A 140,774-nucleotide genomic window follows, 5' to 3' on the forward strand; every position below is an offset into this window, starting at 1 on the left:
TGGTACCTAACATTTGCCCGATTTTCCCCAAAAGAACCAGCAAAGAACCCTTCTTCCCATCACAGAAGTGTAAGATCTGTATCTTTTTACTTTTTGGTTCAGCTTTTTCTATGCTTTTTCTGTCAGGCTACGGCTGACTCCAGCCTCCTCAGCTACAGAGCTGCTTTGTATTCTTTCTGCCTAACGCAGCACAGTATCCTGTTTGCCATCCTTCCTGTTGCTATATGCTATTAGCACGATAGTATCAGTTTTTCCACTCAAACTCCCACATCCTTTTCCTGATCAACATGTTATATGATTGTTCCACTGACCACACTCTGATGGGAAAAACTTATTCCACTAGAGCCTTGCCCCCAAAAGGGTAGGACACACTCCCCCCTAGGGAAGGGGGCTGGTTTCTTTCTTCAAGGCCTGTACTGCTGTATTTATGGAAAGCTCTATCAAAGAGCATCCATATCCTCAAAGAATATTACCCTGTAGCATTTACTCCACTGTATTGCTTACACATAAATGACATATCATTTCAGCCTTTCTTTAAATATACAACGAGCCTTGGCTATACAGGGTGCACTAGTTCCTACCTGTTTTACAGCCTCAGGAGCATCTGCTCACAGTCTCCGTTTGTAACGACGTTCCGATTCGCCGACCACCACAGCAGACCCACATCCCGCATTTCTGTTAGGCAGTGTCATTGTCCACACTGTGTGGCCATAGGACTCCCTGCTGCAGTTATACCCAAACCAGTGCTTAACTTCTACTGTTAGGAAGCATACCGGTGAGACAGCCTTGCCAGCAAACACCTTTCTCCACTGCAGCTCCTTTCTCCACCTCGGCCCAGTGAGGGTCTCCTGTCCCAAGGGTTGCCTGCCAGAGAGGTCTTCGGATTTCTGTCTTCATACATTCTATGGCCAATACTGTGATGTTTTTCCTGCCCTGGTCTTTCTTTTGTGGGCTCTGTTGTAAGGTTCAACAACCAGTTTGCGGAGAACACTCCTAAGCCAAAAGATGGTGACAAATTTTTGGTCAGTTCCTGCCAGCTGTGTTTGCAATCCCCTAACCCAAAGGTGGAGGCTCTTTCCCAATTACTTCAGCCATTCCGAACTATTTTTACAGAGGAAACTGATCTATCCGACTGGGCTGGAAAGTGATGTTTTGTGGGGGTCTGCCATATAACTAACGTGCAGGGCTGGGCCCAGGCAGCCCGATGCAGCACGTTATGTCTGACAGACATCCAGACTCTAGGGCCTGAGTTGTGTATCAGGCCTGCACACATCCCACAGAAAGTTTCAGGATTTCTGGCTGCTCCGATTTCACTTCCACCCTGTTCCCAGGGCCACAGGCAGGAGCTGGAGGACACATGGCACAGTTACTCCACCCCTACCTATCTGACCATAGCAGTCAGGGAGAAGGGAAGGTGGTGAGCCCACACCATGATTTGCCTGGACTCTTGGAGTTGGACAGGTTACATAACTTCAGTACTGCTAGGAAACAGCAGTGTTGCAGCAGGGCTGGTCACGCTGCCTGTGTCTTGCTGCCTGGGCTCTGGCTGGAAGCGTTCGGCACCGACTGCCGGAGAACTCGCTCCCCAGCCGCAGAGCACGCAAGAAATTCCCTTCAACTTACTGCCACCTCGTGGAAAGTGAGCGGAGTGTATAAAGGGGGAATACCTTAACAGGAGCACAGTACCATTTCAAGTTCTTCTTCCCTTGGTCGGAATAGGGAAAAGGAAAGCAGGCAGGTATTTTGCAATTGAAATTAAATACACTTCGGCTCTCCTCCAAGCAGCAATGTGAAGTACAGCAGAAGTTTGTTCTCTTGATGTGGAAGCAAGGCTTCCCTCAGCCTTTTCCCCAATCACCTTGAATTTATTTAATGCTCCCTTTTCAGGGACAGAACATCAACAAATTTGCTGCTCATTAGAGCTGCCGTGGGGCTTGGCAGGGTTGGTGCGACAGTGCCATCACTGAAGCTTCCTGTACTCAAAGGGAAGATCTGGCCAATAAACTCCCCAATAAAGAAAGAGCAATCGAGAGCTGTAACATACAGGAGATTCTTTGAACAATCTTTACCAAGCATTTAGTGCCCATGGAGGAGACCAAATTCAGAGCACTTGACAATTTCTCCAGTCCTTTCCTACAGGACAGGAACAATATACAGAACAGGAGCGCACTTCTGAACTCCCTTGCTGTGCCCATCAATGCCCTCCGGAGGACGGGTTCCCAGGGAGAGCGCTGGGGCTCTAGTGCTCACTCTAATTTTGGCCCATTCAGATTGCCAGCTGCAGGGAAAGGATCTATGGGGGTTTGAAGATATGTCTCAGAGGAATCCAGACTATCAAAACTGCGCCATAAAAGCCTCTGGTAAATAAGCACAAGATCATTCTTTACAATCAATCTGCCTTTGAACAACAGCCAGGATCTGAACTGTTCACTCTTCCAAACCACCCTTAAAAAAAGGATCTGCATAAATAGCAATATCCAAAAGCATTTATTCTACAGCTAGACCTGTGAGCTTTTTGTGCAGTGTAAGCTGGAATTCCTTGGGAGACAATCCCAACATATCCAGGCCTGGACTTACTTCTGTATCCAAATTTCCTAAGTGTAAGCAGCAGTGCTGCAGAGCTGCACTGAGTGAGTGACCTCTAGGACAGGGTCTTCCCAGAAGCAGCTACAATTTGTAATGACACAAAAAAGCAGATGGAAGGGAAGCAATGGCAGAACCAGCAAAGTGAAACAGAGGCTAGCAAATTAAATGAAATCTCAACTGCAAACTCTTCAGCTGGTTGAAGAGACCAACAGGGGTGACTAGCACACAAAAGAGTTTTTAGGGTGATTCAGGAAGCTGTATTAAACATTTGTTTCTAAATTTGACAAATACTGCAAAAAGTGAAGGGGAAAGTGAAGAAGGTGAGAGAGGGGCAGGTGGAGCTAGCTCCTCAAAGCTGCCGTCAGCTACTGAGGAATTACCTTCTCCTGTGGAAAGCTGGAGCCCCCAGCCCAGGCTGTTACGAAAGAAACTCATCTTGCAAGATGCTGCTCTCCTGGTGAATCTTCACAAGAACTACACCATCAGCAGAACTGAGGCAGACTGGCATTATCAGAATATCCAGCCCAGCTGGTATCATTAGTAACTCTTCAGTTTATATTCATCGCCCATTAACTCAGGAAATCAATGATGCCTATATTTTAAATATTAAAATATTCAAATACTTATTCAGATTCCAAGCAGGCTGTGAGTGTCACCCAGACTGATCCATAAATGCAGCATGTGAATCAGCAACCACACCTATCTGTATTATTAAAACTTCATTTTTGACATACTCTGTGTCACACCGACTGCTAAAGGACTTGAGGATTGAAAGGGCCTGTGGAAAACCAAATCAAACCTAAAAAGTGCCCATGCTATGAAAGATGGCGAGACAGGCTCATAAACGCCAAGGTGAGAGAGCTTTCCAAGGAACATAAGAAACTGTGGGAAATGGGCTATTTCCTTGGGATAATAAATCTTCACAGCAAGAAGATACAGCATGAAGTTGAGAAGAACTGTTCACAGAACCACAGAACTCAGGTAGCATTTAATCAGTAAAATGTTGCCTCAGTATCACCACGAAAAAGAGCTAACTCCTCATAGCTAGGAAGGATGTCTCCTTCCCAAAATTTTTCTTTTCAAAAATGCCAATTCTTTTCCCAAAACAGGATCAAACAACATCAGAAACAAGAGGTAAATGCCTTAGAGAACTTTGGGGTACTAGCTGAAATCAGAACTGGAATTTGTGACCGTTTCTTAGCACTCCAATCATCATTTTGATTAATCTGAGCAAGTAGTCTCATTAGATATGACAAAAATGTCTGCTTAAAAGCTATCTGCTATATGTCATCTGCATGCAAAAAACCCCACGCTACAAATTACATTAATCTAATTGATAGAGCAGAGGTATTTGCTTGACAAACAGTTGGAGCAACTTTAGCCATTACTGCTCTTACAGTGGAGCAGGTGGAAAAGGTTGGGTGAGCTCTTTACAACCTCTTCAGGACTTAACCTCCAATCTGACCTCACCCACTCTACCAGAGAAAGTACATATATGCGCCAATCTGCTACATCATCACAGGAGACTGAAGTTTCTAATTCAGGTGGTACCATGTTTTAACAGGCTTTTTCACACCAGAAAACATACAGGTTTTTTGTTTGTTTGTTTGCTTGCTTTTTTAATACTTATGAATAGGAAAACACAACGAAAAAAGCTCATCTAAGTTTTCTGGCAATACAGAACTTGTGTTTCCAACAGCCTAAGAGCACAAACGTTACAGTTTAATCAACTGTTTTGGCTCCAGTTTGGGGAAGTATTTGAGCACATGCTTACCCCTAAGCAACTGCATGAAAATCAAAGAACAACTCACGTCCTTTGCACTTGCAAATTAAATGGACAGAACTGCTGTCTGAAAGAGCAAGAGTCTACAGCCACATTGACTGTAAATCATCTTGTAAGACATCAGGCAAAAATCAGACGCATGGAAGAAAGGGCAGACTCCCAGATAAAACAACACTTTAAAATGCAAATGAAAGTCAATGGGTTGTAGACCTCTTCTGTGAATCCTCTGTCTGATCCTTCTCATTACAGGCATTCTCATACTGCCAACTTATAGCTTTAAGCTGCAGATTTTGTTTTCTTTAAACAGGTCCCAGGCTGCAATAAGGGATTATTCCTTTTAACATCTGAATTCCAGAGCAGATAGGTTACCATCTCAGGCAAGCTACATCCATATAGTTAGCATCTCTGATCCAAACGCATCAAACATCATCAGACGTGTATAATGCTCTTACTTTGTAGACTAATACACTTTTGAACACACAGACGAATGGTTTGCCCCAAATCATTGACGAGACAGCAGGCCTAACATTCAAACCTTGCAGTCTCCACATCCAGGCATCCGCCCAAACCACCGCAATAGAAGCCTCAACACTGACAAAACAAGCATATTGACAGAGCGCAAAAGAACACGCTTCGAAACAATCCGTTACATGGATATATTTATTGCATTGTAGTTTTAGCACTGTTAAATATAAATATTTATATCTAGAAAGCAGAATATTGCAAATTCTGTATTATTCAGTACGTTCATAGCAGCATCAGCTTCCTAATAAACAAAATATTTAGGAAGACAAAGGAATTACAAACAAGTTACATTCCCATTTATCACCATTTGACCAAAACATGGTATTGCAGCTGTGAAATAGATATTGAAGTCACCAAATCTGACCTTGAAGACATAAATAATTTCAAGACTGAAGTGTGTCATTATACCTGATATCCTGCACATTTTTAGTGTGTTGAGACATAAGGCTAACAGTCAAGTGCCTGAAGAGGGCAGATGATCTACGTATCTGCATTACCTGACGTATTATAGTTTTAATAACGATACGTAGCACTTTTATAGCACTCACTGCTCCCCAAAATCCTTGTGAGACAGGCAAGGATTGCTCTCAGATGCATTACAGCCGCGGAGCATGAGGGAGAGAGAGGGAAGGTGACTTGCAAAGGCCATACAGTGAGCAAGTGGCAGTAGTGAGATCAGAATTTGTCAGCACCTGACTTCCAATCCCATGTTGGTCTGGTAGGTCATGCTGTTCCTATGTGTTTCATTTAGGAAGTTTTATAAATTACTCATCAGTTAATAAGTCCCAATCCATGCAGATATACTGGATGCATGCATCATCTGAAAAGAGGTCGGCACAAGTACTCCCCTCATAATGCCCATTTTAGTCCTAAAGAAAGTGAAAACTTCTCTCATTTTCTAATCTCAGAATGATCCGTCAAGCAGAAGACACCATGATACAACTGCGCTTTGCTCTGAAGCAGTGGAAATCAGAAGCAATTGCTAAAGGAGCAGGAACAGCTTTCATTTCTTTCCTGAGGGAGAGCACTGATCTTCTGAGAGGAAAAAAGGATGGATATGTTTTTACACAAGCTGATCAAACCACTTTTCATTCTAAACGAATACAAGACTGACTGAAAGTCTCAGGTGTAATAATTTTCTTCAGCTAAGTCATCCAATGTACACTATGAAGCTAGCAGCTAATAAGCGAGTTATCCAGGAACATCAGAAGCCATTTTCCTTCTCTGACAGGCCTTCATTTCTGTCAGCTAAGAGCAAGAGCACTTACAGCGACATCTAAAAGGACTTGTAAACATCACGAGACAAGACATCTCTGAGTCCCCCACTAAAGTAGTCCTTTCTCCTGCACCCCCAGGAAACAAAGAAGGATAACCAAGCCTCCTACCATCCCTGCCTCAAAAGAGGAAATTTGCTTACTTGTTTTTTCTCCCACTGGGTTTCCTCTGCAAAATTTGAGAGGCAGAATCAAATGCGTCAATTATTAGGGATGGAGCCCGGCAGAGACTCTGTGCGCACAGCTCGCACGTTGTGAAACGTAACGTACACCGGACCTGGTTCTCTCCGCACTCCCTGCATCATCTGTGCAGCACAACAGCCCAATGCTGGCCAAGTTACGCCATAGTGTACAGACAGGAGCTGTGAAAGCTAAAAAGTGACCTCTCCTTTACAGAAGCTGTCATCAAGGAAGGTATTTTCTCTTACCTCCTTTTTCTTGGCCTATTCTCCCACTTTCAGCATATCATGAAAGCCTACAGTTGGAAAAATACACAGAGTGGAACATGTTATGCTACAGTAGACTATCCACTACTCTTCCACCAGCAAAAGTGTTCATCAAGTGCATTAATCCTGCAGTGCCAGCACGGAGGGAGGGCAGTTGACTGCCTCGCGTTACCTCCTCACAAGTGGCTTCACTGGTGTTTTTCTGCTCAGGCTGCTAATGGCCAATAAAGGTGGCAGCAACAGAAGTTTTTGAATGGTAAACCACTTCCTCACATTGTTGCTACCATGTGACCACGGATGCTTTTTCCTCCTGATGCACTGGCAAAGCAGAACAGAAAGAGCTGTGCATTTTTTGCAAGTGTTTGTCCTTTCCAAGCAAGCTTCAACTTACATCCAGCTCTTGCTCGTTGCATTGTGGTTACAGAGTCAGGACAGATGAAAAGAAATGTAACCTCCTGAAAAGGGGCCTTTGCTTCTAATGACAGTGGCTCTTAAAAGCACCTTTTTAGATATGAAATGCACATTACCGGCTACGTGAACAGTGCTGTAGTTTTTTAAAAAGTTGGAACATTTATCTGACGGTGAGACACAGGCACTGCTGGAAAAAGGCTGAGAGTTACAGTTTCTGAATGAAAACCTAAGCGCGTTCTTATCTTTTGGTCCAAGCATACCCTACTAGAGTATTCACATTTTTGGTAAATTAAAAAATAAAGCTCAATTCGAACTCTTTCCTCCTTTGCTAGATTTTTAGCTCACTAGTTAGAAGAGTGTTACCAAGATGTTACATCTCTCTCCTACAGGACGCCCTGCTTGAGTTCCTGTTGCATCCGGACAACCCTCTCTCCTTCGACTCCCCCTAGTCAGGCCTCACGTCTAAGCACAATGCAGCTTCATGGACAAGACCCAAACAAGATACAGGCGAGCACTTCATGAGTCCTCAAGTTTGTCGTCTTTTTTTTTGTGAGGATAATACCACCAATAAAAGTGCATGGAGCTCATGCTGTAGACACCTGAGGACGAGAGTTGCTTCTCCCTAGAAGCTCTCATTGTAAAGTTAGATTGGTTACGCTCAAGTTTGCAAACTGACCTGTGTCTCCTTGAGCTCTGTTTTTCTGTGTGTGCATAACTAACTTTGGTTCTTGGCCTGTTTAGGCCCACCTGCCATCTGGCTCTGAAATGACTATCTCACTCGAGAAAGATTACCTCAGATCTTCCCCTTCACTGGAAGAAGGGAAGTATTTCTTTAGCCTCTCTTCTTTCAGTGGTGTCTTCATACATTTCCATCTGTGCATCTCAATAATATCTTTTCAGAATAAATACAGATTTTCGGTTTGTAATAGCTTAATCACAACAATATGACCTTTAGTCACTGTATCAGGCAGTGTCATCACATAACTCCACAAATTCTGTAATCCTTTCAATTTTCAGTACCATTTATAGTAAGTATTAGCCTTTCAACATGTTTTAGCAAAGGCAGTCTTACGATTGCTATAGTACAAGCTTCAGATTTTGAGGCCAGTCTCAAGAAGCAAAAGCATGAACTGAAATAGTTCTGGGCTGCAGAAGATGCATACTGTAGCACTGACATTTTACACTTTGCAATGCAGACAGAAGAGAAAAAGTCTTTGTATTAATTCACAGTATTTTGCAGTCATGCTTTGAAGCAGACACAAACATATTATTCAACAGCCTCTCAGGAAAGAGCTTGCCTGGCTGAAGGTATCACTGCATCTTTGCTACTGTTGCTGGCTCTTAAAGGGCGTAGCACTGTGCCTTGCAATTTTAACCAGTTGCAGAGCTTTTAAGTTTAAGCTGACCCATTTAATCAAAGACAGAAAGTTTCTCTGGAGATACACATCTTTGGAAACTTAGTGTTTTCATAGTTTGCTATCCTACTGCATTTACATCTTCTTTCTTCAGGACTGTGGGTGAAATCAGTTTTTCCACCCGGCTCATTTAGGTCTGTCACATAGATTTAGGGCCTTAAGTCCGGGTTCTAAAGTCTACACAGAAATTTCTTATTCCAGGAGAAAAACAGAAAGGTGTGAGGAGCATGTCGGACAGAATGCCAAACTGCACAAAAATTAGATATTTTTTGTCTTTGCATTTTTTTTCCTGGAGACTTCTTCATCCACTGCTAAGTGCAAGTGAATGATTACAACAGCAAACTAGGAAAATCCAGAGCTGTTGGAAGGAAAAAAGTGAAGAATCAGTTTACTTCAACAGATCCAAGACAAACAGTTCTTCTGACCAAATACTTAATTCCAAAAGTCTGCCACTACTCTTTGCAGAGAAAAGTACAGAGAAAAGCAGAAATTTTAACAATCGCCTCCAGCTATCTGGATGCAAAACTGAACTAGGTAACATTCCTTAAGGAGGGGAAAAGAGCCTACTCCTGCTGAGAGATCTGCCCCTGCTTCCAAATGATACAGAAGGGAAAGCTGCATCAGAAACAATGAATCCAAGAACTCAAGGACAAGAAACAGATGGAAAACAGTACTTACTGACTACTTCAGTAATAACCCAGTGAGGAAATGCCAGGCACTTGTCTCTGGATCAGTGAAAACCTTCAGGCCACAACCAAAAACTGGACTAGTCAGTCGAGAGAAGGAACTACAATCATATTTTCCACAAGCTGTTTTTTGTGCCTTTGGCCTTATTCATTCCACTGCCACAAGCCTATTTAAGAAGCGCTTGATAAAAATGAAGCACCTGTGCAAAAGGGCTTCCCCAGAAATAATCCCATTCATGCCATCCATAACTTAAAGCTAACACAGCAGGTCTTAGCCAGTCTCCACTTACCATTTTTCCCTACTTTCCCGCAGCGCAGAAGGGTTTTATGCCATGGTCCCGTGCAAACCCCATTCAGACTATATTAGAAACGTCTATAGAACTGTATCACCATACAAAGAAAAAAGCCATTCTTAAAGTAACCACAAGATTTCACTCCCCACTTGAGCTGTGCTGGCAAAGAAAAGACATATGACACTGTAAGAAATAGCTGACATCACAGTTCAATGCCAAGAATACTTCATTATGTCATTTCTGCAGGTGTCTAGTATTCTAGAAATGATTCCTGAAAATTCTCAAATTGTCACAACCCTTCTTTAAAGGTAGTTCAGAAGACTTTGTTCCTTGCAGTAATTTGGTACCTCACAATAAACATGCTTTAGGAATCACTGCTGTCCTTGAAGCTGAAAAAATGCCGCAGAAATACTGGACCGAATGCAACCAGTGCATTAACCCTATCCAGGGAGTTCTTTATACTTAGCCCAAAGCTTTTTCACTTTCACACAGTTGTTTCTTAAGATTACCTCCTGCCCCTGCAGTTTATTCTCTAGCCTAATAACTTCAGATGTCTACGCTCACATCATCTTGTTTGTGACAGCGCTACAATAAAGGAATGGCAGGAGCAGACAGCTTTTTGAACAAAGAGCTTGTTTTTTATGCTGAGTTTGGAAAAGGAAAGTCAACAAAAGAAATAACCAGAAACAATAAAAAAAGATTCGTTTCCAAGGGGTTTTTTTTTCCCCCCATAGGTTTACATGAATACTTAAGTGAGGTAGAAGACTTCAGTCCAGAATATCACATTCAATTTTATTTAAAGAGCAACTTTATCTGAAGGATTAAACATGCAAGTGACAAAACACATACAAGCTCACTTGCTTAGTCACAATCAAATACTATGCTTGAAATAGACAAAATCCATAAAACAGCATTTTGAAAACGGGCTTTAAAATGATACAACGTCAGAAAAAGCAGGGAAAAGGAAGTCACTTCCAAAGATCTGAAGTTGCAGAAGGGGCTGTATTTAGGAAGCAGCTTGGAAATAAGGAAAGAGGCAGACAGGAAACTAGGAAACAAAGGAAGGACTACCAAATAAAGCATTAAGTCTAAAATGGAAGACAGAATTGTAAGCAACTTGACAGGTAGATGAGAAAACAATGCGAAAAGAGGGAAAATGGTTTAATAATGAGGTAGAGCAAGAAAAAGTAGACAAACCGTACAGTTCGGAAACAGATTTGCTGACTACTATAACGATTTTGGAAGAGCAGATCGGTGGTGATACAAAAATCAAGGCACAAATGCAAGTCTAAGCACCAGCCTTTTTCTTGATAACTAAGGAAAAAAAACTCGTAGATGTGAAGAAACACCTGCAAGATTTCATGTTGGGAAGAACAGAGAAAAATCTTCTGATGGAAGGGAACACTGAGATTTCTAGTAGCAAATGAAAGCTTGGTGAAGCATCAGTTGACAAGGAAAGTGGGCAGTGTAGCTGCAAGAGGAACATTCATGGTGGTCATGTCTCATTTAATGCACGAGGCAGTATAAAATAGTGAGACAGAAAGAGAATTAAGAATATGAGGTAAAGAAAAGCAAGAATTCACTTAGATATCATAGTATGATGGGCCTGAGTGACAATTTGACACCCTTTGGTCAAGAATGAAAGAAAGGCAATGCGTTTGGCACACACTAATGGAAGAAGCAGAGATGGTCATCCCAGCAACTGAAACAAAAACAAAGCATCAGAAAACAGAGAGGGGAAAAAACATAATAAAGAAAAAAAAAGTAAAAGTTTCCAGTAAAAGTTTACTGGAAAAGCTTCCAGTAAAAGCTGATGAGAAGTGAAAAGCAGGAAAAATCGTCCCTTGTTTCTAGCTTCTCGCGTTTCTAACAGTTTGTGACGGTTCTGGTCAGTCGATGACTGCACAGAAAGCCAACCAGGAAAGGTTCAGAAAACCAACAGAACTAAGGATGAATAAAACAACAATCTTCTTAAACCAGATTTTAGAAAGGAATGTCCTGAGGAGACAAAGTACTGAAAGGATGGGTGGTGGGGGAGACAGCGGACCACACCAACATAAACAGGAACAGCCCAAAGGAGAGGAAGCAAGAGCCTCCAAGGGAAGAGTCTTTTTGGCACCTAGTCTTATTTCAGAGTAGGAAGTGATTACAGCAGTGAAGCTGTGCATAATAAAAAATTGTAGATATTCGTTTATTCTACTCTCGATGAAACTGTTCTGTCCTCAATAGCACTTTTTATTTAGGCACTTTTGTCCCACACTGAACTTGGGTTTGCAGCTCAGTGGTAGAGCCGATCAGTCATCCATGCCCTCAGCCATCTGAAATGTTGACATAAAAATTTCAGGCTCCCCCAAGGGCATACAGCTGCTTTGTGTGTCCAGAAACTCCTGCTAAATGATTTCTGTAATTCACCCAAGCATCAGACATACTCCTAATGACAAGCAAGCAGCATGCTGCGTTTGCAGCAACAGAAATACATGTCTGAGTACAGTCACTCAGTTTGAGGACTTATGACATCATTACGCAATACATGACCCGCTACAAAGCACTGAAAAGTTGTTTTACCCACTGCCAGTTCTAACCATTGCCCTAGCAATTTCCCAACTTCATTTTAAACACAGGAGTTGCTACAAAGCATAAGATAATTGAGATGAATACAAGGATAGAAGGGTGAAATCTAGCGTCGTTTGACATCCAAGAGGTCAGACTAGATATCAACAGCTTCATTTACCCTCAGACTTTGTATATAGCTCTTGGAAAGCAGTTTATACCTGCAGACGCCTGGCCTGATTTACAGCACCTTAAGAACATTGCTAAAATAAAACCACTGATGACCTGGGTTTGACTTAAGACTTTTATACTTCAAAACAACCTCAGGCACGCCTCCAAAGCTCAGTTCAACTGGAATTAGAAGAGACATCATTCACACAGTTAGGAAAGGCTCACAGAGATTTCTGCTCCGTGAGAACCACTGGAGAGGCAGCGCCTCTAGCTTCAACAGAGCGAAGTTGAAAGGCGCTCAGATACAGTACAAATGTGCTCAGCACAAACACTCAAATCTGAGAAAACCTACATCTTTGCAAACTTCACTATTACACCATGCAGCAAATGGGTGAAAGATAAAGATACAATTTTCTATATGCATCTACAACATTCACAGATAAGCTCCAAACATGGAGGTCCCTGGATCGGCTACATTAGCTGCTTGCTGGTGACACAGGGCAAAAGCACAGCAAACAGGAGCGTAAGCTTTGATACTGAAAAATTAAAATCTTGCCATCATTCACAGAAAAAAAAAGTAGTTTTCAGTTAGGAAGAGGTTTTCTATCATGCAGGGCATTACAGAGCTAACTACGCAGAAGAGGCTAACAGCCATCAGAAGTCTATCACTCCACCTTTTTATACACTATTTCAAAATGACTACCGGAATTACAGCTGGAAAGAACACGTCCCTGTAAGAGCAGTTTATCTAAACTGTTGGTTTCACCAGTAATCTTCTCTTGAGATTACTCAGAGCATGTAAAATATACAGCATTAGTGACTCATTCCAGGTGAAGGCCTAATTTTATTCTCCTTAATGTGTCCCACAATGAGCTCCTAACAGCCAGCTACACCAAAACTCTCTTCCAACTCTCTTCATTTAGCTTCTTTTTAAGGAGCACTGGGATCTGCGCTCATCTTCCTCATCTCACAGAAACAAGCGTGTTGCTGAACTTGTCCTGAGATCCGCCCCAACAAAGACCTAAGGAGGCTGCTTTGGCAACAAGCTCAAGATGCCCCATTTAGAACTATTTCCCCTACCTTGTTATGGCAACGGGAAACCAGTCGGAGTACCATGATACTTAACAAGAATGCGAAATAGCAATGAGAGCTGTAGCGGCAATTCATGCTATCAAATAAATACACTGACTAAGGCTCAGCCAAGTCAGTGTGCTAAATGGACAAGCAAGACATTCTCTCCTCGAATAAAAATCTGGTTTATGTGGCGTGTGAACACCTGTTGATAATCCACTTTGGGCCTCTTCTTTCCCCGTGACTGGCTTCTTGCATGGGTACCACCAGCACTGGCACCCTCTGTGTGGGTAGTCCCGCTCCCCGTATCAGCTTCACCTCTGATAGCCAGATGCAAACCGTCACCTGGCGTCTTCTTTTCTCCAGCTCTGCTCAAGCGTTTTTGCCTCTCGCGCTCATCTTCTGCTCTCCCTCGTCCTGATCCAGCTTTCCATCCAAGCGTTTGAGAGTCATTTGTCAGGACTAGCTCCTCTGAGACAGTCTTTGAGTCAGCTCCCTTCTTTACTGAGGACTCCTGCAGTTTGAGTCTGTCAAACAGCTGTAAAGGAACATTTGTGTATATGACCACATTCATACAACAAGGGAGGCCTCCTGTTCTGCATTTCTACATGATATTGGAATATATGATCCTGAATCAGAGGTCACAATACACAGTTAGTGCAGAATCTTCACTAGTAATAAATACCATGTTTCTTGCCAAAGTCAAATTGTGATATAAGGTGAAAGGATCTCTGGCACATGCATGGGTGCCTTTAGTGTGACCACCATGGAAGGTAATTTGGGGAGCAATATAGATGTGCAGTAGCATTTAGGTTATGGCAGGAACAACAGAAGTCTACCAAGCTGCTCCTCTAGCTCTCTTTCCACAAACCTCTTGTAATGTTATCAGATAGTACTAGAGAGATTTGATTTCTATCCTTTCCTCCTTAAGCAGGACGCAAATCCTTGTGGTAAGGAGCCTCAGTCATCAAGGAGCGCATACTCAGAAGATAACACCAAAACAAACTGAGAGAGGCCTTGAGGGTATTCTGAGAGGTGAGCAGACCAAAAATAACAGGAAAAAAAGCCTAGAACAGCAGATCCAAAGCACTGTATCAACTCATTAATCTAAGAACACATGGTGCTGAAATTGGAAAAGAAACTGCTTTTATTATGTCAGTAAGCAAGTTTTTATGAAATACTGACAAATAAAAAGGATTCTGGGTGAGCCTGTCTCTTCCTACCAACAGGACTGAAAGCCCATCCCGTGAGAGTGGGCTAAAGGAACAATGACAACTTGATTATTTTAAAGTAATCTTTAAAAAAGGGAGGCTGGGATCCATCAGAAGATTTAAGAGAGTTAAATGGCATGGATTTAAAAGTGAATTCCTCACAATGAAACTGTAGAAGTTTTTGCGATGCTTCTCTAATGTTCAAAAGGCCCAAAGCTATGTCGTTCTACAGGCACAGCCCTGCCACATTTTTTTTTTTATTGTTCAAAATCGATTATCACGTCTTCAGGTTTCAACTCTGTAAACATTCTTTTATGCAGCTGGTCCTAGAGAGCATCTTGCTTTGGAGCAGCATGAAGAAGCTTGGTCTTCACAGTACTTAGACAGACCAGGAGTTCAAACGATCAAATAGACAAACTGCATCACTGGTTAGAGACAAACACTGCGGTTGCACAAACACTAGTATCAGGTTTATACGCTGCCAAATCACCTCGCAGAATAAATTTTAACTGGATCACTCACAGGCACAAAAAAAAAAACAAAACACATTTGTGCCAAATTAGCTACAGCACAAAGTACTGAATTTATGCTTGGCTACTGGAAGATAAAAAACAGCTCCAACCTAAAGCTAGACAGTACAGAATGAACACATCAAAAGCCACAGAGTGACTTTACAGAAGATCAGCACATTGCACTAAGGAATGCAATACCTAATAACTGTGATCTGATATTAGGAACTTTAAGGTCAGAACTTCTGAAACACTGAACTATGGCCAAAGTACCTTCAGAAAGGCCAGAAAACTGCTTTTTTCAGTTCAAGCAATGTTCGAGTCCTCCGTAAGTAAAACATTTCAAGGGTAAATATAGCTTTCCAGTCAATGCTCCCCTTCTACTACTTTGAAAAATGAGATGCTCCAGAAATTAAAATAGGAGATGGTTACCTACCCTGGTTAGAGTGAGCTGAGGTTCAACATAGAACGCTTTGCCCAGTACTGGCTTCCTGTATGTCTCATCCACATCTGTCAGGGCCTAGAAAATTAAAGAAATGAAAAGAAAGTTAAAAATTAAAATAAAAGACCCAAAGGGTCTTCAAATCAGCTTTGTGTCACACCACTATGGATTATGCTCTATCTCAGGGACAGTCCATCCTAGGAACAAGCTATGCTTTGGAGCTGCCTTCTTAACACCTAAGTTACACTAAGGTACAAAAGCAAAAGAGCTGCAGATTTGCAAAATCTTTCTGAGCCTTGCCTGCAAAATCCTTCCATTTTTCGCACCTATTTCCAAGTTTTCCACAGCTCCAGACTCACAACTTTTTAATAGCTACTTTCTGCATCTATTGTCTTTAAAATCTTCGTAAGATAGAAAAGACTGGAAAAGATACAGTCCTCTGCTTTTGTCGCTGACATACAAGTGACTTGTTAGAGAAAGAAAACTTGTTAGTGAAAGAAAACTGGCTACCAATGTAAGAAGTTTGGATTTTGTAGAGAAAGCTTTAGAAGCTTCTGATAGTCTTCATATTCCACCTGCTGGCTTCTAATCCAAACCCTTGAAACTGTTGGAAACTCTTCAGACTTCCCCCTTACCCTCACCTAAAACCTCCTCTAAAATGGCTAAGCATCTCTCAGACATACCAGTCACACCAGGCACCACTTAATGCTGAAACCCAGCAGTCAGCGCAAGGACAAACTAGCTTTATGGGCCACAGTATCACACTTATCTTCTCAAAACCTAATTTGCTTAAACCTGTTGCAAATTTCAGTGTAAATCAAGGGCCGGAACAATAATTACCATATTCCAGAACTTGTCAAACGCAACCAAAAACCCTGTGCAGACTCCACGAAGCCCTTTGAAAGTGCGGATATGGACATTGATTTTTACACCATCTCGGACACAGCGATGAAGCTCCCCCAGTGGGCTGCCTTCATGAACTAAAACAGAAAGAGAATGTCACTTGTCTTCAACAAAATACATTTGCATAGAAAGCATGTAAAAATCTGCTTTACTGTACAAGTACAGCAGGTCTTGGAACAACACTTGTTTTTACAGTAAAAGAAAAGAGAAGCCCCAGAACACTGTAATGCCCTCTGACAGTAGTTACTAGACCACTAAACCTCTTTTTACAGCAAGGACAGCAAAGATTTCAGAAAATATCAAGGTCTCCCTTTACGTAACAGGTAGCCAAATCAGCCTTAGCAGAAAATCTTTTTGCTATATTTAAAAAAAATTCTAGGTAGTCCTCATTTCAAATAAACGTGGGTCAAAAGGAAGCAAAAAACTCAAGGAGGCAGAGAGAGGTTCCCAGAAAAGACAAATGCCAAATTAAGACCACTCCAAATTAGTTATGTTTTGATAAAAAAGAATATTTGATCCATCACGCAGAAACGTTCCTTTTCTTTACAAGGAGATTCTGAAATAACAGATCACCAGGACTTCTTCAACTAACTAAACTGGATCAGTTTAAATTGATGAAAGTGTATCGTTTCAGCTAAGCCTTTGAGCAGCCAGGGCCATGAAAACACGTCCTTCAGAGACGTGCAGTTCTGTGGCAAAGAAATCCAAAGACTACCAGCAACAGACACCAATGAAACCATGCTAAACTGCAGAACGGTAACACCTCCAGTCAGGATAAAAAGAGAGTAAGAAAAACATATAACTTACCTGGTTAACTTACAAGCCTCATCTACACACTAGAAATCTTTGCAAGTGAAAATTATCTAGAGGGCAAGATACTATTTACATTACAACTTCTACCCATGCCACGGTGAAGCCGTTCCAGTGACGTGCAAACGCAACCATGGAATTGATGTGCAATTCCTACCGAGAGTCGGGGAAAACTATCTGTCTGAAACACACCTCTCACAATTCGTCACGTTAATAACAGCACCTGAAACCGAGATGAACTCTCCCCTTTACACTCAACACTCAAGGCTTTAATTTGCACATTAGAAAATGCATACTGTGGACCTAAAATGTTACTGCACGACAGCTGATCTGCTGATCTGCATTATTTGGCTGCATGGTTAACATCTGGCCACGGCATGGAAATACAAAGTAGCTTCCTCTGAAGTAACTTAAATCACATTTATTATCTGAGATGCAATGTCTTCTTTCTAGCTCTCTACAGCTGGGTATCCGGAAAAGAAATGCTTTAACACAGCGCATAAGCTGTCTTAGTACCTCCCAACTTTATATATAGCGGTAATTCATGAGTCTTCGTACTTTCTTCAGCCTAACTGATATTAATCTCACGTTTTCAACTCGCAAGTCCTCCAAAGGAACCAGAGAGGACGCTGTCACTGTATCAGATGGACGTTTTTAATGAGGTGCAGTATTTTTTCTAAATCAACCCTGAGAATCTGCAGGAGCGTTTTAGATTTAGGTAAATATATTTTTACATTGGAAGTTTATCCATAACTTCTTGCAAAAATTGAAGTGAAGCACAATCTTTATTTCCAACTGTGCCTTTGCTTATCAGGGCCCTGTAAGGCCTGGTAGAAAAACACTGTATTTATGGCCCTACCAAATCTAGATAACACATGCTGTTCCTACTTTTCCTTCCTGTGTAAGGCTCCAGCTTCACCAGATCAAAAGGGCAGAACGCGTTATTCAAGAAACCTTTCAATAATCAGACATCCACTTATCAGAAAAATAAAAATAGCAATTTGAGTAATTTATCTCTGCAACATGCCTCTCCTGCAAGCATCAAAGCCTGCCATGACCAGGCTCTGCATGTAGTAGATTTGCCTGTAGCTTTTGATGCTGTAAATACCAGTGTTAATAATTTTTCAGTCTGTAGGGAAAAAGGTTACCTAGTTGGTTTTGTACTCAAAATCCAATTCCTGTTTGTGTAAAATAAACACACGCTTAATACCAAGACTCTGAAGAATTATTAGAAAGCTACCATAAGCCGGAGGGAAGTACCCCGGGAGAGACAAAATAAAGATCCAAACTGGTTGAGTTCAAGTCCCTGTCCTCAGGGTAGATTTTATTAAGAGATAAGATTCAGAAACAAGAGCAAAGCAAGTCAGAGCGCCTGAAATAACTCAGAACACTATCAAGTGCCTTTCTGACTGCTTTGCAGTAACCGCGTGCGCACAAGTTCTTTGCCCCTTGGCAAATTCAAGGCAATTTGAAATAGCTTCTACTGAACCGATTCAAAGCAGACACTGCTATAGTGGTTTCCTTTTTACTTCGGTAGTTACATGTGAGACCATCCCTCAGGACAGGCAAAAAATCTGACTCCGTTCTACACCTCTGACACCCTGAATTTGAAGAACACAGCAAACTAACGTATCACACATACTTCTAGAGGAAGCCACCACATTAGAGTCCAAGTTTCGAGCGCAGCGCAGTCTGCTGGGCAGACAGAGCCCCTAGTTACAGGGGAAGCACACAATTCTGGCTACAAATTATTCTTACAGCTCTCCATACAACTGAGTATCACTTTATATGTCAGTTATGCCAGTCTTCTTCAAAGTCCACATGGTCCAGTCAGCCACTTCTTAGACACGCAGAAATTAAACATGCACTCTGAATGGAAGCATCCAGTTTATTTGCTAGACCACCACTAAAGCTATTTCTTACAGAGGTTTTTCTAACTTTCAGTCATAGTAATCTAAATAACAGATGCTTTATATGAAGATCCTAAATCAATATTTAAGGTCAACTCTTTTGGGAATCCTACACAACAGATCCTCTGCATTTGCGCAGAACCCCAAGCTAACATGATGTGATTTACGACGATGTAGCACCTGTGGCAATGAATATATTATGTTTTTATGTCTAAGCATAAGAAAGTTCTGCTTTAGGTATTCAGACCTGAACATTTTGGGCTTTACTTTTTTAGAAAAAGAGCATTAAGACAGTACTGGTGATTAGAAGAGACACTTGACTCCAGTAAAGATGCAGTATTTGTAATTAAGTGCACCTCAGTTACAACTCATTTGACAGCCACGTCACTTGGTTCTTGGTGTAGGTGCACAAATTGCATCTCTTAATGCTTAAAGACTATTACTCTGACTGCGTACATAAATTTACACAAGAAATTTGTATCCTCATCACAAATGATGAATTCAGCAACATTATAGCTCCCTCCCACCTCAATCCACTGTTCTGTCATCATGTCACTAGAAACACCGGCGCTGTATTTATGCCCCCAGGATGTACAGCTAGCAACCAAGATTTATAATAGCATATTAGAGACTCACGGTGTGGTTATGATTTAAGGGCTAGCTGCATGGGTTGAAATCTGATTCTTGGTTTGAAAACAGCCTTTCACCTAGCACGCAGTTATCATTTTCCACCCAGACTGCATCCCTCTCCCTGACCCCTCCATACCCCACTGTCACTTAGCCACTCTCCTCCAGTCGCACGCTGCTGAAACCTCCAAGCTCCACATTCCCCAACAAATTGCTCTGCACTTCCAGTCAACCCGCCTCCAGATGTCTCAACGTCCCCCAGGCCTCCTTTCCCTACGCCTGCCCCAGGAACTCCAGCATCTCCTTCCCCAGCACTCTCACTTTACACCTTCTTTTTCCACCAATGTCCACTTCCCCTGCTACCCCAGCCCACGTTTTCCAGCTCCTACCCCTCATCCTGCAGCTCCCTAATCAAGGCACTGCTTTTCCATCCCACACCTGACCCAGGCACTACCCTCGTGTCTCCTTTCCCGTTCAGCTTCCTGACCAGCTCCTTTCCTTCCACAAACCAGACAGTTCTGCTCGCCCTCCCACCTCTTCATCCTAACCACAACTTCGCCCCAGGCCGCTTCCCAGCAAGGGTTTCCCTTCCTAACTGCAAACCTTCCACTTCTTATCCATCCAGGCAACCCCCCTGCCCCAGCCCGCACCCCTTCACTATCTATTATAGCTGATATTGACTCACTCACCCAAAAAACAGTCCTTCAGCCACATCCTGATCCAGCCTGCATCCCTCCACCCCGTCCCAGTTCACACCCGTTTGCTCCAGCACAGCCCCCCAACACCCTGTGTCCCCGTCCTCTCCCCTCTTCCTCTCATCCCATGGCCCAGGCTGTGTCCTCAGCCCTTACTCTAGCCCTCCCTATCCCAGCCTGGATCTTCAGCCCTCTTCCCAGCCCCCACATCTCAGCCCACATCCCCTTCTCCAGCCTCTTCACACCCCAGCTCCCACCCTGCCCAACCGCAGCCTGGCGGATGCCGGCCCACACTGCCGCCCCCTACCCCCAGCCCCCCCACCCCAGGCGCTCCGGCCCAGCCCCTGCACAACCGCCTGCCCCCCATTTCCCAACCGCCCCCCCTTCCTGCCCCCAACCCCACCACCGCTGACCCTACCTGCCCCCAAGCCCCCCTTCCTGCCCCCAAAATCCCACACCCCACCACCGCTGACCTTACCTGCCCCCAACTGCCCCCACCACCCCTTCCTGCCCCCAAACCCACACCCCACCCCTGCTGACCCTACCTGCCCCCAAACCCACCACCGCCCCTTCCTGCCCCCAAACCCACACCCCACCACCGCTGACCTTACCTGCCCCCAAACCCACCACCGCCCCTTCCTGCCCCCAAACCCACACCCCACCACCGCTGAGCTTACCTGCCCCCAAACCCACCACTGCCCCTTCCTGCCCCCAAACCCACACCCCACCCCCGCTGACCTTACCTGCCCCCACACCCCACCACGCCTTCCTGCCCCCAACCCCACACCCCACCACCGCTGAGCTTACCTGCCCCCAAACCCACCACCGCCCCTTCCTGCCCCCAACCCCACACCCCACCCCCGCTGACCCTACCTGCCCCCAAACCCACCACCGCCCCTTCCTGCCCCCAAACCCACACCCCACCACCGCTGACCCTACCTGCCCCCACACCCCACCACGCCTTCCTGCCCCACATCCCACGCCACTCCTGCCTGCCCCCAAGCCCCCCAGCGGCCGCCGCCCGCGCCTTACGGGGCATCCTGGTGAGGACATTGCGCGGCGCCCTCCTGCGCCGGGCCGCCGCGCCGCTCCCGGCCGCCTCCTGCTCGGGGCCCGCGTTGACCATGAGGCTGCGGAGGCGCTGGATGCGCTCGGGGTCGGCGGCGGGCGGGCCGCGGCGGGCGGAGCGGGCCGCGGCGGCGGCGGGCGGGCCGCGGCGGTTGGGCGCGCCGCGGCGGCGCAGGCCCTGCTGGAAGCTCTCGTACTCGGCGAGGTTGCTGAAGCAGGGCGCGCCGGGGAAGGGCAGCGGCGTGTTGGCCGAGTACAGCGCCAGCAGCGGGTCGAAGCGGCTGGAGCTCACGTCCAGGCGGCTGGGGCTGGGGGCCCGCTCCGGCCCGGGTCCCGGTCCCGGTCCCGGCCGGCGGCGGGGGCGCCGCTGCTCCCCGCCTCCGGCCGCCCCCTCGTCCTCCTCCATGCTCGGCAGCGGTCGCGCCCCGCCGCCCGAGCGCGCAGCCGGCGGCCGCCGCCAGGGGCCGCTGCCGCGCCGCCCGCCCGCCGGGCGCCGAGCGGAGCCGGTTCCGGGCTGCGGCGCGGGGCAGGGCGGCGGCGGCGGCGCGCTGCGGCTCTCGCCTCCCTCTCGGCACCGAGGGGCCCATTCACTGACGGCGCTCGGGTTTTAGCGTGGTTTCTTTCACTGCCGCATCTTCGATTTAACTTCGCGGTGCAACTTTAAGTTAAGGCCTCGCTTCAGGGGCCTTCCTCTCCCCTCCAAACCGGTACGCCACCGGCTCTGGCCCAGGAGCCTTCTGCTATTTTGGAGGGCGCTACCAAATTTCGAGTAGGGATATTGCCCAGAAGACCCCGGACCCCCAGAAACCGGAGCAGACTAAATGGAAACTGGGCAGGAGCTTCTGCAATATACATTTCCTTCCCTAAATAACATATAGTGCAGAAATATTTTTTCAAAAGAAAAGCAACACCACGCTGTTAGCCCTGCAGGCTTTCCTTTCCCTGTTGATAGGTTCCACCACCTACCATTAAGCTTTCACAACTGGTGCCCGCAAGTCTCATGTTTCCTATTATGGCAACATGACATCAGTTAGAGATCTGTGACTAACTAACTTCAACGAAAACGTCTATTTCTTCACTGGGCCACAGCATGGGACTTTTCCAGCTATAGAAACGTCAGTGTAAGCAGAGGGCTGGGATGCAGGTTTAGCTGCGTGTGCCCTCTAATGCCAGTCCGCACCTTGAACCTTGGAGGGAAAAAACAAATATCTATTTTTGTGTACCGCTACTAACCTATTTTTATGACCTTGTGCATGATGACAGCATGCGCTTTAGTCCATTAAGTTCACATGGAGCTTTTTTAGTATTTAGATTAATAAAAATTAAAGGCCATATCTGAAAACATAATCCATATCCATGTTCCAAAGTCTGCATCCACATGTTAATAGACACATTCACTTACTACATACTGCAGTGAGGATGAGTTAAATGGAAAAGTTCCAAGGATGTAAGACTTAATATAGACATATTTTTTAAAATATATATATACACACACACAATGCATACATACTATGATATATATCTATGTGTATCAGGTAGTCATAATATATGTATGATTAAAAAACCTAAATAATATTTATCAAGCAGAAGCAGAATCATTTATGCCAAAAACTGTTTTTCATCTTTGCTCAGATTGCAAAATCCAGATATTGCCACCTCTGGAATGAAGACTTTGTTTTATATGTAATGCGCTGTATGCAATGTCTGAAGTCAGGCACCATAGCATATCAAGGTCAAGTACATTCGTCTTATAGGACAAAGAAAACCCATGCAGAGTAGCATCAGAAGTTCTTACTGCTAAATGACTGTAGTATAATGATTCATTCAGAATCATCACCTCACAATCCCTCACATCCTCTTCCTGGGGACTATACAGCCACATTCTCTTATTGCGCGTACTTAACTTCTCAGTGTTAAGACACAGTAGTGGAGGGGGAGCACTGTGCTTTTATAAATGCATAGACTCATTATTCATTTTCAGAAAAAGGAAGAAACTGCCAAGTAGTATTTAACATCAGTACCCATTTAGTGCAGTTTTTCGAATTAGATCTGAGTTATTTACTAATTCTAAGTAATTTATTAATTCTTATTTAGAATTAGAAGAAAAAGAAAAAAAAAAAAACACTTTGTTTCAAATGTGGAGGTCCTTCCCACAGGAAGGAAAGTATGAAAGTGGAAAGGAAGCTGCTGTATCAATGAATGAAACCAACTCAATGCTAACCTTCGGTCACACTTGATCATCTCTTTCCACGTTTATGGTCAGTCTCAACTGCTGAGTATAAACTTTCCGTTACCAACGGCTCTTCAGCTAGATGACTGCTCTAGCACCATCTTTTTGAAACCAGTATGGTTAAAGCAGTAATAATACCCTTGGAAAAATGCAACTATAATGGTATTATGGGTATTTTGTACTGAAATAGTTTTTCTCTCTAAAATTCCAATTACAGGGGGACCAGCCCTTTTATATTAACAGAGATATTTCTGCTCTGAGAGATTGTATGATTTAACTCTTTTGACAAAGAGTCTTCAACTGATACTTAAAATCAGAACAAAACTGTGCATAGACCAGGCACACACATGCCCATCATACTTCTCTCTCTCTTTAACGATCAGGTATCGTCATCACTGCTATATTTATATCTCTAAGAACAACCACCCAAATTCTTGCTAGCATCCTCTCCGCAAGCACAAGGAATGTTCCCCTGTGTTGCTGCTTTTCAGCCTACTGCACAGTAGGAGATAGATGGTTTCCCAGGCCACAGAAAAATGACAGCACAATGTTTTACCCATGTCCTGACAGAACTGAGGTCTGTACAATATCTTTACTATTAGCTTAACTACTTGAAACCTTCACTAATTACCAGTAAGAGTCACCACAATGAGGTAAGTTGAAATAACACACACAGCAGGGAAGAAATTGTTATTTCTTTTAAATCTTAAAATAAGTATAAAAATCCTGTGCAGTTGACAAAAGCTTTTAAAAATCAGTTGTAGGAAACTGACAGGCTACTCCATTTCCTTTTTGCAAGGGCCAGAGGCATTAGGTAGTTGAATATTTTGTCACTAACTTGACTAAACACATTGGCCTTGAAATTTATTACCAATTGCCAATTGAAGTACTCTGGTCTGTCTCATAACTGAAACAATAATCAAAAGAATTATTTTTTCCTCTGCTTTTAACTGTTCAAATACATAGTCTTTTATATAGTTTGACAGTTCAATAGTGTCCTGCAACTTAAAGAATACTATAGAAATGCATAAAATTTCTATAATCTTTTTGCACATATGCATTTACAAGGAACAGTCTTTTAATTTATAACAAGTTCTTAACATTCAAAACATAATATAATTTTACCTTTTCCATATTGGACATATCTTTGTGTGTCAGACAACAGACCAGTGTCTGTTTCTCAGGCAACAACAGTGCTGTAAACAATGTAGTTGCTGAAGAGGGTTAGGAGTTAAACTCTGCCAGCCACAATCCATACTCCTCACTTTGCAACAACCCTAGCAGAGCAAAATGTAAATTGCCAGTTACACCTGCTGCAGAAATCAACTCTCCTCAGCCAGAATCTCAGGATATTCTTCCCAGAACTGGTCCCCTATAATGTCACAGTGTAGAGGAACAACTTTAGTCCTAGTCCGGGTCACTTCAACTTCTTTTTCCTCTGTGTCCTTTGGCAGTTTTATTTTCTTTGTTATGACTTCATTAACCTGAAAACAGAGTTGACACATTAGTAAGCAGATAAGACTCAGCCGGATTTCATAAATGAACAAGACAAAAAGCTGTAACAAAAGTAACTGTCATCCCTAGATGTACAACATAATTTGAACACTGAATCTTTTGAAAGAGAATCTATTTTATATTCAGTAGACCAGCGTGACTAGTTCAAACCGCATGTCATCATCATATGGCCTGAAGAAATCAGCTGCAAATTCATGTAACTGATTACAAGTATTCTTGAATAAAATATAATATTTAGTTGGAGCTATTTAAAGCATACAGGAACCTTGCAAATGGCCTACAATTACCAAGAAAAAGAATGTACAAGGAACAAGTGGAATATATTTCCAGCTTGGAGCTTCTACCTGTTCTAATTAGTTCAAACAAAGAGAAGTCAGTAGCAAAAATTAAAAAAATGGATTATCAATTTTTTCTACGTACAGAAGTCATAAGGCTGAATAAATTACAGCAAACTCTCAGCATAGACTAATTGGGTCCTGATCACGAGCAAGGTGCCTATCTCTAATTAAAATCTCTCTATGTGGAAGAATACTAAGGCCAGAAACATTTATGATTTTCTGGGGTCTGATCTCATGTAAAACACAGGCCAGGAATTTCTTACACTAATTCTGCGTCAGTGATATAATCTTAGAATGATGAGAATTCTCAAGTTATTATTAAAAGAAATTCCTCATTAACAGCTGCACTCCTTACTATGCTTCTTTACATACAGAGAAAAGAGGACTAAAGGTCCTATGGACTGAGCTATCTTATTGAATGAAAGTTTATAATTCCTTTGCTATGCACTCACTTAGGATCCAATCCCGTGAAGGGTCTGGCAGAGGTCCTAGGGATTACTGTTATCAAACTTTGATAACGGTCATTAAAATGTAATTTTTCAGGAAGGAGAATATGCCTCCTCAATTTTCAAAGCTGGTAGCAATAAGAAGCCAATTGTATATTATTCATTAAACAAAGAAGAGTTATCTAGTAGATACATCAGTCTTGTGAAATTCTACATAAAACATACCTAACAACAAATGAGAACGTACATACATCAATGGTCATAATTTATGTATAAGCCAGACTTCAGAAGAGTTTTCACACTATGCTCATGGAGAGAGATACCTCAAAAACACCTCCAAAATAGCACATCATTATGTGGATAATGTCATTAGTTTTAAAATATATTTATAGATGATGTCCACAGAGTTTTACTTCACATTTGGTGTTTTTACAGCACAGCTTGTCTGCCGTAGTGTAGCTATTTAAAACATGAGCATGAAGGCAGTGCTAACACAGTTTTTACCTTCTGCCATATTAGGACAGTTCCTTTTCTATACATCAAAGGCTCATTGTTGTAGTTGATGTTGAATTCAGAAAATAAAATTTCATTCTTGTCTCCAGCCAAAGTTCCCTGACAGAAAAAGAAAAGTACCCTTATAGAAAAAAACATAACAACAAAAAGCATACAAGCAAACTGAATCTCTAGCACAGAATATAAGTAAATATTGGAAGCAAGAGTTGCATTTATACTCGTTTTTCACCTTTAAATTACAAGCTCTAATTACCTCTCCCAATAGAGAAACTATTTGCAACTGTCAAATGGAAATATTAAGAGAGATTTTCTTTCAAGTTGGTTATTACTTTTTCAAAAGAGTAGAAGAAACTCAACAGAATCCAGAAGAAAACAGATATAACGTGCTTAAGTCTGCACAATCAGTCAGAATACTACAGAAGGAGCTGGGAATCAACAGTGTCTTAATCCTCCCATTTTATTTCTTCTTCAAAGATAATGGATGTTTCTTTAAAGTGTTTAGGATTTCTGAATTCAATAATTATGAAATGAAAAACCAAGTAACACTCTAGCTAAAATGCCACACGCTAATCATATTAACATCTGTACAATTCAAGAGGAAGCTGCTGAACGTACATCAATGAAATTATTACAGTAAGAATAGAAAAGACGGCCAGGGCTGCTGGGTAGGCAAGACGTGGCTTAGCAAATGATGTGATTTGGTTTGTACCTAGAACAACACGACCTCAAAAGAGTCTTACCTGAAGTCTATCCTGTGCTTGTACTGGTGTCAAACCACTTCGTTGTACAAGCATCCAAAACACTGTATTGTAAAGGTTATTAATATGGCCTACAGAAAAAGAAGGAAAGAGCATTTACCAAATCTGAGCGACTACTCAGAAAAAAGCAACTTCATTGCCAGAGTCACGTACAGGAAATACTCAGTAATAAATGGTCATTAATAATATCAGTATCTGCAGAAGCTATATCTTTCTGATCCATTTTTAAGGTACTGTATATCATAAGAACCACCAGAAGATTGCTGTCATGATACTTCACAAGTGGGAAAGGGAGAACAGAGAGAGAAGGGTGTTTATGAATAATTGACCAACAAGGACTAGCTACTAACGGAAGTCTAGAAATGAAGCCCAACAGCATGGAATATACAGTGCTCTTGACTGCTATGATTTTGCTACATGGTGAAGTTTAATTCAAACAGTCACATCTCTCGGTTAAAGAGGATAATATTGGTTAAATAAACACAACAACAACAAATGAATTCTATTAATAATTCTAGTATTTCCAGTACCAAATTCACTCCCAGCGTGTAATGAATATAATCTGAGGTCTCAGAACTTTAGCCTTCATTTTTGCTTCCACACAAATCCTAGCACAATTTTAACAGTTTATTTAAAACTATGCCTTCCCCTACCTGATGTTCTTTCACTGGTAACATACATGCATACACTTGCAGTAAGGGCATTCGTATTCAGAAAGAAGAACTCAACTGTGTAAATCTACTTTTTTTAAAAAAATGCTTACAATCTGCTTGTCTCCAACTGAGGTAGTCCTTTAAGTTTTGGTTGCTGGGATACAACACAATTCGTCCATCAAAACCTGGTGGATACAGAAGTTGCTGATCCTTAAAGTAATCCTTCCAATAGAAAACGTAACTTGAGGCAAACTGGGAGACCACGTGAGTCATGAACTTACTTGCAAACACAAAGCAAACAGAAAAAGAAAGCAATATATCAATGTGATTATACATATTGGTGATTATCTGGGCTATCAATAACAATAATTTGGGGGGGGGCAGAATTTCTTAAATAACGGTGCACAGATCAGCAATAGCATAGAGTCTTTTGAAGACTAAGAAGTACTGAGAATCACATAAGAGTTTGGAAGGGGAATCATTTTGTTAAAAGAAGTTGTGTTTAATCAAAACTTTTAAAAAATCCTTTATCACTGAACATATATTCTAGGGAGATCACACGCAAAGAGTTCACATGAAGAACCTGAGAGCTAGTTTACAGTGGATACACCCAAATACAGTCCTATACAGAACCTATACATATAGATGAAAGCAAATCTAAGGAAAATCAACAAATTCCAAATTTAGAGAGAAGTATTAAAAGTGAATACACTTCTTGGTATCAAAGCAGCTGATACCTTGCTCTTCTTTTAAACCATCTACTGTTCTTTTTGAAAACAAAACTGTATTCATCGCTTTGTCCATAAGCGATAGCAATATCTTCCAGTTCTTGCATCACTGTCTGGGCACACTTGGTCATCAGATGAAGAGCACGGTCATCATTTGGCTTTTTGAACTCATGTTGCTCAGCAAACCTTCAAAGCAAAAATGGTTGAACAAGAATCCTTTAAAAAGCTACTCAAAAATGCTAACCCATTAATTTTCATCACATTTACTTTCTATGAATATTGACTTCCAGTATCCTGTCAATACTGACAGAGAATTCCCTCCAGGTATGAACAACAGTAACAATAAACCGTGGTTATATATCCCAGATAACCCATTCTCTTTCCCATCAGTATCTTATCCTAACTATATAATAGTCTTTCAAAACAACTGCTTTCCCTATTTTACTTGGAATAAGAAGATAACAAATAACATTTTCTGTAACCTCACTTTGCACCAGGGTGCCTCTTATACTCTGTCCAACAAAGGCAACATTTAGTCAATTGTCAAAACTCAAGAGCTTTACCAGAACCAGACTTCACCAAACCACCATCTGGAAGAACAACTTTCAGAGATCAAAACCCCAGCAAGAATATGGCCCATCCGCCACTCAAGAGAACCATGACCCATTGATCCTGAAGAAAGCTGAATCTCACAGAGATCATTTCCACACACAAATAAATACTCCTGTTTACCAGTTGCAGTCCTTCCCACAACCCATCCAAGCCACTGTTATACTATTTCTGTTATACCCTATCGTCCCATAGATGCCACACTTCTTAAGCTGTATATGGCCCAGAAAGACAAATACCAGTCTCACAGAATCACAGAATGACCAAGGTTGGAAGGGACTTCTGGAGATCATCTAGTCCAACCCCTTGCTCAAGCAAGGTCATCTAGAGCACATTGCACAGGATCGCATCCAGGCGGCTTTTGAATATCTCCAAAGAAGGAGACTCCACAGCCTCTCTGGGCAACCTGTTCCAGTGCTCAGTCACCCTCACAGGAAAGAAGTTTCTCCTCATGTTCAGATGGAACTTCCTGTGTTTCAGTTTGCGCCCGTTGCCTCTTGTCCTGTTGCTGGGCACCACGGAGAAGAGGCTGGCCCCATCCTCTTGTTACCTTCGCTTTAAATATTTGTTTACATTGATGAGATCCTCCCTCAGTCTTCTCTTCTCCAGGCTGAACAGGCCCAGCTCTCTCAGCCTTTCTTCAGAGGAGAGATGCTCCAGTCCCTTCATCATCTTTGCAGCCCTCCACTGGACTCTCTCCAGTAGCGTTATGTCTCTCCTGCACTAGGGAGCCCAGAAGTGAGCACAGTACTCCAGATGTGGCCTCACCAGGGCTGAGTAGAGGCGGAGGATCACCTGCCTTGACCTGCTAGCAACACTCTTCCTAATTCAGTAGTAAGGAGACACTCTGAAGAGGGTGAAAGGATTTCTGAGGACTAACCACTGCCCCTACTGAATTCACACAGCTCAAGCAGGGAAGCCACGCTTCAGGAACCCATAGCCAGTCACATGATATCAGTCAAGATGTCGAGAATCCATGTTCTTGGCCCTGGAGCCAACACCTCGCTCTGCACTGCGCCCTGGGGCCCAGCACCCTTCTGCGCACTGCCTCCAGCCCCAGGCTGCCAGGCTAACCTCGGCACACAGCACCCCGCTCTGCACCGCACCCTGGGGCCCAGCACCCTTCTGCGCACTGCCTTCAGCCCCAGGCTGCCAGGCTAACCTCGGCACACAGCACCCCGCTCTGCACCGCGCCCTGGGGCCCAGCACCCCCCACACCACGGCAGCACGCCGGGGAGCCCGCCCAACCCCGGGGCCCAGCATCTCGGCGCCGTGTCCCCACCTCCCGGGCCCATTAGGAGGAACCTTCCCCCCTCCCCGCCCCAATACGCACCCTAGACCCCTTCTCCTCCCCGCCCGTTGGTCGAGGCGTCGCCATGGCAACCGCGCTGCTACAAACAGCGCGGCCATTGGCTGCCTGCCCAGCCCCTACCGGTGGAAGTTGCGGCCGTCTAGCCGGACCACTATCCAGCAGTTGGGCAGGCATGTGTCGTCCGTCTCGAAGTCCCGCACGTACTCGAACTTGCTCTTCGCCATGGGGAGGCGGCGGCCGCACAGCCACCTCACGCACCTCCCGCCCGCAGTACAGATGGCCGCTGCGGCCCGCCAGCTCCGTAGCATGGCCGGAACGGAAGCGGAAGTGGCCCCCCCTCCGAGGACGCAGCAAGGAGCCCTTCTGGGCCGCGAGGCGGACCTCTCCATGGCTTCGAGGCTCCCCCAGCCCGTGGGGCCGCTGTGCCGAGGCGGGGCTCGGTGCCGCGAGGACCGGGGGCCGCCAGGTCTCCGCGCCGGCCACGCGCGGTGTTGACGGGGAGGGTGTAGGCAGGAGGGGCTCGCAACCCTCCGCTGTCCCGGGGCTGCCGTGCCGGTAGCGGGGAAGGGATGGCCGAGGGGAGCGGGGCCGAGGCGACCCCCAATTTGGGGTGGGGGGCGCGGCGAAGCGCCCGGCGCCTCAGCGAGCCCGGAGGGAGCGGCCTTAGGGGAGAAGCACCCGGCGGCGCCGCCAACGGTCTCCACGGCGACCGCATTGTGAGGCGGGCGGCGGGGGGAGGGGGGAGAAGCGGCGCGCGCGGCCATTGGTGCGCTCGGGGCGGGCGGCGCGCGGCCATTGGCGGGCGGCGGGGGCGGGAGGGCGTTGCGAGCGTTTGCGCACCAACCGCAAGCGGCAAACGGCCGCGGCGTCATGGCCATGGAGCGGGGGGCGGCGGGCGGCGCGGCCCGCCCTCAGTGCCGCCAGCGCCCCCTGCCGCCCGCCTGCTTCGGCGCCGCCCGCCCGCCGCCGCCGCCGCCGCCTCCGCTCCGCGCCGGGCCCCGCCGGGAGCCGCCGCGGCAGCCGGAGGCGGCGGCGGCAGCGGCGGCGGCGGCCGAGGGGCCCCTCCAGGTGCTGCACATCAAAGTGGAGGAGCCCGAGCCGGAGGAGGCGGCCTGCGGCGGCAGGAAGAGGGGCGAGCCGAGGTGCCTCGCAGCCCTGTGGGGATGCGGGCAGGAGGCCCCAGACGCCATCGCGGCGGGAGGGGACCGGGAAGGCCCCAAAGAGCTGAAGGTGCCCGAGGACAGGGGCAATGGGACGGTGCCGGGGCTTGGGCCAGCAGGTGCCGTCAAGGTGGAGCCAGCCGAGGCGGCCCCCGGGGCCGGCGGCCTGGAGGAAGAGGAGGCCGAGGCCGAGGCAGCGGGACCCCAGAGCGGGGTCGCCCAGCCCAGCAGCGATGGCAGCCTGGCTCCGCCGGCCGGAGCCTTCGCCATGCACCCTGCGGATCTGACGGTCCCGCTGATGCTGCACCCCTTGCCTTCTGCGACCAGAATTCAGCTTCAAGGCCCTCCGCCTTCCCAGCTGATCCATGTGGCTAAAGTGCCAGTGACCCAAGTGCCTCTAAAAATGCAGTCTTTACTGGAGCCGTCAGTAAAAATTGAAACTAAAAACGTGCCCCTCACAGTGCTGCCCTCCGATGCAGGTATTACATTGTAAGACAGCTTAGAGTTTGCAAGGTTTCAGTAAGTGGCACACAGTTGGCAGGTTTTTTCAGGTTGGAGAACACAAGTTAAAATAGTGGATACACTGTTGTTTGTACAACTCTTTTGTTCAGCTAAAGGTGTAAACATACAGCAGCACAAAGTTCTCTAGTGGTTCACTAAAATCAATACAGTTTTGTCTGCTTGCTCTCCGTCTATTTTAAACAGAATTGCAGTGAATAGTGGTTTCAAGTTCAGTTTAGGTATCTGCTTGATTTTTCAATCTATGAGCATTCAAACACCTCTCACTGAGAAAATTCGAAGACGTTAAGTGAGGAACACTTAAATATCTGGATTAGTTTTTTTTTTTTTTTTTAGAGAGAAACATAGGCTTTTAAAATTAACTTGAAGTCCTAAAGCCTAATAAACTTGCCCTTTATTGACCACGTAGAAGAGTTCTGTTCTAAGTTTTTTTCTCATAGAGGAAGCTGCTTTCTTAAAGTTCAATTGTGAAAGGTATGCGGTTTATTTCACCAGCTCAATTCAAATACAGTCTTTGGTTCTAAGGACCTAAAGCTGGGAGTCTTGTAACAGTCATCTGATGAAACAGGTTCCTCTAGCAAATGGGCATCTAAATCTGAGAAAAGAGGGGAAAAAAGAGGGAGAAAAAAAAAAACAGCAGCAACAACCTCAGAGAAGTTGCAAATATGTGGGACTAAACTGCCATCCCATCATCAGATCTGGTCCTTGAATCATTAGGGTTTGGATGCATAGTTGGGGTGGTGATCATGAATTTGCAGTGATACGGTCTATGCTATATTATGTTTAATTTATAAATACACAGGTATTATAGAAAGCAGTCTAGCCAAATGAAATCCAAACCAGTGTGTTTTTAACAGTCATTTCTGTTTCATACAGAAAAGAAAGGCTATGTGACAAAAGTCACGTAAACAATTCCTTATGTAGTATTTCAGTGGAGGCTAGTCAGTGATGCTGTTAGCCTTAGTTATTTTTCTAAGAACTGTTCTCCAAATGTGCATTGAGTTTTGTGTGTTCTGAAGCTCTGATGATTCTTCTGAATATTGCTAAATACCTTCTGGAAATACTATTGAACGTAACCTATATTGTGTATATTGCCTGGCAGATGATCTTCTTTCCTCATTTTGTTGCATAGGGATACCAGATACTCCATTTAGCAAGGACAAAAGTGGCCATGTAAAGCGTCCAATGAACGCATTCATGGTATGGGCTAGGATTCATCGGCCAGCTCTAGCCAAAGCTAACCCAACTGCCAATAATGCAGAAATCAGTGTTCAGCTTGGACTGGAGTGGAACAAGCTGACTGAAGAGCAGAAGAAGCCCTATTATGACGAAGCTCAGAAAATAAAAGAAAAGCACAGAGAAGAATTTCCTGGTAAACATATATTTATTTACCCAAATCCTTTAGAAGGGCAAGATTTATGGGGGAAAAAAAAAAGATCTCTTTCATTAGAGCAAATATTAGAGTTGGAAGAAATGGTAGACTTTCAAGTATTTGGTCCTTTTGTCAGATTCCTAGTACCTGAAAGCATATTCATTTTTTTTATAGTTATCCATAAATGATGTTTCATTCTCCGTAGCCTCTGAATTCCTTACGTTCTTAGACTACCACATGTATAGTAGCTCTTCTCAATGCTTTATAAGTCTAATGGCCAGATGCACAGTTTATTGTGAACGTGGCCTGTTAAAACGTTTCGCAGGCTCCAGAAGGAGCTGTCCAGGTGGCTTGTGGTGACACATGCATCCACTCCTGTAAAAGTAGGAGAGGGAAATGCCACAGGAAGCACAAATGGCATTGTGTATTGTGGGACTCTTCAACTTGTGGCATTGGGATTCCCGAGTCAAGGTGCGGAACATGGTCTCAGCCTTTTGTCAAAGGTTTAGGGATTTGCTCCCTTAACAGATTTGTTTCTCTGTAACACTGCAGTTCAATTAAAAAGGCGCTAAGAAAACAGAGCAGAATTTTTTTGAACACTCTTTATAGAAGCTACTGAAACATCACGTGTCATAATCCTTTCTGTCTGTGATGTCATAAATTTGCTAGTTCACAATCATTTGCTAGTTCAGGTCTTGTCAGGTAGACAAGACCTGACTAATACATCATAAACAAGCATAAGATAAAGAGCAGAATCTTCCTTCTGTCTTTTCACCCTTCAAAAAAAAGGGTTTCTTTAAAGTAGCATAAGAGTTAGCCTGCCCAAGAAAACCAAGCTGCTCAGTCCAAATTCCAAAAATATTTCTAAGTCTGTTAAGTGTTTGGTTAGTGTTGTAACTCAAAGGCAAGCGAACTCCTTACTGCCAAAGCGTAAACAGGATTTCTAGCGGATCATATTTTTCATCATATCTTTTAACCTCCAGGTATATGTGAGGTTTAAGGGGATAAGGAAACAATTAGGGAAGATCCACATTTTGTATGCCGTTTGTTTTTTCCAGACCAAAACTCCATGGTACAGCATCATATTCTCCTTTACATGCTTTCCTTAGCTGTGCCATTTCACTCCCCACTGTTTTGTGGTTCTTTGTCTCACAAACATTTTTGAATGGTAACTACACTGGTAACATAACTGAATTGGTAACCTAAGAACGCCCAAACATGCTCGTTTTAACTCCACCTCTGATAAAATGCCCTTTTGCCCACCCACTGAAATGAATGAGAGTTTTGCCATTGACTATTGGAGCAGTTTTTGGACTCATACTTTTTTAGATACTTCAGAATTACAGATATTTTAGCTTTACAGAAAGAAAGAGATCATCCCAAAAATGAGAAGTCTGCATCTTTTTCATCTCTGACAGGTTGGGTTTATCAACCGCGACCGGGCAAAAGGAAGCGTTTTCCATTGACTGTCTCCACTGTATTTTCCGGCACTTCTCAGAATATCATCACTACAAATCCAGCAGCCATTTATCCCTTCCGATCACCCGCTTACTCCGTTGTCATCCCCAATGTTCAGAACAGTATTGGACATCCTGTCTGTGAGTTTTTAGTAGTCTGAGTGAATGATTTTAAAAATTAAGAATCTACCTATCATAGTAAAAGTTATACACATTGTAGTGTAGATATAGTTAAGATACGGCTTCTCAGTCTTTTTGGACACCACTGTGTCTGTCAATCCTCCTCGACACTGCACTGCTCTTAGTCTCTTCCCTCCTACTTCCTCAGCCTTCTCTCCCTTTACTGCCCTTAAATTCTTCTGGCTACCTCTTTACTCTCCTACAGACCCCTGCTATTGTCTTCCTATCTCCTGGTTCCCTCCTGCTATCTTTCTGCCTTTTGGGGGTCTCTGTTACTTAGTACTTGCCTCCTATTAAGCTACAGCTATCTCTCTCTCTGTTTTTTCTTTCTTATTCTGTCTCCATCACAGACATATCTTACCCCACCAGATCTAACTGCTGCTCAACCCACACTACTAAGCCTGACGAAGCTTATTAGCTTAGCCCTGGCACCTCTCCAGTCCTGTGTTGGTGTGCCTTTCTAGTGAGGGCACCGTTGCTTTAGAACAAACGCTCGGCAGCTTAGACTGCTCACAGGAGAGGGCAGACAGAGTTGTCAACAAAGGCATCAGAAAGGAGGATGTTAAGTAGGGAGGATGTGGGCTACAATTTTAAAGTGGTCTGTAAAACTGGAAGAGGAATTTTTCACTTGCACTTTTTTTCACGAACAGTTATTTAAATATTTGTGCCCATAGTTCTATATGTAGTTGATCAGCTTGTGCGTGTCCACAGTTTGAGCCCACAAAGCTCAGCTCTTATATACACAATAACATGGTTACAGGAGAAATACATTCCAAAGGTGCACGTAACCTGGAAGTACCCTCCTTCTTATAGTATGTCAATATGTGCAGTGCAATAAGGTGTAGCGTGAGAGCCCACAGTCAGAATAAATTGGCTGACTGCAGTCTCTCATGTGTCATGATGAAAGAGCTCTGGCTCTGTTGGTACATGAGTGGTGGGTTTCAACAACAAATGGCATAGATCCGTTTACTGGCATTTTCTATTTCAGTATATGAACATTGGTCTTCAAGGGCTGCCCTCTCTGTAATGAGGAAAGAAAACTAAATGCCCGTTCATGCACCATAGTAATATCTGGAAATGTACAAGAGAGCATTCTACTTTGATTTGGCCAACGTGATCCTTTCCTAAGTCCCTCTGCAGATTTGATCAAATAAAATATTTTTCATTTCTTACCCTAATGTATCTTATAACATTGTGTTCTTCTCACATGCTACTATGTTTCATTCCAGAGTTTACTATCTTGCTATTGTGGTCGAAGTGATTCTTAAATATAAATTGTAAAAATTTAGAAGCATTTAAGTCCCATTGACACACAGTTTAGACTCTTAAACGAGGTAGTGCTTTTTGAAAGTATTAACCCAAAGCGTTCTGAAACCTTTCTGTATAAAGGCAACCTTGTTAACATATAGTATGATTTGAAAATGTAGGTCTGCAAAACATTTCAAAGTGAAATTGGCTAGTGGGTATGTCCATTAGTGAAACAAATGACAAAACATGTCTGAGGGTAGGTTATTGTAGCTGTTGCTTCTGCTCCTCACTGCTGCTTTGGCATCATGAGGTTTAATTAAAAATAATTTGTTTTTTTCCATCTCAAGTAGCAGACCTGGGAGACCTTCTGTACTTTGAGCTCCAAGTACACACTCCAGCCCCATTGTATGGCCATATCAGGACAAGACTCAGCTCTCACCAGCCTCACAGCCTCAAACCTCACAGCCGCCTCCTGCTTTATTCACTCACCCACCCTTAGATTCCTTTAGAAGGAAGCTTGCATGTGTGGGCACCACAACCATCTGTCAGAACACACATAGGCTGTGTGGCGTGTAACTGAGTGCAAGGAAGTGATGCTCTAGGATGTTTTGGAGAAAATGATTCTGGCTCTAGCTGTGGTTTGCTACACAACTATTTAGGAAATCTCATCCTCTACTCATGGCTGATGAATACCTTTTCTGTTTCCTCAAGGTGAAGCTCCTGCCATGCAGCTGTCAGCCTCTTCCATTCAACATCCAGGTCCAATTACACTTTTCCAGCCTGCTATTGCAAGCACCACATCAGTGGCTGTTCCAGCTCCAGCTCTGCCCCTGCACCCTGTAATTTCACCACAGCACTTTGCTGGACCTGCTCAGACAGAAACTCATGTATCACCTGGACCCAACTGCTCTGTGAAGAGACCTACACCAGCTTCTGTTGAGAGCTCCAGTAGGAACCCAAGTAACACAAGCACTGCTAACGCCAGATTTTCTGTCTCTGATAGTCAGACCCCAAAGGAGTATTCAGAGATTTCTGCTTGTCCTAGAAGTGCACCTCTTCCCCAAGCTACCCCTCTTCCTCACTCACATCTCTATCAGCCTCCTCCCATTGGTCATCCAGCCAGTCTGTTTGGAGCACCTCCGCGGTTTTCATTTCATCACCCTTACTTTGTACCTGGACCTCACTATTTCCCTTCAAGGTAATGCATTCCTTCACTTCAGTCCCAGTGAGAATAAGTACTAAAAGGCAGAGTCTCCTTTGACTTTCAGAAAGCAGATGGATCATTCAGCTCCTGAGGCAAGAGCTTTTTCCTGGGAGTGAAAAGTGCGCTTTCGTTCCTATAGCACTCCAGTGTGGTGGGACCCACTGGCCTGAGGCTGCTCATAATATATGCTCAGTTGTTGAAGGTTCCGTAGTACTATTTTAGTAACTGATGCTCCCAAGCCCTCAGTAAATAGAAGTGTTTTCTCTCTACTTCATACACTAAGTGCAGTGGATTTCTACAAAAAAAATTAAGTAAAAATAATGTAAATATATTTTGAAAGTGATTGGATAGAATTAAAGTAGGTATTTGGGATGTGTCCCAGATGCTTTGATTGCCGCTGTCATAAGCATCAGTATTTCTGAAATCTAGCCTGGTGGGAAATAGCCTCAGAATTTTTATATAAGTCGTAAGTCCTAGTTTATCCTTTGCAGTCTTGGGGTAGTCAGTCAGAGATCACTTGGTCAAAGAATTTACAAGTCACCCTGTGGGGATATTTCTTAAGCTAACTATGCGCAGAAAGGACTAGTGTCCTCCCAGCAGCTAGTTCTGAGGCATGTAGATGTGCTGCTCAAACACAGGAAGTCTGATAGCCTACTCATGTGCTCTCATTTCACACTGCACAAACTCATATCCATGCTTATCGCTGTGAGGCACCATTTCTCTTTCATGACCATGCAAAGTCAAACACAACAAGTTATTATGATTTTTAGCATTAGTATGCTCCTTCCTACTGATAACAACAACCAGTATGTTCTTAAGGCAATGAGACTGTACTCAGTCATAAATTAGGACTGATGATGACTCCTCAAGCTTGCAAGGCCTTAATAAACAGATAAGTGCAATAGGAGATTTTGCTCTTTTTAAAATCATTTAATGAACATAGGACACATCTTCCTAGAATTGCTAAACATGAGCTTCGCTTAGGCCCTTGGTATATGAAATTAGACAGTTTTGTGAGCTCTCTGAGGGAGAGAAGTGTGCTTGTTCTATAAGACTTGGATTTCACACGTAAGTTGGACTTCTGAAGGTTGCCAGGTTTGCTAATGCCAGGATCTTTCTAATACATTGATTTGTAAGTTCATGTTCCTATAAACTCATTCCTTGCAGACAAGGATCATCATTTCTGGGTAGCGCTGACAGTGCAAATGAATGTCTGCAGATTTATGCACTAAAATATTTAATGTTGATTGGTCTCCTTGGAGCCTTGATAGACACTGTATCGATGTCTTTCTACTATCTGCGCTGCAGAACTCTGTTACTTCTTTGCATACTTTACCCTCTTAACAGTGTAGTGTGTTACTAGAACACTGTGTAAGCTGTAATAAGTCTTGCATCTCATGTTCTGCGTAGGAATAAAAATTCAAACTGAGGACACCAGAGAAAAACATTTATATTTTGGTACAGTAACTTCTTGCCATCTACTATATATATATTTTTTTTAATTTAGCACTATAAATTCCTTAAATAACATTAAAGGACAACAAAGTAACATTGGCAACCACATATTGGGCACACAGATTCTCTGTCAGGCCTCCTGCTAATAACAATAGAGTAGATGCAAGAGATCGCTCAGTAAATAAGACTGTTTGTTTCCCAGCTCTGTGACAAATTTTGGCATACAAAAGCAGCACAAACTAACTTTTGATGCTTTGTTTTACTATTTTGAGTATGTAGGTTAACATGCTGCAGGCTTATGCTGTTTTATCCATCACATCATTTCAGTAATAAATGCAATGGTTTGGATTTTTTTGTTTTTAAAGCAACTTCCTGTATGTGTCTAGCATAAAGGGGTGCATATGCAGGCCTTCTTTGCTAATGTGGAATCTGTGCATGATTGTTAGGCCTTAGAGCTTAAATCAGGCATATTTTTAAGCTAGGTGTATTTTGAATATTTCAGCAGAATGAACTGGCTATGGTAGTCGGTTCTGGAACGCTAGAGCCATTCTGATCTTCTTGTCTGCATTGAAGTCTGAGCAATCTGCACTTTTGTAAGACAACTTTCCATCTCTTTCATTGCAGCACGTGCCCGTTCAGCCGGCCTCCATTTGGCTGTGGGAATTTTGCCGGTTCAGTGCCAGAATGCCTTGGCTTTTATGAAGACCGGTACCAAAAGCATGAGGCGATGTTTTCTTCCCTGGACAGAGACTATCCCTTCAGGGAGTACCCAGAGGAACATACACAGCGTGAGGACTCCCGCAGCTGTGAGAGCCTTGAAGGAATGTCCTATTACAACAGCCACAGCGAGGAGGGGTATTTAAGCCCCATACCACAGCTGGACATTGGAACATTGGAGAATGTTTTGTCAGCCACCCCGTCTACCCCCTCCAGCATCCAGCAAGTTAATGTGACTGACAGCGAGGAGGAAGAAGAGGGGAAGGTGTTGCGAGAGTTGTAGTTTTTAAAACAAATGATAATCCAGAGAAATATTATAGAACGCGAAATAAACGTTTTCCTCCAACACCATCTTTTCAGTCGGTGTGTTCAAGGGGAAATCCATGTAGCTTGAGTGACCTGTGCAGGTCATTTTGAGAACTCTGATGATCTGTTTGTATTTTGAGAGATCAGATACAGAACTGGGGAAGTCCCAAGTCCCTGGAGTTTCACCTGCTTCATCAGGGCATTGTTTGGGCTCTGGCTCAGGAAAGCACTTATACAGGTACTCAGTTCTAAGTATGTAAGAATGTGCTTTCCAGAGGAGAGAAGTATTTAAGCACATCCTTTTAATGCTCTTCTGAATCAGGACATTGCCTTTCTTTGTTCATAGACAACATTTTGATGGAATTTGCATTAATTTTGTAAGTTTTATTTTAGGAATTTTAGCAAGTGAAATAATTCTGTTTTATGACCAAAATGTAATTCTTGCTGCAGTAAAATCCTTGAGGTCTTGAGAGCGAGGTCAAGAGTGATTCTCCAATATTTTATATTTTTCCTTTGATACAGTGAATGGTTTTAAGCTTAATCTAGTTAATTTTTTTATCATAGGCTGCATTTGGGTTACAAATGTTATGAAATGCACTGAAAATTTAGGTCAATTTCGATAATATTTTATTCTGCAGCTAGTTCCATTAGTAAGAATGGGATTGTCCAGAAGGTATGGTAGCACCCAGAGAGAGGAAAATTGATGGAATCTGGCTCTGTGACTTGCACTAGTGGACTGTGACTTGATCCCTGAATGTCATTAATATCGAATTCTCTGGAGAATACTGAAGGTGGTTAAAAGGGGAGAACATCTGTGCTGAACTCAAAGACTAAGGAAATTCAGATTTTTTTTGCCAAAATTAGTAATTAATGTTACTAAAGTATTTTTTTTTTGTCTGGGGGGAAGGAGTGTCATTTCTTTCTGGGAATCCTGTTGTTCTGCTGTTGTTAGATTTAAATAAAATCACCTGAACAATGTACCTACCCCTAGTGTTTCATTTTAAGCCATGGATGTTGAACTGAGTGGGAACATGTAAATCATAATTCATACAACTCATGGACTTACTGTGCATGCACAGTTCAGCTGCACATGCCTAAAGTAACTAGTTGAAGTCACTTTTTCAGAGAATTTGGGCTGTTAATGCATACATACGCATACACACAATTATATATATATATATGCGTGCTTGTGTAAATCCAGTTACTGCAGAAATATGGGAAAAGCTGTATCCTCTGCTTTTAATGGAGGTCCTAAAGTTTGACCATCTCGTATAGGACACCCCATATTTTACAGATTATCACACTGGATCTGGTGTACCTAGAGTGTCCTGTCAAACTCGAGGCCTGGGCCCTCTATATCCATCCATTTAGATAGCATTATTGATATATAAAGACAGATTCAAATGCACTTTCCACATACCTCAAAAGGTAGTCCCAAATCAGTGTAAATGTGGTACATATCCTCTAGGTTCTTTGCACTTTTAAGTTGTTAGGCTTATATCAACATTTTTAAAGATTTTCTACTTCTATGGACTTACAACCCTGTTTTCCAAACGTACAATCCCCTTTAAGATCCAAACCCCGTCTACACTACACGTTGCAACTGTTGTTAACAGGCCTCTGCTCCCACCGCAGTGCAAATGGAACATTAAGAGGAAAGTCTTATAAATAGTAGAAAATGCCTGTTCCTGAATTATCTTCTCACTGAAAGCTGATCCGGCCTGCAGGAATGCATGTAGGCAGACGTACGAATTCCTATACCAGTATGTTTCAGGGTGTAAAACAGCTGTTTGTGGGTTTGTTCTCTAGATCTAACTTTCTTCTCCCATTCTCCTCTTTCTACACCCTGAGGCTGGATATAAGAGATATTGCAGTGCACCAGAATCTAGAACAGTTCCTTTGCAAGGGTAATTCAAATTTATTTTCTCCCGTGTGGGGGTGTCTGGTACTGTTTAAAGGGAGGTTCCTTAGAGCTGCTCCATTGTACTGTGGGCTTATTCTGAACCTCAGCCCAGGTCTTTTAAAGACCTTGGTGTCAGGCTTGCTCAGAGCAGAGGAATGGAAGTGAAAATTATAGGAACCAAACCCAGCTTCCTCTGAGTCATTCCTTAACGTGCTCTGGCAGCCCAGCATGGATGGACATCTCTTGCGATAAAAGAGGCTTTTTTGCTCCTTTTCCTAGGTCGTTTCCAGCCCACGTTAGAGCTTATCTCCTAAATGCAGACATTCACCAGTGCTTCTCCACGCTACCTGTGGTTACCCTTTTGCAAAGATCATTTTCTTCTCCAAGGTTACTGGACAGTTTTACAGATTGGATGTTACTACAACTTGCACCATCGTACACGTTTCCCTTCTCTTAGGGGAATAGTTTACTTCAGAATAATCACTATGGTAGGGGAATAGCTTGTACTAAATGTAGAGAGAACTGTGGTGCTTTAAATATACAAATACAGTTAAAAAATGCAAGATTTGAGTATACACAGGCTTCTGCCTTTAGGTTTACTTGCCTGTAGAAGGAATGAGGGAAAAGCAACAGCACTGGCACACCCTTTAAGAAAAGCGTGGAGAGTGCTTTGACATTATTTCACTAGTAGGACATTGGGACCAGCCCGTAGCTGGTACCTGATCATCTTACAGCACTTCTCCCTGTTTGGCAGGACAGCTGCTTGAGGGCTCTTCCAAGTATTCCCACTATTCTACATGCATGATGGAAAACCAAAGCTAAACAGAAGACTTGAGGTCAGCTGAAGCTGTTCTCAGCTGTTTAAACTCGAAATAATGAAGTTCACAGCTAAATTCCCAGTTCCCTTCACAGATTCACAGCCTTCCTCCTCTGATCATTTCAAGTGATCTAAAGAAGACAAACGCTCTGAAAAATGGAAGATTTCACATACCGTTCAAGTCAGCCAAAGATACCAAACTCCTTTCATCAGTGCAAGTGTCTGAAATGCAGAGGTTAGGCAGGACCAAAAAAATATATATATCTTCTACCTTCTTTTTCTGAGACTTTGATTTTTGATAACATTTTCTCCAGAGGCAGCAGGAGGTTTTTTAACAGCAGTTCATTCAACAGCCTTTCCTATTTGTGAACTAAGAGTTCCAGTGAAATGTTACTGAGCTTTCAGCCTGATATATGTCCCAGGCATTCTCTGAAGAAGTCTATTCCTTTAACAGACTTTCTCCTCTGTAGGTCTATCTTTTTCCTTCTAGTTGAGTAACTCCTAATTTGCTGTGAATGTAATGGGAGAATCATTACCTTTTGCTTTCCAGCCAGCGACAATAGTGTTAAATCACCTTGCAGACTCAGGGTGGAGGAACTGCAGAAACCCAGCTGCTAAGTATTCTCATCAGCTTTGCACTGGGGAAACAGAAACACTGATTTTCAAACCTAGTTAACAACTGCATGCACCTATCCTTGGTGCAGGTGGTGCACGGAAGCTGCAGCTAAGAGGTATGCCTCTCCTTGCCTTCATCACAGGCTGTGCAGTAGATAAGGGAACAGAACACAGATTTCCAGCCTCCCAGCTGAGAGCTTTAATCAGGCAATTAGGATTCTGGAGGAAATGAGTCTGAGCCTGTGTAATTCCTAGATAACTTAAAGCCTGACCTTGCTCTGTGATTTAGGCAAGAATCCTACTGACTTCAGGAAGAACTTTTTGAAGATGTGGGCATATGGCAGGATGTGACTCATCCTTTGCCAGCGGTAGGTGCCATTACAGCATATGAGCACTGTTAATGAGGCTAGAATACCCTGAATCTTGCCATGCAACAATGTCTGGGTAGTGTAAGTGATATGTCATACACACATATATAGTTTAATCTACATATAACAGCTGCACAGCCCTGTGGTTATATTTTTATAGAGAGATTTTCTAGTGATTGTAAATTAAGATATCTATTCTCATGTTACCAAAATCCAATGATGAAAGTACTACTGTGTAACAAATGTGATTACTGAATGTGTTTTATTTTTAAAATGATTAAAAATCACAAGTAGCTAGTTCTTGGCCTAAGCAGTACAACGATTTGAAGCACCTTTTATTTGACTATATGCTTTTTTTGATCTGATCTTCTGATAAAGCAATATGTGGAGCAGCGCCTATGAAGTTTTGTTGTACTGGGAAGATTGTGACAATCTGTCAGGGTAAACATCTTTGTTCTTCCTCAAAGTACTTCTTTTTTTCTTCTTCTTGTTTCTTTGTGTAGATAGAAGCTTCATGCAGGGATGAAAGCAGAATAATTGTCTAAATTTGGCACATTTCTTATTTATTACAAAAGCATCAGCATTAGTGCCATTGTTTTCTTCTATATTACAGGTAGCTATAAACTAATTGGAGAATTCACCAAAGAAAACTCGAGACTTCCATTCAAGATGCTCCATATGCCTAGCAGAGAGCTGAAATTTAGACCCTGGATTATTGCTCTGGGAAACAACATTGATTTAGTTGTGTGAAGAAAATTCTTGACCCGTCTCTGGGTCAGGTCTTTATAGCCAGTTCACCCTGATTTCCTCTAGGTCTCTCCAAGATGCCCTCACTTTCTTCTGCCATGGTGTTATCAGGAATAAACGGAACATGGCAAGATCACAAAGGTTTCACAGGACAACATGTGAAGTGCTGAGAATGGCATAGGCTACCTGACAGAGAGGGGACAGATAAGAAAGTCATAAGCTGAGACGGCACCTGCCAGTGGAAACAGTCACATTTACTTTGGGCACAGTAGCAAAAGTCTGAGCTCCCTTTTACTGAAGGCTTTTCTGGTGATTTCAATAGCATATATAAACCTCTTAGCAATGCTCTAAATTATTGCTGTTTTACCAATACACTCTGAAACATAGCCAGGTGCAAGTTCTCCCCATTTAAGTTGTTTTCCTGGTTGTTCACCTGCACAGGCACTTTCAGTACAGAGATGAATGGAAAAGGTTTTATGGGTAGCACAGATCAATAGCTGTCTGAAGAGTATGACCACGAGGTAATGACTTTGCTTGCTGTTCTGGGCCAACCCTGCCACAGCTGCCCTTTGCACCTGCACAGTCCCCTGATCACTTGGAGCTGGCAGGCAATCTCAGGAGAAATAACCTGAAGCAAAGGAGGGGAGCTGTCTTGCTCAGGGGCAGTATTGCAAGGTTATTGGAGCATGTTTATCTCTGAGCCTGGCAACACCTTGGTTTTCTCTGGCCCTACACCACTTGGAGCTGTGCTTCTCCCCCTGAAGAGCAGAGGACTAGCAAAGAGATGATGCGTGGACCACAGGGAATAACCCTGAAGGATGCAGAACAAGAAAGGGATGCTCCTTCGGGAGCATCCAAGAGCAAGTGGTCATCCCTGAAGGGCAGTGCAGGGGCTATGGAAGCTTCCGAGCCCTCCCCCAGCCCCTCTGACTTCCCTCAGGGCAGAGAGACAGAACATCTCCATTTTACTTCTTCCCGTTTATCTCCTACCTGTCCGTATGGCCAATACGCATCTCAGCCTGCATCCCTTCAGCAGTCAGTGATGGCGCATTTCCCAGGAGAAGAGGGATTGGGGATGCCTCCGGAAACACGGGTTCTGGCATGTAGGGTCTGATGGGATTAAATATATATACATATATATTTATGAAAACAGCACAGCTCCTTCAGAAACCTCTTGGTAGCAATTCGGCTATTCAGCTCCACAAGGTCTCCCCTCCTCACGCGCTTCGAGGCGGAGGGATTCATCGGTGCGCTAGTCAGCGAAGCCAGGTGGGGCCCCGGCACCCCACGGCCCTGGGCGAGGGCCCCGGCGTCCCCCGGCCCCTGCTGCCGGGGGCCCCCAGCCCCGCCGCCGCCGCCTCGCAGGGCAGAGCCGGGTTCGCTCCCGGGGCGCATCTCCTTCCCCCCTCGGCGGGGCTGCTCCGGCTGGAGGGAGGAGGAGACACGCGCGACCCCCCCCTCCCCCGGCAGGGGGGTGCAGGGGCGGATTTCGGGCTAGTGGTGGGAGGAGAAAAAGCCGGTTTATATACCGCGGCGTTGAGCTGGGGCTGCAGCTCGGCAGCGCCGTCCCCTGCCCGGAGCCATGCGGGGCCGGGGGCTGCTCTGCGGCATCGCCCTCTCGCTGCTGCTGCGCCCGCCGCCGCGGCGAGGTGAGCCCGGGGGGCTGCGCGGTCCTGGGGAGGGGGCGGCAGCTGGGGAGGGGACCCTCGCAGCCCGGCTGCACCGGCCCCGCCGCGCCGGGCAGGGCGAAGCACGGCCGCACGCTAGGTGCGCGGGAGCACAAGGGCTTTTTGCTTCCTGAGCCCCTTTGGGGGGGGTCATCTCCTCCCGCACCCCCTAAACCCAGCGCCGAGCCGCCAGCGGCCGGCGGGATGGGGTCTGGGTTGCGAGCAGCCGTGTCCTTTCTTTCCCCAGCCGCAGGGGTTGCCGCCGGGCTGGAGCTGCCGCAGCAGGTGGTGATACCGCACTGGGAAGCCGTGGGGAGCCCCAGCAGCGAGAAGGTAGGTCGTGCACAGCGCTGGGGCGATGAGAGCTTTATGTCTGGTTTTCAAAACTGCATCCCCTTCAGGGCAGGGACACTGTCTTGGTTAGTAAAATACCTTGTGATGTGCATTTCAGTCCTTTAAACTCGCTGACAAGCTGTAGGTATAAGCCAGAAAAACATCTGCAGAGCAGGGAGCTGGTACTTCTCTCCAAAAACCAGAGAAAGGCTGGGAGAAGTGATTACCAAACCTCAGGCACTGAGCATGAGGCTGCAGGCTGCTCCTGACCACTTCCATTCACACAGCCCTGCAGCCTCTGTCGCACGTTAAAACCCCGCCTTCAAGCTCGCCTGATCTGTGTGTTCCTCAATGGGGAACTGAGGTAGTACGATCAGTGGCATTTAGGAAGCAACCCCTTTCTTCTTAAGGAGGGGAAGAATCACATGTGTGAGGGTACTAAATAAGCCAACCAGTAGCTCAGAGGAAGATAAGTATGTTTTAGATGCCACGTGTAGCTATCTGAATCCCACCTCCGCTTTTCTTATGTGTAAGAACTAAGGGCTGTGTGCACAGTCTGCAGCCGTTCTGAGAAGCTGTGGGATGCCAGGCTTCAACATCAACCACAAACTGCAGCTCTGCTTCCCAGCGGTCATGTTGCTGCTCTCAGGAAGTTATCAGTTACATAACCAAATGAGAGAGGAAAATCCAGCTGATAGTATTTAAATTATCTGTGAACTAGATAAAGGAAACCCATTGCATTAGTCTGAGGAAAAAACAGCATCTCCTAATAAGTGTTGCTAGTCCTGGTTTTATGGCGTCTTCACTGAGAATTTCTAAAGTTCTTTTATTCCATCATATAAGGAAAAAAGCGATGATAATTTTCTGATGCTGTTAATTCTCTTAAAAATGTTCCTCCAATGCAGTCTGAGAGTCTTGAATCTCTTCATTATTGATAGTAATACAAATTCATCTGGACAGCATTTGCCCTTACATAAATTTGCTGGGTCTCAGGGGTCTTGGCTTGTTTCAGGCCAATTCCTGTTGGCTCCAAAACCAGTGTTAGCAGAGCTTGCATACTATTACAGCTGGGATAATTCAGCTGCGGCAGTCGATGGATTCCAAAGTAGTGGGCTTACTGAAGGAGAGGAGAAAGCAATATCAATAACAGTCATGCTTGCACAACTTTATTAAGAGATTTGCTGATGGAGACCCTCAAATCCCCCTAACTTGTGGGTAAGGGAACTTCCATTGCTGTTGCTCGCATGTTAGCGAAACAGATGACACCTGAGGCATACCGAGCACCTCAAATTCAAGTAAGCCAGAAGTCAGCCCTCAAATTTAGCCATTCCTATATGTTAAATGTATTAACTTCTCTTGCATCATCTGCATGGGCCTGATGCACTGCTTAGAAACTGAAGAAAAGATGGGCAGAAAACCAGAATATCAACAGGGAGCTGATGAAATAAGTCTGTAACTGAACTTAGAATTGATGAAGTGACACCCAAATATGTCCAAGGGCTGACTGATCTTTTAACAGAATGCCCTATTCAGTCAGTCTTGCCTAATTTTGCTCGCAGTTGATTTGTTCTGCAAAATCCCCTCTGACGCTGAATAAGGAAATAGGATGGGTTGATCATCTCCCATCATTTTTTTTTTTTTTGAAGGGGGTATGCAATCTCAGTTGAATAGAGAAGTCTATTCTTATCAAATGGATTCTTTCTCCTTTGAGGAGTTTATTCATCCATTTCCTTTATAACAAAATGCTCAGAGACTCAGAAGTCCCCAGCTGACCTTATCTAGTAGTCCTGCTTTGAGAGGGAGGTGAGTTTAGAGACCTCCATAAGCCCTTCCAGTTGGCATTACTAGGATTATTAGGTTATTTTCAGCCTCTTGAATGTTTTTTCTTTTTAATGTTTGTTTTAGTGTGTGTATTTGCCATTGTACTAAGAAATTCATCATTTTGAGGAATGGGGTGCTTGGTTTGACTTTATATCGCTGACTCTATGTCCTTCTATTTTTAATTGTCTCTGTCTAATAATGGAAATGGAATGTCTTGGTTCCTAAAAGTGTCTTCTAGAAAATTTGTACTACTACAGGCTCTTTAGCTAAGTACATGGGCTGAAAAGACCAATCAGAGACGCAAGTTCTCATACATCATTTTGTGTACAGTGATAGTAGTATGTTTCAGTAGATATCTGTACAGGCATGGCTGTTTCTGTGCTCTGTAAATTGGGAGGTATACTGCGTATCAGAAGTCTTTCAATGTGATATAGACGGTATGTTAAAACATTCCTGGAGATCCAGGCCTGAAGCCAACTCCAGCAGGGTTCCTTCACGCTTTCCCCAGGCAGTGAGTGTACGTCACTCAGTATGTGGAGCAGATCAGCTGTTTCAGTAGACGATCAGTTGTTTTCCTGGACTTCAGATTATATAGAAATTGTATATGATGGACAGTTATATTCAAAAAATTTCTTGTTGTTTGTAATGTGAGCTGCAAAGGTTTCCCGTGTGGGAAAACTCTTTCAGCTTTCATCTCTCCAGCGCTTGAGGTCTTTTCTGTAAACAGCAGTAGGACACGTGAACCAGCTGTCCCGTGTCCTCTGTGAGCAGCCTGCAAGCCAGGGCTGTATCCTGTGCCTTGAACACGCTAGAAAGTTGCCATCATGTTTTCCAGTCCCTTTGTAGCCTGGGACTAATACTAGAGCTGCTATGACGTACCATCCAAATAGCTAGACCCTAAAAGAGTCTAAGGGATGCTCTCGTCTACGTCTTATTGGCATTTATTCGGAATAAAGGAATTATTTGGAAATCTCTGAAAGAGATGTGATTCCTCTTGTCCTGAACTAGGTTTATAAAAATGCCCTTTGCTTCTGTGACAACAAGGAAATCTTTTGCTAACTAGCTCATATTTGACTTGTAAACCTCTAACGCAAGTTGGGATGTCCTCTGACGTGGTTCTGACCTATATTTCTAGGTTGAGACCAAAGCCCCAAGACTTCCCATGATGTATAGGAAAAGGGATACAGACGTACCCATCCAGCTGCCTCCAAGAGAGCTCTAGCACTGGGACTTAGTGCCATGTCTGAGCTCCTCATTCAGCTTGAGAGAGTGAGGAAGCTGGCTCAGATGCAACATCCCACCAGCGTGGCCAAACTGCATGCAGGCTCTGTGCTCGTACTGCTGCACTGCAGGGTTGCGGCTGTGGAGTCGGCACTATTGCGGTCTGGTGCTTCTCTTCCTTGGCCCTCCAGCTCCTTGAGTTCTGCCCACCTTATATCTACTGAAGGGGAGGCCCTCACCTGCGGAGGACAGCGAGGAGCGGTTTAAAGGCAGTTCCAGTTTCTATGTGCCTGGTTGTTTCTGTATTTATGATGATATAGGAGTAACAGACACTGTCTCTTTTGCACATAGCATCCATTCAGAGCTGAAGTCAGGATAAAGGCAGAAGGACAAGATCTGACTTTGGATCTAGAGAAGAATGGGTAAGTGTGCTTGTGCAGCATTGTGTTCAGGCTCGTGTGCTCACTAAAATAATGGCTAAGGATCACAGTGAAGTCAACAGGAAAACCTCCACTGACTTCAGCAGGGTTTTGATAAAGACAGGATGAGGAAATCCCTTTCTGGATTTCAAGGTTATTTCAGGTCTAAATCTCCACTGTTGTTAATCAGAGAAGCAGCACCGGCTTCAGTAGAGCTTTGTCAGCAAAAACCAGATGGTGACCTGGCCTGCAGCATATAAACTTATTCTTGCACCACAGTTCTTGCATTAACTGGAAAACATTGCTGCTATGAGGTGCACTATTTATGAAGAGGTTCACCGCTTTAGAGTTAGTGCGACTCTAATGAGGAATTCATTTTCTGTGGTCAAAAGAGGTTTTGCTCCCTGTTTCCAGGGAGAAATGATCTGACAAGTCAATTCCATTAGTGCCCTTCATGCGAAAGTAGACCAAAAAATGCTTTTGTATTTACTGAAATGCAGCTGCCTCTCTGGTATGATACAGCAATGCTATGTGTGTATAGGATGTGAACTGTACTGAATTCAGCTGAAAATGCAGGGGGATAAAATAGGTGGGATGATTCTTGTCTGGAGGCTTGCTCTGTCCGAGGCAGTTTGAGTGGATTAGCTTCCAGTGATGGACAGCAGCTGGAAATCGGCTGCAATAAGCTCTTCCTTGCTAAGCTATCCCCTCATGCTGTTGGTATTTTTTTTATTTATTATTGTTTGTTTTCAATCTGTCTGAAGATTTATGTATGGAAACCAAACCAAATATTTGTCTGCTAGAACCAGTAGAGGGAATAACAAGGGTTATTATTCCAAAGTTGTTGTTGTTATCACCTTGATGGCAAGGCATAGACCTAAAATATATTCAGGGTATCCTGGAGGAACACCAAATTTTTCTTGGCACTGTCTGCAGACAAAGACTGAAAGCAGATAGGTGTAGGTCATCCTACAAGGTGTTTTCTGTAATAGGCTGTGTAAACCGCTGGGAATTTCAGAGCTGCAGAAGCTGGATGTGTTTCTCAGTAATGCACCATCTTGAGCCAAAGAGAAATAGCCATAAATTTTTCTGTGTTTTGGTATCTCTCAGCTGGGAAAATAGAGAAGTGCTAGCGGGGACCAGGCAGTATAAGAACTGCTAACTAGGTCCTGTCTAAAACAAGAAAACGAGCTGCTGCTGACAACAGTTGCTGACAACAACCTGAACCTGGAAGCAAGTTAACTGCTGATGGAAGTCTCTTCCCTAGCAGCAGGACCGTCAGGTCTCAAATGCTCTGCAGCAACTGTGCAGAGGTGAATTTGTTTCTGGCATGGCAGAAGCTGGCAAAAGCAAGAATCCTTGCTGAATTAATCTGTGCTCTTAGTGTGATGACATAACCCCCAGGTGCCTTGTCGGAAGGGTGCTGTGCTTTTTCCACTGCAGACAAACTCATTGCTTGTGCTAGTAAACAGAATTATAATAATAGAGGGCTTCTATTGTGTTTATTTCCTGAAATGTATTTTCATTCATTGAGATGTATACACACAAGCTTGCATGTGCACACACACTTCCACTGAAGGATAAATTGCTTCACTAGGGTTGATGAAACACAGCAAGTCGCTTGAAGTTTTTGATTGTTTTCTGTGGAAAATAGAAGTGATTCATAGATAGCAGTGCCCCAGGTGGGAGTTCTGCCAGGCCTCAAGTCCTTGCTCAAGAAAGGCAATGGCACAATCCCAAAATGCAAGTCTGTGAACTTGATTAGATGAGAGCTCTAGAGAGCCACTGCTTTCCAGAGATGTATAAAGGTGCTAAAGTAGTTTATAGAGACACTTAAAGTAAAAAGAGGAATGATGAGGCAGGCAGGAAAAAAAAATGAAGTTCTTAGGAGCCCTGTGGATGTTGTTAGTAATCAGCGTCTGTAAAGCACTTCTCACTGGAGTGTATGAGAATGGCATCCTCTTGCTGAAGAGTGCAGCAAGGCAGAGAGTTGCTCAGCGACTCGGGTTCACAGCCCCGCGCTGCAGGAGGCAGCTCCCTCCATCTACGAGCCCACCGTTACTACTACTTACTTTTTAGCAGAACCTAAGGTCCTAATCTGAGGTTTTCTGTACTGAATAACAACACTGTCGGATACTTCTTCCCTGGAGGGTTCCTCAGAGAGCGTTAGAGAGGGCAGAACTGCTGGAGTGAGAAATGCCTCTTCCAAGCAAACTTGAAACCAGGACCAGGCAAGTTTCAAACAGCTTAGAAGTGGATAAAGCAGAACTGGAACTTTAAGGAAGGTACTTGGGGCTTTTTAAATTCAAATGAAGCCCAGAGTTCTGGGTCATTTAATTGATTGGGTTTACAGGGTTTAGAGCATTCTAAAGGCCTTTAGAAACCAGCTCTGCTGAGGCTGGTGCTCTGCTCCAGAGACCAAGCGCCGGAGGGGGCACGAAGGCTCCCCTTGGACTGTTATAACCATCTTATGGCTTCCCTCTGCTCAAAGAAAGCATGTAACGGGTGAGATCATCAGGTCCTGGCTGGCATCTGATTTATCCAATGGTCCCCAAGGCTAGAAAGGAGATATTCCAACACAGAGAAACAGATTGTTATAAGAGGTACCCTCAGGGGATTAGGTAGCCTTGTTATACACATTCACCAGTCCTTACAGAGAGACAAAGCCCGTGAATGTGAACTGTGCTTCAAAGTGGGACGAGGAAAGAAAATCTGTAACCTGTAGTGTTTGGTAGAGATGCAGTAGCTTTGAAAGAAACATGCTGTTTTCAATATGTGGAAGAAAAGTTTGTGCTAAGTGCATAACTGCATATTCCGTGTGAAAAGGATGTTATCATCCGTAGAGGTGAAAACCAGAAATTATTGCATATACTTCTCAGAACACTGCACAACTCTCTGTTTTGTAATATACTCAGCATACATCTGAGTTTAGGCTTCATGTATCTAAGAATACAATTATTGCATTAGCAGCTAACATAATATTGCATTATTTCCTGCTCAGGCATTTAATAAGAAAGGCGGAACCACGGTATAGTTCCAAGCAAAGTTAACAACACAATAACATATACTTTTGTCATTACTCAGAAATGTTATATCCCCTAAACGATTCAGATTTGTTTTAAATGACTGAAAACCCATGTCCTGCAGCTGCAGGACTGGAAAGCTCTAAGCTGCACAAACAACAAATATATGGAGAGATGCCTATAAAACAGTTTTAAATTTGGCTGGGGCTTAGGAACGGAAGAATCTGAGTTGCAAACCTTGGATGAAAAGTGATTTCCCTCCCCTCCCCCTCCCCCCCGAAAAGCATTTGTTAATAAAAGCAGCTTAGAGCCAAGCATGGAAGGGATATTAGAACTCTGCGGAGAAGCTCTGAATGTGTAGCAGAGCTGCCTGGTGAGAGCTTTTCCTTTCTAGCAAAGGGGAGAGCTGATATTTGCCTAGCAGAAATCTGCATGGAGGTTTTCTCACCCGCAAGCAGGACAAATGTCAAAAAAAAAAAACCCACCATTTTTTCCCCCTTTCTTCTCCTCTTCATGTCTCCCATGGGGTAAAGCAGGCTTGGGAAAGTTCCCCTGCAAAGGGCAGCAGAGGGTCCTCCAGGAGACGTTGCCTTCCCCAGGGGACGTCCCTGCCTGTGGGTGAGGGCCCGGCAGGAAGAAGAGCCAGTAGACACTGGGCTGTGGTGTTGGTCTGGATGGGGTGCATGAGCTGAAGAATTGTGGGGCTCCCATGTGTGGGCTTGTAGGTGCTGGGGCTGGAGACAAGAAAATTTTGTCCGTCAAGCTCAAGGGGAGCCTTGAGTAGTTTCAACCCCTCAGAGCTGGTGCCAGCTCATGTGGAGCCCTGGTGATGCCAGTTGAGGTGTGCAGCAGTTGATTGAGGACGGTGCAAAGACAGTCCAAAGCTCATCTGATTTGAGCCCCGGGCCAATCTAGATAGTTATTTTTAGGCAACTGTATCTGATAAGGAAGAGCATCATTTCCAATCTCCTTGGGTCACATCTGTGTAGTTGCCAAGTGCTCTGGCCCCATTTGATGCTCTCAGCTCTCTGATAAGAGATCTGCATGTCACTTGTGTTTCACCGTTTCCTGCTTTTTCTCATTTCCAGTACCTCTTTAATCAACTGAGCGAGGAAGAGGGGAGGTTGCTGTCCATCTCTGGGCAGGAAGGATATCTGAGATTATTCCACCAATGGCCTACACATTATCAGTGTCTAATGGGCTTCCTGCACAGGGAGTTAAAGGGTTATGTAATGGAGAAAAATAGAGTTTATCCTGCTCTACTGTCTCTTGGAGTCATCAGAGAAACAGGGTTGGAGCCTGGAAAGTCAAAGCTGCTCTTCATCCTCCCAATTCTCTCAGGATGTTTAGCAATTTGTCTATGTGGGGCAGGGAGGAAGAGACAAGGAAATGAAGTCCTTTAAATTGTTTGCTCCCTGACTCTCATTATCAGGTAATTTCCCAATTATTTTCTTTCCTCTCCAGGAGACTTTTATAGTCCCCACTGCTCAGCCAGGGGTCTATGTGACAAATTTTGCTCAGTAGCACTGGTATTGTAAGATGATTCACACACCAAATGTCACAGATAACATGAGTAGCTGAGGGGGTGGAGAGTCTTTAGCCTGTGATATTTTCCAAGGCTTTGCGAATAGATAGTTTAATTTTGCCTCCATAACTGGAAAGCTACTTTCTCCTTTCAAACTACTTCTGTTAGAACAATAAACAGTCTGAGATACCTCAGCAAAGCTCTTGAGGAGGTGAGTTTAAGAGCTCCAGGCTTTGTCTGGACGAGACTCACCAACACCAAGAAAAAAAATTTTGCATTTCAGGGATTTAATGAAGTGCCAGGTTTTAGCTAGAAGATTCAATCAGAGGTGAAGTCTCTGATTTCCCCCTAGTGATGGATATGGAAAGCAGGCCTGCCTGCCCTTATTGTCAAGGGTCACATTTTCATGGTGTTCAAGCTGGGGTCATATCAGGTTCTAACAATAAATTCTTACTTAAAGGAAGATTTGAGTGAATGGGAGGTAAGAAGTCCAGTTCCCTTCCTTGCCCTACTTGGATCATGTTGAAAGGCAATGGAGTAGGACCACAAATTGTAGATGGAAATCTGATATCTAAACTTTCTTGGGAGAATCGATTCCCTCCACCCCCAGATGCTGGCAGCAAGGCTGGATAGATTTATTGTGATTTGAGGAAAGGGACAGGGAAAGAGATGTAAGAGATTGCAGTCTGACTTCACTTTTCTTGGTCCCGAGAGTAAAACAAATTAAAAGTTGATTTCTTTTACGAGAGTATTGTGGACCATTTGGCTTTTGCTTTTTTGGGAGGGAAGAAAAAATGTGTTCGTCTCTTTGATACTCGTGAGTATTAAACTGGCAGCTGTCTGTGCAGACTAGCCCCTCTGTAACATCAACCCAAAGTTGCTAACGGGAATGAATTATAACCCTGACTTTCCTTGTGCCGTTTTTTTGGGCGTTTGGGTGCCCCGTGTGGCCGCCTTTGCCTCTGGCCACTTCTCTTTTCCTTTCGGGTGCCTGGGTGAGCAAGAAGCTGTGCTCTCACCATGTCCCCATGTGCCACCTGGCAGCAGCCCACCGAGAAAGCTGCGTTTTTGCCCTATATGGGCTGGCCATGCCCCCAGCCTGTCTCTCCCGTTGGCTTATGTGCAAAGTATGTGACCACCCCAATATGACATCTTCATACTGTAAAACACAGACACTCAGCCTTACAGTATCAGCTTCGCGTGGCAGGGCCTGCTCAGAGAGCAGCACAATGGCACAAAGAGGAGAGTTTTGTTTCAGACAATGATATCATTGACAGGCGGGAGCGGGGCCAAGATCGCTCCACGCCGGTCATCAGCAGAAACAGTCTCAAGCCATCTGTACGTTATGGCACGGAGCCACTCTTCTTTCAGTCTGCTTCCTTGCTTGTATTGAACCCTGGTCCCAAGGCTTTCTGCTGAGTGATTACTGCCAAAAGCAGGCTATCACAGCTGGCATGCACACTGCAAATGAGAAGGCTCGGATGTGCAGAGCTAGGTCTTGGGGAACGCCTGATCTTGTTGAAAGTCGGTTGCTGTTGCAAAGGTGGGATGGCTTCTGTAGGACATCCTGAGTGCTCCTGTAGTTTAAACTGACCTCAGGTAGTCTCATGCAGCTGCCAGCTGTGACCAAGGTTTAGCAAAGGAGACTGATCCTGTCCAAAAACTATTTTTCCTCTGGACTCATCCGTTCTTTGTGCTGATAACCCCTTTAATGTTTGACTGTGTGTTGCCTTTTGTTAAGATGATGTGTGCTAGCAGTCTGCCAGCTGTGTGACACTATTTCAGAAGCCTTTAAATGATGTTATTTTGCATCCAAACGTTATAGGCATTTCCATCTTCATCTAGAGCTGCTGGAGAGGTAGGCACTGAGCTGTGCAATGTAGTAGTAAAAAAAGGATCAAATCATGCAGTTTTTTCCCTGAGCTTTCATCTTCCAGCAAGGTGCTGAGCTGTCTGCTCCATTTGAAATGGTGAACGGGTCTGTCGGTGCTCTGCAGGGCCGAGCTCTCCTGGAGTCAGCCCTTCACCCAGTGTAGCCTGGCAGTAATGCTCCGTATCTTAAAATTATGTTGGATAAAGCAGGGGACAAAGAGGGACAAGACTAGCCCATAATTCTAGTGTGCTCTAAGATAGAAAGAAAGCTTCTTTTCCCACTGTACTGTAAATAAATAGAAACTTCATGCTAGCTGGGCTGAGAATGAACTTTAGCAGGCTCTGAAGTGAGATAGCACCCCAAGGGTGTTGCAAAATGTTCTGTTGTTTTTCCGCTTTCCTCACTGCCCTCCTCTCCACGCACTCTGTAAAATACTCTGATAACTCTTTTCAGTGGTGCTGCAAGGGCTCCAGCGTTGACGCAAGGAAGGGCCTTCAAAACAGGGCTGTTTGAGCTCAGAATAAGATGCTTGGCCTCATGCAGGGAGCCCACAACATCGGGCAGCAGCCAGCTGGTGGAGAGAGGATCAAAGGAATGAGGACGTGGCAGCTGGATGAGCCATCCTTTCACCTTAGCAGCTGCACAGATACCTTCCAAAATTCAGGTGGTCCTCTTGGCTCCTTAATCTCCCCAGGAGGAGTGATAGCCTGAGTCTCCAGGCCAGTATCTGCCACAGCAGGGCAGGAGCACTGGGCTAGGGGCACCTCTCTGGGCACCAGGAGATGAGCACTGAGGAGTGCTATGGTAGAGGATGAAGGACAGAAAAAAATAGCTATTTGTAGGAGATGCTTCCCAAGAAAAAAGGAGCAGGAAGAAAACACAAGCATGCTTGTTTGTGAATGAAACAAGTTGGCCCTGCAGGCCCCAGCTCCTGGAAACCTGCGAGCTGGTATCTAATTTGACACTGTCTCCCATCACATCCTCCTAGGTAGGCTCAGGAAGTGTGGGCTAGACGAGTGGACGGTGAGGTGGATTGAGAACTGGCTGGATGGCCGAGCTCAGAGGGTTGTGGTGAATGGCGCAGAGTCAAGTTGGAGGCCTGTGGCTAGTGGTGTCCCCCAGGGGTCAGTCCTGGGTCCAGTCTTGTTCAACGTATTCATCAATGACCTGGAGGAAGGGACAGAGTGCACCCTCAGCAAGTTTGCTGATGATACTAAACTGGGAGGAGAGGCTGACACACCAGAAGACAGTGCTGCTCTTCAGAGGGACCTGGACAGGCTGGAGAGGTGGGGGGAGAGGAACCTCATGAAGTTCAACAAAGGCAAGTGCAAGGTCCTGCACCTAGGCAGGAATAATCCTACGCAGCAGTACAGGCTGGGGGTTGACCTGCTGCAGAGCAGCTCTGCAGAGAAGGACCTGCGAGTCCTGGTGGACAAGTTAAACATGAGCCAGCAGTGTGCCCTGGTGGCCAAGAAGGCCAATGGGATCCTGGGGTGCATTAGGCAGAGTGTTGCCAGCAGCTGGAGGGAGGTGATCCTCCCCCTCTCCTCAGCCCTGGGGAGGCCTCACCTGGAGTACTGTGTCCACTTCCGGGCTCCCCACTACAAGAGAGACATGGCACTCCTGGAGAGAGTCCAGCGGAGGGCTACAAAGATGATGAGGGGACTGGAGCATCTCTCCTCTGAAGAAAGACTGCGAGAGCTGGGCCTGTTCAGCCTGGAGAAGAGAAGACTGAGAGGCGATCTCATCAACATGTATAAGTATCTGAAGGGGGAGTGTCAAGAGGGTGAGGCCAGCCTCTTCTCCGTGGTGCCCAGCAACAGGACAAGAGGCAACGGGCAGAAACTGAACCACAGGAAGCTCCATCTAAACCTGAGGAAAAACTTCTTCACTGTGAGGGTGACTGAGCACTGGAACAGGTTGCCCAGAGAGGTAGTGGAGTCTCCTTCCCTGGAGATATTCAAAACCCGTCTGGATGTGATCCTGGGCAATATGCTCTAGAGGACCCTGCTTGAGCAGGGAGGTTGGACTAGATGATCTCCAGAGGTCCCTTCCAACCTAAACGATTCTGTGATTCTGACTTTAGTAGCACTAGACAGATTTGCATCAGTTTAATGTCTGCTCTCAAGATGACAAGCTCTTACACAGAGCAGATACCTGCCTGAGCACATTGCTCAAGGCAATTTCCTGCAAGTTAATGCAATCTGTTGATTAAACATTTGTTTCTTGCAGCTTCGTGCTGAGCAAGCTACCACAGTCGAGGGGATTAAGGGAGTCATTTTCTGTGAAATGGCATTTCTGTGCTTATCTTCAGTTTACAGATTCAAAATAGCTGATAACAGCAATCTTTCTTTCTGGATCAATAACAAGATACTCAGTGAAGAGAATTAGCATATCAGAAAAAAACAAAATGAGCTTTTCTGGGATACAGTAAACTTTGAAAGAGAAGATAAAAGCTGTTGTATTCGTAAAATGAAGTGGTATCAGATAAAACAGTGGGACACACACAAGCTAAGTCATCGTTACTTGTTCAGATGTCTGAGCCTTTAAATCCAGGATGGTGGAAGCACTTCTAAACATTATGAGGAAAAGTTTCATCTCTTTCCAGTCACTGAGGCCTCATCCAATTAGATCTCTGATATCAAAAACACTCAAATCTCTTAATCAAACACAGGGTATTTCAAGGTAGATTAGATCTAAGCATCACATATTAAAAACCAAGTCAGATGGAAAAAACTTCAGGTTTGCTTCTGAAATAGATTAATCTGTCAAGCCTTCTTTATTCAGCCTAAAGAAATCAAGCAGAGCAAAGAATAACCTTGTTGTCGTCTTGCTATCTTGCAGAACATATTTCAAAAATTTGGCACGTGAAATGTATTAAACAGCACTGCAGAGGGAATGAGTTGTCGCTGCAGTGTTGCCAAAATTGCAATGCCTGTATGCAACATCCTAGTGCCAGTAAAGTGTGATTCTTTGGTAGCCTAATTGTGTCATGCAGGTTGCTATGTATGACAGTGGAGCATGCTGTATGAGCCTTCTCCCATTTTTCTGGAAATGAATTTAAAAAACTGTGTTTAAAAACTCTTTTACTGCTTCTAAGAGGAGCACAGGATGTGACTTTCTTGGTTTGGCCTAGATTTTGATTTGTTACACTTTTTTACATCACTGTTTAGCAAATACAGATGTTTGGAAAAAGGATAAGGACGTTGCCTCTGGAAAGAAATCAAAATACTTACTATTCAGTGCACAGGAGTGCTTTTTGCTGACTTTTGGCCTGATCCTGGGCTCAGGACAGGGAACGTGGTCTGAATAAGAATGACAGGATCAAACTGAAATTGGGGAATCAACATTTTCCTAGAACAAAGATGTGATCGGGCTTTTTGGCAGAAGTTGAAATACAGATGCAGACTGGCTTATAATTGGGCTCAGACCTGCAGGACTGGAGAGAGAGAGAGATTTGAACTTGAACTTGCACCAACTCCAATGCCCAGCAATGTCCTGAACTAGCCTTTGGTATGCTGGGCTTGGTATGCTGAATCTAATCCCAGTACATTTCCCAGTTATAACTTTGCAGTCGAAAATGAAATTTGCTGTATGCATTAGGGAAGATGCTGCTGCTGTTTGGTTGTTTTTTGTTTTGTGTGGTTTTTTTTGTTTGGGTTTTTTTTTGTTTGTTTTGGGGATTTTTAATACTTCACATAAAAATTGAATTGTTCACTTGAGGCTGTTGGAGTTGGATCTCAGTGTCTGATTGAACTTGGGGACAGGATTTTTATTGTCCTTAATTTAATTTAATAAATTACTTGAAAGAGCATTCAGGAAGATGGCTAGCTGAATTCTTTTGGAAGTGAGTGTGTGCCATAGGATAAAGTGCATAGTTTCTGTGCAGGTAGCATATAGGTACATGTGGCAAGGTAATATATCCTTCCAGCTGCTGACTCTCTTCTATTGCAGCTCTCCCTGCACAGGGAAGCACAATGATTGGTGTAGGTCTTGTAGAGCTCCAAATGCTCCTGTGCCACAAGCAAGCTGTTAGCCTTTCCCTCCCTGGGGAAAGTGTGTTAATGAGTGCCTTGCAGATGCAAAACACTGATTCAGAGCAGTGTGCGGAGATGCAGCACAGTTCTCCACTAATGTCTCCCAAATACCCATCTTCTCCTTGCCCTCTACATGTTTCATTTGGTTTTGGGCTGAAGGACACAGCCTGTAATGAATGGTGACTGCCTTGAGTCCAGCAGCAGTGGTTCACCTCAACAGGAACGTTTATACTGACTTCAGAAAGAGCTGGATCTAGCAGATTTTCTAGCACATCTGGGAAGTAGAGTTTCAGGTCTAAAGAAAGGCCTTATTGTCTTTTTTTGTCTTTTTTTTTTTTTTTTTTTTTGTGTCTGCAGAAACCTCTTTGCACCAGGCTACACTGAGACTCATTACAACCAGATTGGAAGGCCCCAGACCATCTCTCTGCCCCACACAGTAAGTACAGAAAGTACTTTCATTACTGCAATGTGCAGGGAGGTGGCCCACAGAAGTGGGTCAGCTTTCCTCTCCAGAGCCTTTCATTGAGGCCAGGGCTGCCTCAGCTTTGCGTTGAAGGGCAGGACAGCCTGGCTTTTCGAGCTGTGAGGTTCCAGCTGGAAAAAGTCTCCATCACCCCAAAAGGTAAAAATATCTTCACGTTTTGCCTGAGTTCTGTTATGAGAGATGAGGTCGGCCTCCAGCATTGCTCCCCTCTAAGTCCTAGTGAATAAAGAGCGCGTTTATTCACCCTTCTGCTCATCCCTTTCCTTTTGATATTGCCATGGGGACGTTCCCAGCCTTTGGGAAGACTAGCCAGCATAAGCTGGCTTCTTTTCAGTAAAAAACCCATGAATTACTGATCTCACGCAGACCTTGGCCAACTCTCCACTACAGTGGCACAAAGATATGCATTGGTTGCAATTTAAAAATAGGAGAGAAAAACCCCATGAGATCATTTTTACTGCTGCTGCCTGCTGCTCCTGGGGCCCCAGGGCAAGGAGGAGGGACGTGATGGTATATGTCAGTGTTTCTGCTCTGTGGTTGCCTGGGTCTCACCAGAGGCTGTCTTTGCGTTGCCAGGAGCCCCCAGACAGGGACTTCCATCTGCACATGGCCTTTTCTAGTGCCAAAGACACCTCATTTGGGGCCTGACCTAGGGCCAGCTGGAATTGATGGGCAGCTCCCATTACATGCAGAAAGCTTTGGATGGGGCTTAATGTTGCAGCCATCTAAGTTGCTTCCTTGTGGATTCAAAGCTCTTAATTTTTACTGGCAGCAAGCAGCAGTTTTATGCACTCCCACAGGTCATACAGGGCAGCTGGAAGGCCAGATTTCAATGCGTAGACTCATGAACATTAGTTATGATAGTCAGGCACTTAAGGAGGTGGAAGGAGGACAAATATTGGAGTACTGATACCTTTGCAATGCTCAGATGGGATTCAATGACACCTACATGTAGCCTGACCCTGCTCCCTGTGACCATACCCTCTCTGTCTTCCAGGACCACTGCTTTTACCATGGCGTTGTGAGGGGCAGGAAGCACTCCAGTGTAACGCTCAGCACCTGCAAAGGGCTGCGGTAAGTACCTGGCATTGCTGGTGGCAGCATTTTTTGCTTCAGGAACACTTTTGTTTTTCTCTACCTCACTTGCTTTGCTCCGCACAGCATCATGCCTCCATGAAGGTTCTGCTCTCCGGCAGTGTGGTTGCCATATTTCTTTCTGATTTTCTTCAGGCAGAAATGGGAACCGCTGCGTATTATTATGTATTATGTGTCTGACATTAGTGTTTGCCAGTTATTGGGAGATCCTGGATGAATAAACCAATTCTTAAATTCCACCCAGCCAGAAGTCCTGGGCGAAAAAGGGAGCATGTCGGGAAAGCCAAAAGTTTGGGAGCCATTAGTAACTATGGCCTCCTAGGTGGCACTGAGACTTCTTTCTTCTCTGCACTGGCAACATGAACTCATGCATTAAATGAGTTTAATTCAAGAGTGCACTGGAGTAAAGGCCTCTCCTGTTAGTGTCCCAGTGCTGCATCCTATATGGAGACACAGGCAGGACTTGTTAGGTCCAAGGCTAGTCCTCTCTATGCTAACAAAGAAACTAGCTCCTTCTTCAAGCATCTCACAACTGGCATGTTTTTATATGTGGTTTAGGGTTGTGTCTTCAGATCTGAATTTCCTCCCAGGTTGTCAGCCCTAATTCCTTTCCCTTGCTCTCTGGTTTCTCCCTGGGTGGTGCAGGGCTTGTGTGTGTTATGCCTTTAAAACCTTAGCTTTGGTAGTAATGGAGCCTTTGGCAGAAAAAGGAGGACTTTATCCTCAGCAGGAGTAAATGAAATGGTTCATTGAGACCAAGGAGCTGCAATCATTTACATTAGCTCAGAGTTCCCAAAATACTGTATATACTCTATTGACATTAGTGGTTATCTGCACTCAGGAACTGATTGGAAGCTGGGCTTGATGGGACTTGGTCCAGCCAGGAGGCAGGCCTTGCCAAAAAACCCTGAGCACTCTTAAGTGAACGTAACACAGGCCAAAAGACCTTATGAGATAAACAGGGCAATGTGGCCACCTGCAGTTTGTAATAAATAATCCAAAAGCAAAAACAGTCACAGGTGTGCCCTGCTTCTGTCAACTTGTGTCAACTAAGCTCTCCGTTCCTAGCAGCAGAGGAGTAAAGGTGTCTTGACGTCACATGCAGCAGTGCTCCTGCACCTGAGAGCTGTTAGGCTGTGTGCTAGTGACTTCTTGACGTTTTGTAATGACTGGAAGGGCACGGAAGCTGAGCACACACACATCTGTTCTCACTGTGAGTGTTCTCAGGGAGGCATGCTGCCCTTCAAGCCACACGTCTTCCAGTAGGCGTTAAACGCAGACGCTTTCCAGCTCTTGTGGCTGTAAAATGCCGATTGAGAAAAACAGAACCATATGGCCATGTGCAAGTCCCAGAGAAACCCACATCTCCATTGCTCCCCATTACTAATCTAACTGGTAAGAGCCACCTGGCAGCATTGTTCAAATGTGTGCACAAGAGGAAAAAGCCTGCCATCATTAGCTTTTCCACTAAAGTTGTCTTCCTGTGATTTTCTTGTATGAGAAATACCTACTGACTCCTCAGAGAAAGCAACTGATCCTTGACTCTGGATCACAGCAGTAATTCTGGCCTTATAGCCCCACTAAGGTCGCCTGAGCTGAGATTCTGCAAGGGGAGCACCCTAATGGCTTTGGACCCCTACAGGATACAATATCATCTCTTGCCCCGTTCATACAACAGCCAGCTTTCCTGAGTGAAGTTTCTCTTGTTTCTACAGTGCCCAGCACCAGGGGATCTTCTATCATCCTGTAGGATTTGAGCATAATAATAGCAAGGTGTTCCCCAAACCCTGCAGGGAAGGGCCTATGGCATGGCATAACTGCATGAACTTCCATGTCGTGCTTTATGAGAGAGCTTCTGGGAAAGAGGCTGATGAGCAGCCCAGTGCAAGGGACTGCTGGGCTCCATGTGTAGTACTGGGAGTTCAGAGGGGCCCTGAGTCAACCCAGTGCTTAGGCCTTTTGGGAACCGCTGCAGGAAAAATGGAGAAAAGCATAATAACAGCCCCCTTGTCTCCTTAAGGCTACACTGTAGGAGTGCAGCAATACTTGCTTCACTAAGTAGCCATTGGATGGAAAAAAACAGGCTTATGAGATGTGGATAATTTATCTAAAATCTTCCCCAGGGAAAATGCTCTGAATATGTTCCTAGAGCACAAGGAAAGCACTTTGCAGGGCCACATATATTATTTATTGCTCCTTTTATAACTCTCTATTATCAAGCACTTGCTCTCCTCAATGTGAAGCAGGTTTCCTTTCAAAGCGATGCTGCGCAGGGCAGCCTACGAGGAGATAGGCAGCTGGAGGAAGGTGGATCAGGGAATGGGCTATCTGGGGGACGGAGATGTTGCGCTTCAGACTTGGGCCAGGGTCAGCCAGGAACTGTGAGGATGCAGAGGAAGGATTTGCCTCCTTACTGCAGTAGCGGCTGACTTTCCCTCTCGTTGCCTCTGGTCTCAACAGAGGACTCATTGTACTGAGCCACAATTCCAGCTATGTCCTGGAGCCAGTCCCCAACAGCCAGAATCAGCACTTGATCTACAGACTGGAAGATGTGAAGTTGCGGAGAGGAGCCTGCAGCTACCAGGGCACCGAGGCCATGGCCGGAGACTGGCTCGGTGGCTTCCCCGCTGAGGTGGCACCAGCCCGTCACAGGGTGAGCAGGGCTTGGACCAGGGCACCGCAGAGCTGTGTGGGATGTTCTGTGTTTCCCACCACTGAGCCCAAGGAGCCCTCTGCTCTGTAGGAGCATGGCTCAGAAAGGGAAATGAAAGAAGATATCTAAGGAGGGTTTGTAGCCAGCTGGTTGCTGAATAGCAGCTCCAGCAGGGAAATAAATGAATGCTGGGGACCACATGCGTTTAGGTCACGGCAGCTGAGCAAGTCAGTGAGCATTAGCTGAGCTGGATCTGTTCCTGCGTGGGTGTGTGCATCCAATATGTGAGGTACGAAAAAAATCTGTCTTCAACCCTCTTGCGAAGGTCTAAGCTAATCATAACTGGGGCGGGCTAAGAATATGACTATGGGCAACTGCTGCAGCTAAACTGGCTTGTGATACCACAATGTTGCTCTGACTTAATCTTATCTTGAGGCCCATGTGTGTGACAGGGTGGGGTGAATGGCCGGTGAAAAACAAACGGTGGAAAATGACCTTTACATATGTTTTGCAAAGAGTTTATTGAGGGGTATTGGGGCAATAACCGGTGTTGCTGCTGCCACAGGTGAAGCGAGAGACTTTGCAGACTACGAAGTATGTGGAACTTCTGCTTGTGGCTGATTACACAGAGGTAAGGAAAAAGATTGTGTTTACACCAGCTGTACATGTGCCCAGAGCTGACATCCCAACCTGCAGCAGCTCCTGAGGAGGTGGAAAGCTGAGGCCAGGGAGGTTTTCTCTTGCTATCCCTGCAGCCATTGGGAGAGCGGGGTGTCTGAGTCATGTCTGCTCCAGCAGCCAGGGTCCCCTCTACCACCACCACCAGCCACCATGCTAGCTCTTGCCCAAGGAAATGATATGGGTTGTGATTTGGATAAAGGACTAGGGTTGGAACTCAATTCTTACCTCCCAAGGTATCAGCGATCCATAGTTGAAAGCTCCCACCTCTTTAATAAGCATTCGGGAGCCTTTGATCCCTGCCACAGGCCCCTGGTTGATGACGGGAGAGGCTGCCTTCAGCCTAGGGTGACTTGGGAGTTTTCGAGAATCATCTAAATCTGCCTCTACATTTCATCTCTAGAGAAGGTAATCAAGATTTTTCTCTGCTCTAAGATGGTGAATTAGGCCTCCGCACTAGAGGTACCTACCAACAATGCAAACCATGCAGTGTTTTGTTGATCATCTAATCACCAGCACAGATTGAGGTTGAGCTAGTCCTATCCATAATTTACAACTTGAAACTCAAATAGTGAAAGCCATGTAGTTCTTCGGGCTATAATTTATTCTGAACGAAACTAGAAAGGCAGAATCTATTTCTTTCTTCTCTATTAGGCAGCAGGATACCAAGGAAACATGTTATATCCAATTGGCAATTGCCAGACATTCTTCAGCATTTCATTAGACAAGCTGGGGTAGACACCCTTGCGATGATAGTTGTAAACTGCCCTTGCTTTACTTGTCTCCCTCCTCAGCAGCAAAATCTGCAGGTTTTGCATTCTGTTTAATAAAAGTCTAAACATTTTGCAACATAATTCCTTGAATCAAACACTGTTTGCTAAAATTTATTCATTAATGATCATTCTTTTTGGATAAGTGAGATGCACAACACGTCCTCTTTGCAGAGTGATCTCAGACTTGAAGTCTTGTTACCATACGTTTTACTTGATAAATTTGTCACTTCTTTGTCACCCGGCTCTGGGTGTTTTGACCTAGGATGAGTTTGAGTTGCTCCATTCAGTTACTAACATCACTCCATGAACATGACCTCAGTGTAATGTCAGTGAGGAATTATGAGTATACGCAGCCAAGATTATAGTCAGATATGAAGTGAAGGAAGACTTTTGGGCTTCACTTGACAGTTACCTTCTTATTCCCAGAATAACGTGACTTGATCTAACACGTTTCAGCTCTTCCTAGTTGTCCTTGTGCAGCCTAACATGTTCATTTTGTTCAGTTTCAGAAGCATCACTACAGCATTGAAGCAACACGGCTTAAATTAGTGGAAGCAGCTAATTACGTAGATAAGGTGAGATCAGGCATGCATGAACTAAGGAAAGCAAAGCCCAAATCATGAATTATGAGAATTAACTGTGATAGAGGAAGATTGCCTCCTTGGGAAGGAGAATAATGTGTTGGTAGTTCTTGCCAGCAATTTGGGAAGCATTTACCAAACAATTCTGCTATTTGGACATCAGAGACAGTGAGGGGATGGGAGTCTCCATTACTTACTATGGAGTCAGTATGAGCATCTCTGTATTTTAATAATCTCTGTATTAATTATGTTCCCTAAATGCTCTTTTTTGACAAAGGCCAAGGTACCCACTTCAAACTGTAGAAATCTTGGCAAATAGAGCTGGAAGAGGCCTCCAGAGGTCATCCTTGCAGTGGTACAGAGTTCTCCTGAAGTGGCTCCTCACAGCTTCTCCTATCTAGTCTCTTCATACTCCCCTTTGCCCCTTAAATTCCTTCCTGTGCTCCCTTTGTCCCCCTGCCCATGAAGACTTATCTGATTTGTACTTGACATGGGCAGCAGATCATTCCCTTCCTCTTCTCAGGAATTTTGACATGTCTGAAGAATGACATGATGTCAACCTCCAATATTTGTTTTTCTAGAGATTCTATCTCTGTCCTTCTTCAAAAAGTGAAAACTCAGCCTCTCTAGTCTAGTCCAGTTTAGGCTTTGTGGGTGGTGCTCCACTTCCAGAGCAGAGGCTGCTGAGTTGCAATGTACTTCCAGAGAGAATATCTTCCCTGGACATGTGTGTCGGTAGAAGCATCTAGCAGCGTTATGGATTTGGTTTAAAATGCTGTCAAATAAATTACTGATGCTCAGTTTGTCATCTCTTTTTCCCTCCTATATCTTTTAGTTTTACAGATCCCTGAATATCCGAATTGCCTTGGTGGGGCTGGAGATCTGGAGTCATGGGAATAAATGTGACGTAACTGAGAACCCCTACTCCACCCTGAGGTCTTTTCTGGCTTGGAGTAGCAAGGAGCGGGTGCATAGAAAGCACGATAATGCCCAACTAATTACGTAAGTTTATTTTTCCTGAAATAATAACCTATTTCTGCCAAGTGGATGGGTTGGGTGGGTGGAAAATCAGTATGTAATCAATGTTGTTCTGAGATCTGGAGTGGCAGACTTATGTAGTGACCACTCAGTCAGAAAAGCTCTGGCATTCAGAGGCGAGTCCCTTTAGGAAAAGTGCAAGTCCCAGGCTATGCTACAGCCTCAACACATATGCATCAAATTGTGCATCAGAATCAAAAATCAAGGGCAGCCAGCATTATTGTGGGTACGTATCAAAAGCAACTGCACTTGCACTTTTACTCTCACAATTTCTTGTATAACTTCATGATGATCTGCACCATAAGCAATATCTGTAAAGGGGAGCTGAGCACTTTGTAAAAGGCATTAACTCCTAACTCATCCTGCTGATATATGGGGGACATGGTGCTGGGATCTGACTGATGGTGTGTGACTCATCCTACTGATCTCATTAGGGCCAGTAGATATGGCTAGCAATGCAGATGTCATTAGAAGAAAAATCTGCAGCAACCCGTAGACCTCCTTGACTCTCCCATGTCAATTCATCCACTAGCAAATAGTGATGGGTCAGAGAAGGAGCATGTAGGAGCAAAATTTAGAGATACAATGCCCTTTCCCTTATTTTTTCCCTTTAACTTTATTGTATTTCATCTTGATCTGGGTGTTTCTCCAGTCATATCCTGCACTATAATAACTCAGTGCAATTTCCAGGGTTCCCAGTTCAGATATCTCAGCAGGAGCTATGCAGAATTGCGGCTCACCCAGTAGGAGCTGACTGGCTGCACCACAAAGGTATTATCTAGCACTCTGTCATGTCCCTGAATCCCAAGCTGGCAAATAGCATGCTTAAGGTGAATTAAGTATCTGCAAATGGTATCCAATTAATGATCCAGAAATAGTCTTTTCTGTGTTTGTCCCAAAGCTCAGAGGGGTGCTTTTTGGCACTAGACTATCGCGAAAAATGAGATTGGCTGGTTGGTTCATAAAGGAAAGTATCAGTCCAGGAGAAATAGGTATTCAGGCTTTGTAACTCTGCTGTAAAGTCCTGTACTTGTAGATATTACTAAAGAAAATTTATTCACCTAACATTCTGTACATGTATAAAGCTGTAGGTTGCAGGATGTATTTATTAGAAGGCCATTTCATGGTCCTTCTGGGTTGTTTTCAGTGGTGTCCCGTTCCAAGGTACCACGGTCGGCTTGGCTCCTGTGATGGCCATGTGCTCTGATTTCCAGTCAGGAGGAGTAAACATGGTAAGTTTTTTGCTAATACCTAATAAGATATTTCTTGTCAGCAATGAATAATACTTAGGATAAATGCTTCCTAAAGCCTAGGAAGAAAATATTTCCCATGAAGGCCTCTAGCTTGGCCAGCTCAGAGGCAGGAATGCCTTCAGTTGATGTTTTCTGCATGTAGCAATGAGAAGTGCCGCTTACCCATTGACTGAGAGTTATGCAGGGCTGGCACGGGTGAAATGCTGATGTACCTCTTTGACTTTGTGCAGGATCACTCTGAAAATGCCATTGGTGTTGCTGCTACCATTGCCCATGAGATGGGACATAATTTTGGCATGAATCATGATTCAGCTGGCTGCTGTACTACCAGTGCTGAGGATGGAGGCTGCATCATGGCTTCTGCAACTGGGTGAGTCTGTTCTACAGGGTCTCACTGGAAAAAGCAGAGGGCTTCGTTACAAGACGCTTGGGAGCGTAAGAGCTAGAAGTGCAGAATGAAGGTGGATCTATTGCTGCCTGTTGTAGCCAGAGCGTTTATAGAGAAAATACTGCTGGGCAAACCCTGGCTCATGTATCAGCAGCAGTTTGCTAAATTCCCATCTAAACTTGTGCCCAAGGCTGGGCTTAGATAATGTGGGGACCTGACAGCATTTAGAAGTGGAACTCTAAATTGTCTGGTAAAAAGGAAAATCTTCTGTCCTGAGCCACTGTCTCGGGGTCCCCTCTAACTCCACATCTCTGAGTTCCCGCTTCCTCCTGCGTCCTACCAAATGATCCGTCACCCCAAAGCAGGCTCACAAGCTTCCTGTGTGTACGTGCATGCATCTCTCCAAAACCCGGGGTGCCAACTGTCAGCAAGCACAGAGAAACAAGAGGTGACCTGGGCATGTTACAGTGTGTTGACTTTGCATGTAGAAGTTTAAGCAGGTTTCATTGCTGTGTTGTGCGTGAAATGTATAGATAGGTGACAGGGTCTCTAAAGCGTTCCTCACAAAAGGTAACGTTCAATAGAGTGTGGTAAAAAGAGGAAAAGGATTGTTCCTGGAAAACACTGATTTTTCTAAAAAGGCACAGCAACGGGGATATATTTCTAAGTCAGGAGATGTGATAATAGTTCCATTAATTGTTCATTGTCTTAAGAATTCTGCTAAACTTCAGTGAGTAACTGAAAGCCTGCACTTAAGAGGGAAGGAATAGCTGACTTTGAGAGAAAGGGGAAGTGAAGAGTGACTGTGGAAACTCCCAGGGATTCCAGAGCTCATTTTGCATGAGGAACCACAACAGCTTTCATATTTCAGTCACATAAAAACACCAGTCAAACCCATTCACTTAAAGCCACATTCCTCGTTTCCTTGAGCCTTACTGTTTGGGCTTTTTGCAGATTTTTTTAAAAAAAATCATTTCCCTTAAATGTCTGTCTTTGATATCAGTGATTTCTTCCAAGTAAGGAAAAATACTCATGTGAAAAGTGAATGCATATTGGCATGCATATAGAACATACAACATGTAATATGTATGCATGCATACGTGACCATGAACAGAGTCCACAGATTCAAGCATTGTAGCAAACAAAATTCATAATTCATGTAAAAGAAAATATCCAAGCCCATTGTAATGAGGCAGGAGATAGGAAAAATAAAACACTGTTTTTATCAGTTAAATTCATAGCCAGAGTGCTGGATTCTCAGAGTTGTTCTAGCAGCTTTCATATAAGCCACAACTTTAATACTGAGTAGGTAAGGACTGCCATACTTGTGAGCTATCAAAGTTCATATTTTGTTTCAAGAAAGTTGTTTTTTTTTTTTAAAGGCTATTCTATTAATAGACCTCATTTGCAAATGTAGTCCAGATACAAGATGGATCTGTATTTGAACAGGCACACAAAATCATCATCCGCTTGAAGGTGCTATGCCTTTTGGCACTTGTCAGTACTTGCATGTGCTCATACTTTTGTGCTCTAAACCATTGCCCAGTTCTGTCATGATGTTTTTTACACCTGTCCATATTCAGGCACCCATTCCCCAAGGTGTTCAACCAGTGCAATAGAAAAGAGCTGGAGAAGTATCTGCAGTCTGGTGGAGGGATGTGTCTCTCCAACATGCCGGATACCAAAAAAATGTATGGTGGGAAGAAATGTGGAAATGGCTACTTGGAAGAGGGGGAGGAATGTGACTGTGGAGAGGTGGAGGTAACATTTGTTTAGATCCAACCATTTGGGGTTTAGCTGGGACAATGATTTTGTTGCATACTCTGCAAATACAATTGTGGGATACATAAACAGCTTTGGTTTGTGCAGGAGATATGCATACCTGCTATTTATGGAAATATATATGCAATGTAAATCAAGACTGTAAAGTATCACATTTAACTAAATGTACAGTGCCTAGTGCAACGCATCCCAGAACTCGGGGTGGTGTAATCTGTGATTAAATAGAGAGAGGAAAGCATCATTGGGGGGGGCGGGGAAAGTGATCTTCTTACACATTGTAGTTGTATATATCGTTAAGTTCACTTTACCTACAGCTCTGTTCTGGATAAGGATGGGGCTTCTGTTAGAACCTCATCTTGCTTTTCCGTGTTATCCATACTTTGACTAATCAAGAAAAAAGGGAGCTGGAACCAGAAGCTCAGATTCACCGCAAGTAATGAGCATGACATATCCTATACATTGTATCCAATAGAGGATACAATTACTCAGTAGTGTAATCTGGCCGAAGCTGGATTTAACGGACATATTGGGGAAGGAAGGCTGATGCTCTGTTCGCATGTAATTCATCATGTACAAGAACAGATTAGCTTCACTTGCACACCTGGATGCTCTGGCACGTTCTTGCCTTGAACATCTGTCTTCTAAACTCTGCTGCATCTCGATATCTTCCAGGAGTGTAATAACCCCTGCTGCAATGCCCACAACTGCTCACTGAAGCTGGGTGCCGAGTGTGCCCATGGCAGCTGCTGCCAGCAGTGCAAGGTGGGTCCTCTGGGTTTTCCAGAAAGAAGGGAGGGAATAAGGGGGTGGTGGAAGCACGAAGCTGAGAAATGGAGGCAAAAGGGGAGTAAACGTAGCCAAACACATAGTTTAGCTCCCCACCTCCGAGCAGCATGGTCTCTTTTTTTTTTTTTTTTTAATGAAGAATAGCTATGACTGATCATACCAACGGGGTCCTTTTTTCTAACTCTGTTTTTCTAATTTAAACTAGTTGTCTTGACTCCCATTATAACCTAGGATGAACAGTAAATGCTGACGAAGTGAAGTCACGCTACTTCTTAAACACTTAGTATAGGATGGGATGAATCATTTCTCTGCTTTGGCCCTAGAGGAAATCTAGACAGAGCTCTTAGAGCGAACCTTTTTGCCCAGGTGCTTGCTGAAGAAATGTTAGCAAAGAGGGATGCATGTATGTGACAACTACCATTTTACACCTTGGCTTTCTTTAGAGAGGCTGGTCAAAATAGTCCCCTAGGTTTAACTCTTTCCGTATGTTGGCACAGAGACAGATGTAGGCCTGATCTGTGCTCTCGAGGCTGTAAATGTGTAGAGCAGCATAGCTGCAATGACAAGGTCTGTAGTTTGCACGGTTTTTCTGTATCACCAGGGCTTGTGACTTTTTTTTTCTGATTTTTGGAGCCAAAGATCTCGAGCTCTAACTACAAATTCTCTCAAAAATGAACTTTGGCCAAACATTACCCCTTCAGCTCATATTTGTGTTTGCACGTTGACTGCATGCTCTTATTGACCTTTCTTGAGTATGTGAAAATTAAAAGGTTTCCAGGAATCCTCCAGATTCTCACTCCTTTTACAAGAGACAATAACCTGCTACATGTAACTGTATGTCCTTCTGTTCTCCATGTCCCTGGTGGACAGGACAGGACAAGAATTACCGGAGTAAACTTGTAGCAAGGGAGATATGAGTTAGGCATTAGGAAAATGTCTCCAGCAGAAAGGATAGATAAACTCTGGAAGAGACTTCCCAAGCAGGAGGTTTCTGAGAACAAATTACACAAACATCTGTCAGAAATGGTTTAGGGAAAACAGATCCTGCCCTAGGGTAGTGGGAGATTGAGCAGTATCCCCTTGAGATTTGTCAGCCTTATTTTCCATGCATCATCTCATCCTTACCTAGGGAAGGGACCCAGTCACTCGTTTGATTCTACACAGCTTGCACAGTTAATGAAATTACAGAGTCATTTGGATCACTACTGACCTCAAAAAACCTAAGACGAAATGACGAAGAGATGAATGCAAGATTTTTTCCTTACTTAGAGGGAAACATTGTGCAGCTATGAAATCATCAAGGAGCCAAGCAATAATTCTGTTTTTTCCCTTTGCATCTTTTTAGTTGATGTCTCCAGGAACTCCCTGCAGGGAAAGATCAGGGCTTTGTGACCTCCCAGAATACTGCACTGGAGAGTCACCATTTTGCCCTCCCAACTCGTACCAAATTGATGGGGCTTCCTGCGAAGGAGGAAAAGCATATTGCTACAGTGGCATGTGTCTCACTTATAAAGACCAGTGCATGCAGCTGTGGGGGCCTGGTAAGGACGCTACTTGCAAAGAAATATATTGTCCTTTGAACAGCCAATATTATGTGGCATCCTGCTGTTATTCACCTTGTATATGACAATAGCTCCTTGGAGCTGTAGATTGTTTGTGCATGGTGCCATCATGGTATGGGAGAACGTCTGAAGAGCGTCGACCTAAATAGACAAAAGAGACAAAGCAGGAGAAGTGTGGTATGGGAACAGTCACGGGACAGCAGCAGCAAATCAAGGATTAAACCTAGGTCTCCTAGACTGGACAAGATGCCATCTACTACACCATGCTGTATACCTAGAACTCTCCCGAGACATGTCCTAGAAAAGTCAAGATTATTTAGGGCCCTATGCAATAGCTTGTAATATCTGTTAGATCTCAAAGGGGATGAACCACAGTATTGTGAGTACCAGAACCTTGACCTCACCACAAGGTCAAGCAGGAGCTAAGTGAGGTCAGAGGAAACCCACAGAGAGCTATCCTTTCTGCATGTTAGCAGATGACAATCAAAGAGTGCTGGCACTGCTCAGCACACCACGCATTTGCATAACCGTTATCAGTGATGAAGCCCAAGGAGACCTTTCTCCTGCTTTGCTTGCTTGGAAGAGGCAAAAAAAATTCCCATGCTAAATATCTCCCAGGGAAAGAACAACTGAGTGGTTGGCATGGGGTAAGCTAGGCTGCCAGCCTCTGTAGGAGTCAGTCACGTGAGTCTCTCCCATGCAGGAGCAAGACCAGCACCGGATGTCTGCTTTGAGAAAGTTAATGCTGCTGGAGACATCTATGGGAACTGCGGGAAGGACATCTATGGCAACTACCGGAAGTGTGAGATGAGGTAGAAAGCAGACTGGCAGCCAAGAATTACTAGTTGGGGAACTGATGTTTCTACATATTACAAATTTATGGGCCAGTAGATTAAACCAAGTCATGCTCTCAGTTCACTCTCTCCCTCTGCCTCCTGGGAATCCAGTTGCATCCTACTAGGATTTAGAGTCCCTACAACTGAAGCATTAAGTTTACCATTTCCCCTGCCTCTTGCATTTTAAAACAACTAGTTGATATATTTTTTTAAACTGCAGCATAAAAAGGGATTTTCAAATCCATAAGCTCAGATGCAGCTTTCTAGGATACTACTGAGACAATAATTTTTTTTGTCTTCTCTGTGATTTTGTTGAGTCTGGCATACCCAATGGGAACAGTCAAATGGTACCATTAGTACCCATCAAACACTATTGCCTGGAATAGTTCCTGGGGGGTGTTTGCCTTTTTTTCCATTGAGCAATGACTTGGCATTGCTGCTTTAATTTACATATAGAACTGCAGATGTCTGCAAAACATTCACCAGGCCAGAAACACTAAATTTTAGCGTTTCCTTTGAAATTAGAGATGCTAAATGTGGGAAGATCCAGTGTCAGAGCTCTGCTTCCAAACCCTTGCAGTCCAATGCAGTTGCCATAGACACAACTATCCACATGCAGAGGACGCAGCTGAGGTGCCGTGGGACCCACGTGTATAGATCCGAGAGTGAAGAAAAGGAGATGCTGGACCCTGGCTTGGTGTTGACGGGAACAAAATGTGGGAGCCATCACGTAGGTACAGTCTTGCCCGTAACGGTTTGGGGAAGTTTAAGGTATCTCACCTGGAAAGTGCTTTGTGGTTATTAAGCCATTAATAACCATTACTGACCATTAATAACCAGAATTAAGCCATTAATTCTGTTGTACAATGCCTTTCTAGGGGATTTTTATGTAGATCAGACAATGAATATCTTGGAGGCTTCTGAGAAGTGTTGGAAGAACAGGCACCAAAGGTCATACCTTAACTCTTTACCCTGTGAAGCCCAGGGCTAACCCTAAGTTTGAGCTTCGTAAGTTGAAGCTGTCTAGCTTAAAAGGGGAGCCACACAATTAGAAGTCAAGACACCTACGAGGTCCCCTACTGACTTGCCACGTGGGCTGGACCAAGCTATTGACTTCTGAGCTCCCACTCCTCTCTCTGATGTGTTTTTTCTGGGAGTTAGGGAGGTGGTTAAACATTTACTTGGGAACTACGTTAGCTTTATAGCGCTCTGTTCACATATTACTTGTGTTGCCAAGGTATCTGGGAGCCCTCAAAACCCAAAATAACAAACACAAGGCAATAATGTAGTCCATAACCCCAATCCTTTCTCTGTAGGTTTGCTTTGAGGGACGCTGCCAGAACACATCCATCGTCTTTGAATCAGAAAGCTGTAACAAGAAGTGCCATGGGCATGGAGTAGGTGTTTTCCTTTTAATATCCATTTCAGGTTGAGGCAGGATGATCTGCCATTCATCTGTGGATGATTTTTCAGCTCAGTTCTGATACTACTCTTAGATTCGCTCCTGACTTCTGCTTCTCAGATATTAATTTGCACCTTCCTTTCATGTTTAATGCATTTCCTGCTCCATGAGTATTGCTTTGACATAAGATTTTGCTTCTGGTGGGGAGTTAGAGACACACAGAAGGTCCAGAGGAAGGGATATGAATGGCAATGAATGAGGAGCAAGAAGGGATAATCGTACAGAAAAATCCTCTGGGCCTGGTTTATGTTCAGTCCAAGAAATAATATTTCCTAAGGGAAAAACATAGTAGAAAGTCATGTTTAGAACAGTTTACTCCAAACTGTGCTCTCCTGTTTGCTCAGGGGATGGAAAGAGGTGGCTGCTTAGAATTTTTTAGCCCTTCTGTTAATGTTTCTAGCATAAAACATCAGCATCTCTTCATCTCCGTGGTCCGGCGTAGACAACAGAAGAGCGTGTGCCTCTCAGCAGCTTGGGAGGCCCCATGGCATCCCCAGTGCAGAGAGAGACTCACCCTGCTTTTCCTTCCAGTCTGCTTCCTCACTTACGGTCCATGAGGCTATAGCGTGTGATTGACAAATGTTACACAGAATCAAATTAAACGCTACAATTAGCACGGGACATCCCTGATCAGGGAGGTTAGAGGATGCACTCAAGTGATGAGCATGCCAGTCCTCTTCAAAGGAAGGCCTCTTTGCCAGCACACCAAAAATTATGGTCTGTTTCAGGCCCCTCACTAGCAGAGGTGAGCTGCAACTGCTCCAGGGGCTGCTGAGAGGGTAAAACATACAGCAGCTCCTTTGGCAGCCAGCCAGGCAATAAAGCTCTCCAGTAAGAAATCTTCCCTGTGTGGAAGGGCAGAATCTTGTCTTTCACAGTGTAGAGATGAGAAAAGGAAAGGAATTTTTAAATGCTGCTTTTCTCCTGAGTCCTGGTTAGCGGCACATCAGCAAGAGTATCCTTGTCTTGTGGAGAAAGGGAGATTTTTTGAAGGAAATAATAGGCATTTTCACCCTCAGAAAAGGAAACAGCACTTATCTCCCTATTTATGTTGATAAGAATCTCCTGTGTAGTTTTTTATTTAGCAAGTATTTGGGTTTTTTCGTTGTTTTCTTTTGTTGTTTTGGGTGGGTTTTTTTTTTTCCCCAAGCCTGCAGGTTCTTTAGGAGCTGGCACTAAACTCTTTGAGTCTTCCTGTTCCAGGTCTGCAATAACAACAAGAACTGCCATTGCAACCCGGGATGGGCTCCCCCGTTTTGCAACAAGGAAGGGATGGGAGGAAGCCTGGACAGTGGCCCCCCAGTGCCAGAAGGTGAGGGGGACTAATTTTACTTTGGCAGCACTTCAGAAAGTCTTGGGTTAGGTTGAGAGCAGAGCGTTTCCATTTGACTAACTATGCTTTCTTGTCCTCAGGCTCTTCAACGCTAGTGATAACACTAGCGGTCCTGGCTCCCATTCTCCTTCTCACTGGAATCATGTTTTTATTTTACTATCTGAAATGCTGGAATAAATTTGCCATCTGTTCTCTAAAGAAGACCCCACAGCTCAGGTAAGTATCAGAGCTATGCTTTGTTTTCTTCCCTCTGCCCCTTTCACTGTCAAAACAGAAGAAAGATTGCAAGGGCTGCTAGAAATATAACTAAATAGGCTTGGCCGTGTGTAGTCAGTATTTGCTTCTCATTTTTTGAATAACTGTTCTGCTAAACTACATGAAAGAAAAAGGAGAAAGCATATCAAGGAAATAACCCTTGCTCTTCTCTTTTCTTTTTCTGATTGTCAGTGATACCTCTGGAAGTGGCCACGCAAACCCTGCCTTCAAGCTGAAAACTCCTCAGGAACAGAGGAAGGTAGCGGCAATGGCACCTCACCTTTCCCACGGAGACACGCAGCTACCCTGCTAAGTGGGATTCAGTTCCCTCTCACCTTGCAATTAGGGGATGGCTTTTTCAAATGATGAGGAGGAAAATACAGGCATGCATCCCAGCTGAAAGTCAGTGGGAGCTGACTGTATATTGCTTGCATCTATTTCTACCTGTTTCCTTAAATGCAGGACACAGGACCTGATGAGCCCTGCATGGGCACTTGTCTCTCCTGATAGATCCTGTTCTGCCATATCACGCTCTCAGGAATGTAGAAATTGCAATCGCTGGATTTATTTGCAAGCCTTACTTACAGTGTTACTACCTGAGTTACTCTGTTCTCTTTACTCCTCCTTCTACCTCACGATCCCAAATTTTCCCAAACTACGTAATCAGGGCCTATTGGATGTATGTAAAATACAGGTTTTGTAGCCAGTATTTTGTGATTTTTATGAACCTCAGAAGTGTGGCAGAGAGTTGAAAAGGCGGTTTGAGGTGGAAATAACTAATCCCTGGGATTTGTGGGTCTTCCACACAGGCTATTGGCTTCCCTGAAGGACCATCAAAACCTCCTCCCCAGCAAGCTCCAGGTCTCCAAATAAATATGCAGCAGCCACCTGCTTTCTCCACTGGCTCCAGCTGTGGCATTGGGAAACGCTCGGGGCCGGTGCATCAGGCAATCGCAAAGGACGTTGCCAGGCGGACACCTCCAAGCAGGCCAGCGCCTCCTGCTCCTAAACCCCCAGTCTCTCAGGTAGGAAGACGTACCACCTTCCTGCAGATGCAGGTTGTTCATAGAGTTTGTTCTGAGTGAGGATGGTGAAGCCTGTTTAACTCCGGCAGTGTCGGAGTGGGAAAGGGCTCGTGTAACAGAGGACAGCAGCAGGCTGGCTCCCAGGCAGCGTCTCTAAAGGATACAGAGGAAAACAACAACAAAACATTTTAGTGAACGGGATTTGTTTCTAGCTCCATTGTTCCTATGAACAGCCGCACTTGGGCAGGAAAGAATATCAAAACAAAGGCAGGAAGCTGAGCCTAATCAATAAGGAGTAGGTATCCTTCCTAGCTGGCTGTTGACAAGTTCCCCACAATCTCCATTGCGGTCCCTCTCCGACAATTCTAGTCTCTTTATATCAGTCTTACCTGCTAGACAGGACACTTGCCCTAGGATTTCCAACAGAAGTCCAGCCATTTCTGGGCTGGAGAACAGTCATGAGATCTAAACGATACACAGGAAGTCATTAATTCCACTGTTTGTCACTGTCAGACAGTTGCAGTATCTGTCAGATTTGCTCCCTTGCTGCTGCTATTGGTGCTTCTTGGACCCAGCCCTCAGCAGGACTTTGTCCGTCTCATCTCCTCTGCAGCCGCAGTGTCCTGGGGGAGTGATAGATCCCCAAGTATTAGCTGATGTAGCCATCAAGCATTGCATTTATACATATTCTAAGGAGACTGCAGGGTTTTTGGGTGCCCTCCAATTTCTGAATGCAGCTGTGTTTATTAAATTGACACCTGTAAACCAATGACTTAGAACAGAAACTAAGCAACAACAGGCGGTTTGTTCTTCTTCCTTCTCCCAAGGGGCATGCTTTACACAGAAATTCATTAGACGAATGGAAAATATAATGCTCAGAGTATCCCACTAGGGACAGCTGTGTGCATAAACAAAGCAATAATTGACTGTAGGCAGGTGCAAGGCTGCGCATGTGTGTTTGTATAAGCACAGCGCACACACACGAACATAGCGTTCACATACTTTGTATGTGCGATCATGCAGCGGACGTATGCGTGGGCAACTCACTCCAACATCAAATGCATCAATGAGCTGGATAACTGAGAGGTGCTGGAACATAGCTTCCCTTTTCCTTGAAAAGTCCAAGGCTCATAAAACGTCCAGATCCATTAGTAAGGGGAATATATCATGCTTTCAGCCTGCGACTCTGTTTAGGAGTCAGTGCAAGGTAGCTGTGCTACACTCTTGGGTTGTCCTTGGTTTGAGCCAGCTGCCCACCAGGCTAAGATCATCCAGTCTCAACAAAGGGTCGAGAAACTCTGTAGGTGAAAAACTCTAGATGTCAAAATCTATTCACCTGCATAATATGATAAGCAGTAGCCACAGTCACCTGTGTTCCCACCCTGCTTCAAGGACAGATTTTCACAAGTTATGAGGCAGTTGTTTTTTGCCTTTATCTCTTCAGTCTTTTGTCACAGGGAGAGATGCTACAGGCTGAGTTTTGATGGGGACTCGTGCTGAGCCTGTAAAGTTCTCTCCTGCTGTTCATCATGTTCACCATGCCGTCCTTAGACTGTAATATCATTGGGGCTACCTCTAGACTGCAGACCTACAGTTGGGCAGCAGCCTACCCCATCTGCTGTCTCACACTCCCCCAAAAGAGCAAACCTGGGAGGTCTGAAGTACCTGTGTTCATAATCTCAGACCATATGAAATAGGTGCAAATATTATTTCTGCTTTCAGGTTGGGTATCTGTCCTGGATGAAAATTCAAAGCTGTTGTTTTTTTTTTTTTTTTTTTTCCTTGCTTAGGATATTTCTAGGCCCCGGCCACCCCAAAGAGCTTTGCCAGCTAACCCCATCCCCGCCAGACCCAGGACCCAGCCAGGGAACAGCCCTGCAATCCCTCTGCCCCCCGCTCATGGGAGAAAGCCAGGACAGCTCCAGCCATCGGCAGAGGTAGGCTCTGAGCACAGGGTGGTGCAGAGCACAGCAGCGTCCCCTGCTACCAGGAGATAAAACTACTCTGAAGGGGGAAACCTTGCTATGATATTGCAAAATGCCTTCCTGCACAGTCCTGGCAGATGGACCTGGAAGGGCTGTTGGGTTGGTTGGCTTTATTGTAGGGGCTTCTCTTGTTATCTATTTCTTATCAAGCGCTTACTGGGTTAAACAAAAAGTCTGACCCTAATTCTGCAGAGTAACCAAATAATCCCAAATGGAAACAAGTATGTGGCTGGAAGAACTGCTCAGGGTAGGCAATACAATCAGCCCTGCTATGTTCTGAAGCAATTAACCAATTTGATTTTACACATCCTTAAGCACTTCCTAGATTAGACATGAGTGGTGCTAAGTGACGAGGGGGTGGAAGCATATGTGACACAGTAGTTTGCGAAGAGCAGCAGAAGAGGAAGGTGCAGACAAGCAGGGCAGGGCAACGGGCAGTGTGGCAGTCAGGGAAAGGCACTGCTGACAAATCCAGGGAAAGAGCCAGCAGAGAGGATAATGGGGACACCACTGATCTCTGAGAGCACGCACACATACGATTGCAATGAGCAGCTCGGTGAATTTTAAGAAATTACTGCTTCTCTCTGGAAAGCACTCCCTCTTACCTGCAACGTGATGGCCTGCTAACAGCTATAATGGTGAGACCTGTTCTAATTCACAGTTGCAGTGAGCTGGCAGCATGCTTTGAGATACCTTCAGCATGACTTGAACCCCAGTAAGGACCAGGAGCCTTCTCCAGCCTCTCTAACCATGGCTAAGGAGATGCTTTCTCTGTAGGGAGTGTCTCCCAAAATTGTCCATCGTAGGGATGCTGGGCAGATGCTGGTACCACCCAGCCTCAGGGATGTGACAGTGGCCTGACTAGGCAAGAAATTTCCACTATTCTTTTATAACAAGTTTCCTCCATTAGTTAACCTTACAAATAGCAGAGAGCAAGGGACATCAGGTTCAGTTCCCTGCCAACTACATCCCTTAACAGAAAACTCCTCCACTCTGCACAGCACAGATGCTGCATCCATCCTACAACGTACTTGAAGTCAACTGTAAAAATGAGGGAGAAAAAAAAAACTGTTTGAGCTCCAGTGTGCCACAGGGAGAGAGCAGGAGAGTTTTCCTGTGAGGAATTAGTGCTTGAATATATGTGAGTCGAGGCAGATATCCCTGCCCTTTGCAAAGCCAGCTCTAGGGGAGGGAACAGGCAGCATTTTCTCTTTTGCCAGTGCTCACCATTTGCTCTCTCCTTCCCTCTCATGCAGAACATGCGAGTCGGGACGGTTGGAGCAGGGAGTGTCCTCAATGGGTGACACCAGGGCTCCTGCAGGCTCCTGTGAACCGCAGCTTGGTCTCTGCCGGCCTGGGACTTCACAGGGGATTGGATGGCCTTTGTCATCTGGAAAAACATACACAGGCTGATACAGTTTCTGAGCTCCTCTCCTCTAGTTTTCTATCTAACTTGAGAAACTGCAGTCAGGTTTGGCAGGGGGTACACCCAGGAACTGTACTGGTACACGCTAAGCTGAACTCCATCCACTGTGCTTATTATAGCTTTTTCTGTGTAGGGGATGATTTGTGTATATGGTATTTAAATGTTATTGTGCAATATCCAATGCAGGGATGGGGGTGATGTGGGCTTCACCTATTTTTATCAGTTATTTAACTGTTTCCAGGGAGAATGAGCTGAGAGTCCAGGTGCTAGCCTTGATGGGCCTTTACGCAAGAAACAGGTCTGTTTGCTTCCCACAGCCCATCCAAGCAGCTGCAGAAGCATATGTTGGTGCTATACAGAAACCACTGCCTCTTGCAAGAGCAGAACACAGCCGTCCATAAACTTCTTCAGTTTATTCTCAGTTTACAGTGGCTGGCAAGCTGGGCCACGACAGAGAGCAAGCAAACCATGGAAATATTCCTGGTTGAAATACTTGGAGTGTCACTATGGATTTTGGTTAGCTGTAACAGAGTGGATTAAGCATTTTCCCAATGTGACCATCTTCAGCAAGATCTTTGCAACCCTAATCTCCTCCAGCACTCGGGTGTCTCGCCTTCGTGCTGTAAGACCTAAGAGCACTCCCTGCGCAGCCTGCGAGAGCTCATCAGACACAGATATGGTACGAGAGAGAAACTCTCAAAACAGGATGTGGAACAAATGGCCAGAAGGAAGTTCAGCAAAGCACTGAAACTTTCTCTCCACAGTGCGGTACAGCTGATAATCAGTAAACACTTTACATGTATTACTTTTTGGCCTTCAGCCTGTGCTGAGCAGTAATCCAGCACTGGCTGTTGGCTCCCCATATTGTAAGAAACCTACCTTAAAGTTACCCTATTGGTAAAACAGCAGAAATATTAATATGATACATTGGGCATTCATAGGACAGCTTATTTCCTCCAGACTTTTTTCCTGTAGACTGACGGCGAGAGCTGTTTATGTGCACTTTAAGCAGCTGATGCTTCTAACCCTGAGGATCCATTGTTGTGAATTTGATTTTTTTTTTTTTTAAATCCTAATGGTTTGGGCCTTTTTTTAACCTTCCCCCTTCCCCCTCCCACCCCCCCCAGGATTTTAAATGAAGACCTTGTGTTAAGTCAAAATTATTCTGTTTTCCTTGCAATAGTTTCCTAGGTGATTGCTGCTGCACATGTGAGGAAATCATAATATTAGCTTAAAGAAAAAAAATCTTTTTTCAGATGGTTCTGTTTCCCTAAGCTCTACTCATTTAGAAAAATACAGATACAACTTGAGCACTCAGATTAAATTTGTAGTTATATTTAACAGTAATTCTGTAGGATGACTTAAACTAAACCAATTTTTGCAACGTTACTACCTCTTTCTCCACAAGAAAGCAGTACACCGGATATATCTGGAATTTCCAGTTGATTATTCATAATCATGATCATTTTAGACCTTTTATTAGTCTCTATAGTTCTAGAAAGCAAATCAGCCTAAATTACTCCTCTCTGAAATAAGGGATGGCAAGCAGAAGACATCAATATTTTAACCTTTACAAGTCTTTTTCTACAGTTGGGGGTCGCTGTCCTCAAAGACTCCTGCTGGTCTTGGTGCTTTGATGCAATGATAAAACCAAAGTATTTGTGCAAGTCCTCCTTGGTCAGGTGTCTTCCTGGCAGAAGGCTGCGAAGGGAAGCTGGTGAGAGGGGAATTGTGCCAGCAGCCACTTAAATATTGAGCATTTTTCCTCTCTGGTGCTATAGCAGCCCTCATTACCAGCTTCTTAACATCAAGAGTAGTCAGCATCTGCCTGAGACACTGAGAACAGATCTGCCTCAAACTCAAACCACCCCCTTTTGTCATTCCTTGGGAGTCAGCTAAAGCACCTGTGTAACAGCATGTTTTGCCACTCACAGGTGGAGGGCCAGGCTTCATAGCCCCAGAAGCTGGCCTCATACCGCAGTTATCATAATACAGATTAAACCACAGTAACTTGATCTCGTATCTGAGCCCTCACTGAATCCTGAGGGCAGCAACATCTTTCTACCACAGCCCCTAATTTTCATCAAATGACCACCACAAATCACAAGGAGCATTTTCACTGCCCATCATGTGAGCACAGGCTCAAGTTTTTCCAAAATGCTCCTACACATACAAAGCTCAGAAAACTGGACATGCCCAAATCCTAATGGATAAGTTTTAGTACATAAAACCTCCAAAAGGTAGTTTTTAGTAAATCCTTTAGAATTTTCATATGAATGCAAGTTGCGTGAATGAGAATAAAGGAGCTGGGGAGGAGTAAGAGATGATAGAATGTATTTTTTTTTTTTTTAAGATAATGTTACTTGGGAGAACATATATAAAAATACATCTCATCTTCTCTTATGTCCATATATTAATGGTTTACAATAATGCTCTTGGTGCCTCTATGCAAATACTTGAAGATTCATTGTGCCTTTTGCCTACTTTTTAATAAACATATCACTTGTCATTAACAAATGTGCCATTACTGTACAACATCACTACAGCGGTCCAGCCCTTCATTTCAAATGTGACAGGTCTGTGCCCAGAGCTAACAGGGTTCATGAAGAAATGGCCTTTCTGCTGTACAGTTCTGGGCAGCCTTCAGAGAAGGCTGAATCCAGTCTGCACTCTAGTTCTACAATAATGCATAAAGCAAAAAAAAAAAAAACCTATTAGGATGCCAAAAAAATAAGTTACAGTTACTTGGATTATTTTCTGCTACCAAAGGAGGGCGCTGCTATTTTACTTTCTGGTTACAATATTCTCTGCAGCACTAGGGGGTTCCTGCAGCTTATTTATCCACTACAGCTGCCCCAATAATATCAGGGAAATCATTCAAAAATTTTCAGATCCACCTTCACATATTTGTTTTAGGAAAAAAAAAAGCTTTATTTCCCTTTCCAAATCCCCTCCCCCCCAAAGTACTGAGATGTTATTAAAATAACAGGATTGCAGCTTCCTCCTCTCTCCTTAGCTAGGCACAGAAACACTTAACAAAGCCGTGTTTGGTCAGCTCCTTCCGCACTCAGGTAGTGCAGCCGCAGCGTTGGCAGCTCGGGCTGCATCAGTGCACGTTGAGAGCCAGGAAGGCACGTTTGCACCACGGCACAACATACAGTGCAGATAGGCTGTGCTGGTGGCACCTCGAGCCAGGACCTGAACTGCAGGCAGCAAGTCCAGCTCGGAGCCAGGGGCTGCGCAGCTGCTGCCCTGCTGTGGCCTCTCACAGGGGTTACTAGCCCAGCCAGAGCCTAGGGTGGCCTGTCCAGGGCTGCTCCCAGCTAGAGTAGCCCAGTGAAGCCATCCCACGCTTTGCTGCTTCCCATTTGGGGTTTATCATAAGCAAACGGGCTCTGATTTCCCTGTGTCCCACACTACAAGACCTAGCCCCACAATGAGATGAACTTTAGCTGGGTTAATACCTTTTCTTTCTTCCCTCCCCGCTCAACATATTTGTTCTCCCATTCCTTCAGCCTTTGATACAAACCCAAGGGTGTTTTGAAGTGAGCTGAGCGCACTATAGTTAATGTGTGTACTGTGTCCAGACAGATGGAGAGGGGTGAAAGGGACCATTCTGGGATAAACTGCATCTCTGTAGAGTTTCACCTGCTTATGCCCACTTCTGCCTTTGCTCAGACCTCCCTTTAAACAAAAAAGCTTTGAGGCTTAATAACAACAAAACAGCCCATGGGAAAGCTGAATGGCACTTGTAAGTGTGACCTCTCAGAGCCCAAGATTCTCCAAGGTCAAGGCATTTACCAGGTAAAACAGCCTTAATACTTTCACCCACTTGGTCTTTCAGGCTGAAAAGGCTTTCACAGACCACCAAGAAGCTTGGAGGAAGGTGGTGATCATTATGGGCTAGGGGGTCCGTTTCTTCTGACTCTTAGTTGACTCCGCCAGAGCTCCCCTGCTTGAGCAGAGGCTTTCCCTCCCTCGAGGGAGGTCTGGATCAGGCCCTGCAGCTTCACCAAAACCATCAGAATAGCCCAGGCACTATAGCTGCTATGAAAAAAAAAAAAAAACCAACGAAACAAAAATCTCACTTAAAAGCAATTAACACTGCTGCACGGACACTCCTGCACATCACAAAAGCTTAAAAACATTTATCTGCCATAGCCCTGTAAAAACACCTTATGAAAAACACCTTGGGTCCTGCCGCTCAGCCTCAGTGGGCTCTTATTCCAAATTTTGCCATATTGCAGAATACATAATTAAAAAAAAATGGATGAGCAGAATCTGAATAGCAGGAGTATACCATTCAGTTCTTGTCTTTCATCTTCATTTGTGATACCATTGTATATTTTAGATTCTATACAAGCGTCTGGAAAGCAATAAAAGCAATATATCACTAATCAATGAATCAATCAATCAGGGCCTGGAAATAAACACATCAATGGTATCTGCCTTGGGGGAAGAAGTGCAGAATAAACATTAAACCTGCCAACAAACAGAGATCAGACTGGGTCTCAGAGGAGTTTTGTCCCAGGAGTATCATATTTCAAGAGGATTCTCACTTTCAGTGGCTGTGTGTATGAAGTCTGGTGACGATTGACCATAACCCTTGCTGACACGCCACTACAACGATCCAATCCAAAACCCAGTGAAAGACTTCACTTGACTCTACTAGGCTTTGGATAGGATATCGTTGGTTTTGTTTTCGTCTTTTCCTTTTTAAATTGCTCAGTAGCATTTGGAATAACATTAACCCATTCAGAGCAGTTTTCACTCAGCCTCCAGACCCTCACGTATAACGCACTAGCTGTAGATCATGAATACTTTGGGTTTATCCTCTGGAGCGATGCTGCCATTGTCCACGTCTATCAGGATGTTCTTGTCATCTCGGGTGACTGGCGCCTGCTCTCCGCTCTGGAGGACTTGTGGCAGGTTCCCTAAACTGACATCCATGTCTTTGAAGGCATGGAGTAGAAAAACCCCCAAAATGATGGTGAGGAATCCACAAACTGTCCCAATGATGTCTACTACTGTCATGGTGACCCATTCCTTAAAGAGGATGATAGACGTTGTGATGACGATGGTGGTGAAGAGCACGTAGTAGATGGGAAACACCAAAGATGTGTTGAAAATGTCTAGAGACTTATTGAGGTAGTTAATCTGTGTAGTGATGGATGCCACCAGCGTGATGACCAGGATCCAAGTCAATGGGTGCTGCAGCACAGGCCGGCCAGCAAAGAAGCCCTTGATGGCAATACCCAGGCCTTTGACTGATGACACGGAGAAGGCCCCGATCACAGAGCAGATGGTGAGGTAGATGAGAATGTTGCTCTGGCCATAGCGAGGCGCAAGGTAGAAGATCAGGAGGAGGCAAACAGCCAAGAGGATCACAGCATAAGCAAGGAAACCTTGAATGGGGAAACAAACAACACCTTGAAACTGAGCTGAGGGCATGGGGTACAGAGCAGAACGTTCTACCCAGCCCCAAGAGAGAAAATACAACTTTCACACACCAGCTGCTGGTCAGATGCAACTCAGTGCAAGACAGTAACGCACCTTAGTTACACAGCAAGAGGTTTCTTTTAAAAACTACACAGAGCCGACAAAGCAGAAGCAGCTTTGTGGATTTACTCCAGATGGAGATGTGAATCACAAATCTGACAAAACTGATTTTCCCACTAACTGGCCTCCATCTCTGGGGGGACTGCTCAGCCTGCGGCGCACCTGGCTCTCTCAGCTTCGAAGTCATTTCGTCCAGAGTCGTGACTTCCTCATCCTCTGGGGCATGTATTACCATCACTGTGCTGCCCACAATGCTCAACATGCAGCCTAGTTTTCCCAACAGGTTTAGCCGTTCTCCAAGTAAATAGGAAGACAGGATGGCACTGTACGGGACAAAAAAAAAAAAAAAAAAACCAACAACATCCGCTGATGCTTTAAAGTCCTTGAAAGAAGAACAGCAGCTAAAATAATGGAAAAAACAACTTGGCTTGATACAAGGACACAAATCTGGAGTAAACTGGTTCAATTCCAGTATGTTATTGCAGATTCACATTGCAACTACTGCTAGCTGAGCCTGCAGAGAGGCATTCTCTATAGCTCACGTGAGTAGGATGAAAAAAAATGCTCATTGTGTTAGCAAGCTTTCAGAAATATTTACAGTGTTTCCAGATTCACTTACAAGCTTCTGGGTATTATGAAGTCTTTCATGCTCAAAGAAAGAAATTAAAGGATCAGTGCAAGAGAGAAGCACAGAAACAACAGAAGAATCGCATTAATTTTAATTTGATTACCAGAACTATCAAGCCCCCCAAAAAACTTTGAAGGGAAAGGAACTGTAAACCTGTCTCCAAAAACATCTAGTCATTTTCAGTAAAAATAAAATAACGTGAGGCAGAACGCCATAGCAGTATTTCTAACTCTCAGTTTGCTAGCACAATTGCACTGCACAATAATGATCTTTCTATAAAATCTTAAGCAACTAAAAACGTTTTTGATACGAATCGCCTTTTATAAGCTAATAATTTTAAAATAGGGTTTCAGCCCTTTTGACAGCAAACAAATATAAAAATACAACACCAAAATATCCAAAAAACCCCAGAAAACAGAAGGCAAATGTAAGGGCAAAGATAAAAATAGGTCGGCTGATTTTTTATTCTTTTAGATTTTTAGACCCGTTCACTACAAAAGAAGTGTCCTTTTACTGCTTAAAGAACTGAGGAAATAACATTGGTATTTTTAATAGTTTAACCTGAACTGTATGGGGCTGCTAATCCCCTGCACATGCAGTGTTTCCAGAAGGGCACCCTATTTAGTTCAACGTTTCTGAACCATCCCCAGTGAGAACAGCAACTATTAGCGTATTTTTTAGAGAATACTAAGACATTTTTCCTTTAGGCAGAATGAAGCATGTTAGCAGTGCTTCAAGTCTTACCATCTCACAAGACAAACAAAAAACTCAAATTACAAATCACAGATACGTAAGTCACCTTATGAGCACGCTCAAGGCCCCCAGCGGTGTGACAATAGTTGCAGGAGCAAAGGCATAGGCAGCAAAGTTGGCAGCCTCCCCTCCACCCACTAAACAAAAACAAGAAAAATAAACAACCAGTGAGTTGCAATAGGCTTTTTGTGTTTTCTCTTGTAGGCTTGCGAAGTAACAAGAGCTTAACTAGAAAGGGGGTTTTACTAGAGGTTTCTATGCAGCTTTGAAACAGGGTGCTGAGGCCTCAGCCATATCACAGGTGATCCACATGAGTTCATTAAGCCCCTATAATCCAGGCACATTTGCAGCATATGTCTGGAGTAATTAATGAGTTAGTGGAGGCAGCTGGGCTGAGGGAGGCTCTGTGGCCTGGAGAGTGTGAGCTGCTCCCCACCTATAAGGTGCCTCCCTCTGCAGTGCTGTGTCACCCTTGGCTGAGCTGTTCCTTGAGCAGTGAGTACTACTATGCACTTGCTTAGTCTGCTCCTGAGCAGTTGTGCAGCAAGAGCAAGGCTCTGCTCCAAGGAGCTGAAGGGTCAGAGCAAGACAAGAACACCTTGAGCTACTGCTGCTGTGGGAAAGGCTGCTCTGCAAAACCCTCTTGTGAAATCTGCTCTTCTCTGCACAGCTGTAAGTCTATCTCTGGAAGACTAGTGCTACAGCATGAAAAGGAGGATTTGAGGCTTGTTCAAAACAAATTATGCTTAAGGAAGCTGCTACAAACATCTTGTTATCTACTTTCTGCTGTAGAAGTAACCTTTCTTGAAACCCTCGGTAGCACAAGAGGCTGTTTGCCCTGCACCTGGTACACAGCCAGACTAGCTGGCTGCCTTATTGCAGCCCAACTTCTCCTGCTTTTGGTCAGGTAAAACTGAGCTAACAAGTTCTACCAGCTTCCCAGGAGGGCTGCAACAGGATGGCAAGGGAAATCCCATGCAGCTTGGCTCATTGCCTCTGCTCTCCTTGAGGTGCCTCTGCAGAGGATGAGGGACCCCACCAGAAATAACACTTTGAGCCACTAGATGCTGGGCTCCTTCTGCAAGTGAGGCACAAGGACAAGCGCTGCAAGAAGAGCCACAAGCCTGGGCAAACAGCTCCTACTTACTGGTTAGTAATCCAGCCCACCAGAGCCAGTCCTTCAGGTAGCCATGACCGCCATCCCCTGGGAAAGCAAAGCACACAGATATTCAGGAATTAACAAAAATGTCTTTCAGGGCAAGAGATGAAAAATCCCTCTCTGAAGAAGGATAAGTTATAAGGGTAAGAGAGTGGGAAAGAAAACAGCCTGGAAGGACAGAAGACAGGACACACAATGTGCCATCCTATATGGGAATTATGTTGAATCAAGGGATTAGCAGAAGCTGACATATAGGGCTGGTCAATGTAAAAACAATAGAAAACAGCTCCTTAGTCTACTTGGCAATGGGAATGGCGCCTACCACCCCAAGCAGAAGAGATTATCAGCCCAGGCTCCAGGGTGCAGCCTGCCCTGCTGCAGCATGAAGTTTGGGACCACACTTCAGTACCGGCACCTGCGATCATCCTTGCTGGTTAGTCTGGGGTGATTTGGCTCCAAAACTGTTGATAGGAGCCCAGTAATAAAACCCCCACTGAAGCCCTGTCAGGCCTCATGTTGCAAGTGCTGCTGGCCTGTTTGTTGTCACTCCACAAGGAGGGGCTATGAGATCCCCGGGTGCAGGGACAAGGGGCAGCAGGGCTCCTCTGCACCCAGCACTGCTCCTCAGGCTGCTGTCACCCTGCATTTCGGTGTGCGGGACACCTGCCCTTCATCTCATTGTGGAGATGTGTGTCAGCGCTAAGGTAAGACCCTGAGCTTTTCCAAGCACAGGCCAGAAACCTGAAGCACGTTATGGTTTTGCAAGAAGGGGACACAGATCTGTTATTCTAGCGCAGCTGTGGGGTGTCCTGGGCGAGGGGCCTGGGGTGTGTGTAGGATATGTGGGATGTGGTCCTAGATGGAGCTGTGCTGTTGCGTGACCATGATGAAAGCTGCCTGCACCCTATCCCAAAAAGCGTACCCTCTTCTACGTGTTGGTGTGCATCCTAGGCCCTCAGAACCCAAACTGCCAGAAATCCTAATGTCATCTTCACATGATTTAGTCATTTTGTGACCCAGCAGTTCTGATGGAAGATGATTCCTGGTGTTGAAACAACTCGATGAAAGAAAATGTGCCTATAAATAAGGGAGTGTGGCCATAGGGCGTTCCAGTGTTAGCCTACAAGCTGTTAAATGAAAGGGATTTGACTCTGTTAAAATTCTGAATCCTGATTTTGCTGGGTCTGACAGCACTTTTAAATGATTTTTTTATTAAGTTCAATCTGACAGGAATGATCGTGTAACAGCACTATTTGACCTTCACTTGAAGAAGAGGTGTGTGCTCAGATACCATCACAGAAATACTGAGACTGAGAGATTAGATGGAGAGATTGTGAAGGATATGAAGGACTCGGATAGGAAGTGTTCATGACGTGGAAAAAAGTCTCTTGCCAGGACTATAGGAGGACAGTGTTTGTCTCTTAAAGTTCCTTAACAAACTCACAAGTGCTGAAGTTCAAACATTATTTTCTGGATTTCCTTAGAAATTGCTGTTCTGTCTCTATCTCCTATTTATTTATTTATTTTTCCTCTTCCCTCAAGAACTCTTTTGACTGACTGCAGTTTTGTCATTAATCTCTAATTCTGGGTAAAGCATCCTGAAAAATAGGAGGGGCTTTGCTCTCTTTTTCACTAGCTTGGCTCTGTTTTGGGAGGAGTCCATGCAGGAGAGGAAAATCTGAAACAATACTAATAGTTTCTTGTGCAGAGATAGTGCTGAAAAGCAAACCCATGCAAGTTCAGCTGTTGCACACAGCCAGCTTAATGGCACGGGGATGGAGATGGGGGAGGGAGACTCAGAAGTGGAGTATGGCTCCAGTTCTGTTGTCAGCTTTGCTATTCTGTCTGGAAAAGTTGCTTCATCTTTCCACACCTCTGTGCTTCCATATATAAGATCAGAACCATGATATTGCTGTCCTTTGACAAATGATTTGAGAATTATTGGAAGAAACTACTAAATCAGAATAGGGATGCAGCAGTATGTTACTATTATTTTGTCTCCTAGTCGTGCAGGCAGGACAGGCAGGACTTAAGCTACTGCCAGAGTGTATGGTTGCAATGCTGACGGGACATGTTGAATTCAGCAGTGTGATTCAGCCATAGGCAGTATTCTGCCACCTTCCCCGTGCATATATACACAGATTTAAATATACACCTCACCCAAAGAGCTTGGTGCTAGAGGAAAGCTATCAGTGAGCGTGTTGCTGCTGAGCAACATACTTCAGGTGTATCACTTCTGCAAACCACAAGCAGAGTTCAGACACACGCAAATCCCAGGTGTGCAGCACAGTTTTCCTGTATTAATAAATGGCTCTTGCTAGTGCAATTAAAGAACATGGGGCCACATTCTGGTCTCAGTGACTTGGTAGCAAAGCTGCATTACTATAAGCTATAGGGGAGTTGTGCTGTTCAGCCTCAGTCTGACAAGGTGATGACTTACGCCTTTGTGCAAAGGCAGCAAGATCTCTCAGCTTTCTTCTGGCCCCACATTCTCCCATGCAAGGGCTGTGATGGGCACATACTGTTAGTATGGTGGTGCACGTCCAGTCATTCAGGGTGAGTGTGACTCTTACTATCTGTGATGCAAGACTAGGGAATGGCACTTTTAGCTGAGCCCTTCCAGTGCAGGACTCTATAAAGCAGCTTCTCAGCTGCAGTCTCTCCACTGCTGTGGGTCCCATACACAGAAAAAATGTGTGCACAAAAGCTCTTATTTACATTGCTGATGAAAAGCCAAATGTGTACCCAGAGGAGTTCCCTTGCCTTCAGTGGTGAGGTTTGGATAATGAATTTGGTCCTGGGAACAGAGAGACCTTTCCTTCCTGCCCCCAAGAAGCCTTACCTGCTCTGGTGCCTCCCTTCTCCACCAGCCGTAACAACCCCTTCTTCTTGAGAATGACGCTGCTTCCGATGAGGAAGCTGGAGAAGACAGCCAAGCCCAAGCCAATGTAGAATCCATAACTGTTTTCCAGCAGAGTTACCCAGAAGTCATCCGAAGTCCCATTGTCATGGCTGGAGTCAGCTGGGTCAGCACTGCTGACCACCCGGCATACAACCCGGTGAGAAAGGCAGGAAAGGGTAACCAGAGACCCTGAGAGACCACCATGGAGAGAAAACAGAATTTTCTGTGTGACTATCAAGTCTGTTTCTACCGAGATACAGACTCCTTCAGCCACCCCTCTGAACGACTGCCTAGGTGATGAGATGCTGTCACTGTAACAGCTGATACCCAAGCTCCTTGCTAACTGCATGTGCAGATCTCAGCTTGTGCACCTAAACTCAGGACACCTTCTTATTATCATATGGAAATTTTGATGTTGTTAGTGACAGATTTATATAGTGAATTCCAGAACAGTAACAATTCAAGCAACTCACTACAGCACTTTGACACTGAATGTGTCTGCCAGCTTACACATCATGAATTGGGAGGCCAGAAGGGCTACTGTAATCTAATTGAATTTCCAAATATCTCGGCCAGTGTAGCCTTCAAAATTATAGGCTGTTGAATTCTATCCTTCCATTCCCCAGTCTTGCTGATTCAAAGGCTTTGGTGCTTTCCAGTCAACTAATCCCAGCAGCTGCCAGCTAGTCTGCAACACACTGTTTCTAGTTTAACATGGAGCAACTCCAGTGTTTTGTAACTATGAATTTGTCCCAGCTCTGTCTACCGAATGCCATCTGATTGCTCATGAAAAGACAACAGGCTTGTCTCAAGATCAAAGTTTCCTCTTTACCTTGCCTCTGCTATGTAATATTTGTTCCACCTATTTGCTGAATACCTGAGTGCTTGTAAAGCGTGCCAAAGTCTATGAGTGTAGAAGGAGTAAAAGCAGGCAAGGTTCTCTCTTAATATGAAAAGCACTAAAACACAAGAGTCTCTAGTCAAGGTGCATTGCTACAGGTGGGTGGGAAAAACTGCCGAGTTTCTTCTTGCCCTCACACTCCTACCACACCCAACACATCCTTCTATTGCAACCTTACCTCTGAGTATAGGAAGGACGGTGTGGCTGCAATCTTAGGGAATAAAACGGACAGGTGGAGTGTCGCAAAAGTCTCTCTTTAGTAAGAGACAGTTTAATTTTCTGCCTGAATTCATGCAGCAGTTATTTGCCTTACTGCAAACAGAGGTGTGCTATGGCTAACTGGTCGCAGTACCACTGGCAGGCTAGACAGGGGAGGGGGCCAGAAACGTCCCACCTTTTTCCTAAAGCAGGAGCCCACCTTGGTTCTTCTGCAGCCTCACTCCCTGTCCCCTGTGTGTGTAGCTTAGTGTTTGGATACTGATTTTTTTCTAAGGGGAAAAAACTCTAATGACCTTCTAGATGACTTTCTTGTGGTTCCTCAATGGATTTTTTTCTGATCGGAAAAAATTCCTTGACTGGGGAGAGTTTTCCAGAGGAGCAGGGGAAGTCTCACCACCTCAGCTGGCTAAAAGGCTCTACCGTGTGCCATACGGTACCAGCATAAAGCAGTGGGATAGGGTGAGCGATCAGTCTGTTGTTACTGGATTTAGTAGTCTCCAAGGAAAAACATCCTCCCCTTTCCTGCAATTCCTGGGTGGCAGGCGCAGCGCTTGTCACCCGCAGACCCGGCTTTGCGAGGCTTGCCCAAAGCAAACCCCCCCCCCTCCACTCCTGCACGGAGCCCGTGTCCCTCAAGGAAAACGGCCCCAAGGCGGAGGCCAGCCCCAAACCGGGAGCGGGAGCCCGGCTCTGCCTGCCGCGGGGCGCAGCCCGCTCCCCTCGGAGCTGGCCCCCGCCGCCCCCCGCGGCTCGGCACCCACCGTTGCTGCAGCTGCTGTTGGCCCCCAGCGGCTCCATGTCCTGCTCGTGCCGGCGCTCAGAGCATCCCGCAGCTGGCGGCGCGCCGCTGCCCTGCCTGGGACGTGCTACGGGCTGCGAGGGCACCTGCCCCGCCGGGCGGCTCCTCCTCCTCCTCCTCCTCCTCCTCCTCCTGCGGGCCGGGGCCGCCCCGCCGCTGGGGTCGGTGCACCGGGAGCGGATGCACGTGCAAGCCTTGCACGCCCCCGTGCAAACCATCCGCCGTGCAAGCCTTGCACCTCTCCGTGCAAGCCCACTACTATGAAAGTGCCCCCCCCCCCCCCCCCCCCCGCACCGTGCGCCCCCAGCGCTGCTGCCTGGCCCAATGTCCCCTGCCTGATCAGGGTCTCAGGAGGACATGAAGAGGGTAGGATGGCAGCCGCAGGCACAGATTCGGGACTAGGCTCTTTCGGCTCTGCCCAGGCTAAGCCTGGTCGGTGGACAAGGATTTCTCCTCTGGGGTGTTTTTTTCTGATTGCAGTAGTTGGGAGCAGCAGGAGGGAGGGGGAGAAGTTGCCATGAAGGCCAGAGGCTGCTTTTCTGGGTAGCTGGCGTGTGATTGTGGTTCTGCGCTAGTGTCTGAGGCTGTGGGATGCCTAGGCATATGCTGAGTGGGTTGTGTACGCTTCAAAGTTACGGACTTTATACTCGTGCAGAGAGCAGTGTGCAGAAATTAAAAGTAAACAAGAGAAATTAAACCCCGAGTAGTGTTTGTACTTAGAAAATTTCATTTCTTACTAAAAGAGGTTGTAAATGCAGGTATTAATATAGCTAGGAAACATTTCAGAAAGTATTCTGTTGATTCAGACAGTGCTATTTATTACTCTCTGCTTAGTACTAGCTGTGTGCAGTATTTTACAGGAATGTAAGGGCAAGGCTGGGAGGAAGAAAAACATGTAGAGGACGAGAGAATGTGGACATGTGCTCATGGAAGTTTTGTGGCAGATGCATCAAATAATCACTGTGAAAAGGCATGTTCTCCCCAGAAAGTTGGGCTAAATTTCTGTAATGGCCAGTCCTGGCCTTTGAGTCATAGAGGGAAAGGCTCCCAGAAAAGGCCTGAAAGACAAATATCAAGAAAATACAAGTGCATAATTACAAGGGCACTTGTGGGCTGTAAAGTGTTATGCAGCATAAAATTGTAGGTCCAGGACACAGTTTCACCATCAGCAGCTGTGATTTAAGACACTGCTGCCTCTAGGCTGAATCTCAGCCCTGAGAAGGTCGGCTCTAGTCCGGAAACTGGGGTTAGTCACTCTCCCACTGGCACAACTCTCTTTACAGGGCTTGTCTATCTGGAGGGCTCCTCCACCAGTTAGACTTGTTTTGCAATGTTTCATTTTGTGACTGTTTAATTGGTAGACCTCATCATAGCCATATGGTTCAGTCCCTACCGTAGATCAAGTCTGCGGTACAGATATACCTAGCGTCAGGGGCTGTAGCTACGCCATCAACTCCCTGCCCCCTTTTCCATTTCAACTGAATCCTCTCTTGCTAATCATTAGAGTGAGTTCAAATGTTTCCCAGCCTGTTGGACAGTAATGCACTCTGCCTTCATCCCCACCCCTCTCTGCTGACTTCCTCCCTGTGTTTGTGCACCATGTCCATGTGTACACAGAAAACTACTGCAGATAGGAAAGCTTTCATTAAAGCAAGATTCATTAGCCAGATCCCACTGGAGGTCTACAGAGATAAGCAAAATCAACGGAAACTGCTTGTTTTTTCTTCAGCCACACCAGATTTTTAGGTAGAAATGATATCTTTCACAAGGCAATATAGGGATATGAGATCTGTAGGTCTTCTGGACCTGCAAATTTGAGGGTTTTTTTCCATAAAATGTACTACCTTTTAGTACAGAAATTGCCCTTAGACCATCAAGCTACAGCAGTGCAAGCACCGTGTGTGTTTTTCACACATCTCACTAATCTTACCTCTGTACAACTATTTCACCATTTTCCCTAGCAAATGTAATGTTTAAGTGTTTTGTGAGTCATTTGATTTTAATCGGGTCTGCTCATCATAGTCACAGACCTGCAGGTCACTGACTGGGAAAGACTGTACCAGCCAAATCAAACGTCCTTTCCTTTCTCACAGCAGCCAACTGCTAGTTGATTTAAAACGCGTGGCCGTGGTTTTTGATGTAGGGAAGAGAAATGTGTGCTGATTCATCAGTGTTCTGGGAGCAACTCCTGCTGCTCTTCCACGTCACACAGGCAAAATGCACCTTGGGCTAGACAGTGGTAGTTGGATTTGGCCTTTATTTAGTAAATTTACTCAGTGATGTTGGTTAAGAGCTATTCATGCAATGTGTGAATATTCATGCAGTGTGGGAATATGAGGCTGACTGCAGAAACCTGGGGTGACAGCTGCCTGGGACAAGTGTTGCCTTCACAGTGCTTTATTGGCTGCACTTCTGTATATGAGAATGTTGTCCTATATTTTCCCATAGGCTGCTCTGCCTTGTCGAGTTGCCCATGCTCAGCAGCAGTGTTTGTCTCTTCCCTTGTGCTGGATGCTATCCACCACCCTGAGGCCCTGCTCTCAGCTGAGGAGTCCTACGAGTGCTCTAGTTACACTGGTTAAACTGGGTGCAAAATTATTTTCAAGCTTTTCTGGGTGAGCATTGTTGACATCTATACAGAGCGCAGCTGCTCGTTGTATTCAGAAAACGAGCTTTAGAGAGGAGTTAGGAAGGAAGCAGATTTGTAGATCTGTCTGTGACAGGGATCTGGGGTTAAAATAATCTTTTTTTTTTTTTTTTCCCCAACAGCTGGATCAGTTCTTTACCTGGTTCCTATACAACCTCATAAATGACCGTACTCCCACAATGGAGGGGACAGCATGGTTGAAAACAAAAAGCACTTTGGGCTACAGCTTTAGCTTCACCTTTTAGCCTGATTTCCTAAAGGAACAAGGCTAACATGACCATATACATGTGTGCCTCGGTATCTGCCCGCCTTCCTCTTTGTCCTCAAAGACATTTCACCCCATGGGCTAGTTTCATCAGATTATGACAAGGGATGAAATCTCAAAGAGGAACACTTCTGAGTTCTGTGAAAAGACGAGACACGTGAGGGAAGAGGCCCTACCACTGCCCCAAAAGGAGAGGCTGTAGAGCTCACTCGCCCTATTATACATCAGAGAATCCACAGAGAATGAGCATGTCGAATTGTCACTACCGTGGGAAAAGCTTCAGTCAGATCTTGCAATCAACCATAGGACACAAATGCGTCATGTATTTATTCCTCTCTCGTATAGAGGCTGTGAGGGTGTGAGGTATAAAATTGCCAAGTCACAGGAGTTGCATTAAATGGGTTTAGCAAGGCTGTGCATGGCAATATAGGGGTTAAAAGCCCTGTAGGATTGACATGGAATTGCCTACTGCACTTAGTCAAAGGCAAGTTTAGGCTGATAATATAAAGCAGCGATGCAACCAATGCCTCTGTTGCTGACTGATAGCCTCATTTTAATGGGAAGATTGTAATTAAGGGGATTCAGCTCCAAACTATGACCTCACTGGTTGATACTCGCATCAAATGTTTCCTTAAAAATAATGTCCAACTCATCAGAAAGCAGGGAGTCTTCCTAGTGGCTCATCTTTTAGTAATGCGGTTCCTCCTGAAATACTGGTTTACAGGCCAAAAAGCTTGACTGGAATCCAGGGGATAGGGCAAGACAGCTTTGCGTGTGAATAACACCTTCAGCAACATCAAAAGGCTTTTCTTTTCCCTGCCCTTCCTTCTCTGCTCTTCTCTTCCTCTCTACAAAAAATGATGGAAAAATACTGGGTATCAATTGTCCTGGGTTATAAAACTGGTGGAAACATCCTGTTAAGAGATGATGGAAACTTTTGCCCTGGACATCTGCTAGGCACAGCTCTTGTGGAAACTTTCAAAACAGGGCTGCAATATTACTGTCACTTTGTATATTTTGAGGGCCTCAAGGAACAGTTTACCGCTTCAAAGAGAAGATAAATCCTTTTCTTTCTGGCACCGAAAGGGGTTCGGGGAATTGCGTGGTGTTCAGATGTTTGTAGCTCAGCGACATGAAAGGCTGCTCAAAGCTCGAAAAACTGGACTTCACTAAACAGACAGATTTTAATGCAGGCTATCTCAAGGTAACCATGTCTGCAGTGGCTGAGGCTGTCATTTCACGCTACCCAAGTTTTGATGATAACACCAACCCCAGGAGTTCCGAAGACCCTCACACCCACTGCGCGTTCCCACCCGTGTACTGCCGTGGTTGTGCCACTGCAAATATGCAGGGTTGTGTTGTACAGCAGATGAGCGATCCAGGTTCATCAGGCCATAAAACACACCTCAACTCGCTTTTGCAGGGTTGTTATTCTTTGATCTAGATCACGTCAGTGATCCAGGTCACTGTGGTCCCATAAACCCCATCCGTGGGCAGACAAGGAGCAGTGGGCTGGTTAGGGATGTCAGGTGGCTGTTTAGGAGGCAACAGAGGCCTTGAGGCATCGCATCAGGAGTGGGTGCTGTGAGGCCAAGTGACATGTAATCAACAGATCATTTGTTTGCAGACTTCTCATCTGCCAGATGTTTGCATCAGAACTTTAAATCAAGCAAAACTAGATGTGAAAGTCACTCCGGGCTTGCAAAAGGGAATCACAGAAAGTCATTCTGTTACACTTTTGAAACAATAAAACAATAACTAATGAACTCCCCTTTGCATTGGTGGAGTGCCTTTAATCTGAGGACATAAAGATGCTTAGAAACACGAGGAAGAACAAAACTTTAGGCCTGTATTTTCAGTTACTGGACCCTTAAGGGTGGTTGCTGAAAAGTCAGACTTTTGGCCCCTGGTACTCAAAGCAAGAATTGCATCTGGCTCCAGGTGAGGCCAGTGCAGCCTATGAGCTCCCAGCACCTTTTCAGGCTGGCTGGCTATACTGCGGAGCCCATGAGACAGCCACTAAAATTAATTTACAAAAGGAAAAAAGGGGTGGGTGGACACAGATGAGAGAAAGGATTAAAACCAAGTGACTTGCCTAGTATCAGCGTCTGAGTCAGGAAGAGAGGCCTGCTCTCGCCTCTGCCATTCCCTGCTGCAGAACCATGCTGAAAGCAAGTAAACAGTTGGGCAACTTTCACCTGGCAGGCAAATCATCCGCCACAGCAGCATGTTACATGCGAAACCTCAGAGGCACATCCTGTGCCCCAGGGACTTAAAACAAACACAAAAGAACAACAGAGCTGCCTGCCCACAGTGTGAAGTTCACTTCTCATTTTACATGGGGAACCAGCACGCTTTTATTTCTCTTGAGCTAGGAAGCCATTCCCATGAAGAAACCATGGGACGAAGCTAGGAAAGGGAATATTGGTTACAGCATTTTATCAAGAGCTGATGAAGCACAGAGGCTTCTAATCCTATAGAGCCATGTCAGTTGTTTCCCTCTAATTCCTTCTGTACAAAGCCATTTTCCCTTCATTTCTTCTTATTGCTTGAGCTCCCCTTGGGAAAGCCCAGCTCCTAGGAGGCCTTTTCCTCTCTGTCCCCACTGCTCCTTGTGCAGTCAACGACTACTGTCACTGCTAGGCAGCTTCTAATAGGAACTGAAGAGTGATTTCAAATGGAAATTCAGGGAAAAAAACCAGCAAGGAGAGTCCCCTGGAATATTAAGGCCCCTGTTGGACTGGCAAGGCTGTGGTAATAGAGGAAGTCAGGTCCTCAGTTTAACTTTGAGTAGGGCTAGTCAGTAAATTCCATTAAAAAAAAAAACTTCCCTGCCCTCTTACACTGAAACAAGTTTTCAAAAGAAAATTTGTGATAGGAGTATATTTTTCTCAAAAAATCATCAACTTTCTGATAGGAAAATCTGTTTGCTTGTTTTGTTGCAGGCCACAACATTTCACTTTCTTCTTAGTTTCTAACAAAGGCTCGTCCTTTTTAGCAACAAAAGGCTGCCGTTATTCCTCTTAGATTTTTGCTTTGCGTCAGGTTCAGTCAGAGGCTCTCCCCAAATAAGAGTTACCACAGCAATGACGACACCACAACATAAAGTTTGCCCATTTCATGAATGGGCCAAGTTTTTATTTCTCTTCATCACAAAATTCATCTCACATTTGTTTTACACACTGTTGGTTGCTGTGTTACGGGACATATCACCATGTACCAGATACTTTACTCTTACAGAAGTATTTTTTAATGGATATGGAAATTTCTGTTGGCTGAATTTTAGAACAACAGCAAAAAAAAGTATCATCTTCAGCTGCATAGCAAATATGGATCAAAAATTTAACACCATATCAGATCACGAGCATAAAATACCCCACCATAAATAAAATTCATTGTACAAAATAACTCAAGCAGCTCTTCATACAAATATGGTACATTTGACAAGAGTTTCTCAGAATATTTTCTTTTTTACACCTTCAATTCTTTTCTCTTTTTTTTCTCAAATACACATGAACCTACTGGACTGGAGTAACACAGGAGAAAAAGGACTAACATTGTTCAATCCTAATAACAAGTGCTGCCAGGGTTAAAAAGGAAAACCACTGAAGTGCAGAATTTGAACTAGTCTGCTTCCCTTTTCTATCGTATCATTGAAAGTCCAGCGTAGCATCACCCTTGACCGGCACGTGCACTGCAAATAGTCCCATTTTATAATGTTAAGGCCAGAGGGGCCATGATAATAATCTAGTCTGATTTCATTCATTTTACAGAACATGTTTTTTTTCCCCTGTAATTCCTGTATTGAGCCAACAACTTGTCTTTGAAGTAGGCGTTCCAAGTGGCAGTTGGTAAATCCCAGGGAGCTTGCAGACTACTTCAGAGCAATCAGGAAAATGTAGGTAAAAAAGCAAGCGCGAGGTCAGTTGACCTAAACTATCTGTACAGGGGTCCTTGACTCCTTGGGAAAAATTAGGGGTCCGCAGATTGTAAAAGGCTGAAAATCACGGGACTAGAGCATATCTGCACAAAGACATGCAAACTTGGCAAAGAGTCTGCAAGCGTGGAGAACTGACCACACACCTTGCCAATCCATGACCATTGACCTCTACTGTTACAGATTTGATCCCTGTTTTCTATTAACATTTGTTACATTAAAAAAGGATATGAAGGAAAAAAAATCCATTTCACCGAGTTCTTTACAGACCTAGACTTGAACCTCTTTCTCATATACAGTCAAGGAGGATTAGCGAACTGAAGCTAAAGAATATTTGAATCATTAGATAATAAAAGGACAATAACATCAAATCTCAGAAATGAAGACCATAAGATTATTTCTAGCTGATACCTCATACTACTTGAGTGACAAGGCAAAACATCTGCATACACTCTGCAGCCAAAACCACTTTACATCTTGTTCATGCACTTTGGACATTTTGCTCAAAACATTTCATCCCTTCGAATCTGAAGGGGTGCGTTTTGCCAGCAAATCTGAGGGCAACAAACAGATTTCATTGACTTACTCTGTTTAAGTACACCCAACTGTGTTTCCCAGGTTTTCAGAGAACTATTATGACAGAACTACAGTAAAAGAATGCAAAGCGATATTCATGCTTAGGTAAAATATCTCATGCCTCACTCCAAGCCTAAACACATGAAAGCAGGCATTTAAATTCACCTTATTATCACCTATTTTGTCTAGGTAGCTGAGACTGGGCTGTGCGGTGCAGTTCAGCCTTCAGTATTAACTTCTTGCTCATGCTGGTTTCTGACAAGGCTCCAACACCCCATAACGTGTCAGACATAGTGGGATATTTAATTTGTGCTGTGCCCAGAGGTGGCTCTGAGAGCCAGACAGGGACTTGTGCCACCTTTTCTGCAACACTTGCATACCAAAATAACAAGCACTTACTATTTAGGTCAGGAAAAATAGGATCTTAGTAGGATCTATTTTCCTCATATCTGGTTTTCCACAAAAAATAAAGTGCTTGATTCTCCTCTCCCTTTTAAAAAATATATCTCTGTAGATCCCCCGACTCCAGTAGTTTCAGCAGTGTAGAAGTGTTGGAAAACCAGAACTGACATCCTTAGTGAAGGAGTAAACGTAGAACGGAGCCCTTCGATGTAGCTGGATCCAAATGCTCCTCTGCTGCTTGTCCTCACGACAAGAAGGAAATGATTTCACCTTCCCAGGCTTGGTCCTTCTCCCGCCACTCAAAGATTTCAGCCAGAATTCCTGAGATTTTATTTTACCTTCAGGTAACTGTGCTGCAGAATTTTCTCATCGCAGTTTAAATGTCTGTCTCAGAAATTAACAGAAACTCAAGATGTAAAGCACTTTTCCTCTGTGGATATATTGATTATCAAGGAAATAGGTGCAAGCTTCTGGGAAAGCAAAGTTATCTCATACAGCATGATCTCCTCTTGCTAATACTACAGTGCTGGCTGCTGTTTCCTAAAACCAAATTTTCCAGCTGGGACATTTCACATAATTAATTATGCATTATCCCCGAGAGAATAAATGCCCAGGCTCTGTCTTTTTTACACCTGTACTAGCATGCAGTTTACAAGGCATGATAAAATGCATGACAGGAATATATGTTATCGCATCTGTACACCACAACAGCAATTATCTGCTATGACCTGATTAAAATTGAGACGTTAAAACTTCTTGCAGTAGTGAGGCTAGCCTCGTTTTCTCTTGGTGTCTACGGTTTGGTCTCCTTCAACTTCAGGCATAAGCTTTTGTATCACTTCATTGACATTATTGTGGGGAAGCAGGGAAGACAGTGAACTGTACAATCCTTCTTGAAGCTTGCATTGAATTTGCTTTCAGTATCCAAGGATATCAGATGAGCTGAGCTGGAGAAGAAAATAGACTTCGATGTTCCCTCAGAATGCCTTTGAGCCTGGAAAATGCTGGGTTTTTAAATGCTCTAATCCCATATTTTACCCTCTTCTAAAGAATTATGTCATTTCTGAGTGTGCTGGAGTTTATTACTGCCTGCTGAAAAATCCTCATTTTCTGAAAAAAGATAGTTGGAGCCTGTGCCACTAGGAATTCATCTCGAACAAGGTAAAACGACATCCCCGCTCTCCTCCTTGCCTTGAGGTCAAATATCACATATGTACCAGTTGCCTCCTGTCAGGATCAGCGATTATTCTCCTCCAGCCAAATTAATATGCTCAAGAGCATATTCAGGTGAGGGTGGACTCTTCTGCACTCATTAAGAAATCTTGTTGACACCATGGAAGATATAACTTCAGGGGAGAACCCTTTGACTTAAAATAGGTGCATGTCCCATAGCAAGGAAAAAGCCATGGTATTTTTCCTTCCCCCAGCTCACTGAAATGCTGAAGAGTTATTCGGCAACTAGATTATTGCTGTTCTGAAACCCATGTGTCAAAACTCCCTGTAACAGATGCTGGAAAGGCAGGTGGCTCATCAGGCAGAACAAAGCTGGCCTCAACCTGGGTCATGCAGGAATCTAAGACCAGACCGGCACGGCTTTCCTTCTCTGCTCGGATTGTTTGGTCCTCAGGGTGCTGTGATAGGTGAAAACGTGCCTTCATGCCCCTTTTCCTCCAAAGGGCAAGTCAGGGTTTGTCTTCAAACCCTGCTCCCCCGTGGCTGGTGGCATGCGTCACAGGGGGGGGATCCATTTGCCCCATTGCTTCTGCGGTGGGAAAGGGCTTCCAGTGCTCTGGAAACAAGTAACTCTGACCGGAACCCCACACCTAGAACTGTAATATGGCTTCAAACATAGCTTGACTGGATGAATCGCAGGGAAAAAACAGACCACTTCATGGAAGAAAAGCACATTTTGCCCACCCACCCCCAAGTTTTAAAGCTACAATAAAACCAATCACAGGGATGTTACAGAACATGCACTCAAACAGGGCCAGATAGGAAGATGTGTCCTTGTGTGCATTAGGTATACCTAGTCTTCCTTTGTTGCCAGATCTCACACCATCAAGTTGACCCCTCCCAGTCGTTCTGGGTTCAGTCTCTCCTCCCTTTCCAACCCAGAAGGGGTAGTGTCCACACTAGCAGGTGGTGGCCAGGGACTGGTGGATTGGGGGCTGGAAGCAGCGCACGTGCTCCACTGTGGAACTGTCCGTCTCCACCGACTTCATGTACTTGTTCAGGATGGCAAAAATCTCGTTGTTCAGGATCTGATACTTCCTAATCCTGTCAGCCATCTTCTTCAAGGGCTGGACGGATGGTAAGGGAGAAGAACAGCAGATGAAGGGAGAGAATCTTATGTTATTTCACCAGACAGAAAGTATCAGTACCTCTGCCCTGCTGCTAAGAAACCTCTGCTAAATTGAGGCAGCTATAACACGCATTACAGTTCCACTTAGCACCTCCCAGGCACTGGTGACTCACTTCATTTTAGGGTCTGATGACTCAAGACAGAGCATTAACAAGGTCAGTGAGTGGCCCTTCGTTAACCCATCTGAAGTCTAGACTTAGTAGACTTCCAACTGTTTACCGACAAAGCCACTGAGACCCCAGGATGGTTAGTAGAAATTTCAGCTTCTCTGCCCTAGCTTCCCAACCCCAGGAAGAAGAGAAGAGCTTCAGGAGAAAAAAAGATTAAATTGTCAAGCCAATTAAAACCTTGGCCTCTCTGCTGAGACTGCAGACGGAAATTGCATAGTGAGAGTATCCAGTCTGAATAAGGTAACACCAGATATGTTAATGATTTATAAGTCTGGACAAGGGCAAGACAGAAAACAGAGAGAGTACAGTGGGCTGGTTCAGGTCCTTCGGGACCTTACCATTCACTTACCACATTTTTTATGATTTCATCCTTCCCATCCTGCCTTTGCACCTTCAGCAGGTGGTAGCAGAAGTCAAAGAGGTCAAAGCGACGTTGCTGTCCAAGAAGAACAATGATAGAGCAACCTGCCCAGTTCAGACCATCTCCAAAGCACTGCCTGGAGCAGGGAGAGGGTGATGGGATGGAGAGAGATGACAGCATATAGTTAGGTAAGAGTTGTCCTACTGCGGCGCCAGTAACTTTCCTTGGCGAATTCCTGGGAATATCAGATTCAGTCCTACTCCAAGAAAGTGGGTGTATACCTGAGAGAAAGTGAACTCAAAAGGAGATATAAGAATTACAGCAGGGTCAGGCTGTGCATGGTGCAATCACAGGATATAATGGTTGAGGAACTAGCCTGTGGCTTGGGTTCAAGTCCCATCCATCAGTTTCCTTCTGAATTTGACCTTGGGTATGTCACTTTACATTGCTATTTTTCCTTTTCTCTGAGTGCTCAGATGGAAAGCTCTTTGTGCATCTCTTTAGGTATGTGCACAACAAAGTTCTTTCCTCAAGTACCTAGGAACTGACATGATATAAATAACGAAAATGATGGATGAAGGGAAGAGTGGAAACACTCCATCGCATCTCTAAACCATTTCCCATAAAATGCTGGCTGAGAAACAGACCCTGTCTTAGCTCCACAGAAACAGAGGAAAACAGCAGAGCTGCACGCAAGTTAGGAATATTCTAATCAACAACTTATTGCACATTAGACCATGCTCCCCTTCCACTTCTCCACCAGCTGAGGCTATTGCTGTAGCTGAGGGCATCCTGGGGGCTTGCTGGCCCCGACTAGCTCATTAACTGTGCTAACAAGCAGAGCTGGCTGAGGAACACTCACTCTGCAGTGAACTCGTTTGTGCCCACGGGGATGCAGTACACAAACTGCATGGCACTCCAGAGTCGGTGAAATTCCACGCACTCGTCCACGTGCATGACCCCATTCGTAGGGGGTGGCCCACGCCAGATTGGGTCCTGCAGGTAGCTCCTAATTCGCGTCAGGATCACTTCGAACATGGACAACCCGCAGCACAACCGCTCCTTGGTCAGCAAGTCACCCTCCCGGGCAATGGCTATTTGCTGAGAATGAGGAAAAGCAAAGAAACAGAAGTCACAACGTGATACAGGCACACTCTCTTGTTGGGCTGAACTCTTCCTGGTCTCTCCCAGCTCTTTCAAAGTTAATGGCATATTCCATGCAAGGTCCAACTGTACCTCTGATGGTTGTTCCCACGGCACTCCCCACCACAGAATACTTATCCCTCAAATGGCAGAAGATGTAATATTGTGCTCAATTATATTTCACCAATCTAACAATCTTTTGAAATAACTGTATACGTCAGAACACAAAAGTTGAAGGCGTATCTCTGATCAGAAATACTGATCCTTAATTCTGCGAGTGTGCTGTTTTGTTATATTAGCATTACACAGCATTGCTGGGTTTAATTTCATTATTTGTACAGAGTAAGAAAATAAACCAGGAGAGAACAGGGACATTTTGCTTCCTAGGGCATTACCATCATCTCTTGAAAAGGCAGGCAAGTTGCGACTTTCTTAATTTCTTTTCTAATTAGGATTAAGAAGCTCTGAGGAAGACGTGAAGCCACCAGAACCTTAATACTGGAAAACCTGTGGTTTATAAGACAGTCAAATAATATTTTTTCCAGATGTGGAAGGTTTACATGTGTGGAGAATTTCTGTGGCATCCCCACTCAGATATACATGTACAAATCTGGAAAAGCTCCACTGGAATCACGGTCGAGTTTCTTTGGCTTTTACATCAGAGGAAACTGAAGAGAGCTTGACTTCGTTTCATCCCCATCACTCCCCCAAGGAAAATAAGGGTGTTTTAAACAAATAAGCAAGGGGGCCTTCCAGCCAGCAAGGGAGCACTGACCCTGCTTAGCTAACTGCCTGCGCCTTTTCAGCTGTATGATTCTGGAAGCGTGGAGTTTAACTGCCCTCGGGTCCTCTTAGCTGCCCCATTTCTTGCCACTTCCAGCTGCATTACTGACCTGTCCTTGCAGTGCTGCCAAAAGTAATACGGCAAACGAAGGCCAAGCGGTGTTAGTGTCGCGCACCTGGCTGTGAAGATAGGAGGCTCTGGGTCTGCCATACTCCCCTCTGTCAGACGAGCGACAGCCAAGGCGCTCTGTTCCCACAGACAAAGCATTTTACCCATCTGACTGTCCTGGCAGAGGCAGGCAGAGCAAATGGGGCATTCACTGACCCTACTGCCTATGCCGGGGGACTTCCTCTGGCTTTAGGTGATTTTGAAGCAGTTGCTCTGTTTCCAGCTATCCTTGTAATGCCTGTAGACACCCTGACTTAAATCGTGATGGGGGCTCAGTCTCTGATACAATGGGTAGGCACCTATCCTGGTCAGACGTTAAGGACATAAATTTTGATCCATTTACTTGGGCTTTCTTTATTCCACACTAAAAAAAATATGAATATGCATGTACACGCCCCTTTCGTGACTATTGCTTTATGCTGGCAGTAGCCTAAAGCATTTTTGTCTGGTAATTATTGAAATTAAAAATACTACAACTCCTATCTGAGAACTAAAATTAAATTAGTATCAAAAAATACCACAATTACAATTAAAAAAATAGAATAAAAAAATACTACAATTCCAAGGACATTCGAGGAACCTCAGCGCAATTAATGTTCAACTAATAGCAAACATAAAACGAAAGCTGAATTGCTGTACAGAGGCCAGATTTGATCTGGACTCTCCAGATTTGTTAAACTCAGGAATGATATCAGCTGAGTTTCACATGACCATTTCACAGTGCCAGTCCTTTACACGGGTGATGGTCTGGCTCTTGCAGGCTTACAGAGGAGTATTCAACTCAAATTGCAGTACGTTTACAGCAGAATAGCTTTTCTAGAAAGGCAAGGTAAAACAAGTTAAATTATCATATTGTGGACAGAAAATCACTGCATGCGCTTGTGTATGTTTGCTTAGCAACAAAAGATTTATTTTATCTAGTATATTTTTATAGGTAGCGGCTGCACACTTGCTTTTTCCTCACCTGCTCCAAACTCTTATGGGTACAGATTAGTATCTGTGCACACTAGTCTGTGATGGCAAAATGGGGACACAGCAGAAGTGTAGCCATTTCACATACAAAATCAAAAAATACCACGGCGTTAGCATTCCTGTTTGCTAACATATACTGATAGAACAAATATTATTTTCAAGGACAACCTAGTTTAAGGCTCTTAATATGTTGTTTCTGAAGAAATCTTAATCTAGAAAGGGACGCATCTGGCTTTCAAAGGACGTGGTACTACTCCTTTATACAAACTCACGGAGAGAATTTAGTTCTAAAGTTCATCATCGTAAAACCAGTCTTTGACATAGGACTACCGCTGTTGGTAGCATGGTAAAGGCAGCTGGAGGGCTCCTAGTCCCATGACAAGAACAGCCCCACAGTCCAGGGTTGCACTGACAGTGCTTTCGCGTGGAAGGAGCGCTTGGCAGGTGCATTGCTGATTTCCAAGGTCAGCAGAGGAAGGGTCCTATCCCGACAGACTGTCAAAGGATGCCAATATTGCTTGCTCAAGTCTACCTTCAATGGAAGGGCTCCCAATCCCTCCAGTGAAAGAATTAGATGGACCAAGCACTTCTGAAAACCCTCTGCTAAACTTCCTTACTCATCATTAAAAAGGGAGACGATTTAGACAATGAACCGCTCTGACGTCCTTGATTCTTTATGAACCACCTATCAAACAGCTACTTCTGGATTTCCAGTACAAATCAATTATTTAAAACATAACTACTGACAGTTTTCCTGTTGTTGCACAACCTCAGTTACGCCACTACCTCTTTTACAGCTTGTTAATTGACAAACTTGTAAGAGCCATACCCAAAGCCTGCAAAGACTGATGGAAAGATCCCCCCGTGACTTCAGAAGCCTCTGGCTCAGACCTTTCGCAGCATATTGATTATGTGAAATGCATAGTGCCACCTTTCGGGAAAGGCATCTAGCAGCCAACTTCTGCTAGGACTCTGGACAATTGCTATAAGGTGCTCATGTGTTCTGCAGGAAAAAACCCAATATGGCCTGTGTCCAAAACTGCATTTCCAGGAGCAAGCTAGAAGCTGTGGAGGCACCTATAGAAAGTGACCGTTGTGTTCGTTTACACCTGAGCTCAAAAAAGATCTGGAACTCAATTGTATCTATGTAATGAATGGGGAATAGTTTTACAGAAAGTTTACTTTTTAGTCAGATATGAAATACCTTTCGTTTTCATCATCATCATAACTATGGCAGGGACAAGCAACAAGTGGACTCTAATAGCAGATTTCAATGATGATTTTGCATGGAAAGAAGGAGAGAGAGAAAGACCAACACAAAGACACAAAAACACAGAGGTGAATTCTTTTTCTCAAATGTATCCTTTAAAAGGAAGCCAATGGGAAGTGAGAGACATATCTATGAAATAAGATGGAGCCCTCAGTTATCCAGCCAGTTGCTTTGTTTCATATGATTGCCAATGAAGCAAAGTTCAAAATGTCCTTGATCCATTAAAAAAAAAAAAAAGAAAACATTAATAACTTTCTGCCTGCCATAGATCTGTCACCTCACACAACTAAGTGTTCCACTCTGTCTACAGTAAATTACAGAAAAGGGGTATTTTAGTATCACTTAGTATTTTGAACAATTTTTATCCCATTAACCACACTAAGTTGGCAGTGGAAGTTTGGCTATTGATATCAATGCAGCTAGAAATTTGCCTATGATATTGATTGAATCTACTGAGATATTTTTGATAGCACTCGGTTTCTGCACAAAACAGATCTTTTTCTAGTTGAGATCCCACCTCAAGAAAGCACTTAAATGGAGCTGTAATTTTAAGCATGTGCTGAAGCTCTAAGCATATGTTAGGAGGGAAACCATTCTCAGATGTATTCCTTGACAGGGATGAGCTTAAAAGCGTACCACGCTGCAGTCTTAAATTGGGGTCCCCCAAAGTAACGGCAATTGATTAAGTCTGTGACGGCCCTGCAATGTTTCCCCCCAAACAATCCCAGCATTCTCCATCTTTTTAAAATGGAGATGAAAAAGGTTTTCAAAACTGCTCATGTTCAGAGCCGGCTCCTAGCACACTTGCCTTACAGCTCCCCTGCCAGCTCTCTAGACCAGAGGCAGTAATACATCATCCCTAAACCCACTCATAAATTTCCCTTCAAGATATCAGTGTCTGCTAGGGCAAGGATTTGAATTTTCTTGTCTGACTGACATTTCGAATGCAAGTAGGATCACTTCCCCAAGGCCAAAGAGGCCATCTGGGGACTGCTATGAATCTTCAACAGCCATCCCTTTCAATGAAATCCTTACCTGCGGAGTGCCCAGCCTCTCTATTAAGGGAACCAGGTGAAGTGGGGCATACTTGGCTTCGAGACGCTTCATGCGCACCTCCAAGCGTTCTCCTTCTGTCAAGCGAGCAGCAAACAGTGAAATGAGAGGAGGAAGTGGAAACCCGCAATTTCCGCCAAGTTTGCTCAGAGCTGCCCCCCAGCAACCATCCAATGAGACTTTGGATCAGTGAGTCAAACCAACAGCAAATGAGGGAACCAGTGATGCAGAGAAGGGAGGGATGTGCGATCGCAGTCTCAGCAGTAGCTTAATCACACATGTCCAAAAGCATGTTCCTATTACTCATCACTCCTGTTGAGATGGACATTTCATGCTGTCATTCTCCAAAGAGGCTGTGAAATGGCTTTAAAAACTGAAGGGAACCCCAAAACTGATTAAGGTTTCAATCTGTATACTAGGGTACAGAAAATGCATAGCTGACACACGTCTCCACCTGACTATTCACTATATCCATATATCTATTTCGAGGAGGAAAGCAGGGCCAGAACTAATTCTCAGCAGGAATGGGAGAGAAATGGCTTCTTGGCAGAGATCTCTGAGTCTGTCCACTGCTTCCTTCTCAGCTTCTTACCTTTGATGTAGACCCTGGGCAAAATATTTTGGAAGGGAGCAGCATGCAGCAAATCACAAACTTCTTCCTGGGACTGAGGCAGGAAGAAAGAAAGATAAAATAAGTTAAAAATGCCTATAGGGATTGACCTGTATGGCTCAGGGGCCTGGGCAACAATACAATGACTCATTCAAATCCAACCCAGTTCAGTAGTAACTCCAATGGTTCGAACCTAAATGAACTAAAGCGGGAACACCTCTGAACTTAAGCCAGGAAGTGCTGGTACTCCAGTACCACTAGAGCTGGAACTCTAGTAACTCACTTCCTGCCTGTACAAGGCCAGAGCTTTATATAAATGTTTTCTTTCTGGCCCACTCACTAACACTACAAGGAAGAGTGGTAAAGAACATGGAGATTTCAGTTTTATCCTGCCCTGTTTTTTCAGAGTGTGCCCAGGTGGAAATTAGTCTGGAGCTTCATTATTCTGGGATGTATATATGTCAAATATACTAATGTATGGTTCTATTACAAATAGATACGTAATATGTTGGCCTGAAATTATTTGGTTCTTCATATAGCAGTCACAGCCAGTACTATCAGAGCAGACTCCCAGTGTTGTAAGCACCAGGGAGAATAATACAGAAGTCCAGAGAGGAATAACATCATGAGATGCCACCTGAAAGTATGCATGCCAATGCACTAGAGAAAAAATAATCCCAAACACAGATGCACAAGGAGAGAAACCTAGAAATAGGAACGTGGAGACTGAGGAGTGATGGCTGACAGTACATTGTATACGAGTCTGCAATGGGAAACAGCAGCAAGAAAAACCAAAGCTTTTTAAACACAGAGGCATTGCATCACAACATGGCATTAGTTTGCTCCTACGAAACTCTAGTTCTAGGACATGCTTTCACTTCTGAATTTACCATAAAGACTTAGACATACTCGAGAGGAGGTTATGATAGAGCAGCAAAAGATATTTGGGGGCCAGATGGAATGACTCAGTCAGGTCTGTTTAGGATGCACTGGTGGACCCCTCATCTTCCAGCCAAGAGGTGGTGAACAGTACGTAGCATGGAGTTGCAGGAGGTTGTACTGGAGCCATGGATGCTGGCACGTGAGTGAGCTTGTGGAGTGCAGTTTGTGACACAGTGCTGGAGGGAAAGAAACAGCCCTGGGTCCCTCCATGGGCATAAAGATGCTGGTGCTTGCTACCAGAGTGGGCCCATTCTCTTTGTTATTTTGTTTGCAAAAGGCTTTTCCTTCCTCAATGAAAGTTTGTTCATTGCTCTTTCCCTCTGATAAAGTGAATATTTTCTCCATTTGTAGCCTGCATTCACCCAGTATTTGTCCTAGATTAGTTACACCATTAATAGATTTCCTCCTCAAGGTCCATTACCTGAGGGTAAAAATTACTCTCCGAAATTTAGTCACAGGCAACCCTTCATCCCTCAAATTTAAACAATAAAAGAGAGGTAGAAGGTAACATACCACTAACCTTCACTATTGCATTTCCTGCCAGCAAATACCACCAGCCTTAGATTAGACTGACAGCTATGAAGACAACTGCACCATAAAAGCAATTGCTTCCACTGCATAAAAGCTCCATTAAAGGGAAAATCTTGTTACATGATGGCTCTATGCATCTGACAGTCTTCCAGTGAGTGAGAACCAGTGCCCACTGAGTGCAAAACTACCTTATATTCTAAACCAATTTCTGTGTGGAAGAGCTTCGGCTGGCATGAAAAGTAGACACAGGGGGACTTAGATGGGCAACCTTCCTAAAGGGATCCCCAAATTCTCACCCCCCCCCCCAACTATTCTAAAATGCCATTATACTGCTGATGTACAGCTCCTAGGACAGGAGCGTTCAAATGAAGAAATACTAAAAGAAACTACCCTGTATTCTTTAAGTACCCGTTTAAAAGATGGGACAAAAAAGGCAAATGCAGTACATCCAGCATAAAATCCAACACTAAGAACAGCTGAGAGCAGTAACAGACACAAAAGGAGCAGAAACTGCCAGGATATAGTTTGCAACTCTAGTGTTTTTGTAAAATAAAGCCAAGCCGCTAAGTGATATACATCTCCCCAGATTTTTTAATCTTGTAACAATTACCGCTCATTGGAGGTGTGTGATGCACCATGCTAGCAACTGCAAGTCTTTGTCTGTCTGGGGGTAAAATGAAAGGGCACGGAAAGAAATATCCATTTTGAGGAAATGCAGAGATTTTCAGTTTTCCTTGTGCTCTATTCTTGGTTAAACTGAGAGTCCCTGAACTTTCTTCTGGTTTTACTCTGAGCAAAACTTTCTGGTTTTGCTCAGAAATCCCACCCTACACCGGAGAAGACTTTCTGAAAACAATTCTGGAAAAAGTGATACAACCCTGTCAAAACCATTATGACAGACCCTACGCATTTTTAATACAAAACGGTTTTGCTGGAAACGATTGGCTCTAGGCCAAGCTGTGAGATAAATTCACTATGAAATAAATTTGCTGTATGAAAAACTAGGAATTAAGATGATGTGTGGCACTGAGCCATGACCCCTAACAGGCCAGCTCACTTAAGTCAGAGAGGGCATCGCACAAGCTAAGAGGCTCAGACACTTGTGCAGTGGGCAATGCTGAATTGCAGCTCCAGCTAGGTCTTTGGTGAAGACAAGAAACATCACAGGATCAGCTGTTCTTCCGAGATTTCCTTCCTTTTGGATTGCTTTCTGGTTATTGATATTATAACCAATCAGTTATTCTCATTGCACTGGCACTCCAAAAGACCAATCAGAAGTTACAGCTCAAATCTAGTTCTCACTATATAAATTTATATGTATAAATATATATATATATATATATATATATAAAAAGATCCCTGCTGCAAATAGCTTACAGTCTAGAAATAAACCCCACTTGATTTTATTTCTGAAAGCACAAACATCGGAAAGCTCTGAGTCCAGATTTAAATCTAGATCTTCCAGTATTCAGATTCTCCCTCAGCAATCCCAGATGTCAGTGACTCAGTGCCAATGCACATCTTCCCCACATCCGTATGTGCCAGTGGTTCCCAATTACACAGCTCCACAGAGACCCAGAGCACACGAGAAGCCAGAAAGTAACATTTTCCAAACTCTTCTGCTTGAGAACCCACTTCTATTTATACTCTTGAGCTTACAATTTCAAGTATGGTCTGTTGATTCAGGGGATTTCACCTTACCAAAGCCTGCTCAATAAGAAGGCAGAAGAGAATGGCATTGCCCACTTCTCTAAGGCTCTGGAACACGTCGGTCTTCAGCTCTGCATACTCAATGATGTCCTTCAGCTGATGATGGAAAAACTCCAGGATTCCTTAAAAGACAAGGAAGGGCAGTCAGAGAAGGGAGAGCAAAATCGCTCTCCAATGACTTGGATAAAAAGACAAACAATGCCTCATTGTTTTCCTAATCATGAATTTTAACCTATGACTGCTAAGTGGCTAGATGGAGATTGCCACTGTGGAGAACTAGCATGCAGTGTCTCATCCTGCTTTCACTAATCCTTGGGAAATAAGGAGTAATTCATATGAAGTCACTGGATTTCCCAATCGGAAGAAAAAAGATCCAAGGCTGTAATGGATGCGTTTATGCTGGCCCATGTATACCAGTCAGAATCTCCCCATCCACCTCACCTAGAGACTGTAGTCATCCTGAAAAAAAAACTTTGCATCAGCTAAGTGGACCTTTTGAAAAATGACAATGAACCCATGAAAACAAAAGCTTACAAAATCTTGAAAATAAAACATAAGCTACCAAAAGACATTCCCTTATCAGTCATCTCTGTGTTCAAAGAGAAATTTCCATCCAACAGGCAATTTTACAGAAAAATTTCCTATATATGTTTCATTGGCAGTAGCAAAACACCGGAAAGTAGCACTCAGCACCACGTTAAGACTGTTAAGGGGCCAGGACTCAGTAATTAAAACTGTAAGACATCTTACACCACAGTGCAAATTTTGCTCCTGCTTCCATTTTCCTACAAGAAGGCTTCCCTTCAAAAGTGATCAGGAAAGCCTAAAGCAGCAGGAGCTTCAACAACATGAGTTGCCTTAAAAACAATACAAGTTCCCCCCCTATGTAATTCATTAGAAACCTTAGTGTCTTGTATTTTATCCTGTTTCAGAGATTCGAATCTCTCAGTTCTCTATCCTACTGCATTGTGCCAGTATTAGTTCTTCATCTTATCCTGCCTGGGCTGTATGCTGCTGCAGCATTTCAGATGCCAGTCTCTGTTCAATTAATAGTATGTGCCTGAGTAAATGCTGCACAAGTACGTGGGAGAGCTCTTGCTCAAACCAGTATCTGTCTCTCTGTAGCACCCACCTGGAGAGCCATATTCATGTCTTGGCAAGCGGCATATCTTGGGCATTACTTCTATCAGTGTTTTCACGTATTGCAGGATGGTGCCTTGTAACTGTCAGAGACAAAGGGAGATTAAACTGGAATGACGGCTTCTCCTGACATTGGATTTAAAAGAGTGGAGTTTGTGGACAGGTCCACATCTGACACAACAGGATGAAACTTTAATTGGGAGTTCAAGAAGAATTTGCTTAATTTGGATTTCACCCAAACATAAACTTCAGCCCAAGTGCATGGAGCTAGAGTGCTTTTACAGCTTTCTCCTGAGTGATAAAACACGGCTGCATGGATGCTCTGCTTCAAAATACAGCTGGGTATGTTTGCGTTGCTTGCAGCTGAAATGCAAATAAGGCTCAGTCTTAGATCCAGTAGGACTGGAGCTCCTAACACAAAAAACGTCTGACCAGAGCTGCCAAAAAAGTCATTCCAAAGCACAGGAAATACTCCTTCCACCTGAAGAATGATCACTAGATACTGAGAGGTTAAAAAGAAAAAATTACACATATGTAAAACAAACTTCCTCAATTCTGATGTTTTCAACTAATATGGACAAGAACAAACTATATTTCTTAGTTACAAACGCTTGCTGTCATTTGAGTTACATATTAGACGGGATTACACACTAAACAACTTAGCCAAAGACAGATCATCTTTGCTCTGAACGCTTTCTGATCTCACATACTACCTAGAGCATTTTCAACTAAGTGACACAAATTACATCTTCAGTAGCTACAGCTCTCTCTTTACTGTAGAGAAACTGGTCATACACTTGAGGTTTTCTGTTTTACATTGCTTTGTTAGACAAGTTCAAAATGACGTCATTGCAGGCAAAGAAGAATTTAAATATTTATAACGAATGAAAATCACCTCTCCAGTAAGGCAAGGTTTTTGGTAGAGAAACATGACCTGACAAATTACACACTTTTGCACACTCTCTCCCTGTTGTTAATGCTCTGTATTAATAATGCCGTTAGGGAGCACACAGGATGACTTCCCTGTGGATCACATATCTCTTCTGAAAGAGAGGAGAAAGCTACAAAGCAGATAGGGCTATTGGCAGGCTGACTTCAGATGAAGCTGATGAAAACAGACAAAATGGCTTGGATTAATAAGGACTCACCCATAGTGGGAATATTCTTTTAAAGATCCAAAAAAGTTAGTGCTATCAGTTTTGTTTCCCGCTCTCTACCTTGCAGTGGTTCTCCAGGGGTATGAAAATACCATGAGATAATGCTCTTGTGCTACTGCTGGGCATGAACTCTTGCCTAAAAGGTCCCCCAAACTGCAGCACAGGCAGTGCTGATGGTCAGCGAGGTCCACGTCCCACCCATTCACCTCTCAGTAACATTTAACAAAGTCGACTGTAAACTCCACCACACCCAAGTCTGGATGGCGTGTCAGAGTTAACACTTCAGGGTCAAACACTCCACAACCCCACTGAAATCAATGGAATTCCCTAAGAAATGGGGAATGGAAAGCCCTAAGAAATATCAGACCATTAATATAGGCGCTTCCGTATAGATACAGGAACACAAAAATATCCCAAATTTGAACACTCCAAACTAAGATCCAAAGTCCAGACTGCCCAGCCAACACCTCTCAAAGCACTGAGGTTTTCCCATCACCAGAATTACCAGGCTCTTGACGATCTTCAGCAGCTCTTCCATGACCACTGCGATCCCTTGGTAGCCAAGGAGCCTGCAGATTGTCTTAAAATGAGGTGGTCCCACAAAATTGCGGTAGGAGCTATAGATGTGACTGTAGGCAATATTGAGAGGCTGAGAAATTAGAAGCACAATGACAATTAGATAAGAGCATTTACAGGACCTGTAACTAATTTTCTTGTCATAGTTTTATGTTCTGTCATTTCAAATAGCTCTTAAGGAAGACAACGAAAAATAATAATGCCCATGATAAATTTCTTCTACTTCTTGTGGCAAACAGGAGATTGCTTTTCTTCCTACTTAGTCAAAGATATTCTAATCTCAACAAATTGTCATGTCACAAGGTTTATTATTCCACTTTCTACCAACACCACTTTTCATTTCAAAGGTAATTTACTTTCCCATACATTCCCCATCAAAGACTAGGTCTTTGCCTAGGTTCACTAGGTCTTTGCCTTTTCAAACCCAAATTCTTCTCTACTAAAACTAAAAGCTTTATACACAGGCAACAAGATAAAAGTTTTCTATTGGTATTTGCTTCAAATGAGTATTAAGACAAGTAGGAACTACAGCATCTGAACCTAAAAGCTGTTGGAAAAGAGAGAAAAAGTCCTTCCTGTGTGAGAAAAAAAAATCATTTCTGTGTCCTGTAAAGGCCTCTGTCAGCCTGTGTACTTAGCAGACATATACACGTGACTGCAAAAATTGCTACAACAGGACCCTGGCCCAGGGAGAATAGTACCAGGGGCTCTGTCCCCCAGACAACTTTCTCTTTAAGAGGAGAAAGCAGAAAGTCATTTCCAAGAACGTACTCTACTAGTGTTGCAATATTGTGTTATTGGAACGTCTATTGGATCCACTTGGTACAAAGAAAACAAAAGTAGGGAGAGTGTGATCTGCAGAAGACTGCAAATCAGTTTTAACTGAGACACTGCATGCTCAGCCCTGGCTCTGAAATAAAAACGTTCCCATCATGACTAAACCCTGGCAGAGAAAGGCTGTATTCTCCCCTCCCACCTTGTAATTACAACATTCACAGCTTCAATAAACAGCACCAAGTATATTCTTGAAAAGCCTTCTGGCACGTAGTGCCCCTTCCAGCAAGATGCAGATAAGTCCATTGGCTCAGGTTTACTAAAATATCTCTTTTAAACAAGGATAAGAAAATATATTCACTTGTATCCCAAATGCACTGCGTAAGGCTCGCTCCTTGTGTGAGCCCTGCATGCAAGAGGCATGCTGCATCCGCAGGTAGCGGGGAGCTTCCTCTCCTGCAGGGATTACGGAAGAGCACGTACTCCACAGGGGTCTCCTTCCCTGCCGGTAGTGGAGCTAGCCTGGGCCAAGACAACGGAGGGCCAGGACTGATGCACTAGAAGAGCACAAGAGGAAAGGGAGCAAGCACTGAAGTGGCAGAAGAGGACAAAATGGAGTATATCCTCAAACAGTGCTGCTTCTAACGACTGTAACACAGACAGTCTGAATGCTTCCATTGCCCTCTAATTCTAACCCACTCCCTCAAGATTTACTCTAACGTTTCGCGTGCTTAATAAGCTACAAAGTGAAGTCATCTAATAAGAAGCAGAAAAGTATTTTCTTATGCTCTCAGATACAGGATTCTTGCTGACTGATGTACTGATTGCTCCTGCATAGACTTGACAGTTGCTTTAATCAATTAATGAATTGTCCCTCATATTGTTATAGCCCAGTTGCTCAGCTCCAACAGTTCATTACCTACAATTATTCAGAGGCATTTTCTTAAAAGAGCTAGTGGAATGAAGATAAAAAGTTAGAAAGCCCCCTACTTTCTGTGTCTGGCCCTGGTAGATGAAAAAAGCCGGCAATACTATTATGCACAGAAAAGCTACTTTGAAGGCTTTAGAGTGTATTCAATCACAATGCGCATGAACTTTCTCTCCCATCAAAACTAGATAATAGGGCCCCACTTAAGTAAGGGCAAGAATTTAGAAAATATTTAGGCAGATAGAAGCCCATGTGGCACTTTCAAATGCTCTTTGGATGCCAACTCCATTTAAGAGAATTGCTTTTGAATATTGTGCTTAGGTTTCTATCTACATCTTTAGACATCCAAGTCTTCTCAAAAATTTGTTTATTAGAGGCTAATTCAAAGCCACAAGATACACACTGATATGAATGGAAAACAGCAATAGCTTATGTTGTCAAAAGCGCATCTATTTAAAAACTAGGTGACACCCAGCCTGTAACTATTGCCAAACTGCTCTGATACAATCATCCCAGATCCAAGCCAATAAACTGTTAAGGCCCCAACAGAGCCGTGTTACAGCAGCATTTTATTGCTGTAGCTTTTGCAATATATAATTCCAGCAACATGGAGTCCACAGAAAGCATGTTTCTGCACAGATTATCACAGCAAACACCGATAAGGCATGTTGCCCTTTCCTCCCATGCCTCTCCCTAGACTCCTTTACACATTCAAGGCATCACATGCCAAATGCCCCCAAATATTTCAGTTCCCACTTAGACACTGCAGTTTCACTACAGGTAACACACCGGTGGCTCACATTCCCATTTTGACGGGCCCACAAACCTGTACTCCCTTATGGAAGCCCCTTTCCCCGTCATACTCCATGGCTAGGAGATGAAGTTCCTCAGTCTTTGCCCACGCGATGGTCCCCAGAGATGGGATACCGTCACTACCCAGTCAAGGAGCAATTGGTCGGGCTCTCCCCATGATCGGACTGACGTTTTGTCATTGTGAGTGCCCAAGTACTGCCGGGTAACCTCCCACCTCACCCACGCCCTTTCCCCTTCTGCGCACTGCCCCACCATGGGATAACGGAGCTGGAGAGCAGGTCTGAAGTTTATTTTTCCTTAAAATGGAGGTCTCAGCAATAAGGCTGATGAGGAGAAGACGCATTTTAGGACGTGCATTGGCTGCAGACAAGGCAGATGATTCATCCCTGCCTGTCTGCAAGATGAGGTAGGCTCCATCAAGCTCTCCGCAGAGCCCCAGAGCGCATTAACAGCAGGCATGCAGCTAATAATAATACTCTGTCTGTGAGCAATTAAAATATAGCTCCATTTAAGGGTGAAATACACAGCTTCAGTTAAAGACTGTAGGATGTAAAAATGACACCAGGGTGTATTTTAAGATAAAACAGCTGAACGCACAAGCTGGCTGTGCGGCACTGCTTACTCCCCCAGCCTGGCTGGCCCCCTCGGAGGGTGAGTGCCAAGCTCCATGCAAGGGGGTGCCAGCCCACACCCCTCACTGGGCAGCAAAGCCTCCAACCCGGCCAGCTCTACTGAGGTTTTGCTATTCTGAGGAGCAGCAGTCATCAAAGACGGCTGAGGTTTGCCCCACCTCTGGTTTGGGGCCAGAGCAGCAGGTTTTGAGGCTGGGAGGCTGTGAGCGCAGACAGGTTGGGATTTGCAGCGCTGAGCAAAGTTCCCAGCATCCCACAGAGCAAAAGGAAATGTAGCAAGCACCTGGCCTGCACCCAGGTCTCTGGGAGATCCTCATACTTTTATACGTGGAAGAATCCTAGGAAAGACGCCTACTTGGCTTTAGGAAGCAATGAGACTATCTGGGACAGTCAGGACCCCTGAACCCCAGATTCAGCAGCAAATGCAGTAAAAGAGAAAAGCAGTCATCACTTCCACACCTTTACTGGCCATCACCCAGACCTGTCTGAGCTCACCTAAGGGACGGGACGGGGAGTTTTATCAGCTATTAAGTCATGGGCAGATAATGCTGCCACTGCCAAAGCCCCCTCAAAATAATGAAAGAGGAATATACTTGGAGACAAAAAAGGACTTATACCCAGCCAAAGACCAGTCCGGACACTTAGTCTATCACCTAACTTCAGTGATGGTATGTAAGAAAGTGAAAACCAATTCTGACTCATATACAGGAGGGTCTCCAAGTTAGACTTACAGCAAACAGCCCGAATACGACCTGGCCCCTTCCCTTGCAATGGGCAAGATTCCTCCCCTTATAAGGCTTTTACCACGCTCAACTGTAGCACTCTGCTGCTAAAACTATCATGCAAAGAAAATTTGTATGCCCTAGCTGGGATACACAGGACACGGACAACACAGAAGGCACGTTTTTGTACTGCCTTGCTATACCGATTACTGACCTTCAGGGATTCTATATACCGCTATTAGTTATAAAGTAGAGGGGTCGCAGCAGAGTAAAACTGCTTTTGTCGTGGCACTTTTTCTAACAGCAGCAGAAAAGCTCTCTGGGTAGCTCAGACACACTAATTTAACCTGACTCTTCTGCTAGCTTAGCAGGAGAGCCCCTGGGCAGCCTTGGCAGCGCCGGAGGGCAAGGAGCTGTTTGCGCCCTGTGACAGCCGCTGCCGGCTGCCGCGAGAAAGCGGGTTGCATGGCCCATGCTGCTTGCTGGAAGGGGCGAACGGCCCCCGCTGCCAGCACCCCCTGCTGCAACCACAGCTCCCGAGTGCCTTTGTGCAGTCGTTGAACACAGCGCATCAGAAAGGGGAGTGCCTCCATCCCACTTGCGCACCGTGATTATTTATACAGGTGCCGTCAGCATGCGCCGTCCTTCAGGTTACATCCACATGCACGGTTGTTAAAAATGGGTGGGCAAATGCACCCGTGCAAGGGAATGAGTGATTTCCAACAAGCCCAGCATGACCTTGAATCAGGCAGCGCCAAGAGAAGCAGAAACGGTCACGAGAATACATAAACGACGCTCAACCTGAAGTGTTTACAGATCTAAGAGGTGGTTAACAAGCAGAAAGAAGTGGGTTGCTGGTAATTTTGCAGCTGCTCTGTAGGAGACTTGGCAACCTGCTGTGCTTTTTAAGTGGCTGAACAGCAGAAAATGGCTGTTTCTGCTGGGCACTTGAGAGGAGCTCAAGGAAATGTGCAGTTTCTACCCCTGGTGTAGCCACCGTGAGAGGTGAGCAGGGCCAGGCAGGGCCACAGTTGGCTCTGCTTGCAGATGGGGTCGAGTAGTGGAGGAACAGCAGCGCTGGAGCAGTCCCTGAGCTGCCCCCATTTCGGTACCTGGGCTAGGAGCAGGTCTTCTAGTCCTGGGAAATGATAATCTCATTACCAGGCCTCAGCGAGGCCTGGTTTCTTGGCAAGCTATATTGACAGTATTTTAACTGTCATCACCAGGTCATAATCAGTGTAACATTTTCCAAAACTTTTAGCATATATCTTTGTACAATTTCACGAGGGCGCAAAGCCTAGTGAAAACACATTGCAGTGAAAAGGGTTACTCTGCCACCAGCAGACACCAGAATAGTGAGGAGTTATCACAAAGACAAGAAAACATGATCAGGGTCATAAGATCTCCCAGCCCAACACTCTCCTATAAGCAAACTCCCCAGGAGCAAGCTTGATTTTGGGATCAGGTGATACTGACAGCACTGAAAGCTGTGTTGTGCTAGCCTTTGAGCTAGTGGCATTGACCACTTTGTGGAGAAAGGTTAGAAGGACCCTTGGCTGATCTACTCCAACTCTCTGTTTTCCTTTGTATTTTGAGAGAACATAATTTTTCATTTCCAGCTGTTCCTGTAACAAATGTCATTTGTCAACACCTAAAATTTAATTCTGAAGCAACTGTGAACACTGAGAAACTCGTCAACACGAATGCAGTGAAATAAGAATTTTCTCATGAAAACACGATCACGTTGCATAATCCACCTTTCCGAAGCAGGGATTTGTATGCTCAGCTCCTTCCCTGCAGGCAAGAACATACTTTACTCACAGCATGGGACCAGCTAAGAGCTCTCTTTCCCTGTGCTCCTGTAAGGAGGACTATGCTATGTAAGAGGTAGGAAGCCACCTGGAAGCACTTTCATTTTCATCCCTATCCATAATTATTTTCACTGCTGCTCCTAATTTGCAGATCTCTGGCAGCTGCAGCTCACAGAAACAGAAGGAAATGCAGCAGATCTTGGAAAACAGAACTAAAATGTCCAGAACTGTGGAGCATAAATCAAAAGCAAGGGTCACACACACTCCCTAGGGACGTAACAGTCCACCCTAATCCAGTTTGCATTGTCGCCTCACTGTTGACATTCAGCGGGTCTTTAAATATTGCAAACTTCTTTTCAATAATGAAATGGAAACGGAAACATCAGACTCAGAAATTCAGGTATCTTCTGGGAAAGTACTCTCTAGATTGCATTTTGGCTTCCAAGAGCAGTGACCCACTTCTTCAGACCCAAGCTGTGTCTGTCCCCTCCTGTGCTGGCCCTGACTTTGTCCCTGCCTCTTGCCCTCTCACCAGACTGACATGGGAGATCTCCAACTCTGATATTCAAAGAAAAGCCTGTCTTAATTACACTTCAATTCAACAAGAGGTAGATGTAGTTTGAAAAACCAATTTCCAAACCAATTTCCAAAACCAGTTTGGAAAAAAAAGAAAACAAAAACCTAACGGACATTGCTGCAGCACTGGAGATGAAAATTTACCGTCCACTGGATTTAGTTTAAATTAGCAGTTTAAATGTGTAAGGAATCATAATATCAAAGACAAGCCCCTGAAGGGTAAAACATCAATATGCAAGGCGGGCAGCGGCTCCAGAGCTGGGAGCGCAGCGGTTTTGCTGCAGGGCTGCAGACAGGAACGGAGGGAGCAATGCCTTTCCAAAGGACGGCCGAGAACCTTGGTCTCCTCTCCGAGCACTGTCCACGTGGTGTGCTGTGGTCACCCTCTGGGCTTGCTGCGGCAGGCAGGGGACACGCTTCGGTCTCCACTTTTGTTACTGGAGAGCCCGTCGGTGCCGCTCATGGCACTCCAGCAGCAGGGAAAGCAATCCTCTCTCTCTGTGCAACCACATCCCTTTTACGTGGACAAACCCTTCTCTTCAAACGCCGCTGAAGAAATGACAGCAATGCCCAAAGTGCAGCAAAGCTGGTTAAAGGAAGGGCAGCAACTGCTGACTATGTACTGCTCTGAACACTCCTCTCCAACTGCCGCAAAAAAAAGCAGCCAAAAACCAAAACTACCTTGCTTGGTTTTCCAGCCTCAGAGACACACTTCTCCCAGGCACAAGCTTTTAGGGATAACGTTCCCAAATCGCTCAAAGATGCTTGCCTGCCGTTTCCTCCTGGTTGCTATGGTGAGCGATGACGGAGCCCAGGACGGGTATAATACGAGGCAGCGCACTGGGAACGGATTTAGCAGAGACGGGAGGGACCAGAGCAGTGGCAAGAGGGGAAGGCGCTGCTCGCCCGGAGTCACGCTGCTCACGGCGCGCCGCCGGCCGCCGCGGACCTGGGAGGGAAGGTAAGCAGCTCGCCGTGGCTCTGCAAACGCTTAGTGCGGGGTGCCTGTGTTTTTGATCTTCACATAAGAAGAATAATTAAAACAATCTTTAAGATGAGCTGCTTCTTGAATTAAAGGACAGTTAATTACATTGAAGGAGAAAGGAAGAAGAATTAAAGGAAACCTCCTTAGTTTTGATTGAACAGGAGAGTAACTATTGTGTGCAGAGGGATCAGCCCTGCAGAGAGCACTTCAGGGATCCAAAGGAGCGATGTAATCAAAATAATTTGTGGCTGTTGTTAAACAGTAATTCATTAACGGTCAAAGTCTTTTGTTTTTCTGGAGGAGAGCTTTATAATTATTATTTATACTTTTGTTCTTCCCTAAAGGTATTGATTTTATATTTCACCAGCCTCCAAACTTCACAATTAAAATCATGACATTACAGCATGAGATGCTGTAGGAACAGAAAGCATTCATACTTTATTAAGCCACAAGTTAGGTATTGAAAAATGCAGCAACTGCTTAAACCAGTGAAATAATCATTCAGGGAGTCTGGAGACTCAACATCTACAGCAAGGGAGAGGTAGAGGCATTTGCAGATGGGCAGACAGCTCCCAGCTCCCTCCTAGCTTTTATGCAGCTGGACGCCTACTTACCATTACTTTCTCTGCGCCTCTGCAAAGGGAAATATTTCCTACATTCACAAAAGGGAGGCTGTGGTGACTGAGGGGGGGAAAAAAAAGTAAAAAGTGTGATCTTCTACATACAGAAGTTATGGAAGCACCAGTATTAGAAATTAAAATACTAAGCATGCCAGATGCCTCCGCAGGTGGAGTTTAATTCCCACAACCTCTCTGCGGGCTTAGGAGTCGATAGTGAAACAGAGAGGTTTCCAAGTAGCCACTCCTCGGGGCCATGGTACCCTTCTGATAACATTACAGAGGGTAGCAAGTTACTCAGCTTTAGAAAGTTTGCTGAAAGGTCTGAAGACAATTGTCAGGAAGCTTTCCATCTGTAAGCATCTGAAGTACTCGACAGTTATCAAAATTCAATTTCTTTTTCGTAGTGACAAACATTCACAAAAACTGTGCAAAGACATTCATGACATTTCCAACACGCTGTTCATTTTAGTAGCTACCTTTGTTTCTGAAGCCTATACAGGTACAATCTAAGGGCCAGTAAAGGCAGTGGAAAGAGTTCATTGATTTCAGTAGCCTTTGAATGAGTCTGTACATGAATCAAGAAACTCAAGCCTCTCCCTGCTTCTGGTTTCAGAGCCACGATGAACATTGAAGTCCACAACATCACTTACACCAGTGCCACGGTCTCCTGGGCCACAAACAATCCCTGTCCAGAGAACTACTACCATGTCATGTACCGACCCAACTGGAACAGCGTCTTTGCCGGCTATTTACGCCAGAACTTCCACCGCGAGGAGCGAGTTCCCCACTCCCTCAGCTCCCTTGTCCTCCACAGACTCACACCATCCACTGTCTACATTCTCTGCATCACGTGCAAGAACTCCTATCCCTCCAGCAACCACTGCACCACCTTCCACACTCCAGACAACTCCCCTCTGGGTTTCGGTGGCTCTAAGCATGAACCTACCACCTCCATGTGGATGGTGAGCAGCCTGTTGCTTCTTTGCTTTACAGCTATCTTGGTCTATGGCTGCCTGCAGTTCTGGTCTGCACGGTGCCACAGGGCTTCAAGGCTGAAGCAGTACAACACCAACCCAGAAGGAGATGTGGGTGAACACAGCAGCTCACTGGAAAGGCCGCTGAATGATGAACTGAAAGAGGAGCTTCTGGAAGTCCCCATGACAACCGTTCTAGTGAGGAGTTCCAGCTTCATGAGGGAGAGTCCATATAGTTCCCCCCACTGCTTTTTTCCCTATAAAAACAGCGATGATAAAAGGGCCATCTTGCCACATCATGGCCTTCAGTGACAGCCGGATAAAAGGACCCCTTGCTTAGCAGTTTGGTTCATGCTGCTCTTTCCCAGCTCTTGCCAGTGTGACCGTCTGTGTCCACGGTGGCTACTTGTCCCAAGGTAGAATATGAGGTGAAGACATTAGCCACAAGGAGAAAGATTTTTGTCAAATGACAATATTCTCATTTACGGAGGGGATTAAAAAAAATCCAAGTCAAATCTTTGAGAATGGACAGGCTAGACTGACTCTATTATCTAACCTGTATCGCTGTTGTAGATTCAATTCCGAGTCATCAAGCTACATGCACAAGAAACAAACTCCACTCAAGTAGTTTCATACTGGAGTGACACTTCACTAGTATGTCCTAGATCTCATGACCCTTGTAGAAATCATCACCACAGTCTTATAAAAGAGCTTTTTGTCAGTATTACGTAGGCTATATTTGCACATAAATAGTTTAGTAATTTTCATTTTGAATTACAAATAGGATTCTGGAAGTGGCACCCTCCTCTGGAGCGCCAACTCTCTACTCTCTGCACATTTAGAAAGACCAGACCTGGTCTCTGTGCCAACAACAAGCACAGAGGGTGTTAGCTCACCCTGACATTGGTACCTTAAGGAGAAGAACATGAAAAAGCAAAAGTAAAACTGAAGCTGCTTGTTGCATGGCTTTTTGGTTTCACACAGCAATTTGACCCTGTGCATTTGCACCTGCTCTTCTGTCAATGACCCCGTTCTTACATTTCCTTCTTCCTAAATAAATGCTTTCAGCATCCATCCCTACTGGCTACTGTGGCTCATTTACTGACCTTGGATCCATAGAGGTAATAGGGCTGAACGTTGGCTGGTTTGTCCCGTTGGGGCTCCTGCGTGAACGGAATTGCAGTCCTCACAAACCTGCGGTGGGCATGGTAGAAGGGAAGGAAAACAGACCATGCCTCATTAATTGTGTTAAGTATAGGTCTCAGATGAACTGCGTTTGCAGGTTAATTAGCATGACTTAATGAGTTTTCTTTCATCACCTGAGTGACATGAACTCATATGCAAGCTCCTGCGCCCGTTTCTCAGTGATGTAAAACATATTAGCTTAACTTGCCACAAAGGTGGTTTTTCTTTGCAGTTGCGGCAGGCAACAAGCACATATATAAGCAGCTACCGCAGCTCTGCTGCTGAGTCACAACTCTCTAAACCACGGTAACTCAGTTGCTTGCCATCGCTATCCAACTTCATTGCATGAATTTACTAGCACTTTCAAGGCCAAGGGGAGCTGGCAGCGGGGGCTTTAGCTTCATTTTCACTGTCAATGCTGTACCACAGGAAATGAAAGTGTCACTGCAATGCATGAGAATTTTATGCGGTAGGGTCAATGTTTCTGAATGAAACGCAAGGTCTCCAGCTGCCCCTTGCCTCGCCTTCCCCCGCCTCACCTGTTAGTGGATCCATTGTAGCAGTAGTTGGGTAGAAAGTCAAAGTTGAGCTCCCAGAAGACATGGAGGGTGATGCGCCCATAGGGCGCGGAGACATTGTGGTTGGCCTCTCGGAACATGGCGTCAAAGCTGTCCAAAGTCATATGCTTGCAGAGCAACCTGTGAGTCAGGCGGTTTATTTCCAAGAGCCACTCCAGCTCCTGCAGCGCACAAAGCAGCAACGTGTTACCGAGATGACAATAGAAATGGCTGATTTAATTGCCAAGGGAACGATTTTGTATCTACACCCACACAGAACTTTCCAGGTGAAGACATAGCAGATGCTAAAGACATCAGTTTAACTCAGGGGCCAAGGCCAATTGCACTTCTACTCAAGGGGGTCCTGGTCCAGTATTTCCTAAGCCTGCAAGAAGCAAAATTAATTTGTTCCTCACTGAGCATCAGCTGGCTTTCACATCAGAAGCCCTGAAAGGTGGAAATGGGTAATTTTACACTACTTGACTCTGATGCTCCTGTAACATATCAAAGACAGCAAATCCTGTACACAGAGACAACCACAAACAACGTTTCGGTCACCCGCATCCAGCGAGGGGAATTAAAGTCAGGATTTCCTTCTCCCAGATCATAGGACTCTATTATATGAACTTTGCAAAATCTAACTGCTTACTGTCACCTTATGATTTACACAGATACTTCATGGTCTAACAACAGTGCAGTTACAGATGGATAAACAAAAATATTACAGATTCAGCAGGATAAAGGAGAACATATGACTGTCTGAAACCTACTGTAAGTGGGACTTCCTTTGAGCAGAGGTCAGCTGACCACATACACAGAGCAGTGTATTATCCTCTCTACTCTTTCAGTTAATCACAGTTCTTACCACTATAGAGGTTAGGTCCTCGCTCTCAAAGCGGCTAATGGCTTGGTCTAATGATTTGTACATTGCAGCTGAGATACGCTGTGTTATGAGCCTGTTTAGGTCAATTGATCTACCAAGCAACTGTGAAAAGAAGAAAAGATATTTGCATTTTACATACAGATGGGGAAAAGCTTTCAATAGATACAAATTAAAACCAAACTTCCAAATCTGCTTAAACATGAAAATGATGATCCAGACTCCCCTGTTGGGTTTACCATTCCCTATGAGGAGGAGGATGGAAATGTGGAGTGCAATTCACTTTCCCCTCAGTCACCACATTCTGAGTGCAGTGTGTCAGAAATAAGCGAAATGCTCCTCGTTCCAAAAAAAATCTTAATTGGACCTAGCACTAAGACGCTACGCGGTGCTGACATTTGAAGCTAACAAAAAGAGAGACCGAGAGCCATGAATGCTTAAGTCTACTACTCGCACTGTACCTGGACATGCCTCTGCTTGAGTAGTGTCTCGTAGCGGTTGGATGGTGGGTATGGAATAATCACTCCATAATTCTTACATTCAGCTCGAAAACGTTTATCCAACAAAACGCTAAAAAAGGGAAGCAGTGTCAGGAAAAAGGAAATAAGCCCAATCAGTTTCTCTCTGGATCTTTTCCGGACTTGTTTTCATCCTTCTTTTCATCTTGCTCTGAGTGCCAAGAACTTTTCACACACTCTAATAACTACGCTTTCCCTACTAAATCATAAAGCTGTTGCTGTTATCTGAGGGCTGTTGTGCTGTTGTCTATCATTCCTGGCTTTTTATGGTTAAAATATCAAAAAAAATACAAGATTATGCTGAAAGATATCACTAGTGCCAGCTACTAGGATACTTCCACAGGTGTGAACTCTCCTTGAAGATCTACTGCTGGAGCATTTTGCTTCTCCAAGGCCGAAAGTGATCCACAGAAAAAAATTCCGTGCAGACTGCAGAATTACACCAAACACTTGCTTTACATTTGGGGACATGAGAAGAGGATTCTCATTAGCGTTTATCCATGCTTTTTAAAACATTAAAAGGAGATGTCACGAAGGGCCTATCTCCCCACAAAAGGGGCAAGCAACTTTGCAGAAGTCCTACAGTCAGCTGGTCTGGTGTGTGACGTAAGATACTGAGTATCTTTCTGGCCATTGCAAGTCCTGCATATTCCTTTTTCTTAGAGATAAGAGGCTTCCTTCTCATTTTGTCTGTCACATAAAAAAAAGTCAAGCAGGGACATGCCTTGAATAGGCTTGCTCGCCTTATTGCTGCTCTCAGAAATTACAATCAGACAGCTACTTATGACATCAGTTATTATTTCTCTTTTAACCATGTCTCCTTGCCCCTATTCATTCATTTTTCCCATCTACACTGGTCTGACATGGATTGCAAGCTCTACGGGACAGGGATGATCTGTTTTGTTATGTCTACATGCAGCAGCTACTCCCCAAGGGGGACCTTTCGGTTAACTGCAACTTGAATGCAGCAATATCCTCACTCATTAGCAGCAGTTAGGTTCTCCTACCTGCCAGCCATGGCTTTATAATACGCAAAGATCTGATCTGCCAGCTTGTACACAAATTGATCAAAACACAAATTCACCTGAGGGAGAAAAAAAAAGAGACATCATGAGGGTGTCACCCACATAGAGCAGGTCCTTCCTACGCTTGCTTGCAAGACCAGTACTACCCAGTACAAAGCTCTAACTCAATGCGCACATGCATGTCACACCAACTAAAAGCAGCACTGCAGTTCTCACATGCTAAAGACAAGTAGAAACACTTCTCTCTTTTCACAGGTTCTACATGCTCTTCTAGAACACAGGTTCTACAGGTCCAAGCTTTTCAGTCTACTGTTTTTTTGGGGGTTTTTTTTGTTTGGTTGTTTTTTTGTTTTGTTTTTCTCCACGAGATGCCTGTAGTTATTTCACCGAAGTGCTGGGCTGGGCTGTCAAGCAGGACAACGTAAACTCAGCGAGCTCTCTTTCCACAGAATAAAGAGGAAGAGTACTTACCTCAGCCTCAATTTCATCATACAGGAACTGCTTTTTGAACTTAGTCAAGGCATAATACGCGCTGTCGTTATAGAGGTCCAAGGGGTACAGTACATACCTGAGGGGAAGAAGATATATCATCTCTTAACTTAATGTAGGAGCATGCCAGCCACTGTACATGGCGTGCTCTGAAGCAGAGAAGACTACAAAAATTGGATACACGTTGCCTTCACCCCTTTCATCTCCACTTACTCTAGTCCCTTGAATCCTCCTTTCTACTTCCTAAGTCAGAGCTGCTGCAAGCAGCTTGAACTGATCTAGATTTGTGCTGTGACTTGCCTAATCAATGCTTGTTTCTTCTCTGCTCTAAAAAAAAAGATTCTGCTCTGTCATCACTACACAGCGTGCACTGACAAAGGCCTTAACACGGAAAGCAAAGCTTTCACAACGAGGAAGATATCAACATAGTTAACTTGCATAACAGCAATTCCTCTGCTCATCTACTATGCATATAGAAAAAAAAAGTGTTTAGGCACCTCAGCCAGGACCCACATCCTTTTGGTTGTGCATGCTAGGCAACTGACACATGAAGATGAAAGTATCACTAAGTTGTGTGCATATGTGGCAATAGCCACCAGCTGTTGGTTTATGATCCATAAGTAAGCCACAGTGCCAAGCAGCAGCCTGCATGTATCTGCTAACAAGATATGCTGGTCAGCACTCAAATAGTACACATTCAAGTGGTATCAAGTCAAAAAACATGTACTTCCTCCTGCCAGCCGCCTCAAGGAGGCTCTTCACCCCCCCGTCTAATTCTCAATGCCTTTCAGCATTGAGAATTGCTGAAACACGCAGCAACACGCAGGCCCACCACAGCCCCACCAGCTCTTACTCCATCATGGAAGGTTCTTTGGTTTCCAGAATATGGTCCGTAAGGATCCAGGGCATGGACATCTCAATGGGAAACTGAATACGGCGGCCCATGGTCAGCTCGAGGAAGAATTCCCGGAACCAGAGCTGGGACAGGTCACAGCACTGCTGCAGCGCTTCTGAAAAACGCAGAAGAAATCCCCCCCCATGAGAGGGTGCAGACGTTACCACCCATAGGACCAGCAGGGAGGGACATGTAGCAAGAGGCAGCCGCTTCTGCCTCATATTGAATTGGTTTTGGGGGTCAATCAGCTTTTGGGATATCACCGTTTTTAAACCCAGACCATGTCCACACTGTCTCAGCACTTTGTAACGGAAAAAGAAACAAGGGATTGTTTCTTTTGCAATAGAACTCTAGGAAAATAACTTCAACAGCCTGGCCAAAGTCAATCTGGCAGATTTCTTCTGTGCCAGTGGCTTAGAAGTTTGACTGGGGCAGAAAGAAAGCTCCAGTCCTAGAAACTAAACTACCATCTGTTGGCATTTTTGCCATTGCTAACTGATTCACATTCTTATAATGCTTACAATCTGTAAACATGCCTGTATCAGGCAGAAGTATAACATTTGGAAAAATAAGGGAAAAGCTCCTGTGTAGGTCTACGAGGAGCAAAGATGATCTACCTTTGCCTCTCTGAGCATGCAAGAATTGGATTCAAGCGTCCCTCTGCCACAGTCTCACCACTGATGTTGAGAAGGTGGGTGAAGAAGAAAGACTGCTTGTGGAACTCCTCAATGGCCAAGACTATTGGCCCATCCAAGCTGCTCCTCAGTGTCTTCTTTGAGCCACTCTTGTCTGCTATGAGGGACTCCAGCATGGTCCGCACCATGTAGAGCTTTGGAAAGAAGTTAACATGCAGTTACCACTCTAGTGATATAACACCACACACTGTCATGGTGCCCTGCAGAAAAAAAATAACACCCCTAGCTGCCTGCTACTCCACTATCTGCCCACTGTGGACTAGAAATAATTGCACCATTAGAAAAAGGAGGCTTTGGGAACTACACAACAAGCTAGGCACCAAAGTAACACTAAACACACAACATGTGAGTGAAGACCTTGTGGAAGAAACCACGGAAACAGCTGCCAACCCACAGGGCAGGAGACTTTTACATGGCTGTAAGGCCCTAAATTCTCTGCACAGGAGATTGAGATTTACATACCTGGGTACTTGATGGTCCTACTGCTCGCCGTGGGACTTTTATATCAAATCCACCTTTGGGATCCTTCTCACCTCTCAGGCAAGGATCATTTGGAGGCTCTCGACCTCCCTCCCAGTCACAGATCGTCTTCCGAATTGCCTGAAGGACACTGGAATGGGTGGGGGGAGAGGGAAAGTTGTGCTTCAACTTGCTTTTAGTTCAAAGGGAAAATATTCACAGCTGTGCCCATATGGGAAGGAAAGTATCTGGGGTGGGGATATACAGTCTTTTTTGGGGCAGCCACCCTAAAAAGTTACCTTGGAAAGAGCTGCTGGCCAAGGTATATTGGTTGACTGTATACTATTCGTATAGGTAGTTCTGGCTGCGGAGAATCAAACTTAGGTGTATGCAGGGCTGTGTGCTTTTATAGTACAAATTTGTTATACAAATAAATACATTCACTTTGCTTTACATCTAAAAGTGACAGACTGACCTGATCAGGACGTTCTTCTTCTTCCTGACTGCCTGCCTCAGTGGTTCTCGCAGGGTTACCTGGGCAAAGTCCTGCAGGGCTGCATAGATAGTGTTGCGGATGGCTTGGTTAAAGACACTCTCCATCCGGCCCATCAACACTTGCAGACCTTTGATCATGGCAATTACCTGAAGTAAAAATAAAAAACTTGTACTTCCTATTTTTCCTGCACATGGAGAGATCCATAAATCCAACAACATTAAAAGAATCTGGCATTAAATTAATTCTACTGGAGTAACTTAGATCCAGTAATTAGGTGACTTTTATTTTATTTTATTTTTACGTCAGCTGCTTTACGGCTCATTACAAGGTGCAGATAGCACTACAACCACCAACTTCCTGCAAACAGCCCCTGTCCCTTGGCAGGCTCTGTTTCCACTCCTGGTCTCTTGGCATCTTTAATAACACACAATGCTGATAGTGTCAGCAAACTGCATGTGTTCAACACATACATGCAGCTGCATGGCTTCCAAGGGCATCTATCTTATGCAGTCAACAGATTTTTCCTCATCCAATACCGTATTGAGGAATTAGGCCAGGAATAATTCCCAGAAGGAAGTGAGCCACAAAAATTAACGTAATCTTCAAACCACTTCAAACTGTAGAAAGAAAAATGAATGTATGAGGGCCTCCCACAAGCAGGCTTGGAGGGCTATTCCCACTGCCCATGGATAACCAGAGTTATTGGGAGTCAACTGGTCCCAGACACTAGCTGAGGATCCATTCTGCTTGCACAGCACCTGAGCATCGCTCCAGACCTCGCTCCACAGCGCGCTGCTCTGGGAACCTAGATGCTTTCTTTCCAGGGGCCCTGAATCCCCCTTGGAGGAGATTAATACAGAGGCGTTAGGAAACACAGGGATTCACCTTTGTCTTTCACCAGCACATAAACAGAGTACAGGAAGGGCAGGATAAGAAAGACAGAGGGAAGTGCTTTTGTCATGCACTGGCACAGCGTTTCTATCCCAGCAGAAACTCGTAAGACCTTAAATTTTCCCCTTAATTCTGGTTGCTTGTGGGCCACAGGGAGCAGGAACCTGCTGAGCAAGGTGAGATGACCTTTCCTCCTCTGGGATGGGAAACTAGCCCTTGCTGGTTCTTACTCATTCCTGGTATTTTTCATGCTGAGCCAAAAGTTTGAGTTACAATTTGTCAGGAACCTGCTCTGCCCAGAGCTCTCCCTCATGCTGGTCCCTGCACACTCGTAACAAGAACAGTTGCTGCCTGAATGACTGCAAAACTTGGATGAAGGAGGGACTGTTATTTCCATTTTAGAAGCTGGGGAGAATTTAATCAGTGATTTTCAAAAGCATGAACCTCTCAGCTGCTCGTGGACACCTGCGAGGAGGAGCTAACAGAAGACCTCTGAAAATTGTAGTCAAATACTCCAAAATACCTTTAAAAATCTGACACTTTGTGACTTATCCAGGTAACCTGGGTAGTTTGTGGTAAAGCATATGAAACTACCTCCAGGCCGTGCTCTCTGCTTCAGCAGTACAGAATAAGACAGGAGTTGGCACCTACTTCCACAAAAGCAAACTTCTCTTCACTGGTGTAGTTGTATCTGGTGGCTCTCTCATACTCTTCTGCTGTTCCTGGGCAATCTTTGTTACAGAACTTATCTGTGGGATGAACCAGCTTCCAGGAGTACTGGAAGATGAAAAGAGACACAGTCAACATGGCAATAAACAAGAAGCAGGGCTGGAGGGACTGAAAAGGGCACCATGCCAGGAAAACACTCCTTGGACATTCCTTGTAGCAACGTCTAATTGTTTGGCATCCCTTTGGGAGCAGAATGTGTGCTTCCTCCTGACTTCATTATTGCTGTACTGAAATGTTGGTTTGGGTTATTTGGGGGCAGAGAGTCACACTGGGCTCTTGGCACTCATGGACTTGTGTTGAGATGTGTTAAAACTTCCCAAATTAAGATTTTCTGTCATCGTTTGAATTATAGTTTTAGTCATTCAAGATTCAGACTCATCCCATCCATCTTTCAGTACTTAAGCGAGGTAGGTGTTCATTTAGAAGAACAGTCATTGAGTCTCCCTCTAACATCAGTGGGGGCAAAGGGTGGCTCAGCTCCAGCGTGCGGCCAATCAAGCTCTCTTTCTCCATTTGGTAGAGAGGGAGTCCAGGGTGATTAGATGCCTGATTTTAGCATGCTTATTAACGGCTTAAAGTTAGGTGGCATGAAACTAAGTTCATCTTTTCACATTCTGTGATGGAACAGTTAAAATGTTGCTGCTCGCCTGGGAAAACCAGGATGTTACCTACTTTGATGGACTCACCACTTCCATGACATGGGCACTCCACTTGGATAGCAGCTGCAGCCCCCGTAACGCAAGGTCAAAGAGCTCCCTGTATTCTTCATCCGATTTCTGGCTGTCCAGTCCTGAGCCAGTGACCACCTGGAAAACACCATATAGCATCATGGCAGGACTCAGCAGCTCACTGCAAAGGCTTCCAGCCGGGGCTGAGCGAAAGGCCGTGACAGATCTTGCTCTCAAATCCCACCTGAAATTGAATGTGATCAAGCTAAAACTGGCCAGTGCATATACTCTCTCTCAGGAAAAGGGGCATAACTTGGCAAGACTCTTATTACCCAGGCAGCCAGTTTATTTCCTATAAAAAAAGGAGTCTGACTTGTAACCTTAGAGCAAATAACCAACTTCTTCATTCCACTTTTTCTTACGGATTCCTCTGCGATGGTCTAATGGTACTGAAGTCCTCGAGAGCCCTTTACTGATTTATATTTCAAATAACCACATAAAAATGCCACAATAAAAGGGCTGAGAACTCTAATAATTCATTAAACTAACAATGACAAATAAGGATGACACAATTTCCAAAAAAATAGTCGCAGTCACGTCAGAAAGGGCTCAGACATTCAGTGAATAACAAGAACAGAGCTGACCTCGTGAACTTTCCTCCCAAGCCCTGACTGATGTTTCACTGTATTAGACAAGAGCCATCTGCAAAGCTACAGGTGTTCTGCCACCTGACTGATAATAAACTTTAGTTGCAATAATATTTCCATGTCTTATTTTAATTCAGCTGTGACCAAAGGGAAGAACTTTTGCAATAGATCTTCCAGTCCGTATGATCTTGCATCTGCAGGGCCTTAAATAACTTGCTTTTTAATGCTTTATTGAGCAGCAATTTGTTTCACTTGTGTCTTTCTCTCCTCCTCATTGCATATGACCTTGGCAGACTGTACTCCCACTGGACTTGTCCTCTTCCAGCCTTATCTATCCAGCAAGCCTGATTTCGGTGACTGCCCACTGAGCTTACCTCACTGTTGCTGTAGCGAGCGAGCTCTGAGATGAAGCGGATGTGGTCGTCCCGGATCTGGACCATCTGCTCACAGATGTTGTACTGGGGACTTATGCTGCTCTGAGTGCACGTCCACCTGGGCAGAAAAGCAATGGCTTTCAGAGACAGGACAAGAGGCTCCACTCAGACATCCCCAGGGACAAAGCCTTCTGCTCAACTGCTCCCTTCACCTCAGCACTCTCAAAACGTCACCCTCAGGACAACTGCGTTCAGCCTGTGTCATCTCTCTCATCCCACCTGTTTGTCAGACAAAGCAGATGTGTGCGAGGTCTTCCAGACGCAGTTCCACACAGCATTACAGGGATGCTCACCTCACCTTTCTGCCAGAACATCTCTGCTTCATCCACCCTGAAGGTTACTCTCCATATTGGCTTCACCTACTCGCCATGGACAGAAGTGGCTATTTTCCAGGCCACTATCTGGCAAGCTTTCAGAGAAAGAGGACAAACAGCAGAGCCTCAGCATCACTTGGATCCTTTCCGCTAAACCTAAGGATAATAGTCCCCTTCAAGCTCATTCCTCTGCGCCTGAAGTGGCTGGATCATGCTTTCTTCTACCGCAGGGAAGGACTGCCAGGGGACAGCAAGGATTAAACTCCCACTCTTTTTTTGGTTCTGGCTCATGCCTCCAGCTCAGCACACAACCCTGAGTGTAAACAACACGCAAAGTATGATTAAATTTTAATTTGCATTGAGCCACGTGTACAGCATGGCAGCGTAACGGGGCTGTAGAGGGAAGGCAACGTTCCTCTTCCAGTGGCACAGTCGTACGAAGAAGTGGTAAGACTAAGTGCAAAACAGGTCTATTTATTTTAACACCTCCCCTTTCCCAGTTCCCTATTAGCCACATATGTAGAACCAGAACCGTTCCATCAAAATGCTCCATGCAAATAAACCTCTGTCAGTGGGACTCTCATGTCTTATTCTGTCTTCGCAATGGTTTTAAGTAGTCAGACCTTGCTTTTTTCCCTACGTAACTGGCCATCATAAGATATATAGTCTTCTGATCTGGACTGGATGTATGAAAAGGAGGTGAGAAAGCGTATTCCTACAGCTAACTGTGAAGTTCCTGCTGCCAATACTTGTGGTGACCAAAGTTCCTGGAAACGCTGGACAATGTTATTCCTTGTGAAATCCAGCCTCCCACAGTCCCATCACTTGGCTCTTACCCGTTTCAACGTCCTGTGCTCCCACCAGACAATCGGCAGGTCACAGGAATGGCCAAGGCTGCACCAGCCCTCCCTGCCACACACAATCTAGTCCACAGTGCAGAAACAAAACGCCATGCAAGAAAAAAACCAATTAATTTCATTTTCATGGAAATAGGGAAGGAAAGAAAGTGACAAAAACAAAACATTAGTAAGAAATGGGGATCACACAGAACCACCTTGGAAGGGTCAGTGTTGCAAATCCCATGCCATTTGCTGGGAAAGCAAGTGAGTGAGGAAGAAATATTTGTTAGTAAGGTACAGCAAAGAGACTGGGCAGACAGATTTCAAGACAAACATTAACATTCTGAGGAGGTCAACAGCCCACAAGCTACCTCGGTTTTGAGATGAGAAAATGAATGGAGCTGATATGTGTTTTGTTGAAATGTGCTTCTTTGCATGATTTGGGACAAAAAGATAACTTTTAGAACATTTTTCCTTTTAAACAGAGTTTCCAAAAATATTTTTAAAATTCAAATTTTGTGGAATATTTTAATTGAAAACTATTTGCTTGGGAAATTTGGCCATGTTATTTTCAAATATTCTTATGAAAAATTAATTGGCACTTTTCAACCAGCTTGCAGGAGGGTGGGGAGGGCTATTCCTGGGTGAGCCTCTCAGTGAGCAGAAAAAGAGGATCTTCCAGAGTGAAAGTGGAAGAGCAAACAGAAGCGCAAATGTGAGATAGTATGTTATTGGCTATCCTGATGAAAAGACAGTTTAGACAGACTGCTTTTCTGAAATGATGGAGAAAACCGACTATCACATTATGTGGTCCCACAGGTGCATTTTCACTCACTGCTGAAAGCTAGGCTAAGATCAGTGACTACAGCCAGCTGTAGTTCAGACAGACTGTGCTGATGTGTCCCATGCAGTTGCAAATGTTATTCCAAGAACATCCAAATCTAACACCAGTTCCTCTAGCAATAATTGACAAATATGCAAAACTACAAAGACGAGTGGGGTTTCATATACAGGAGGTGTGATCTGAATCAACCCCTACAAATTCACTCGATAGGAGCAACAAACTGATACTGAATCCAGATCGTAAAGCACTACTTTGCACACCTATGCCACTACTGAATTAAAGACTCCATTTCTGCCTTTCTCACACAGTATTCATTTATTTCCAACACCTCTGATTCCCAGTTCAGCTAGAATTCCTGCTGCCTTTCTTCATGAAACCTTCCTGCCTGGGAAGCATCAGAGCTAGACGAGATGGCCTGGCTGCTGCACAGATAGATACAGTGCTGCGTTCCTGCTCTGGAGGATTTTGTCCCTTGGATAAAAACGTGGATTAAAATCTCTCCAGAGCAGGGACACGCTGCTCACACTCACACACCTTCGCTCCGGAGCTTGCACACTCCGCAAACACTCAGCTGGATGCTCGAAACGGCCCAGGCACGCAGGAGCCACGGCATCCGCGTGCCTTCCCGCTGCCGTGCCTCACCGCACGCCGAGCCCCTCGCACCGGGCAGCGCGCATACAGGCATGCACGCTGCCCTGCCTGCTCGCACAGGTACGGTTACGCATCCACATGGCCACGTCTGCTCAGATCCAACTGCACACACACGCACGAGCTGGCGACAACAGCTTCCCATGCAGGGACACGTATGTATGCACGTGCACAGAAAACTGACTGTACGGTGAGGCACGCCTGCTCACAGGGATTCACACCTACCCACAGCGACACACACAGGTACCCGCACACAGACCTCACGCACACCGGAGAGCTGCAACTCCCAAGCCTTTCAGGACACACACAGAAGCCAAGAGACATTACGGCAGGCACTCACTTGGATTTGTTCTCCTCATAGTGAGCACTGGTCTTAATGTATCTGGCCAGTTCTATCTGCATATCGCCGAATAAAGGAACCACCTGCAGCTGCTGGAAAAGAAAACAAAAGATGGTTGAAATCCGGCAGAGAGAGCCTTGGGTTGTAGAGTAACACGAGGGCCTAGGAAACGGCATCCTACGTCTCTGAAGCTACGAAGACTGTCAGGCTGTTTACAGCAAGGTGAAACACTGGATGTAGGCTCATTTCACATCTAGAAGTGACTGAAAACTATCACAGAGTTTGTTATGCTAGGGCATCCATGCCTGCAGAGCGCTCTGCAGCCCTGGACTCGCTGATACCGTGTTCATTATTGCTAGATGACGTTCAGTGCTGCGACATGGATTTCCAGTACTGGCAACAGCTGCGAGGGGAAAGGGTCTACTTATCAGAAAGAGAGAGAGGCATATTTCTAAACACGACTTGCTGCCTCCCACCCTAATCCTCCAAGAGCACAGAGGGACAAATACACAGCAAGTTATTATTTGAGGTACCTGCTGCCAAAATCGCATGAGGGTCTGTGGTGCGCCTCAGAGAGAGAAGTGTCACGCTGTAGGCTGCTTCGGTGCCTGGAGTCTTTCCTCATGTCCTATGATTTTACTTTGGCACTAGGGTTGCTAACGATGTGCCTTAAAGCTTTCCAATGACTAGCCAAACACAGACAATGGCAGTGTGCGGTATAAGGTGGCTACACTCTCCCTTTACATCTCTGAAGGACTGTGATGGGAAATAAATCCTAAGCACACCAAACATACCTCGAGTTTCACTAAGCTTTCAGCTG

At 44.7% G+C, this 140,774-nt stretch overlaps 7 protein-coding genes and 1 long non-coding RNA gene across 16 annotated transcripts in view; 3 read left to right on the top strand and 5 right to left on the bottom strand.

Annotated features, from left to right (window-relative positions):
• Positions 1-10,047: 10,047 nt before the first annotated feature.
• On the bottom strand, positions 10,048-21,807 carry LSM11 (LSM11, U7 small nuclear RNA associated). The gene is made up of 4 exons (XM_068959644.1): positions 21,351-21,807; positions 16,214-16,353; positions 15,368-15,451; positions 10,048-13,749 (listed from the first exon to the last, which is right to left on the bottom strand). The coding sequence occupies exons 1-4, from the start codon at positions 21,790-21,792 to the stop codon at positions 13,345-13,347; spliced, it is 1,071 nt and encodes a 356-aa protein (XP_068815745.1). The 5' UTR covers positions 21,793-21,807; the 3' UTR covers positions 10,048-13,344.
• A 2,463-nt stretch (positions 21,808-24,270) lies between these two features.
• THG1L (tRNA-histidine guanylyltransferase 1 like) lies at positions 24,271-31,202 on the bottom strand. 3 transcript variants are annotated; one of them, XM_068959662.1, is made up of 6 exons: positions 30,609-31,202; positions 28,577-28,753; positions 27,950-28,119; positions 27,169-27,257; positions 26,420-26,527; positions 24,271-25,100 (listed from the first exon to the last, which is right to left on the bottom strand). In XM_068959662.1, the coding sequence occupies exons 1-6, from the start codon at positions 30,875-30,877 to the stop codon at positions 24,939-24,941; spliced, it is 975 nt and encodes a 324-aa protein (XP_068815763.1). In that variant the 5' UTR covers positions 30,878-31,202; the 3' UTR covers positions 24,271-24,938. The 3 variants fall into 3 exon arrangements, with proteins under 3 accessions (XP_068815763.1, XP_068815766.1, XP_068815764.1); XM_068959665.1 differs by having other exon boundaries at positions 30,510-30,802; XM_068959663.1 differs by lacking the exon at positions 28,577-28,753 and having other exon boundaries at positions 30,609-30,969.
• Positions 31,203-31,772: 570 nt separating this feature from the next.
• On the top strand, positions 31,773-41,086 carry SOX30 (SRY-box transcription factor 30). The gene is made up of 5 exons (XM_068959885.1): positions 31,773-32,127; positions 33,300-33,539; positions 34,958-35,137; positions 37,136-37,622; positions 39,708-41,086. Exons 1-5 carry the CDS (start codon positions 31,917-31,919, stop codon positions 40,081-40,083), a joined length of 1,494 nt encoding a protein of 497 aa, XP_068815986.1. The 5' UTR covers positions 31,773-31,916; the 3' UTR covers positions 40,084-41,086.
• A 3,540-nt stretch (positions 41,087-44,626) lies between these two features.
• On the bottom strand, positions 44,627-46,795 carry LOC138069092 (uncharacterized). Its single transcript, XR_011143887.1, has 3 exons — positions 46,656-46,795; positions 45,547-45,666; positions 44,627-44,742 (listed from the first exon to the last, which is right to left on the bottom strand). It is a non-coding gene; the product is annotated as an uncharacterized lncRNA (long non-coding RNA).
• ADAM19 (ADAM metallopeptidase domain 19) lies at positions 46,053-84,380 on the top strand. 2 transcript variants are annotated; one of them, XM_068959417.1, is made up of 23 exons: positions 46,053-46,205; positions 46,471-46,556; positions 49,950-50,020; positions 60,833-60,911; positions 61,957-62,033; positions 64,515-64,707; positions 65,273-65,338; positions 66,662-66,733; positions 67,575-67,741; positions 68,925-69,009; positions 69,261-69,400; positions 71,002-71,179; positions 71,873-71,962; positions 73,332-73,527; positions 74,252-74,360; positions 74,910-75,114; positions 75,701-75,781; positions 77,050-77,158; positions 77,260-77,395; positions 77,627-77,693; positions 78,244-78,459; positions 80,250-80,396; positions 82,112-84,380. In XM_068959417.1, exons 1-23 carry the CDS (start codon positions 46,139-46,141, stop codon positions 82,118-82,120), a joined length of 2,646 nt encoding a protein of 881 aa, XP_068815518.1. In that variant the 5' UTR covers positions 46,053-46,138; the 3' UTR covers positions 82,121-84,380. The 2 variants fall into 2 exon arrangements, with proteins under 2 accessions (XP_068815518.1, XP_068815517.1); XM_068959416.1 differs by lacking the exon at positions 82,112-84,380 and adding an exon at positions 81,701-81,835.
• On the bottom strand, positions 83,185-94,889 carry NIPAL4 (NIPA like domain containing 4). Its single transcript, XM_068959418.1, has 6 exons — positions 94,753-94,889; positions 92,812-93,060; positions 89,958-90,014; positions 88,857-88,947; positions 87,592-87,752; positions 83,185-87,275 (listed from the first exon to the last, which is right to left on the bottom strand). The coding sequence occupies exons 1-6, from the start codon at positions 94,787-94,789 to the stop codon at positions 86,671-86,673; spliced, it is 1,200 nt and encodes a 399-aa protein (XP_068815519.1). The 5' UTR covers positions 94,790-94,889; the 3' UTR covers positions 83,185-86,670.
• Positions 94,890-100,805: 5,916 nt separating this feature from the next.
• CYFIP2 (cytoplasmic FMR1 interacting protein 2) overlaps positions 100,806-140,774 on the bottom strand; it is a 60,373-nt gene continuing 20,404 nt past the window's right edge. For 4 of the 6 annotated variants that reach the window (XM_009685668.2, XM_068959227.1, XM_009685669.2 and 1 more), the window contains exons 10-31: positions 139,955-140,046; positions 136,910-137,027; positions 135,907-136,026; positions 135,143-135,268; positions 133,580-133,746; positions 133,108-133,255; positions 132,626-132,779; positions 131,909-132,065; positions 131,038-131,134; positions 130,549-130,625; positions 129,485-129,593; positions 129,009-129,128; positions 128,126-128,325; positions 127,508-127,595; positions 117,496-117,639; positions 115,826-115,916; positions 114,685-114,815; positions 111,493-111,565; positions 110,883-110,977; positions 106,373-106,611; positions 105,499-105,646; positions 100,806-104,917 (exon numbers count right to left, since the gene is read on the bottom strand). In XM_009685668.2, coding sequence (XP_009683963.1) covers positions 104,750-104,917; positions 105,499-105,646; positions 106,373-106,611; positions 110,883-110,977; positions 111,493-111,565; positions 114,685-114,815; positions 115,826-115,916; positions 117,496-117,639; positions 127,508-127,595; positions 128,126-128,325; positions 129,009-129,128; positions 129,485-129,593; positions 130,549-130,625; positions 131,038-131,134; positions 131,909-132,065; positions 132,626-132,779; positions 133,108-133,255; positions 133,580-133,746; positions 135,143-135,268; positions 135,907-136,026; positions 136,910-137,027; positions 139,955-140,046 — 2,862 coding nt within the window. In that variant the 3' untranslated portion in view covers positions 100,806-104,749. The remainder of the gene's footprint in view (positions 104,918-105,498; positions 105,647-106,372; positions 106,612-110,882; positions 110,978-111,492; positions 111,566-114,684; positions 114,816-115,825; positions 115,917-117,495; positions 117,640-127,507; positions 127,596-128,125; positions 128,326-129,008; positions 129,129-129,484; positions 129,594-130,548; positions 130,626-131,037; positions 131,135-131,908; positions 132,066-132,625; positions 132,780-133,107; positions 133,256-133,579; positions 133,747-135,142; positions 135,269-135,906; positions 136,027-136,909; positions 137,028-139,954; positions 140,047-140,774) is intronic. The other 2 variants (XM_068959229.1, XM_068959230.1) reach the window with 2 other exon arrangements.
• Positions 124,666-127,475, top strand: FNDC9 (fibronectin type III domain containing 9). Its single transcript, XM_009685667.2, has 2 exons — positions 124,666-124,783; positions 126,041-127,475. Exon 2 carries the CDS (start codon positions 126,048-126,050, stop codon positions 126,711-126,713), a length of 666 nt encoding a protein of 221 aa, XP_009683962.2. The 5' UTR covers positions 124,666-124,783; positions 126,041-126,047; the 3' UTR covers positions 126,714-127,475.

This window comes from Struthio camelus, chromosome 13 (genome assembly GCF_040807025.1).
Source record: "Struthio camelus isolate bStrCam1 chromosome 13, bStrCam1.hap1, whole genome shotgun sequence".
NCBI lineage: Eukaryota > Metazoa > Chordata > Aves > Struthioniformes > Struthionidae > Struthio > Struthio camelus.

Coding starts and splice junctions, on each gene's coding strand:
- LSM11 (XM_068959644.1), bottom strand. CDS start 21,792: ATGGAGGAGGACGAGGGGGCGGCCGGAGGCGGGGAGCAGCGGCGCCCC. Junction 15,452..16,213: donor TTGACAAGTTCTGGAATATG/GTAATTATTGTT, acceptor TTAATTTTCTAG/GCCCTGACAGATGTGGATGA. Junction 13,750..15,367: donor CTCAGCTCACTCTAACCAGG/GTAGGTAACCAT, acceptor GTTCCTTTACAG/CTGTTTGACAGACTCAAACT.
- THG1L (XM_068959662.1), bottom strand. CDS start 30,877: ATGGAGAGGTCCGCCTCGCGGCCCAGAAGGGCTCCTTGCTGCGTCCTC. Junction 26,528..27,168: donor AAGCACAGGATAGACTTCAG/GTAAGACTCTTT, acceptor TTTTTCTGTCAG/GGAACTTTGGCTGGAGACAA. Junction 25,101..26,419: donor CTGTCCTAATATGGCAGAAG/GTAAAAACTGTG, acceptor CTCTGTTTTCAG/GTTAATGAAGTCATAACAAA.
- SOX30 (XM_068959885.1), top strand. CDS start 31,917: ATGCACCCTGCGGATCTGACGGTCCCGCTGATGCTGCACCCCTTGCCT. Junction 32,128..33,299: donor AGTGCTGCCCTCCGATGCAG/GTATTACATTGT, acceptor TTTGTTGCATAG/GGATACCAGATACTCCATTT. Junction 37,623..39,707: donor CCTCACTATTTCCCTTCAAG/GTAATGCATTCC, acceptor CTTTCATTGCAG/CACGTGCCCGTTCAGCCGGC.
- ADAM19 (XM_068959416.1), top strand. CDS start 46,139: ATGCGGGGCCGGGGGCTGCTCTGCGGCATCGCCCTCTCGCTGCTGCTG. Junction 60,912..61,956: donor CCATCTCTCTGCCCCACACA/GTAAGTACAGAA, acceptor TCTGTCTTCCAG/GACCACTGCTTTTACCATGG. Junction 80,397..81,700: donor AGCTCCAGCCATCGGCAGAG/GTAGGCTCTGAG, acceptor CCTCTCATGCAG/AACATGCGAGTCGGGACGGT.
- NIPAL4 (XM_068959418.1), bottom strand. CDS start 94,789: ATGGAGCCGCTGGGGGCCAACAGCAGCTGCAGCAACG. Junction 90,015..92,811: donor GAAGGGAGGCACCAGAGCAG/GTAAGGCTTCTT, acceptor TTGCTTTCCCAG/GGGATGGCGGTCATGGCTAC. Junction 87,276..87,591: donor TTCGAAGCTGAGAGAGCCAG/GTGCGCCGCAGG, acceptor TCCCCATTCAAG/GTTTCCTTGCTTATGCTGTG.
- FNDC9 (XM_009685667.2), top strand. CDS start 126,048: ATGAACATTGAAGTCCACAACATCACTTACACCAGTGCCACGGTCTCC.